Genomic DNA, 144,179 nt, shown 5'->3' with positions numbered 1-144,179 from the left:
CTCTGATCATCTTGTAAAAAGGACATGAGGGCCAACTTCTTTTACACAGAGCATGGTTCATGTGTGGAATGAACTGCAAGAGAAAGTGGTGGATACAAGTTTAAAAGACATTTGGATACTTTCATGTATAAGAAATGTTTGAGGGATATGGGCCAAGCTGAAAATGTGTGGCTGGAAAAGCGCAGCAGGTCAGGCAGCATCCAAGGAACAGGAGAATCGACGTTTTGGGCATAAGCCCTTCTTCAGGAATGAGGAAAGTGTGTCCAGCAGGCTAAGATAAAAGATAGGGAGGAGGGACTTGGGGGAGGGGCGTTGGAAATGCGATAGGTGGAAGGAGGTCAAGGTGAGGGTGATAGGCCGGAGTGGGGTGGGGGCGGAGAGGTCAGGAAGAAGATTGCAGGTTAGGAAGGCGGTGCTGAGTTCGAGGGATTTGACTGAGTCAAGGTGGGGGGAGGGGAAATGAGGAAACTGGAGAAATCTGAGTTCATCCCTTGTGGTTGGAGGGTTCCTAGGCGGAAGATGAGGCACTCTTCCTCCAACCGTCGTGTTGCTATGGTCTGGCGATGGAGGAGTCCAAGGACCTGCATGTCCTTGGTGGAGTGGGAGGGGGAGTTGAAGTGTTGAGCCACATCAGGTCCCTCGTCAGGTCCACACCCCCCACCAACACAACTTCCACTCCCGGCACCTTCCCCTGCAACCACAAGAAATGCAAAATGTGCGCCCACACTTCCCCCCTCACTTCCCTCCAAGGCCCCAAGGGATACTTCCATTTCCGTCACAAATTCTCCACACACATCATCTATTGCATCCGCTGCACCCGATGTTGCCTCCTCTATATTGGGGAGACAGGCCGCCTACTTGCGGAACGTTTCAGAGAACACCTCTGGGACACCTGGACCAACCAACTCAACCACCCCGTGGCTCAACACTTCAACTCCCCCTCCCACTCCACCAAGGACATGCAGGTCCTTGGACTCCTCCATCGCCAGACCATAGCAACACGACGGTTGGAGGAAGAGCGCCTCATCTTCCGCCTAGGAACCCTCCAACCACAAGGGATGAACTCAGATTTCTCCAATTTCCTCATTTCCCCTCCCCCCACCTTGTCTCAGTCAAATCCCTCAAACTCAGCACCGCCTTCCTAACCTGCAATCTTCTTCCTGACCTCTCCGCCCCCACCCCACTCTGGCCTATCACCCTCACCTTGACCTCTTTCCACCTATCGCATTTCCAACACCTCTCCCCCAAGTCCCTCCTCCCTACCTTTTATCTTAGCCTGCTGGACACACTTTCCTCATTCCTGAAGAAGGGCTTATGCCCGAAACGTCGATTCTCCTGTTCCTTGGATGCTGCCTGACCTGCTGCGCTTTTCAGCTCTAATCTCTAGCATCTGCAGTCCTCACTTTCTCCTCGGATATGGGCCAAGGGCAGGTAGCGGGGACTAGTTTGGTTTGAGAACATGTTTGGCATGGACTGGTTGGACTGAAGGGTCTAGTTCCAAGCTGTATGACTCTCTGATTCTATTACTATAAAAGATGGGATATATGCTGAAGACGGGATGGAGGGGAAAACGATGTGAAAGGATAGACCGAGATGGAACCCACAGAGAGCAACAGTTCTGAATGGACAGATGAGTGCAGGTAAAAGGCCAGGGGGAGGGTTCAGGTGGAGGGAGAATGTTGAAGGTAGGTGAAGGAATCTGTGGGATGGGGAGAGAACTTTTATCCAATGAAATTGGAAAAGAGGTAAACGTGACAGAGGAGTTCAATGCCATATCATGTTCAAAATGCATTGAGATGGGAGCACAGAGAGATAAAACCCAGACCTTCTGTTCAGCATTCCAGCATCTAAGGTCAGAAGGGATAGTAATTACCCAACAAGAGTTGAGATAGAAACAAAGGGCAGGTGTGTGGGTATCTCTTGAATCATTGAAGCTTGCATTCCCTAATGCCTGAAAGGAAGAGAAATTATCCTACCTAAAACATGTGGATTAACATGTGCAATGTCTGAACCTAAGTAAGGATGATCTCACTGAAATCTGCTACCTGCTGCAGCATTTTATGCAAATTCTAAGCAGGAAAGTTATTGCATTGCCTATGGTGCAAAGGCAACTGTGACAATGAACTTTGATAAGTCTAGCTTCTTCCAGGCTACAACTGGAGATATTTGCATCTTATAGTTTGCAGTATACTGTTGCACAGGTGAGGTCACTAACAATCTAACTGAGAGCTAACCACATTTCATTATTTCTTGCCAGAAAGAAACAGATAGAGTAAGCACCCAGCTTCACTAGGATTGCAGGCTTCTCCGAAGTATAGACTGCACATATTTTGTTTTCCAGGCATTGCTTTTTAACTCTGTACTATGCTGGAACCAAAAGATTCCATTCCCTCAGTATCAACTGAAGTGTAGCCAAACATAAAGAATCATGCAGGTCAGTGCTTGGTATCCTGGCAGCAGGTAGGATGCTTTCATTCTGCAGCAGTCAGCTATTCCAGCTATATATGGTCCAATAAAGCAAACCTATGTAATATTATTGACAATAAAGGCTATCCTTTGGGAATGTGACAACCTAACTCATGCACAGTGCCTAACTCATGCACAGGATATAATGAAATCATTGCTATGACAGAAAATGTAATCGATCAGAATACTGGTCTGTTGAAATGATAATCTGCTGCCTGGACTATTTTGGAGGAATAAAAGTGGTAGAGTGAATATCAAGATTCATAATTATCTGCTGAATGCTGGACAACCTCATCTGCCAACAATTATACAACAGGCAGTGAGGAGACTACCTCGACAATCTCTTTGTCATCTGAATGTGATACCAGTAACCACAAACCCAATTCCCCTTTTATCAATAGTGTTGCACCTTAACTACAAGAACTTATAAAGCACCTTTTATGTAACTGAACATCAAAAGATGCCTCACACGAGTAATATAAACAGGGTATAAGACTGAGCCGCATCAGGAGAGATTGGGTCAGATGACTAAATATTTGCTTAAAAAAATGTGTTAAGAAGCTTCTTAAAGAAAGAAAGTGGATAAAGAGAGGGTTTTTTGCAATTTGGTGACTGGGCAACTGAAAACATGATTATCATTTCAGATGGTAGTTAAAAATTGTTAACTATTAATTAAAGGTCAGCCACATGGTGCTGCCAGATTTAGGCCTCACCAAGTAAGGATGGCAGTTTCTGGTAGGGAGTCAAATTCCTTTCTACAGCAATTGACAATACTTGTCATGTTTGCCATTACTGAATCTCACTTTCAACTCCAGATTTCATTAGTTAAATTTAGATTGCATTAATTTTTGTGGTGGAATTTGAACCCATCTCCCAGAAACAATAGCCTGGCCCTCTGTATTACTGGTTCAGTGACATAACTATTGTCTTCAAGTGAGCTCTTCATGGTAGCAGTCTAAAGTTCTTTGAGTTTTTTGCATGGCAGTTGCAGCTGAGACATCACTTGCTAGAAACCTCCATTATGATTAGGTCCACAGATATGTCAATGAACTTGCCACCACATCCATGCAGAAATGTATGCCTGCATATTGTGTGTCAGATTGATGATGGATTTCTACTTAACATTGACCACATACTTCCTCGCAGTCTTCCCAAACCCAAGCATCAGTGTTCTTCTGTAGGCTATCCCAACAAAGCAGCTCTGAGCAGGATGCTTACTTTGTTTTTCCCATACTGATTACTAGATGCTCATGTCTGGTATTTCACCATGTACTCATTCCATCCTGCACTATCCTTTAAATTATATATGATCTGAGCTACAAATGTGAAATTAAATGATAGTCTGTCCTCATCATCCGTGTCTTCATGGTGTTGGTCAACTGTCAGATTTGTATTTCTTTATTCCTGAAAGAAGAAAGTGTAAGGTTGTTGTTTAGTTATGCAATGACGAAGAGAAAAAGTATGAAATGTATTGTTAAATCATCTGCTGGAGGTAAATCAGAAGAAAGCATGAGATGAGAGCAAGGTGGGATATAAGGATATTGTCATCTTGATGTCTTCAGCTTGCCTGCTGACAAGAGCCTATGCAATAGCTTTCTCATTAGCAGTGAGCATTTTCTGCAATGTGGAGTATGCTTGTTTCCCTCTGGTTAGTTCCTGTTGTTCACTCCAATTGTGCACTGCTTTACCCAGACAGAAAGAAGGAAATGTGTCAATGAATGTCAATCAATCCGTTTGGGTGCTGTAGCTATCATAGTTGAACAGCTGGCAGTTTATACAAGCTGTGAGATATGGGTGCAGGGGTAAAACAATAACAAGAGTGTGAGGGTGTTGTGGAGCGTATGAATGTCAAGTATTGGATCTGCTTGTTGAAGAGTATTGGTCGTTGAATGTTAGCAATATAGTGATTTGAGCATTTGTCTTGGATCACAAAACGTAACTAAATGGTTCTTTGGATTTGGTTAAATGTAATTAAGAGAAGACTTGAGAACATAAATTTACTTAAGTAAATAAAAAGATGATAAAGAAAGTAACCATCATTAATACACAAAAAAAACAATAAGTCTCACGCCCTTCTGCCCATCAGGGACTCCTCGATCGATGACTGGCCTGGAGGCTAAGGTTCGCGCCTGGCGCCATTCACAATCCCGGTCTCAGTGGAAGTCCAATGATTCAGAACGAAGCACTCTCTCTCTCGTACAGTGTAACGAGCCACAAGTACAGACAAACAAGTTGATTGTGCCATATTCGGCACGATCAGCAATGTGAGTCACCCATCACAGGACTTGTTCAAGGTCTTGGAGCTATCGAATATGATCAACAATTGTAACCCATCCTATACAATCCACCCCGATGATATTTGACAGTGCATGTTACAATTGCAGGTGCAGATGCAAATCAGCTATAGCCGCGCGAAAACGTGTTATAAGTGTATGTAACCTACACCAGAAAATTAAAACTACAATGAAAATAACCATCATTAATACACAAAAAAAACAATAGTAGGGTGTATCATCAAGTTAATGATTGCAGTGGCCTTCGGGGACCAACCCTTAAATATCTCCCTTCAGTGATCTACAGCCAAGGCTGTGATAGAATTAGCAAGTCATGTTAACATTAAGTTCCCGTTTCGTCATGTGCCTCTGCTTCTGATGGGATCAAAATCAAGAGGAGCTCACAGAGAATTAGGGGGTTCATGCATATGCTACTTTCAGTAATATTGTTAATTACAGTTGCCACGCAACCATGTCACATACATCTACATTAATCTATTCCAGCTACCGTCGTGGAGTCGAGGACCTCATTCCTGCTGCTTGTTGGTGATCACGTGGTGAGGGCCTTTAGAACCTGTAAGAGGGAGAGAGAAGAGAGAGGGAGTGCCAGACCAGCTGGCTGTTAGTTCCATTCTGTTTTGTGCGCTTTAATGTTAATTACTGCTACCACCTGACTGATGTGACCAGAATATCACCTACATCTTTTCAGTTAATCTATTTATGTAATTTTCTCTAAAATGCAGTATATTCCAGATTCAGGTTCCTTATTTTGTGTTTTTTATCCTTCAGTTCCCTATCCACAGATCACCTCACCCAATAACAGTAAAATGACATTACACATGGATTCAAAATTTCTCCAGCTTTCTTCATCTGTATCCGTCTTGAGGATACTTCTTCAATATGTTTCCTTCTTTGCCAATTTTATGAATGATTGTATCATTGAGAGTTAACTACCTCCATATGCAAGTACCTCCTTTGAGCTACAATAAAAATGGTATCAAACTTTACAACTCTAACGTTCATCAGGCTTTATCTTTAGTTTCTGTTTCCCACTTTTTATTTTCCCCGAGGTTCTCTTAGTACACACCATCTGAGTCTTAGCCCAGGCTTCTTTCGCATACGCTGTTCCAACACATTACAATTTCATCTACTGGATTAAACACAGGAGTGTATACAACCGCTCAAGATGGGGTAACGTATGTCATTCAATGGGACCTTTCACTCAGTCTACTATTACACTATTATTCTTTCATTTCTGTAACATTTTGACATAATAGCAAATCACAATTTTTATTTTGATTGTAATTCTTTTTACATACCTTTCACTAATAGCATTTTCATCGTTTTCAAGTCAGTTTTCTACGGATTATGTGTCAGCATCTTGTTTGAACTGTGTTTTTTGTGCTGTTCAAGGTCACATTGATCCTTTCACGATCTGAGTGTACACCGCTGAGACCCATTCTTCGGTGCATTTTTTAAACATGTATTTCCTAATGTTTGTTACCTCCAAGGTAACATTCACTTTTGCACACTTATATCGGTATCCCAAGACCGCATTCTTGACCCCCGTATGATCTATGAGGTTTTACTTATCAAATAATGTATGAGGTTTTACTTATCTCTCCACGTATGGCCCTAATGCCTGCGTCGTGGCTCGATCATCAGATTCAGTTCTCTTAAAAGGAAAGACAAAGACGTAAATATCACCAAGAGAAAAGCTATCAGTTTAGTGTTGTCATCTAAACTTCCTTTCCACTAAAATGCATTTTAACCTTAATTGTGGTTTCAACCCATTATTCTTTTTTTTGTCTTCTGCCACCAATCTCCACCCTCAATTACGTAATCTCAGCCAATTTTGCAATTTAATTATTACCACCTACTAATTCCGAAGCTCTGGAGAGATTTGTAGTCCATGGAACATATTTTTATAATATTTTAAAACAGAAATCAAACATTTCTGTTTGATTCAGGCAAGACATACTTTATATGTTGGGGAGAAAGTGAGGTCTGCAGATGCTGGAGATCAGAGCTGGAAATGTGTTGCTGGAAAAGCGCAGCAGGTCAGGCAGCATCCAGGGAACAGGAGAATCGACGTTTCGGGCATAAGCCCTTCTTCAGGAATGGTTGTCTGGGCGGCGATCGCGGAGGCTGCGAGGTCGGTGGGGGCGGAGGTGACGTCGGCGGCGGTGGCGGCAGCTATTGCCGCGGGCGATGTAGCGGCCGCATGTGTAATGGCGCCAGACTGATTTCGGAGGCCGATGGAAGATTCTGGAACAGTTGAGGAATCCGGAGTGTGGGGGTAAGTACATGAAAGTTTTTGGTACTTACTGTCTTTGATTTCCGATATGGCCAGGAAGAACTGTTTGTTTAGTTTATGGATCCTTCTGTGGATGAAGAACAGTAGAGGTCCTTTACAGGTCTGTGAGAGTGTTGTCCTGAGCTGGATAGGTCAAGTTGCAGGGAATGTAGGTAGCGGCGCAAGGCTGCAAGCGTGGAGCGGAGGATCCGGAGGGAGGTCTGTTGCTGGAGGCTTCGGATTTGTTGTAGGTGCTGGTTGTCCTGGTTGGGTCCAAGTTTTGTTGGTCGGAACGTAGTCCGGAGTCCGTGCGGGATCAGTCGGTTCCGTAGGCAGGTGCTGAGGAAGTAGATGTGGCTGTGGTAGCGAGTCTGTTTGAGAATATGGCTGAATAGCTTCTGTGCAGAGGAGATGACCTGGGGGGTGCAGTGAGAGAGGGACTCACTGAAATCTTTGTAGAGGGAGGAAGAGAGCTTCTTCAAGGAAGGCATCCTTGTAAGAGGATTCGCAGTAGGTTGAAAACATACTTTATATGTTCTTCCTCTAAGGTGATCCATATTTTTTAAAGTTACCTGATAACTCATTCTAGATATTTGATATATCTCTATGTAAATTTGTCCAGATTCAATATTCTACTTACTCCCTCAAAAGTCACTAACCATTTTAATGCATTGAAACCATTGAGATGGTGTGCATGTACTTTATTATTTCCCAGAATTTCTTTAAATTTTCAAGTCTTAATATAATTTTTTTGTCATGATATGCTTAAGTGTACTACGACTCAGTGGTTTTGAGATACCTGATTCTCAATACAGTTAATGTTTTCGCAGTAGTTCTCCACCTATTGAGATGTGTTATTGATGAATGCCTTGATGAGTTGAGGTGCCTCATCCATCACTGTGTTGCAATGTTGAAAGTCTGCAAACAGGTTCAGCATTTAGTTTCTCCAATTTCTAAAAGTAAACGAACAAACTCCATCCATTTCACATCAAGCAGAATGGGTTAATTAGTATTAATCTAAGATGGATTCAAAAAAGGGGGTGGGACATAAACTCTTGCGCTTAATGACGTCGCCAGTCTCTCCTCCTCCTGTGAAGAAATAAATATGTTATGCTTTAGGAAAAGCCCACGTCTTTTGTTAACTTTGCCTATTCTAAACTCCTTGTCCACAGAGAGTTGCATTTTCAACATTGCAATGTCCCTATCACTTGGATAATTTTACACCAATGTACATTTACAATGAGCCAATCTTATCATCTGGAATTAAAGATTCACTCGTGTGTTAAAATAATATTTGGAAGTTCCCTCTGGCCAAAAAAAAAAATTCCAAACATGGTAATTTCTGGAATTAAAATTTTTGAATCAACATTTCATCTTTTGCTTTACACAACCACTGATGGTTTCATAAAAGGACATTACATTAACCATACATGTTCCACATTGAAACAGGCACACACCACACTTTTAAATCACCATGGATTCCTGAAATGCAAACTGATTTCAAAGCATCTCCAGATCTTGAGCTCCAAGGGACAAAAGTGCACAATTGCACACTTTTAGTTCAGTGCTTTTCCCTTCTCTTAAACATGTTCATGAATCCCATCCTTATCATTAAAAATATCAGAGCACAAAGTGTACCCAAATAGTTCTTTGGATTTGATTGAATGTAGTTTAGAGAAGACTCAACAACATAAGTTTACTTAAATATGAACATATATTAAGTAAATTTAAAGATGAAAAAGAAAGCAGAAAAACAGTAAGTCTCATGCCCTTCTGCCATCAGAGACTCCTCGATTGAGGGCTGGTTTGGAGGCTTGGGTTCATTCGTGGCACAGTTTACGATCCCATTCTGAGGGAAAGTCCAATGATTCAGAATTAAGCTCTCCGTATTGTACAGTGTAACAAGCTGCAAGTACAGCAAAACAAGTTTTTGTGCCGTCTTCGGACCATTCAGGAACGTGAGTCACCCATCACAGGACTTATTCAAGGTCATGCAGCTGTTGAGTATCATTAACAATTATAATCCATCCCCTACAGCATTGTCTAAGCCTGGTAGTTTAGTGCAGGTGGTAGAAATTAGCATTTGGAGATGCATTATCTCCACTTGACCATTTCTGTGGGGTCATTGAGCTTCTACTACATCCAGGCACTTGAAAGTTGACTCCAGGTATTGTGCAAACTTCTTTTCTTTCTGAGCATTTTTGAGGACCCCTTATGGATACTGGATGTCTCTTGTACATCTTACTAGAAACCTTGGTGAAGTAGCTGAAGCATCCAAAGACATTGAAGTCCACTTTCCCTCATGTATTTCCATTATTTAACACTTTACAGATCAAATTAGCTTCCAATTGCTAGCACTTTGTCTAGTCACAATATACCTTCTGTTTAAGAAGTACTTAAGTAGCATTAACTGGTATCAGCCATACAAAATTTACAAAACAACAGTAGAACAAATGTGGCATGGATGAGCTTTGCTTCATCATAATCCACACAATTAATCACATGTCTCAATTCGTATGCCCCTTTTTAGATTCTGTTGAATATAGCCTCCAAGAAATTTAACAAATACTTTTTATGAATATTTGTGATTGTCATGTATATTAATATCCCTGATTTATCTTAGTTCGTGTATTTAAAATTAGTTATCTTCCAGACATCCTTTTAATTTTTTGTGACACAGCATTGATTCATTCAGTGGTTTCTTTCTGTGGCTGAAGAGCTGTTGTGTCCTTATAGCCAGAGATCTTAATTTCTTCAACCATTACTTAATCCAGATAAGTGGACTGAGACTTCATTGACCTTTGCTCTTCATACCTGAATGAAAATTGCTTAGAAAACAGCTGTGCTGTGCTTATATATGCTACTTCAAAACCTCAGGAGGCTGTTTAGTACTAAAGAGGTGCCCAACCTGATTATTTCAGCTAAGACTTGATTATTATAATGTTGGCCATTTTGCACTGAAGAGAACAGTTAATTTGCACATCAAAGAGGTTTGCAGTATAATCATAAAAAGTCACAAACAATAGTTATGAAAATAATAATTTCTTGGCTTATATGGCAGCAATTGTTGGAGTGCAGTTTCATAGTTCCTTGAAAGTACAGTTGCAGATAGATAGGGTAGTGAAGAATGCATACTCCCCTTTATTCGTCAGAGTATTGAGTACAGGAATTGGGAGGTCATGTTGTGGTGGTACAGGACATTGGTTAGGCCACTTTTGGAATATTGTGTGTAATTTTGGGCTTCGTCCTATGGGAAGGATGTTGTGAAACTTGAAAGGATTCAGAAAAGATTTACAAGAATGTTGCCAGGGTTGGAGAGTTTGAGCTATAGGGAGAGGCTGAATAGGCTGGGGCTGTTTTCCCTGGACAGTCACAGGCTGAAATGCGACCTTATAGAGGTTTATAAAATCTTGAGAGGCATGGATAGGATAAATAGACAAGATCTTTTATCTGGGTTGGAGGAGTCCAGAAGTAGTGAGCATAGGTTTAGGGTGAGAGGGGAAAGATTTAAATGTGGCCTAAGAGGCAATGTTTCCACATAGAGGTTGGTGCATGAATGGGATGAGCTGCCAGAGAAAGTGGTGGAAGCTGATACAATTACAACATTTAAAAGCATCTAGATGGATATATGAATAGGAAGGATTTCGAGGGATATGAGCCAATTGCTGGCAAAGGGTCTGTTTCTGTGCTGTGAGTCTCTTTCCATCTCTATGACTCTATGATAGAATATGTTACATTTCATAGGGGTAGATGCTCCATTTATTGTAAACCAGAATCCACCAACTCATTTGATTTGTTTAGCCTCAGAAGTCCCACACTACATGAACTTTTTAACTGCTGAATACTGGGATATGTTTATTTTGCTGTTGTTAAGTTCAATTATAAACACAATACTTGAAGAATTGCAAATTCTATTGTAGTAATGAACATTCTGACATGTTGGCTTTCTCAACAATGTATTGTCATTGACAGTACTGTTAATGATTGTCTTCATTTCTCAATAGATATTGGATGTTGATTGTCAGTTTTGTGTATTGTGTTTTATTATACAAATTGAAAGAGTTCAAAAATTCTTTGACAAAGTGGAATTTTGTTGGAAATTGCACATTTTTGTCTCATGTACACCTCCATGATTAAGTCTGTGAGATTGGTTTGTGTTCAAAGTCTATATTCGTTCAATGTGAGCTGAATGAGCAAGAACATGGCAGATGGAATATAAGATGAGCAAATATGAAGTTATCCACTTTGATAAGAAAGACAAATTATTTCACAAATGGTAAAATAGCAATTCTCAAATGTTTTCCCATTGAGACTCCAGTTCAATGATTAGAAATTGTTGCGGCTTCTCAGTGAGAGCTGTGAGGTGGATGGGGTTGGGGGGCATTGTGATAGAAGAGCTGTCAGTTAGAATGAAGACACAGCTAGGATAATTCTCTCAGAACTCCATGACAGCTATTGATACTCAGAACTCATTACATTAGATTTGGATTGCTCAGGTTTGAAGGAAATTTTCTTTGTTCTTTGTTCTCAATGTTCCTGCTCATGTCTCCATCTGGGGTCCCAACTCCCACTTTGGGAAGCCTGTGTTAGATGTTAGGAAGTGTTGTGTACAGAAGAATCTAGCTGTCCTTGTAGATAAATCAATGAAAGCTAGCCTGGATTTGCCACATAAATAAAGGAGGCTGCTTAAATACTTTCAGTGTGAAGCAAGTTGGGTGAGTTAGGGTAATTGAAATAACAGTAATTGAAATAAATATGCAAGTTTAATTAACATATAAAATGGCAGGACAGGTAATGTTTGAAGGAAGCAGCATGGTATAACTCTGGGATGCCGTGACAATGACTAACTCTGTGATAAATTCCTTCAGCTTGAGGAGCTTTTTAGTTTAGAGTGTTTGAGCTGGAGGTGGGACTGCAGACATTGTGATACATCAGGGAAGAGGAAAATTACCCGGGCATTTTGTTCCAGAAGGAAGTCACATACATAAAGTTAGTGTTATCTTATTTAGTCAATGACCAGGAATATGAGGGTGTGACTATAAGTCAGGCAGGTAAATGGATTAAGAAGGTGGGAGTGGAAGAGCTTCAGCCTTGGAAGTTGTCCAGCAGGATCAATCTCTTGCAGCTTGTATGATAAGAATCTACTGATGATCACAAAACAGGTGTTGATTGTCAGGAAAATCCATCTGCTCATTAATATCCTTCAGGGAAGGAAATCTGCCATCTTCACCTGGTCTAGCCTACATGTGACTCCAGACACACCACAATATAGTTGACACTTAACTGCCCTCTGGACCATAAATGCTGCCGAGCCACTGATGCCCTCATCCCATAAATGAATAAAGAAAAAAACCCAGCAGCGCTAATATAGTATAAATCAGGAAATTACAGGTGTATTAACAGGGTAGTACAGTAATCATAGGGTCTTCAATCTACATATGGACTAGGCAAATCTAATTAGTACTAAGGTTGTGGAGGACAATTGGATCCACTGTTATTTGTCATTTATATAAATTATTTGGGTGAGAATTTAGGAAATATGGTTAGTAAATTTGCAGATTGATGGTATAGTAGACAGTGAAGATTATCTGGGAATTCAGCGAGTTCTTGATCAACTGGGCCAGTGGGTTGAGGAATGACAGATGGAGTTTAATTTGGATAAATGTACGATGTTGCATTTTGGTAAAGCAAACCAACGTGGGATTTACACAGTCAACGGTAGGGCCCTTGGGAGTGTGAAAGAACAAAGAGATCTAGTGGTACAGGTTCACAGCTCCTTGAAAATGAAGTCACAGGTAGACAGGGTGGTGAAGGAGGTTTTCAGTATGCTAGCTTTCATTGTTTAAAGCTTTGAGTAGATGGGACATCTTGTTGCAGCTGTAAAGACTTTGGTGAGTCCATATTTGGAGTGCTGCATGCAGTTTTGGTCATCCTAATATAGAAAGAATATTATTAGAAAGAGTGCGGAAAAGATTTACTAGGATGCTGCCTGGATTGGAAGGTTTGTGTTATAAGATTTGTGCATAGGCTGGGACTCTTTTCCCTGGAGTATAGGAGACTGAAGGGTGACCTTATAGAGGTATATAAAATCATGAGGGGCATAGATAAGGTAGATAGTGGACAGCTTCTCTCTATAGTAGGGGAGTCTAAAACTGGAGGGTATAGGTTTAAGGTGAGAGGGGAGAGATACAAAGGGTCCAGAGGGGCATTTTATTTCACATTGAGAGAGGTGAGGGTCTGAAACAGGTTGCCAGAGGTATTGGTGGAAGCAAGTACAAATTTGTCATTTCAGAAACATTTAGGTACATTCTTAGGCTATATGTGGAGGGATATGGACCAACTGCAGGCAAATTGGACTAGTTTAAATTGTGAAAACTGGGTGGCATGGGCATGTTGGATCAAGGAGTCTTTTTCCGTGCTGTAGACCTCCATCTCTGTATATACAAGATGGTTTACTACATGGTTATGCAGCGATACCCTAGGAATCAAATAGTAAATAAGTTATTTTACATCTGGCATTTTGCAGTGATAAATGGCTCATTGGTAATTTTGATTTAAAGCAACCCGTGGGAAAGAGTGATCACAATATGATACCAATTTACATTAAGTCTGAAACTGTTCAGAAACTTGGTCCTGAATCTAAACAAGGGAAACTATAATGTTATGAGGGACAAAATACCTGTCGTAGATTGGGAAGCTACATTCAAAAGGTATGATAGTCGACAGGTGATAGCTAATGCTTTAAGAATTAAGACATATTATGCAACAAAAACATACTTCCAGCAATGCAAAAAAGCCCAGTAAGGAAATTGTTCCAGCTGTGACTAACAAAAGAAATCAAGGGCTGTATTAGATCAAATAAAAATATTGAAAAAGTAACCTCAAAAAATGGAAAGCCCAAAGGTTGGGAGGATTTTAGAATTTGCAAAAGTAGGCCATGAGAAAGATTATGAAAGGTCTAATAGAATGACAGTATACTGGTGAGAAACATAAAAGTAAACTATGAAAGCTACCATAGTTATGCACAAAGGAAAAAATTAGCAAAAACACATGGGTCCATCATAACTAGAATTAAATGAATTCATTATAAGGAACGAGGAAGTGGCAGAGAAAATAAACAATAACTTTGTGTTTGTCCTCATTGAGGAAAATATCGAAGAACTCCGAGTGGTTATCAGTCATAGATTAGATTATAAAAGTAAATAGGTTATGCTGGAGTTGTACAGAACTTTGATTAGCTCACAGCTGGAGTACTGTGTGCACTTCCAGTCATTACACAATAGAAAGGATGTGATTGCACTGGAGGGTGCAGAAAACATTCACCAGGATGTTGCCTGGGATGGAACATTTAGCTATGAAAACAGGCTGGATAAGCTTAGGTTGTTTTCTTTGGAGCAGAGATGGTTGATAGGGCACCTGATAGAGGATTATAAGATTATGAGGGGCATGGATAGGATGTTCCCCTGAGTTGAAGGGTCCAAAAACAAGTTTGAATAATTTTAAAGTGAAAGGCAGGAGGTTTAGAGGAGATTTGAGGAAAAACCTTTTTACCCAGTGGGTGATGGGGATCTGGTAGGCTAGTTAAGAGAGGTAGCATCACAACTTTTAAAATGTATTTGGATAATATCATAACATTCAAGGCAATGGGCCTAGTGCTGGAAAGTAGGACCAGTGTTGATTTAGTGTCACTTTGATGAAATGGGCTGAAGAGCCACTTCTATGCTATGATTCTATGAAAAATTTGAAAATCTAGGGGTAGTGAAAATGAGGAACTTCGAGGAACACCGTGAAGATGAGGAACTACCTTTGTAAAAAAGTAGTACTAAAGAAAGTAATGCATCTTAAAGTGAACATACTCCCTGGATTTGATGCTCTATATCCCAAGAGTGGCTTGACAGCAGTTCTACTGATCGAGCTGGTCAGGTCCTAAAGGATATAGCTGCTAGACTGGGTCTGCAGCAGATACTGAAGGAAACAACAAGAGGGAAAAATATACTTGACCTCATCCTTATCAATCTGCCAGCTACAGGTGCATTTGTCCATGGCAGTATCTGTAAGAGCGACCACTGCATGGTTCTTGTAGAGACAAAGTCTTGCCTTCACATTGAGAATAATCTCCATTGTGTTGTGTGGCACAATCACCGTGCTAAATGGGAGACTTTGAACAGATCGAGCAACTCAAGGCTGGGCATCCATGAGGTGCTGTGGGCCATCAACAGCAGCAGAATTGTCCTCCAGCACAATCTGCAACCTCACATCCCATCATATGCCCCATTCAACCATTATCAAATCCTCGTTCAATGGAGAGTGCAAGAGGCCATGCCAGGAGGTGTCAACCTGATGAAGCCACCAAACAGGACTACTTGCATGTCAAACAGCATAAGCAGCAAATGATAGAGCTAAATGATCCCAACCAATGGATCAGATCTAAGCTCTGCAGTCCTGCCACATCCAGTCATGAATGGTGATGGACAATTAAACAATTCACTTGAGGAGGATGCTCCACCAATATCCTCATCAATGATGTAAGAGCCTAGCACATCAGTGCAAAAGATGAGGCTGAATCTTTCACAGCAATCTTCAGCCAGAATTGCTGAGTGGATGATCCATATTGCCCTCTCTCAGTGGTCCCCAGCATTACAGATACCAGTCTTCAGCCAATTCGATTGACTCCACGTGGTATCAAGAATGGTTGGAGGCACTGGGTAGTATAAAGGCCGTGACAATATTCCGCCAATACTGCTGAAGACGTGTGCTCCAGAACTTGCCGCTCCCCGTAGCCAATCTGTTCCTGTACAGTTACAACACTGGCATCTATCCAACAATGTGGAAAATTGCCCAGGTATGTCCTGTACATAAAAAGCAGGACAAATCCAACCCGGCCAGTTACCGGCCCATCTGTCTACTTTCAATCATCAGTGAAGTGATGAAAGTTGTCATCACTATGCTTTCAAGCAGCACCTGATCAGTCATGCCCAGATTGGGATCTGCCAGGACCACTCAGCTCCCTGACCTCATTACAACGTTGCTTCAAACATGGACAAAAGAGCTGAATTCCACAGGTGAGATGAGAGTGATAGCCCTTAATATTAAGGCTGCATTCGACTGAATGTGGCATCAAGGAGCCTCAGTAAAACTAGAATCAATGGTTTCAGGGGGTAAACTCTCCAGTGGTTAGAGTCATACCTGACACGTAGGAACATGGTTGTGGTTGTTGGAAGTCAGTCAGTCTCTGCAGGAGTTTCTCAGGATAGTATTCCAGACCCAACCATCCTCAGCTGCTTCATCAATGACCTTCCCTCCATCATATGGTCAGAAGTGGGATTGATTGCCAATGATTGCACAATGTTCAGTACCATTCATGACTCCTCACGCTGAAGCAGTCCATGTCCAAATGCAACAAGATCTGGACAATATTGAGGCTTGAGCTGACAAGTGGCAAGCAATACTTGTGCCACACAAATTCCAGGCTATGACCATCACCAGCAAGAGACAAGCTAACCACTGCCCCTTGACATTCAATAGTGTTATCATAACTGAATCCCGTACTGAGAGTTATCATTGATCAGAATCTCAGCTGGACTCACCACATAGACGTAATGGCTACAAAAGCAGTTCAGAGACTAGGAATACAGCAGTGAGTACTCCTGTCCTGACTCCCCAAAGTCTATCCACTATCTACAAGGCACAAGTCGGGAGTGTGATGGAATACTTCCCACTCGCTTGGATGTGTGCAGCCCCAACAACACTCAAGAAGCTTGACACTTTTCAGGACAAAGTAGCCCATTTGATTGGCATCACATCCATTGGCATCCATTCCCTCTACCACAGATGCTCAGTGGCAAAAGTGTATGCAATCTACAAGATGCACTGCAGAAATTCATTAAAGATCCTCAGACAGTGCCTTCCAAAACCATGACCACTTCCATCTAGATATATGGGAACACCACCACCTTCAAGTTCCCCTCCAAACCATTCATCATCCTAATTTGGAAATATTTTCCTTCACTGTCACTGAGTCAAAATTCTGGAATTCCCTCCCTAACAGCATTGTAGGTTAATCCACAGCAGGTGGACTGCAGCGGTTCAAAAAGGCAGCTCACCACCACCTTCTCAAGGGCAACTAGGGACGGGCAGTAACATGCTGAGCAGCCAGTGATGCCTACATCCTGCAAAAATGAATCAATAAATAAAACTGACAGTATTGAAAGAGGTAAGAGAGTAGATGAAATAAACACAAAATGCTGGAGAAACCCAGCAGATCTGCAAGCATATGGGAAGAGCAAAACTAAGTTAATACTTGGAGTCCAATTTGACTTTTATTTGGAGGAAGAACCCCTCCATATTGGAGGTCATATTGGACTCCAAACATTAACTCTGTTTCTCTCTACATAGATACTGCCCAACCTACTGAGTTTCTCTAGCATTTTCTATGTTTCAGATTTCTGGTATCCATACTATTTTGCTTTTATTAAGATAGTGTATGTGTTCACCTTTCAAAGTTCAACAGACTTTGGAATTATTCCAGGAGACTGGCACTGGCAACTGTTGCCCCATTACCTAAGAAAGGAGTGAGAGAGAAAATAGGGAACAACAATGGATAGAATATGTACTAAATCAGGCAATAACAGTATAGTTAGAAAATAATAATAAGCTTGGGCAAAGTCAATGTGGATTTATGAAAGGGAATCATTTTAGATGAATCATCTTTGGAGTTTGGAAAGGATGTAACTAGTAGAATAGATAAGGAGGAGTTAGTAAACATGGTACATTTGGATTCTCAGAAGGCTTTCAACAAGATCATACACAGGAGAATAGTAGAATTAGTAACATTGGAATACAGTGGTTAACAGTAACTCAGTGAGTAGGAGAAAAATAGGTAATAGTAAAGCAGGCTGTGATTAATGAGATAATGTTTGAATTCCAACTATTTACAATCTATATCAAAGATCTGGAAAAGGGGATTAATGTAATATTTCCAAGTTTGCACATGACACAAAACTATGTGAGAGTGGGAATTGTGGATAGGATGCAAAGACACTTCAAGAGAATTTCGAGAGGCTAAGTGAATGGGCAAATGTTTGGCAGATGGAATACAATATGGCAATATGTGAGGTTATCCACTTTGACATGAAAAACAGAAATATGATTGTTTCTTAAATTATGAGAGGCTGGAAAGTGTTAAACATCAAAGGGATTATGTGTCCTTGATTATGAATCATTATAAGTTAACATGTACTTAACAATGAAGCAATTAAGGAGGCAAATGATACATCGGCCTTATTAGGGCCACTCAACTCTTGACTTCATTACAGCCTTGGTTATAACCTGGACCAAAGAGCTGAATTCCAGAGATGAGATGACAGTGATGTCGATATAGAGGCTGCATTTGACTGAGCGTGGCATCAAGGAGCCTAGCAAAACTGGAATCAATAGGAATCGGGGGGAAACTCTCTGCTGATTGGAGTCATAGCTGTCATATAGGAATGACAGGAATATCGTGATTATTAGAGGTCAATTATCTCAGCTCCAGAACATCTCTGTGGGAATTCCTTTGGGTGGTGTCCTAGGCCCAACCGTCTTCAGCTGCTTCATTAATGACCTTCCCTTTATCGTAAAGTCATTAGTGGGGATGTTCACCAATAATTGCAAATGTTCAACACCATTTATGACTCCTCAGATATTGAAGCAGACCATGTTCGAATGGGAGAAGATCTGGACAATATCCAGGATTGGACTGACAAGTAGCAAATAACATTTTCATCACCCAAATGCCAGACAACGACCATCACCAGTAAGAGACAATCTAGCCATCATCCCTTGACATTCAATGACATTACCATCACAGAAACCTCCAATACCAACATTCTGGCGACTGCTGTTGACCAAAACTCAACTGGACTAAGTACATAAATACAGTGGTTACAACAGCAGGTCAGATGCTAGGAATACTGTGGTAAGTAACTCACCTTCTCAAATCCTATCCGCCATCTACAAAACACTGCCTCCACCAATAAAGCTGGTGTGTACTATTTACAGGACCTGATTGACATATTCCATCATTGTAATTGATTTACTTTTCAGTGTTCATTACTTTATTCAATAAAATTTTCAATTCTACTTTCAAATTTGGACCCAATGACCATAGCTCTGTGAAAGCCTATGCCTGTGCAAACCTTGCGCTAGACCAATTTAGCAGTAAAACAGCAGATCCACTACATCACAGATCAGGCTCTTCTCTTTAAATTTGTCCTTGTACCAAACACGTATGAGTCATTTAAGAGTGTGCATTCCCTTGTGGGGACTACAAAGTTGACATGACAATACTCTTTATGCACATTTCTCCATTACAGTCTCTTCACCATGCCTACAACTTGCTGTCCCTCTGCATCGACTTTGACAGCATTTAATGTACAATGGGCTATGAGTTATGCATCTGTTTTCTCAATAGTATTGCTCAATAAAGGAAAGTGAACATGTGAGGGCCCATTCTGATCTAACAGCCTTAAATGTTAAAGTTCAAATAAAAGCAAAATACTGTGGATGCTGGAAATCTGAAATAAAAACGAAATGCTGAAGAAACTCAGCTGGTCTGGCAGCATTTGCAGAGAAGGAAACAGTTACATTTTGTGTCCAAGAGTCTTTAGTCTCAATGTTAAATCTGCTTTTTGTCTTGCTCAATTTCTCTAATGCTTTCTATTAAGCGTAATAGCATTCCTTTAAGAAGCCCAGGCATAGGATAAACCTTTCTCTCCTGAAATGTGTAGAAGCTTCACAGATTCTGCTATCTTTTCCATAAGGTGTGTGTAAATGGTGGATGATTTGAACATTCCAATGACCAGTTCCTCTCCTATTCCTTGCCTTTAGCCTCAGCGTTCCTGACTTTCATCTGGAACTCCTTGGCTGTAGTCCTGAACTTATAGGTGTGTGGTTCCCCAAAAAATGATGCTATCTGCAGTCACCCACATTATTGATTATTGGAGAGGACCCTATGTCAGTCATTGTAATTAATATTAGATGGAATGCATATCTGGCAACCACTGAGTATTCATAATACCCGAGTCTCCAATCTGATGATATCATCCAGGCTTCAGAACTGAAGAGAGAAGTGGCTTTGTGATAGGTTTACAAATTAGAGAGAGATGGGTGGGAATAGGTGGAACTGGAGGGAAGGTCAGGAAAAGGTTGAAGGTTGAGATACATTAGAAATTATAAATGTCACAGAAGAAAAGGACAAAGAAGTGGTAATGATTTTAGAAGCACAGAAACATGGAAATTTGGAGCAGATGTAGGCCATTTGGTCTTTTGAGCCTGTTACACCATCCAATATGATCATGGCTGATCCCCTACCTCAGTGCATTATTCCACATCCTCCCCATACCACTTGACAATTTAAATATCTAAAAGTTTATAATACTCTTCCATGAATATGCTCAGCGACCCAGCCTTCATAGCTTTCTCTGGTTGCACATTCCACCATTTGACCACTCTTTGAGTGAAGAAATATCTGTCCTCATGGTCTACTCTGTATCCTGAGACTCGCTAACCAGGCAAGCTATCATCCCTATAGTTAGTCGATCTAGCCCAGTTATAGATGTATATGTTTCAATTCGATTCCCTTTCATTGTTCTTAACTCTAGTAAATACAGGCCCATTCAAATTAATCTCTCATCATACAGCATTTCTGACATTCCTGGTATCAGCTAGTGATCCTCTGCTGCACTCTCTATATGACAGGTATATCCTTTTTTTTTAGGGAGGGAGACCAAAACTACATACATTACTCCAGAGAAATCTATTCAGGGTTTTTAGTCGACATTAGTGCAGAATATAGATCAAATCAGCTGAAAGCAAAACCATCCCTAATTGCTGTTGAACTGAGTTGCTGGCCAGGCCATTTCAGAGGGCAGTTAAGAGTCAATCACATTGTCTTGGTTCTGGAGTCACATGTAGGCCAGAACATGTAAGGATGAAAGATTTCCTTCCCTAATGGAGATTAATGAACTAAACAGGTTTTCCTCAAAAATTGACAATGGTTTCCTGATTGCTATCAGACTACTATTATTTTAAAAAAATCCTGATTTATTAATTTAATTTCATCATCTGCTATGGTAGCATTGACCTGGTCTCAGGATTCCTGATGATGTGCTTTTGCCTGAAACGTCGATTCTCCTGCTCTTTGGATGCTGCCTGACCTGCTGTGCTTTTCCAGCACTACACTCACGACTCTGATCTCCAGCAACTGCAGTCCTCACTTTCTCCTCTGGATTACTAGTGCAAGGGCAATACCACAATGCCACTACCTCTCCTCCTGATCTGCCAGACTGCAGTCTGGGGATTATCCCATAGAACCAGCAACACCAGTTAGAGGAACCTCATCTTGTCAGTTGGGGAGCTGCAAAGATACTGGTCATTTATGTCTAGGAGCTGCCACTGAAATTGGTCAGTGGTGTGCGGCAAATACAGCTCTGGGGATATATCTGCCTATCATAAGGGTGTTTTAAGGGTGTCAATAATGACATAGGGCATAGCAGCCTTTCAAAGATGGCCCGTAGGCAAAGGATGCTGTACTTGAAGTCGATATTTGCTGAGTGGTGAGTTGATTTGAGAATATCACTTGGTGTGATAGGGCCAGAATTGGACGTGTAAAACAGCGTAGGGGATGGGCACAGAGTTAATGAAATGCAATTAGTAAGATACAGCAAGAAATCTCACTTGGTGTCATGATGAGGGTCCCTCCAAAACCTCGACACAACTTGCACTTAAGCCAAAAATATGTAAGATTCAGCCCCATAAGCTATTTCCTCTGATGAAGTTTACTGACCTGTTCAACAAAAAGCTAGCTATGGATACAGGCATAAACATGTGCTTTATCTACCTATGTGCCACTAGACTTGAAAAGAGAGAAGAGAAAGCTTTCATGCCGTTATTGATATGAATGTTACTGACATGACACTCATCCATGACAGCTGAGAAAGAGAATGAATGAAACAAGAGCTCTATTCCTGGAGGTAGTAATTCATCTCTCGAGTTTATCAGCCAACCTCAGACCCAAAGTTATTCATCTGTGCCTGTTGTGGAAATTATTGCGTCTCGTGGGCAAAATGAATAATGCTCGTTCCCTAACTGACATACTCCGAAGACACAGTTCATTATCTTACTAAGGTGGTTGGATGCTGAAACTCCAGAGGGTAACAATTTGTTCTCAGAGTTTTAAAAAAAATCTTAGATTTCCTTTATGTCTCTTTTTGGTCTCGCATAATCTAACTTTTTCTGTCCCATACTTATTGATCCAAATTCATTCAAACTCATCCTGTTTCTTTGCTAAGACTTAAGTTTTAATAGTTTAGGAGTTAGACCATTGGACCCAACACTCATAAGTACTGAGCATTATCACGTCATATTTTCAGCAATTTGTACTAACAAAAGTAATACCAGCAAAAAGCAAGTACATATATAGCTTCATAATTTACATAAATCTTTCTTCCAATTTCCACCTTGCTCTCACCTTCACTTAGTCCATCTCTAGCTCCTCTCTTCTCTTCCTCGACATCTCTGTTTCTATTTCTGGGGATAGTTGTCCACCAATATCTACTACAAACCCTCCAACTCCCACAGTTACCTTTGCTACATATCCTCACACCCTGCTTAGATTCTATTCCATTTTCCTAGTTCCTCCGTCTCCATTGCATCTGTTCTGATAATGCCAACTTCGATAAGGGGACCTCCGAAATGTCCACCTTCTTCCTCAACTGATGATTCGCCAGCACTGTTGTTGATAGGGCCCTCAGCTAGGTCCAACTCACCTCCTACACTTCAGCCCTTACCCCTCTCTTCCCTCCCACAACTGTGACAGGGTCCCCATTGTCCTCACCTCCAATCACCACGTCCAAAGGATCATTAGCCACCATTCCCTTCATGTCCAGCAGGATTCCATCACCCCAGACACATACTCCATTCCCTTGTCAGCCTTCTTCAGGTACTTTTCTCTGCGAAACATCTTGGTCCACTCCTCATCCACTCCCAATGCCTCCCCACACCCTTAAGGCACCTTCCCCTGTAATCACAGGAGGTGTAACACCTGTTTACTTCCTCTATCCTCACCATCCAAAGCCTGAGACATACCTTCCAGGTGAAGTAGTGATTACCTGCACTTTACTCAATCTAGTCAAATGTATTTGCTGCTCACAATGTGGTCTCTTCTACATTGCAGAAATGAAGTGCAGACTGGCCAACTGCTTTACGGAACACTTAGGTTCTGTCTGAAAAAAATGATCCTGAGCTTCTGATTGCCTGACATTTCAACACACCACCATGTTCCATGCTCAAAGTCTCTGTCTCAGGCTTGCAAAGTGCTCCAATGAAGCTCAGTGCAAGCTGGAAGAACAACATCACATTCAAGTATCCTGTAACCTTCACTCCCTAATATGGAGGTCAATAATTTTAGGGCCTGAGCACTTTCTCTCATGTCCTTACCACAACCACCACATGCCAGGCCTTGACATCACAAGGGTTGCTATGAGCAGCTATTCATTCTCCAGGCTGAACGTTACCCACTCCTTTGTCTGCTCAGCTATTTTTCTCTCTGGTCACCATCTTCACCTATTGTTTACTCCTTCCTGATTCCCCCCTCCCCTATCCTCAGCTATATGTATATATAATTATACACATATACACCAACCTTTTTCCAGCTACATTCAGTTTTGAAGAAGGGTCAGTGGATCGAAATGTTAACTCAGCCTTCTCTCCACAGAGTTGCTGAGTTTGTCCAGCAATTTCTGATTTCCTTACATATATAACTTTATCCACCAGATGGTGCTCTTTCTTAATTAGTCTTTTCTCTTTCAAAGTTTGAAAATTTAGTATCAAAAATGGAGGGCTTTTATAACTTGTGGGTTGCAGAGTATTCTATAGGCTTCAGTACAAAATCTAAGCTGATACCCCAGCACAGTATTGTCATAAATACATTCAACCTAGAGTTTGCCTGCCCACTTAATCCAGAGTAGCCAACCCTCCAGAATTTGTCTGGAGTACACCAGAACTAAAGAGCAATCTCTACAAAACTACAGTATGCAACCCCTGTAAAACCAGCCACCTATTTTGTTTATAATGTAGGTACAGTGTGCATGTGAATTCTTTATGTCAGCAAAGAACATGGCACTGTGTACTATCATATGTGGCATCCAGTATACCCAAGCCCATTACACTGCAAGCTCAACTGACAATCTTAACTTGGAGTACTTTTCTACTTCTTCAAGATTATTTAGCAAAAACTATCCAATCGAAGATCAATACTGTGAGTTTTGTAATCGTTAAGCACATTCCTTATTATAATAATACCTTGTTTATTGCTGAACAGTCAAATGGATCTGCTGCTTGATGCAATCCGCAATCTTTGGGATCTGGATACATCAAATCCTGGCCTCAGGTCAAACAACGCTATGGATGCATTGAGATGAATCTGATGGTTTCCTACACTGAGTTCTCATTCTAAGATAGGAGCTCGATGTGAGGACCAGTAGTTCCATGTCCCCACACTGATATGCTCTAGATATGCACGGAGCTATTTCCACAGAACTGACCAGAAGGCATTTTAAAGACAGAGATGGGCTCATCATCCAATTAGAGGCAACAGATTGGCACCCAAGACTGCAGGGTCACTCAAACGCCTTTCAAAACTCTTGGATTATCAGCTGATGTGGGAGCTGCCAATGAGAAGATGGAGAGTAAGGGAGAGGATCAGGTAAGTATGTAAGCAAGTACATATATAACTTCATAATTTACATCAATTTTTCTTCCAATTTCCACCTTGTTCTCACCTTCGCTTAGTCCATCTCTGACTCTTCCCTTCCCTTCCTCGACATCTCTGTTTTCATATATTTCACATATTTTCTTCCCTTGTCAGCCTTCTACAGGTACTATTTCCTCCGAAACATCTTGGTCCATTCCTCGTCCATTCCCAATGCGTCCCCACATTCCTATGGCACCTTTCCCTGCAATCACAGGAGGTGTAACACCTGTTTACTTCCTCCCTCCTCATCGTCCAAGTCCTCAGACATACCTTCCAGATGAAGTAGGGATTACCTGCACATTACTCAATCTAGCAGAAAGTGAGGACTGCAGATGCAGGAAATCAGAGTTGAGAGTGTGGTGCTGGAAAAGCACAGCAGGTCAGGCAACATTCGAGGAGCAGGAGAATTGATGTTTTGGCATAAGCCCTTCATCAGGATGAAGGACTTATGCCCGAAACATCGATTCTCCTGCTTCTGGATGCTGCCTGACCTGCTGTGCTTTTCCAGCACCACACTCTTTCCTCAATCTAGTCTACTGTATTTGCTGCTCACAATGTGGTTTCTTCTACATTGCAGGAATGAAGTGCAGACTGGCCAACTGCTTTACAGAACACTTAGGTTCTGTCTGAAAAAATGATCCTGAGCTTCTGATTGCCTGACATTTCAACACACCATGCTCAAAGTCTCTGTCTCAGGCTTACCACAGTGCTCCAATGAAGCTCAGCGTAAGCAGGAAGAACAACACCACATTTCCATTCAGGTATCCTGTAACCTTCATGACTTAATATGGAGGTCAATAATTTTATGGCCTGAGCACTTTCTCTCATTTCCTTACCGCAACCGTCACATGCCAGGCCTTGACATTACCAGGGTTGCTATGAGCAGCTATTCATTCTCCAGGCTGAACGTTACTCACTCCTTTATCTACTCAAATATTTTTCTCTCTCTCTGGGCACCATCTTCACCTATTGTTTAGTCCTTCCTGATCCCCCTCAACCCGATCCTGAATATGTGGAGAAGAGAGATCGTTCAGCTGCAGGTACTGATAAACGAAAAAATCATCTATGAGGGGAGTACAGGAGTAGAGGGACCTCAAAATTCATGTGCATAATTTTCTGGAGGTGGCCAGGCAATTTGAAACAGTTGTTAAGAAGGCTTATAGGAACTATGTGTTTATAAATAGAGGCATAGAATATAAAAGCAAAGAAGTGATGCTATACCTCTACACATAATTGGTCAGAGCGCATTTGGTGTACTGTGTTCAGTTCCGAGCACCTTATTTAAGGAAGGATGTTAAAGCCCTGCAGAGGAGATTTACTAGAATCCAGAAATGAAGGATTTTAGATACAAAGAAAGATTTGAGGATTTGGGGTTATTCTCCTTGAAGCAGAGAAGATCAAGAGGTGACCTTACTGAGGTTTTCACAATAATGAACAATGTTTACAGGGTAAAAAGGGTATTCTGTTTTTACCAGTTGGTAGGTCAGTAATTAGCGATCAGAACTTCAAGATTATCAGCAAAAGAGCCAGCAGTGAGACAAGGAGAAACGTCTTCATTGAGAGAGTTGTGAGGATTTGGAATGTGGCCTGGGAGAGTGGGAGAGGTAGATTCCATAGGATCTTTCAAAAATAACTGAATATATATCTGAAAGTGATGCTCAGTGGAGAGTGATTAAAAAGAGTGTGTGTTACCAGGAGCTACACCATTCAAACTGCCAGGTTATCACCTAAATCATCTTAGATATCACCCTAGATATCATCAGTCATCATCATGTATAAGGTATTGAATGTCATTGCCCAAGCAATGTTTGGAGAAAGTGAGGACTGCAGATGCTGGAGATCAGAAAAATGTGTTGCTGGAAAAGCGCAGCAGGTCAGGCAGCATCAAAGGATCAGGAGAATCGACGTTTCGGGCATAAGCCCTTCTTCAGGAAGCAATGTTTACCAGCAATTGGAGCCATCACAGTGTTTATGTCGACAGTCCTGCGCACACTTCCAATATTTGATTTGGCTCTACTTATTGCTTGGCTTTAATCTTAATTATAGAAGGTTTATCATTGCCTGAAGTAACAAAAATCTGCATAGAAGAATTGAATATTCAAATAGTTGTCAAACAATCAATTTTTAATAATACACCTGTGGTATCAAAAATTATACAAAAGCAAAACAATGCAGGTGCTAATAAAAATGTAAGATGCTGGACATACTCAGGTGAAGGAGGAATTGATTCTTTCCACAGATGCTGTCTGACTACTGAATATTTCAGCACTTTTGTTTTTGCATTAGAAAGTTTACTGTGGGAACATTTGAACTTGTATTATGTTATGCTTAAAAAAAAAAGCCTACAGCAGCATGAAAACAGTTTATATAGCAATTAACAGAGTCAGAAAACAACATAAAAAGTTTTTAAATAATGACCAAAGTTAAACATTATTTTTATTCATTCTTGAGATATGGATGTTGCTGGCTGGGCCACCATTTTTTGCCCAGTCACCAGTTACTCTTGAGAAGGTGATGGCAAACATTTGAACCCACTGCAGTCCACGTGCTGTTGGTAGGCACTGAATTCTGTTATGAAGGTAGTTCCACTTTTTGATCCAAGTCAGGAAAGTGAATGGATTGGAGGGGAGCTTGCAGGTGTGGTTTCCCATATATCTAATACCCTTGTCCTTTGAAATGGAAATGGTCATGGATTTGGAAGGTATTACCTAAGAAGCCTTAGTGACTTTCTGCAGTGGATCTTGTAGATAGTACACACTGCTAGTCATATTGGTTATGGAGGGAGTGGATGCTTGTGAATATGGTGCCAATCTAATGGGCTACTTTGTCCTGGATGGTGTCAGGCTTCTTGAGTGTTGCTGGAGCTGTACCATCCAGTCGAGTGCAGAGTATTCCATCTCACTTCTGACTTCTGCCTTGTAGACAAGCTTTGGGGAGTTGGAGGAGAGTTACTCACTGCAGGATTCCGAGCATCACCTTGCTTGTGTCGCCACTGGTGTTTGTATGGCTAGTTCATTTCAGTTTCTGGTCAATGGTTGCTCCTAATATGTTTATAGTGGGGAATTCAGTGATGGCAATGTCATTGATGTTAAGGGATGATGGTTAGATTCTGTGTTCTTGGAGATGGTTATTGCCTGGCACTTCTGTAGCATGAATGTTATTTGCTACTTTACAGCCAAGCCTGGTTATTGTTCAGGACTTGCTGTATTTGGACATGGACTGCTTCAGTGTGTAGGACTGCTTCAGTCTTACTGATTTCACTGATGTGCTGGGCTCTCCCATCATTGATGATGGAGATATTTGTGGAGATTCCTCCCCCAGTGAGTTGTTTAATTGTCCACCACTATTCATGACTGCTTACGGCAGTACTACAGAGCTTAAATCTGATCCAATGGATGTGCAATCACAGCTGTCTATCATTTGTTGCTTATGCTCTTGGCATGCAAGTAGTCCTTCTTTGTAGCTTCACCAGATTGACACCTGATTTTTAGGTATGTCTGATGCTGCTGTTGGCATCCCTCCTGCACTCTTCATTGAACCAGGCTAATTGTCCCTCTTGATGATAGGGGTTGAGTGGGGGATATTCCAGAAGTTGCAGATTGTGCTGAAGTATTATTCAATGGTTTACAGCACCTCATGGATGCCCAGTCTTGAGTTGGTAGGTCTGTTAATAGGTCTATCCCATTTAGCACAATGACAGTGTCACACAATACGATGTAAGATTCCTTAATGTCAAGATGTGACTTCATCTCCACAAGGATTGTGCATTGGTCACTTTTACTGATACTGTCATGGAGAGATGCATCTGTGGCAGGCAGATTGGTGAGAATGAGGTCAAGTGTGTTTTTCCCTGACCCTGGTTCCTTCACCACCTGCCACAGACCCAGTCTAGCAGTTATGTCCTTTAGGATTTGACCAACTCAATCAGTAGTGCTGCTGCTGAGCCACTGTTAATAGTGGACATTGAATTCCCCCAGTACATTCTGTACCCTCAGTGTTTTGTTGAAGTGGTATTCAACATGGAGGGTCCTGATTAATCTGCAGAGGTGGTGGGTGTTGTACTTGATAATCAGCAGGCAGTTTCGTTGCCTATGTTTAACCCAAAGGCATGAGATTTCAAGGAGTCCACAGTTAATTTGGAGGACTCCTAGGACAACTCCCTCCTGACTGTATACCACTATGGCACCACCTCAGCTGAGTCTGTCCTGTCGGTGGGATAGGACATATCCAGAGTTGGTGATGGTGGTGTCTGGGAAATGGTCTGCAAAGAATGATTCTGTGAGTATAACTATGTTAGGCTGTTGTTTGACTAGTCTGTAAGGCAGCTGTCCCAAATTTGACACTCACCCCCAGATGTAAGAAGGACTGTGCAGAGATAACAGGGCTGTGTTGCTGTTGTGAGTGCCTGAGTTGATGCTAGGTGGTCCATCTAGCTCCATTCTTATTTTGAGTCTTTCTAGCAATTGTTGCGACTGAGTCTGTTGTTAGACCATTTCAGAGAGCAGTTAAGAATCAACCACATTGCTGCAAGTCTAGAATCCCATGTAGGCCAACCTAGGTAAAAATAGCACCTGTCTTTCCTAAAGGACATAAGTACCAGATTGATTTTCCAACAATGGTTTTGTGATCATTACCATTTTGCCAGGAGCAGCAGCAGTGTGAGGAACATCAGCGAGGACCAGGGACCTGCTGGAAACTTAGTGTCTCCCACCCATCCTCGTCCACTAACCAAAAAAAAAAGTTCTGTGCGCCGGATTAGTAAGGTCACTAGTTTTAAAAAAATATTCTTTATTTTTCTACAGTCTCTCTGGGAATTTAGTACAGTGGGGATGGTGGTTAGGGCAGTTGAATGTTCCTCCTGCAGAATGTGGGATGTAAGGGTCACCACTAGTGTCCCTGTTGACTGCATCTGTGGGAAGTGAACCCAACTCCAGCTCCTGGAAAACCACATTAGGGAACTGGAGCTGGAGCCGGATGAACTTTGGATCATTCCGAAGGTGGAGGGGGTTATTGAGCAGAGTTACAAGGAGGTAGTCAGACCTCAGGTACAAGAAAAAGGCAGATGGGCTACAGTCAGGGGTTGGAAAGGAAACCAGCTGGCAGTGATCCCCTGTGGCCATTCCCCTCAATAACAAGTATACTGTTTTGGATATTGTTGAGGGGGGGAGACTTACCAGGGGAAAGCAATGGGGTACAGGTCTCTGGCAAAGAGTCTGTCCCTGTTGATCAGAAGGGAAGGGGGGAGATGAGCAGAGCATTAGTCGTTGGGAACTCCATTGTTAGGGGGAACAACTAGGGTGTTCTGTGTGGGAATGAGAGAGACTCATGATGTCTTGGATTGTGTTTTCGGAATCCTTGAAGGGGAGGGGGAGCAGCCCAAGTCATGGTCCACATAGGCACCAATGACATAGGTAGGAAAAGGATGGGGATTTAAGGCAGAAATTCAGGGAGCTAGGGTATAGGTTAGTGCTAGAACAAACAGCTGTTATCTCTAGTTTGTTGCCCATGCCATGTGCTAGTGAGGAAAGGAATAGGGAGAGAGAGGATTTGAACATGTGGCTACAGGGGTGGTGCAGGAAAGAGGGTTTTGGATTCCTGGATAATTGGGGCTCTTTCTGGGGTAGGTGGGACCTCTACAAACAGGATGGTCTAGACCTGAACTAGTGGGGTACCAACATCCCTGGGGGGGGGGGGGGGAATTTGCCAATACTCTTTGGGAGGGTTTAAACTAATTCAGCAGGGGACTGGGAACTTAAACTGTAGTTCCAGCATCCTGGAGATTGAGAGTAGTGTGGTCAGAAATAAGGTTTCAAGGTTGCAAGAGTTCACCAACAAACAGGAAGGTGGTTTAAAGTGTGTCTACTTCAATGCCAGTAGCATTTGGAATAAGATGGGTGAACTTGCAGTAAGGGTTTGTACTTGAGCCTTCAATGTTGTGGCCATTTCAAAGACATGGGTAGAACAGGGACAGGAATGGTTATTGCAGGTTCTGGGATTTAGATGTTTTATTAAGAACAGAGAAGGTGATAAAAGAGAGGGTGGTGTAGCATTGTTAGTCAAGGACAGTATTACGGTAGCAGAAAGGATATTTGAGGACTTGCCTACTGAGGTAGTATGGGCTGAGGTTAGAAACAGGAAAGGAGAGGTGACCTTGTTTGGAGTTTTCCATAGGCCTCTGAATAGTTCCAGAGAAGTAGAGGCAAGGATAGCAAAGATAATTCTGGTTAGGAAGGAGAGTAATAGGGTAGTTGTTATGGGGGACTTTAACTTTCCAACTATTGACTGAATATAGTTCGAGGAGTTAGATAGGTCAAGTTTTGTCCATTGTGTGCAGGATGGTTTCCTGACACAGTATTTAGAGAAACCAATAGGGGGCAAGGCCACATTGGATTTGGTACTGGGTAATGAATCTGGCCAGATGTTAGATTTGGAGGTAGGTGTGCACTTTGGTGATAGTGACCACATTTCGGTTATGTTTACTTTAGCAATGGAAAGGGTTAGTTATATAAAACAGGGCAAGATTTATTGCTGATGAAAAGGCAATTGTGATGTGATTAAAGAAGATTTAGGATGCATAGGATGGGGAAGGAAACTGCCGGGGATGGGCGCAATTGAAATGTGGAGCTTATTCAAGGAACAGCTGCAGCGTGTCCTTGGTAAGTATGTACCTGTTAGGCAGGGAGGAAATGGTCGACCGAGGGGGGGGGTCATGGTTTACTAAAGAAGATGAATCTCTTGTTAAGGATTATCTTAGGATGAGACGTGAAGGTTCAGTTAGGATGCTTGAGAGTTACAGGTTAGCCAGGAAAGATGTAAAGACAGAGCTAAGAAGAGCCAGGAGGTGCCATGAGAAGTTGTTGGTAGATAGGATCAAGAAAAACTCTAAAGCTTTCTACAGGTACGTCAGGAATAAAAGAATGAGTAGAGTAAGATTAGGCCCAATCAAGAATTGTAGTGGGAAGCTGTGCATGGAGTCCGAGGAGAGAGAGAAAGCGCTAAATGAACATTTTTTGTCAGTATTCACACTAGAAAAATATAATGTTGTCGAGGAGAATACTGAGATACAGGCTACTAGACTAGAAGGGATTGAGGTTCACAAGGATGAGGTGTTAGCAATTCTGGAAAGTGTGAAGATAGATAAGTCACCTGGGCTGGATGGGATTATTCCTAGGATTCTCTGGGAAGTCAGGGAGGAGATTGCAGAGCCTATGGCTTTGATCTTTATGTCATCATTGTCTACAGGAATAGTGCCAGAAGACTGGAGAATAACAAATGTTGTCCCCTTGTTCAAGAAGGGGAGTAGATGCAACCCTGGGAATTACAGACCAGTGAGTTACTTCGGTTACGGGCAAAGTGTTGGAAAAAGGTTATAAGGGATAGGATTTATAATCATCTATAGAGGAATAAATTGATTATGGATAGTCAACAGTTTTATGAAGGGTAAGTTGTGCCTCACAAACCTTATTGAGTTCTTTGAGATGGTGACCAAACAGGTGGATGAGGGTAAAGCAGTTGATGTGGTGTATGTGGATTTGAGTATGGTATTTGATAACCATGTCTATGGTCGGCTATTGCCCAAAATACGAAGGCATGGGATTGAGGGTGATTTAGTTGTTTGGATCAGAAATTAGCTAGCTGAAAGAAGACAAAGGGTGGTGTTTGATGGGAAATGTTCATCCTGGAGTTATTAGTGGTGTACCGTAAGGATCTGTTTTGGGGCCACTACTGTTTGTCGTTTTATAAATGACCTAGAGGGCGTAGAAGGATGGGTCAGTAAATTTGTGGATGACACTGAGGTCAGTGGAGTTGTGGACAGTGCTGAAGGACGTTGCAGGTTACACAGGGACATAGATAAGCTGCAGACCTGGGCTGAGAGGTGGCAAATGGAGCTTAATGCAGAAATGTGTGAGGTGATTCACTTTGGAAGGAGAAATAAGAATAAAGAGCACTGGGCTATTGGTAGAATCTTGATAGGGTAGAAGAGCAGAGAGATCTCGGTATCCATGTACATAAATCCCTCAAAGTTGCCAACAATGTTGATAGGGTTGTTAAAAAGGCATAAAGTGTGTTAGCTTTTATTGGTCAAGGGATTGAGTTTCAGAGCCACGATGTCATGCTGCAGCTGTACAAAACTCTGGTGCGGCCACACTTGGAGTATTACGTACAGTTCTGGTCACCGCATTGTAGGAAGGATGTGGAGACCTTGGAGAGGATTCAGAGGAGATTTACTAGGATGTTGCCTGGTATGGAGGGAAGGTCTTGTGAGGAAAGGCTGAAGGACTTGAGGCTGTTTTCATTATAGCGAAGAAGATTGAGAGGTGACTTAATTGAGTCATACAAGATAATCAGAGGATTAGATAGGATGGACAGTGAGAGCCTTTTTCCTTGGATAGTGATGGCTAGCATGCGGGGCATAAGTTTAAATTGAGAGGTGATAAATATAGGACAGTTGTCAGAGGTAGTTTCTTTACTCAGTGAGTAGTAGGGGTGTGGAATGCACTGCCTACAACAGTAGTAGACTTGCCAATTTTAAGAGCATTTAAATGATCATTGGATAAACATACGGATGAGAATGGAATAGTGTAGAATAGATGGGCTTCAGGTCGGCGCAACATCAAGGGCCAAAGGGCCTATACTGCGCTCTAATGTTCTATATTCTATGTTTACTCGGATTCAAACATGGGACCGCAGAATACTTCCTGGATCTCTTGATTACTTGTACAGCAATAACATCACTATGACATCACCTCCCCAAACATAATTATATGATGAAGCAAATTAGATAAAGATTCATTCACCAAGAACTCAACACTATCCATATTATTTACTATTCTGGCTGATATTAGTCATTAATTATTCAACTGTAGTCTCAGGTTAAACCTAACAAGTTCAAATCTCTAAGGGCATACTTGACTGTTTTTTCTTGATCTTCCTTTTTCTGCTTTTTAAACTTTATACCTGAGCTGTGTTGGATACTACATTTTATTAATTTTCTTGGGTCAGTAAATAATAAATTCCTTTCTCTCACTCACAAAATCAAAAATTGGCTTCTTCATTTCTGAACTAGTAAGCTGAGTTTTGATTGATGTGTGATATCGGTCAGTGCAGAAATAAATTCTGATTCTTTGTTGTGACTAATGGAGGTGTTTAGAAGAGGGAAGATGATTCACCCCTCCTCACTGGTTTAACAAACAGGGAGGTCAAACTGAGATGTTCTAAAAGACGAACATAAGAATTGTTCTTTTTTTTCAAAACTGTTTAAAAAAGAAACTGTGGAAAGGTTTTCTGTGGTTTGCCATATTACAGTACTTAAATGTCTATATTTGGCATTTATGCATTCATAGAATAGGGCAAATTAACTTTAAAAAATTAAAGACATTGTCTTTGGTAAAATTAAAAAGGTGTAGCTCAGCACATAAAAGGTGAAGTTTTGGCCATAAGACAGGAAAACAGTAAACTGTAAAATGGGTGGTGAGAAATCTAGGGACAAAACTAAGGACAATGGAATATATACATTAAAATTGGAACATTTAAGATTGAAATTGGAATTCCAATAGAACAAAGAGGAAAGAGAATTCCAGATTGAATGTGAAAAAAGAAGAGAGAGGCACAAAAAAAGGGAAAAGAGATGAAGTCAGAAGTCACATGATACCAGGTTATAGTCCAACAGGTTTATTTGAAATCGCAAGGTTTCGAAGCACTGACCCTTCGTCAGGTGAAGTGATGAAGGAGCAGTGCTCCGAAAGCTTGTGATTTCAAATAAACCTGTTGGACTATAACCTGGCGTTGTGTGATGTCTGACCTTGTCCACCCCAGTCCAACACTGGCACTTCCACATGATGGAAAAGAGACAGATGAAAGAAGGAAAGAAGAGATAGAATTCGAGAAAAGGGAAAAGGAGAAAGAGATGCTGGAAAGGGAAAGAGAAAGGGAGTTCCAATTGAGACAGCTCAAGCTGAGAAAGGACAATTCAGTTGAAGGCAGCTCTGGTGAGGGAACTAAGGGCAAATTAAGGGCTGAAGTATCCAAGTTTGCACATTTAATCCATAACTTTGATAAGGAAATGGCAGAGCAGTTAGCTCAGCTATTAAAATAATCAGTCCAACAAAAGACATTGCAATTGCAGAGAAAGCTGGTGAGGATGTGGGCATCTGGGAAGTAGACAAAATGGCTGAAGGAGCTGCACAAAATGGCTTCTGCATTGTTAAATTGCACTGAACCAAACAGAAACAAGAAACTGCAGACTGATGTAGATCCAATTAATTACAGAAGTAACGGTATATCCCTAATCCCAAGGAAGGACAAATACGATTCTCAGAAAACGCTGTTTACAAGAAATCGTGATAGGCTAAGGCAAAAATGCATGAGGGCCTCTCATGATTTGATTGATTGTTACTATGCGATCATGCTCCATGTCTGACTATTAACAACGTATATAAACCCTGTAAGTCATTGGATTCTTTTGGTGGTCGAAGTACTCATACCTCTGGACTGATCAGAGTCTACCAACCCAGCTGTATCGAAGAATAAACGATTGCTTGTGTGATTGACAAAGAGTCATTTATAGGTGTGTTTATTGATGGATCGTGTAACCAATAGACCCCCCCCCCCCGGGGGTTCAGACCTTCATTGGCTGATACAAAAAGCTCAAAGTTTACTTCCTCTTGCCTCGGTAGCGTGCAACTGACTATAAGGAAGCAAAAGGGCAATTTTAAGTGCCTACCAATTGGTGCTAGTACCCTCAAGAAACAGCCTAGCCAGGTCTTTGTAGAATTTGAACAGCTTAAGCAGCTTGATTTTGTCCACTGAGTACAGGCATTTAAAATTGAGGCCACTTATAATGCTGCAGTGAGGCTATTCTCCTCAAGGAATTCAAAAGTTCGATCTTCATTTCAATCTGGCTGTATGTCAAGGAAAACAGGGTAGCAGAGCCTGAACCAGTAGCCATTCCAGCTGACAATTATGAGGTAACCCTCAGACCAATAAACTCAGGCAGATCAGAAAGAAATAAAGATGAGGTAAATACCTCTGAAGCAAGCTAGAGAGAAAAGTGAATTCATGCAGAGGAAGTAGAACTCTCCCAACCATTAAAAGAAGACACTAAAACAAAAAAATGAAATAAATAAATTCCAGCTAGAAAGATGAATCACTGGACTTGAAATTTAAAATTTTTAACTTTAGTTGTTGGGTGACACAGTGACTCAGTGGTTAGCACTGCTGCCTCACAGCATCAAGGACATGTGTGGAGTTTGCACATTCTCCCTGTATCTCTGTGGGTTTCCTCCGGGTGCTCTGGTTTCCTCCCACAGTCCAAAGATGTGCAAGTCAGGTGGATTGGCTGTGCTAAATTACCCATAGTGTCCAGGGATGTCAAAGAGCAGCATCTCTGCAATAACACTCAACGTTGGAGCCTCCCCAAGGATGCATTCTCAGCCCCCTACCATACTCCCTGTGCACCCACAAGTGTGTAGCCAAATTCTGATGAATGCCATCTACAAGTTTGCTGATGACACCATCTTGGTAGGATATCAAACAACGATGAGTCAGAATATAGAAAGGTGATAGAGGGCTTGGTGTTGTGTTGTAATGATTGCAATCCCTCTGTCAGTATTGGCAAAACAACAGAACTGATCAATGACTTCTGAATGAAAGGAGAACGTGCCCTCATCTACATCAACAGAGTGGAAGTTGAGAGGGCTGAGAGCGTCAAGTTTCTGGGAATGATGACAACCGACTATCTGCCCTGGACTTCCCACATGGATGCAACTGTCAAGAAGGCACAACAATGCCTCTTTTTCCTCAGGCGTTTAGGAAATTTGGCATGTCCATAAGGATCCTCACCAATGTTTACAGATACACTATAGAAAGCATACTATCCTGGTGCATAACAGCAACTGCTCTGCCCAGGACCGTAATAAACGGCAGAAGGTTGTGTGCGCACAGCCCAGACCATCATGGAAGCCAACCTTCCATCCATGGACTCCATTTACACCTCTCATTGACATGGAAAGGCTGCCAAATCAAAGATCCCTCCCACCTTAATAAACTCTCCTACAACCTCTTCTGTCAGGCAGAAGATACAGAAGTTTGAACACAAGCATCAATTGGTTCAAGAACAGCTTCTTCCCTGCCATTATTCGACTGCTGAATGGACTCTCTAACTTCAAATAATGTTGATCTTGCTTCGTGCATGTCCTGTTTTTTTTCACCCTGTGATCTGTATGTCCTCAATTAGTGTGATCTGCCTGTACTGCTCACAAACAAAGCTTTTCACTGGACTTAGGTACACATGACAATAATTCAAAATTGACCAATTAGCCATGGGATATGCAGGGCTAGGGCTCGGGTATTTTTACGGGTGGGATGCTCTTCAATGGCCTGCTTCCAGAATGTACAGAATTTATGATTCTATGAATTCTGCTTTCTCCATCAGAGTCGACAGTGTGGTGATGGAAAAACACAGCAGGTCAGGCAGCATCTGAGGAGCAGGAGAATAGATGTTTTGGGCAAAAGCCCTTCCTCCTGAATGAAGCTTGTGAGCCGAGGGGGTGGATGGATAAATGTGGAGGCGGGGTGAGGCTAGGGGGAAGTAGCTGGGAGTGTGATATGTAGTCAGAGGTGGGAGCAATGGTGATAGATGGTGACAGAAAGTGATCTCCCAACAGATGCTATCAGACCTGTTGATTAGATTAGATTACTTACACTGTGGAAGCAGGCCCTTCGGCCCAACAAGTCCACACCGACCCTCCGAAGAGCAACCCACCAAGACCCATTCCCCTACATTTACCCCTTCATCTAATACAAAGGGCAATTTAGCATGGCCAATTCACCTAACCTGCACATTTTTGGATTGTGGGAGGAAACTGGAGCACCCGGAGGAAACCCACGCAGGCACAGGGAGAATGTGCAAACTCCACACCGTCCGTCGCCTGAGGCGGGAATTGAACCTGGGTCTCTGGCGCTGTGAGGCAGCAGTGCTAACCACTGTGCCTCCAGAACTTTCTGTGTTTGATTAAAAGAAGACATATCATAGAGTCATAGTCATACGGCATAGACACACATGCTTTGGCCCAACTCATCCATGCCAACTGATTTTCCCAAATTCACCCCAAATGCTTCCATTGTATGAAGCTTAGACATTTAAGGAAACTTGTTGGCCTGGTATCTCAAAGGACTCAACTGCAAGACTTATGACTATCGCAATAAATGTAGTTACCATATACTCATGTATGACTGTCAATCAGGGTAGTTGTCAAGAGTTTGTATCCAAAGTAACAGTGACCACTGACTGTTTTAAACAACCAGACAGAGAAAGTAGTGTTTTCTGAGCTACCGCATACTCACAGACCTTGATGGTGGCGATAATGGAAGATTTTATACCTGAAAACATGTTAAATTTCAGTGTGCTGATAAAAGGACTCATGGGAAAGAATATAGAAGTGCAACTGATTAAGGTTTATATGAAGAGTCAACTTATAATGGACCTGGTGACCTTTTATGGATTACATACCTTTAGAAAAGGAAAAGACAATGATTAAGATAGCCACAGTAATCACCTGACCATTGATGGAGGTAGTTTGTGAGCCATCAATAAACAAAACCCTGTTTGAACTGAAATTTATATGTCATCAAAATAACTGAAACCAGTCACTCAAATCTGTATCTTCTGTTTTATTTATAGCTTTCTGGAAGCTTCATATAATCAGGATGAAAATAACCTGCAGCTTATCCAGTTTAGGAAATAAAATGAAGCCAGACACAAAATTGCACACACGAACAGTATTTCGGGCAACAATGTTTGGGCAGATCAGAAGGAATGATGGTGAATTTTGAAGAACAAAACTCAAAGACTTGCTATATCCTATCCTGCTCCACCTCCACCCCCAAACAACAAGCAACTGTCCCAATACCATATCTCTCTTTACCTGTTTCTCTCAGCCTTTCAGAAAAACAATGCTGGGTGATAAAGCTAATTAGAGAAACACCCATTCACAAAACACTCAATATATCTGAACATTTTGCTCCTTAGACAATTCTTTTAAACAATTATGTCTCAGCTTACACCCTAACTCAGAGGAACCTTGATTATCTGAGGGACATGGCCAGGGAGTATTTTATCCAGTTAATTGAATTCCGGATAACTGAATGCTGGATAATATAGTTTAGCCAAGCATTGGGATCTTGCGATCTTGCCGGAAAGTCCGATATTCAGAGAATCAAATGCTGGATAATCAAGGTTCCTCTGGTACTACAAATACATTATGGACAAAAGGGTAACTAGGGAGAGTATAGGCCCTTCAAAGATCAGTAAGGTGGCCTTTGTGTGGAGCTGCAGAAAATGGGCGAGATACTGAATGAGTATTTTGCATCAGTATTTACTGTGGAAAAGGAATGGACCTGATTGAAGTATACAAAATCATGAAAGGTATAGACAAGATTGATAGAGACAAGCTTTTTCCCAGAGTGAAGGATTCAATAACCAGAGGTCATGCTTTCAAGGTGAGAGGTGGAAAGTTTAAGGCGGATACACGCGGCAAGTACTTCACACAGAGGATGGTGGACATTTGGAACGCGTTCCCTGCAGAGGTGTTAGAGGCAGGCACGGTAGATTCATTTAAGATGTGTCGGGACAGATGCATGAGTAGGTGGGGAGCGGAGAGATACAAATGCTTGGAATTGACCGACAGGTGTAGACAGTACATTTGGATCGACTCAGACTTGAAGGGCCAAAGGGCCTGTTCCTGGGCTGTAAATTTTCTTTGTTCTTTGTTCTCTGTATATAGACTGTAGGGAAATTGATGGTGATACCTTGCAAAATGTCCATATTACAGAGGAGGAAATGCTGGATATCTTGAAATGCATAATGGTGGATAAATCCCCAGGACCTGATCAGGTGTACCCGAGAACTCTGTGGGAAACTAGAGTTGTGATTGCTGGGCCTCTTGCTGAGATATTTGTATCATTGATAGTCACAGGTAAGGTGCTGGAAGACTGGAGGTTGGCTAATGTGGTGCCACTGTTTAAGAAGGGCAGTAAAGACAAGCCTGGGAACTATAGACCAGTGAGCCTGACATCGGTGGTGAGCAGGTTGTTGGAGGGAATCCTGAGGGACAGGATGTACATGTACTTGGAAAGGCAAGGACTGATTATGGATAGTCAACATGGCTTTGTGCATGGGAAATCATGTCTCACAAACTTGATTGAGCTTTTTGGAGAAGTAACAAAATACATTGATGAGGGCAGAGCAGTAGATGTGATCTATATGGACTTCAGTAAGGTGTTCGACAAGGTTCCCCATGGGAGACTGATTAGCAAGGTTAGATCTCACGGAATACAGGGAGAACTAGCCATTTGGATACAGAACTAACTCAAAGGTAGAAGACAGAGGGTATGGTGGAGGGTTGTTTTTCAGACTGGAGGTCTGTGACCAGTGGAGTGCCACAAGGATCGGTGCTGGGTCCATATGTTTTGTCATTTACATAAGTGATTTGGATGCGAGCATAAGAGGTACAGTTTGTAAGTTTGCAGATGACACTAAAATTGGAGGTGCAGTGGACAGCGAAGAGGGTTACCTCAGATTACAACAGGATCTGGACCAGATGGGCCAATGGGCTGAGAAGTGGCAGATGGAGTTTAATTCAGATAAATGCAAGGTGCTGCATTTTGGGAAAGAAAATCTTAGCAGGACTTACACACTTAATGGTAAGGTCCTAGGGAGTATTGCTGAACAAAGACACCTTGGAGTGCAGGTTCATAGCTCCTTGAAAGTGGAGTCGCAGGAAGATAGGATAGTGAAGAAGGCGTTTGTTATGCTTTCCTTTATTGATCAGAGTATTGTGTACAGGAATTGGGAGGTCATGTTGCGGCTGTACAGGACATTGGTTAGGCCACTGTTGGAATATTGCATGCAGATCTGGTCTCCTTCCTATCGGAAAGATGTTGTGAAACTTGAAAGGGTTCAGAAAAGATTTACAAGGATGTTGCCAGGGTTAGAGGATTTGAGCTATGGGGAGAGGCTGAACAGGCTGGGGCTGTTTTCCTTGGAGCGTCAGAGGCTGAGTGATAACCTTATAGAGGTTTACAAAATCAAAAGGGGCATGGATAGGATAAATCGACAAAGTCTTTTCCTTGGGGTTGAGCAGTCCAGAACTAGAGGGCATAGGTTTAGGGTGAGAGGGGAAAGATATAAAAGAGACCTAAGGGGCAGCTTTTTCACGAAGAGGGTGGTATGTGTATGGAATGGGCTGCCATTGGAAGTGATGGAGGCTGGTACAATTGCAACATTTAAGAGGCATTTGGATGGGTATATGAATAGGAAGGGTTTGGAGGGATATGGGCCAGGTGCTGGCAGGTGGGACTAGATTGGGTTGGGATATCTGGTCGGCATGGACGGGTTGGACCAAAGGGTCTTTTTCCATGCTGTATGACTCTATGACTCTATGACTTCCAAGGAGTCTAAAGATTTCAAATTTCATAGTCTTGATATTTTTTATACTAAATGTTTTCCTTTCTTTAAATTTTATACCTGTCTCTCTGTTTGTTTGATGTTGGTATTTTGTTATTTTACTTGGAATAGAAAGCAAAATAATCTTTTTTTTCAAAGCTGTATTCATTTTGTATTGCTGAAGAAAGACACATTTTGTTGAAACTATTCATCCTGTATTCATCAGAATATTTCACAAGAATACAAATTCAAGGAGAAAACCAACATTTATACAGCATGAGAGGGCGATGCTAATTTGTTGACTAATTAGTGCACTGTACTTGATAAAGACATTGCCCTGGAGAATGCACCTATTAATATTGCTGTGGTTCTGTTCGCTGAGCTGGAAATTTTTGTTGCAAACATTTCGTCCCCTGTCTAGGTGACATCCTCAGTGCTTGGGAGCCTCCTGTGAAGCGCTTCTGTGGTGTTTCCTCCGGCATCTATAGTGGCCTGTCCCTGCCGCTTCCGGTTGTCAGTTTCAGCTGTCTGCTGTAGTGGCCAGTATATTGGGTCCAGGTCAATGTGTTTGTTGATGGAGTTTGTGGATGAGTGCCATGCTTCTAGGAATTCCCTGGCTGTTCTTTGTTTCGCTTGCCCTATAATGGTAGTGTTGTCCCAGTCAAATTCATGTTGCTTGTCGTCTGCGTGTGTGGCTACTAAGGATAGCTGGTCATGGCGTTTCGTGGCTAGTTGATGTTCATGGATGCGGATCGTTAGCTGTCTTCCTGTTTGTCCTATATAGTGTTTAGTGCAGTCCTTGCATGGGATTTTGTACACTACATTAGTTTTGCTCCTGCTGGGTATCGGGTCCTTCGTTTTGGTGAGTTGTTGTCTGAGAGTGGCTGTCGGTTTGTGTGCTGTTATAAGTCCTAGTGGTCGCAGTAGTCTGGCTGTCAGTTCTGAAATGCTCCTGATATATGGTAGTGTGGCTAGTCCTTTGGGTTGCGGCATGTCCTCGTTCCGTTGTCTTTCCCTTAGGCATCTGTTGATGAAATTGCGCGGGTATCCGTTTTTGGCGAATACCTTATACAGGTGTTCCTCTTCCTCTTTTTGCAGTTCTGGTGTGCTGCAGTGTGTTGTGGCCCTTTTGAATAGTGTGGCCCTTTTGAAATTCAACCCAACTCTGGGTCATATATGTTGATGACACCTTTGTAATCATTAAAAACACAGAAATAGAGAAAACACACTGGATTATCAACGCCACACTCACAGGAATCCGATTCACGAGAGAAGAAGAAAAGGACAACCAACTCCCATTCCTAGACGTGATGGTACAGAGAACACCGAACAGAGAATTCACCACAAAGGTATAGCCACACACACACAGACCAAGTCCTGAACTATGAAAGCAACCACCCCAACACACACAAACGAAGTTGCAACAAGACACTAGTCAAAAGGGCCACAACACACTGCAGCACACCAGAACTGCAAAAAGAGGAAGAGGAACACCTGTATAAGGTATTCGCCAAAAACGGATACCCGCGCAATTTCATCAACAGATGCCTAAGAGAAAGACAACGGAACGAGGACATGCCGCAACCCAAAGGACTAGCCACACTACCATACATCAGGAGCATTTCAGAACTGACAGCCAGACTACTGCGACCACTAGGACTTATAACAGCACACACACCAACAGCCACCCTCAGACAACAACTCACCAGAACGAAGGACCCGATACCCAGCAGGAGCAAAACTAATGTAGTGTACAAAATCCCATGCAAGAACTGCACAAAACACTATATAGGACAAACAGGAAGACAGCTAACGATCCGCATCCATGAACATCAACTAGTCACGAAACGCCATGACCAGCTATCCTTAGTAGCCACACACGCAGACGACAAGCAACATGAATTTGACTGGGACAACACTACCATTATAGGGCAAGCGAAACAAAGAACAGCCAGGGAATTCCTAGAAGCATGGCACTCATCCACAAACTCCATCAACAAACACATTGACCTGGACCCAATATACCAGCCACTACAGTGGACAGCTGAAACTGACAACCGGAAGCGGCAGGGACAGGCCACTATAAATGCCGGAGGAAACACCACAGAAGTGCTTCACAGGAGGCTCCCAAGCACTGAGGATGTCACCTAGACAGGGGACGAAACGTTTGAAACAAAAATTTCCAGCTCGGCGAACAGAACCACAACAACGAGCACCCGAGCTACAAATCTTCACCCAAACTTTGAACCTATTAATATTGATTGATAGTTAACCACCAGGCTTTTGTTGCATTTTAAACCAGGCAACCTGACGCTGATAAGTCAGGACATTGCCCTGAGAAATAAACCAGCCACTGGCTGTCACCACTTTGTTGAGTTGAAACACTCACAGCGTATACATATGCTCTTTCATCTGCATAGAACAAGGTGCTGTGTCTTAATATAAGTTGTTTCAGGCACATGTAAGTGCACCACACGACTTTTATCTTTGTCACCTCAGAAGAACTAACATTCATTCTAACACCAGAAATATTTTAGTTGACATCAACTGCAAAATAATGTTGAATCTGAGCAACTATGTTTTTTTTAGTGACATGTTGCAAAATTATTTTGGCTTAAATCTCACTGAAAACTGGTCCAGTTAAAGTAATCAACTCATGAAACCTCAGGTCTATTTTCCAAAATCATTCAGCGGTATACTATGAAAGACACAACACATTACTTGGCTTTATTTCTATGCCGGCAGCATATATTCTCAATGTGACAAATTACATGTAATTATGCTTTGAGCTACGTGGCATATTACATTACATCCTCTGAAGCCATATGTAAAATTGGATGGAAACACATCATAGGACATGCCTTCACCTCATTACAAAGGTCAGCTACGATCTTAAAGCTTGTATTCCCAAACCTCATGAAATCTTTCATCAGAAAGTAGTTTCACATACAAATCATAAGTGTTAATTATCCATCAACCATCTCTGAAAAATTGGATTCATTTTAAAATTCCTATAAGCAGAAACAAAATAAGTCAGTCATAGATTGATCAAAGATAATTAACAAAAGGCATCCATGATCAAATAATTGGCTTTAATGAATGAACCCTTTCATCTGTGAAAAAAAAATCAATGAAAGAAGCCAGTGTTCCAGATATCTGCACAATATTGTGTTCTATGTTATAGGAAACCTCCTCTATAGCACAAATATTTTCAGCTTCTCCAAAGAGCCTTGTATGCAAAAGTGTTACAGAGAGTCACAGTTGTCTAAATATACCAGACATCCTGGATTTAATTTTCATCCTAACCTACAATGCCTTCTGTAACATTTGGCTGAAAGGACAACAGTCAAGGTTGCAGGTTTTGCTGCAGGTATTACATCATTTAACTGGCCATGCTGGCTAACTTCCAAAAGTGTGGTAATTGACCTTTGTTGACCTTTGTCATTATTCAACATTTGATGCAGAATAACCCAAATGTCCAAACACTACTTGATTATCATTATGAACGCCTCCTTTACCAAACTGAAAACATGTCGTAGAGTCATAGAGATGTACAGCATGGAAACAGACCCTTCGGTCAACCCATCCATGCCGACCAGATATCCCAACCCACCTGCCAGCGTCCGGCCCATATCCCTCCAAACCCTTCCTATTCATATACCCATCCAAATGCCTCTTAGATGTTGCAATTGTACCAGCCTCCACTACATCCTCGGGCAGCTCATTCCATACATCTTTGTTTGTTTTGTGTATTTTTCTTCTTTTTCATTTGAATTTGTGTAATTTTCCTATATGACAACTTTCCAACAATGACATGAATTCTCAAAGTCTAACATTAACATTTAAATCAAATTTTCTTCACGACACTCCAAATTTGAATATGAGTATTTGGTATCATGAAGTTTGTGTAAATCATGATGAAATAACTCATCGCATGACTATTACATTGAAAGACAGAAGATACCAGTCCAGAATGAGCATGTGTTGAAATAGGTATTACAGCTGTATCTGAGAACCTATTGTGTGCATATGTAAAGAAATAATCAGACCACATAACTACCAGGTGAAGATCATTTCCATCAAAAGTGAACCTAACCATCTCCCCTTGATTTTCAATGGCAGTATCACTGCTGAAACTCGTACTATCAACATCATGATTGTTGTCATTGACCAGAACTTGAATTTGATTGGTATTTAAATATTGCTTTTACAAAAGGAGATGAGATGCCATGAATTCTATGGCAAGCAACTCACCTCCTGACACCCCAAAGCCTGCCTACTATTTACAATAATAGACAAGCAAGAGGCTGGAAGAACAAAGCAAGCCACACAGCATCATGAGGTGGAGAAGTTGACATATCAGATATAACTCTTCTTCAGGCACAAGTCAGGAATGTAATTGAATACTCTCCACTTCCCTGGATAGATGCAGCTCCAACAACACTCAAAACGCTTGACACCATAGAGAACAAAGTAATCAACCTTATTTACAGCATCAGGGACAATGCCTATGCAGATGTCCACAGTTCAGAGACACTCCAGACCTGTATTTCAATAGGCAGGTGGCAGTACAGGCTTGAAGCAAAAGATAAAACAAGATACATGCCATTCAAAATTCCCTTTGTTATTTTCTGCTGGTATATGTATCTTAGACATAGCCCTTTGTCAACAAACTTAACACATCATTATTTCCTAACTCACTGAGTTAATAAATTTTGTCAATTACAAATGTAGGATAACATTAGTGCATCCTAAATCAATAGTTTCAGTCATTTATTTTGTATTCCATTATCTGGAACTGTTATTTCATTCCTTCAACTATTATAATCGAAATAACTGATTTCTCTTACCATTTGACTGTGGCATCACTTGTTCTAATGATCAGTGTAAAATTTAATTCTCTTCAATGATTAAATCTAATTGCTTTCTCATGTACTTGGAAAGATTGCAAACAGGATCTTCAAAATCACAAGAGCAGCAGTCATCATACACCCTTGTTTAATAGCATCAAACAGCATCATAATCCAAACTGTTAAACTCCAAGGTGAGGAGAAATGAACTGGCTCCCTTTATCTATTAGATTAGATTACTTACAGTGTGGAAACAGGCCCTTCGGCCCAACAAGTCCACACTGACCCACAACCCCTACACCTACACCTAATACTACGGGCAATTTAGCATGGCCAATTCACCTAACCTGCACATTTTTGGACTGTGGGAGGAAACTGGAGCACCTGGAGGAAATCCACACAGACACGGGGAGAATGTGCAAACTCCACACAGAGAGTCGCCTGAGGCAGGAATTGAACCTGGGTCTCTGGTGCTGTGAGGCAGTAGTGCTAACCACTGTTCCACTGACATTACCTCCCTCAGTTGGTGGCAACCAATGTACCCCCTCCAATATGTCAGTGTGCCGATATGATTGCTGTGCATGAACTTCAGAAACTCATGCAATCGGGAAGAAAATTGGAGGGAATGCTGGTGGGTGGCAACCAGGATAATTTAAAAGATACAAACACAGAAATTACTGGAAAATCTCAGCAGGTCTGGCAGCATCTGTGCAGAAAAATCAGAGTTTTGGATCAAGTGATCCTTCCTCAGAATTGTATTAACTGATTTTTCTTCACAAATGTTGCCAAACCTGCTGTTCTTTACCAGCAATTTCTATGTTTGTTTCTGATTTACAGCATCAGCGGTTCTTTTGATTTTAATTTAAAAGCTTCTTTCCTTTTGGATACCTTGCCCCCAGAACAAATGAATGTATATTTTAAAAGGAAACAATTTAACCAAGTTTTCTTCAGTTAATGGAAATGGGGATTTACTTGTTAATAAACATGAGAAAAAATAATGACGTAACACATTGTACACCCAGATAGAAATGACAGGTCAGTCAAAAAAAAATCAAAGATGCACAAGTCATTCTCTGGGTTATTCATGGTGAGTAGGTGATGGAACATTGATAGCTGAGCTGTCGATTTCAAATTTCTTGACTCTGCAGGTTAGCCAAAGTTCTTTTATCCAGTTTCCTTTTGAACGGGTTTGCTAATTGAGTACCTAGTGCTTGAAGCGATGCAGAGATGACCTGTAGATTTCTTTTGACTGTGACTTTTGCAACATGCTAGTGCTCAAACTCAGATTATTACAGACTACCTCAGCCCACGAGCACACACAGTTCAGGTTTGAAGCTTACTTTGTCCCTGCTCTTGAAAGTGGAAATTGCAAACATATCTCTTGCCCAGATTTCTGTATTTTCTCTCATTATGTTCACGGTCTGAGATACTGACAAAAACTTACAGTTCAGTTTGGAGTACTTTTCTCCCATTGAAACTTCTTTTAATGCCTTCAGTTATGACATTATCCTCTCCAGATAACCACTGAATTTACATCTGCAGTCATCTTTTAGCTGTATCTCCTTTTTTTAAAAAAACACATGTTGCAATTAAAAGTTCAGTCTGTTCATAGCTGACCCAGGGTAATGATCCATGATCAGGCCATGTGCTAAGGTCTGGGAACTGATTGTAAGGTGTAGTCATGTGACTACAGAGTGACTGGTAAATCATTAATTGCAAATAGTTCAGCCAATCAAGATATAATTTTCTCTGCTGTTGTAAATTTCATCACAAGCTACTTATAGGAATGACTGCAATAATCAAGCACCACTAGTTTGGATTTTTAAAAATGTAACTGGGCCTAAGAGGTCAATTACTACTCTCTTATAGTGCAACTGATAACAATGTGCTGCTTACTGGTTCTAATGGATTAGGTCTGCTGACAAGTTGAATTCCAGGATATGTGACTGATCCTTGCCCTAACGTTTCCTCACATCTTTCCCTTGGCAAGGCATTAGATGTGTCTTCCATAGTGCCACAAGTGGTCAAATAAGGCCATGAGACAGTCCTCTCCTTGCTTTAGAACATAGAACATAGACCTATACAGCACAGGAACAGGCCCCTCGGCCCACAATGTTGTGCCAAACATGACACCAAATTAAACTAATGCCTTCTGCCTGTCTTGGTCCATATCCCTACATTTCTTGCGTATTCATGTGCTTATCTAAAAGTCCCTTAAATGCCCCTATTGTCTTTGCCTCCACCACCACCCCTGGCAGCGTGTTCCAGACTCCTAACACCCTCTGTGTAAAATGCTTGCCCCTCATGTCTCCTTTGACCTTTTCACCTTAAAAGCATGCCCCCTAGTATTAGACATTTCAACGCTGGGAAAAAGATCCTCACCATCAACCCAATCTATGCATCACATAATTTTACAGACTTCGATCAAGTCTCCTCTCAGCTTCTGCCGCTCCAGAGAAAACAACCTGAGCTTTTCTAGCCTCTTGTTATAGCTCATACCCTCTAATTCAGGCAGCATCCTGGTAAACCTCTTCTGCACCCTCTCTAAAGCCTCTACATCCTTCCTGTAATGTGGTGACCAGAACTGAACATAATACTCTAAGCATGGCCTAACCAAAGTCTGATAAACCTCAACATAACATCCAATTCCTTGACCAATAAAGGCAAGCATACCATATGCCTTCTTTACCATCCTATCAACTTATGTGGCCACTTCCAAGGAGATATGCACTTGAACTCCAAGATCCTTTTGTACATCAATGCTACTCAGGGTCCTGCCATTGACTGCATACCTTTCCTTAATAGCTGATCTCCTTAAGTGCAGCACCTGACACTTACCCAGATTAAACTCCACCTGCCAATTCTCTGCCCATATCTGCATGAGATCTATATCCTGCTGTATCCTTTCACAACCTTCTACACTATGCACAACTCTACCAACCTTTGTAACACCTGCAAGCTCACTCATCTACTCATTTATATTTTTATCCAAGTCACTTATATATATAACAAAACCAGCCGAGGTCCCAGTACGGATCGCTACAGAACACCACTAGTCACGGACCTTTAGCCTGAAAAACACCCTTCCATCACGAATCTCTGTCTTCAATGGCAATCCAATTTTGAATCCACGTGGCTAAGTCATCATGGATCCCATGCATCTTAATCTTCTGGACGAGCCAACCATGAGGGACCTTATCGAAAGCCTTACTACAATTCATGTAAACAATATCCACTGCTCTACACCCACGTTTGTCACCTACTCGAAGGGACTTTGAAAATAGCAGTTGCTTTGGAAGTCGTAGGTAGACAATTTCACAGCGTGAAATGTGGTCCCACCTCTGCTATTGGCACACTCAAAGCTGTGGTTAATTGAGTGGCACCACAGTTTCCAGGTATGCGTAATTGTGAACAGCAAAAGTATTTTTGATGTGTTTTAGATAGGATGATTTGCCTCATTGGAAAGTCTAGGATCAGAGGGCATAGTCTCAGAATAATGGATCACCAATTTAAGACTGAGATGAAGATGAATTTCTTCTCTCAGAGGGTTGTGAGTCTTTGGAACTCCTTGCCACAGAGAGCTTGTCAGAATCCTTTTGAATATTTAAGATTGAGATAGATAGAATCTTGAGAACTTGGAGAAATATATAGTGATATCTTGAAAAGTGTCCATATTACAGAAGAGGAAGTACTGGACGTCTTAAAATGAATAAAGGTGGATAAATCCCTGGGACCTGATTAGATGTGTCTCAGAACTTTGTGGGAAGCTAGGGAAGTGACTGCTGGGCCTCTTGCTGAGATATTTGTATGGCTGAGAGCCATGGATGAGGTGCCAGAAGACTGGAGGTTGGTTAATGTGGTGCCATTATTTAAGAAAGGTTGTAAGGAAAAGCCAGAGAACTTTAGAGTGGTGAGCATGACCTCAGTGGTGGGTAAGTTATTGGAGGGGATTCTGAGAGATAGAATTTACATGTATTTGAAAAGGCTCGGACTGATTAGGGATAGTCAACATGGCTTTGTGCATGGGAAATCATGTCTCACAAACTTGATTGAGTTTTTTGACGAATTGGCAAACAAGGTTCATGAAGGAAGTTCGTTCCACACACTAACCACTCTCAGTAGGAAAATTGCCCCTCATGTCTTTTTAAAATCTTTCTCCTCTCACCTTAAAAGTATGACCCCTAGTCTTGAAATTCCCTACCCTAGGGAAATAGAAACCTGCCATTCCCATCATGATTTTATAGACCTCTAAAAGATCACCCCTTAACCTCCTATGCTCTAATGAGAAAGGTCCAACCTATCCAGCCTCTCCTTCTAACTCAAACCCTCCAGTCCCAGTAACATCCTGGTAAATCCTTTCTAAACCTTCTTATGCTTAATAATATTCTTCCTATAATGGAGCGACCAGAACTGGACACAGTAGTCCAGAAGAGGCCTCCCCAACATCCTGTCCAATCTCAACGTCTGAACTCTTATACTCAAAGATCTGAGCAGTGACGGCAAGTGTGCTAAATGCTTCTTAACCAGCCCATCTATATGTGACACAAACTTCAAAGCATTATATACCTGAACCCTGGCTCTCTTTGTTCTACAACACTACCCAAGGCCTTACTTTTAATTGTATAAGTCCTGCCTTTGTTTGTTTTACCAAAATGGAAAATCTCGCATTTATACTCCATCCGCCATTCTTCAACCCATTGACCCAATTGATCAAGATCTCTTTGTAACCTTAGATAACCTTCCACAGTGCCCACTATACCAACAATTTTGGTGTCATCTGCAAACTTACGAACCATGCCTTCTATATTCTCGTCCAAATCATTTATATTTATAGAGATAAAAACATAAGAAAAAGATCAGCTTCTCAAGCCATTCTATTAGATTGTGGCTGATCTGTTTTTTTGAATTTCTAATTGACCCAGTACTTTTGAGCATTTTGGGAGAACAGTTGCAGATTTCCATTTCCTTGATGCAAAAAAAGTGATTCCTGGCATCTTTCAAAATAGCCTAGTTCTAATTTTAAACTTACATACATGATTGTTCAGGACTCCTCTTTATTAAGGATAAATAATAAATGCCCTGACACTTCCTGACATTAAATTCTTTCTGCTACAGCTTTATCCACTCAATTAATCTATCTGTCCCTCTCTGCAACCTTCTGCTCACTTTCACTTTGTCATCTACAGGGGAGCCTCTATTATCTGAATACCAATTATCCGAAAATCAGATTATCCAAATGAGATCTCGAGGTCCCGATGGAAACATTACATCAAAGACGTGTTTCCAGCAGTGATTGTATCTTTTGTTTTCATTGATTAAACAGGCACCGTCTCCAAATGACTGACCTCCCGCCCTCTCTCTCTCTCTCTCCACACATTTGCCCTAGAATTCTACACAGGGGTGTACCCTAAACCCCCTTCCCCACATAATCTCTCCAACATTGTCCTGTACAGGGCAAAGGTGGAACCTGTCAAAAAGTTGCAGTAAAATAATGTGAGTGCTATTTGGAGACTTACCCCACTAAGGCAGTAGTAACAGTAGTCTTGTTGTTGTTGTCCAGTCCAGCTGCCCCAAAGAGGGGGGCAGGTGTATATGGGGTTGGTTCGGGGGGGGGGGGTGGTGTTGCAGGGGTTGGGGGCTGGGGGGGCCGGGGCCTCATGCGCTGTGTGCTGCTGCAGTCCCCTGAATGGGGAGCAGGCTTTAAAAACTCCGAGCCCCAGAAGAAAGGCTTTTAATTGATTAACTGAATGATCGATAATCCGAACGAAATAGTGCCCTCCCATCACGTTTGGATATTCGAGGTTCCCTTGTAATTTGGTGCTGCCAGAAAATTTACACATATGCCTTTTCATTTCTTCATCCATGTAACGTATAGCCATTTTATTTACTGAATATCCATAAGTGTTCTGTAGCTCTTATGCCAAAATTCCAGAAATTGGGATTGGGAGAATCTCTGAAAGGAGTCAATCCTAAGATTTAGTAACTCATCAAATGGGTACCATGACCAGGAAGACAAATGAAGAATAATCATTCAGCTGAAGTACTAGGACATTATTCAGTCATGAAGTTGTACCCCAGCATGAGGCACTGATCTCAGGAGAAGGTATAAAGTATTTCAATGTCTGCTGTTGATGCAGCAAGCTGCTACGACAGCCAGCAGTGTCAGAAAGTGGAAGGAAAAGATCAGTGCGACTTTCACATAGTAATATCCTGGTCTCAGCCAAAAGCCCTCTCAGAAAGAAGAATAGAAGTACAGTCAGTGAATAAAACCCCACATTTAAAAAAAAAATCACTTCTGAGTTGACAGCTCAAGAACAGCATGTGCACAGCCCTGGGAATAAGTTGCAGGCTTGACCTCCAATTGCGGAGCAATATGTGTCATGGGTTGGGGGGAATCCAAGGTCGTGGGAGAAAGTAGCTTATGTTTTTATAAACCAGTTTTGAAAACTGAGATTCCAATTGTACAGTTTTGTCTTGAATATTTGATGGTCGTTATTAGTTGTTGTTTCTGTGATATGAGTAAAAGAATGGCACAATATACATTTAAAAACACAAATGTAAATGTTAGAAAATTCAGTTAAACTTCATCATTACACAGACAATCATAAAAAATTTACCAACTGTTTAAAAAATGATTAAGCCAGTGATGTATTTAATCATACAGTCGTCCTTCAAGCAGAGTGTGAGATGAAAATGATCATGTTTACTTCGATCAGTCAGAGTTCTCCAGTTCTCTGCCAAAAGTGCTGGATCTTTTTCTTGATATTGAATTTCCCTGAAGCTGTAAAATTCTTTTAAGTGTATTTGCCTAATGATAAGCAAAAATGTGTGATAAACCAGATTTAATCTGCTGAATATATTTCTTAGAATAGAAGGACAGAGAGAATATGTCACTTGGCAACTTAGTAAGTTTGATCTTTTAAATCTGACCAAGTTCAATACTGAACTCGTATTTCTACAATAGATTATTAAAATTAATTTCACGTGATGTGTGCAGAGACCATAAGGGTAATATTTATTGCCCACATTTATGCGACTGGTTGCCTTGCGAGGAATTTTAGAGGGCACTTATGAGCCACACTGCTGAGGGTCTGGAAATGCATATACACTGGACCAGGAAAAGGATGGTAGGTTTCCTTCCCAAAATGGTCCTTTTCCTACTTCTTATGCTCCTTATGATTACTGATACTAGCTTTATATTCCAAATTTATTTGGTTAACTCTGTTTTAAATTATCTCAGCTACTGTGGTGGGATTTTGATTTACATATCTCATTAAAGATTAAAAATTTAATTATTCATATGAAATGCTACCAGAATAGTTGAGTAGAATCATACAGCCCCTGTGGATATCACAATATGTGTTACTAGAATGAGTTATTTCAGTTGATAAATATATTTCAATTTCAGATCTACTGCTGTCAGTTGCTCTCATTGGTAGTCTAAGCACCTGACTTATAAAGGGGTTAACATGCACTTGCCAAAATATCTTTCATAGAATGGGCTAATCCAGGGATATAACATATTATCCCCTGAAGATCTGAAGGGAATGTTTGTGGTTTTCATATGTGCATTTCTTCAATTGCTCTGAAAGTGAAGTGAGATAATATTCAGTAACAAGTAGCTGGACATGATGCATGTAAGCTACTTTATTTACTTTGCTGAAACATATTTTCTAAAGGTTTCATCTTGCACTAATCAGAGCAATTGACAAGAATACAAATTTAAGAGAAAAACCAACACTTACCCTGCATAAGAGGAGTGTGCTGATTGCGGGCTCTGGTGGTAGAGGAATGAGCAATATTCAAGCTAATGATGATTGACAGGCTTGGTTTAAATTTTAAACGAGACAGGGTAACTTTGATTTCTCAGAGCAATGCGATGCCCAATGAACCAACAAATATTTGTCACCTGTTTTGTTGACCTGATACAGGTGCAGTGTCTGCAAAGAACAAGACCCTATGTGTTAATATATGAAACAAAGAGCACATGCAAGTAAACCACACTGCAAGTTTAATTAACAATCCTAGAAGTTGCATATATTAATACACAGGGCTCTGTATTGAAGGGTGGGAAAGCAATAGATAAGGCAGCTCAGATCAAGCATCGTGCTATATAGGCATTATGGCACATGGCTACAGCAGGAAATTCGAGGGTCATAAAGGAATTCAAGTTAAGATTGCTGACCCAGTCATATTGCAAAGTCAGAATTAAAATGAGAAAGGGGCAGATTGGAACTCTAAGTGCACAGGTCTAACAGAAGAAGAAAGTTAGGAGACTTAATTAATGTTGTAGTAAAAGTAGGAGATCATTTACGAAAAGCACTTTAAAGGCAGAAAGTATTTAGTTAAACCAATGGATAGTTAAAACAAAATGGAAATAAATGAGAAAAAAATGAAAGAAATTGAATTCATTATTAGAGCCAAAGACAGTGGGAAGCATCCAGAGAAAGAAAATGTTAATGGAAAGGGATTCATCTCTTAAAGTTGCAGGTAAGCCATTTAGTAAAACTGTGATTTTTAAGTGAGTATTGTTGATTAAAGCTGCAAGCATTGGAAATCATTCAGTGAACCACTAAGACAATAGGAGTCATTTATTAAGATTGGGAACAGCTGGATTTATCCAGTAAACCCATGGAAAAAGCAGGAATCATCCACTTCAGCTAGAAATGTGAGAATCCTTCACTTTAGTTGTAAAAGCCAGGAATTTTCCAGTCTGGCTACAACAGAAAACCTGCCAGTGCAGCAGCACTGCTGTTACTGTACTGCAATATAAAAGCTTTTTAAAGCAAGGACAATAAATAATTATGTTGGGAAGACATGACATCAGAAATAATACATACAGAAGGGTTTGGAGGGATATGGGCCAAATGCTAGCAGGTGGGATTAGATTGGGTTGGGATATCTGGTCGGCGTGGATGGGTTGGACCGAAGAGATGTACAGCCTGGAAACGGACCCTATGGCTCTATAAATGGCTAAACAGAACACAGTAATGGACATTTTAGAATTTTATTCAAGGTACTGAATGTCTTCTTAGCTAGATACTAAATCAGGAGTTGAAGAGGTTAATACATCTCTATGTACAACTGGCTCACCAAGGTATAAAAGAGGCAGCAGATACTTTTGGAGAGGTACCGAAAGTCTTTGACAATTAATTCAATCTCAGAACATAAATAAAAGTTTTGAAAGAGCCAAATTTATCAGAAAAGTTCGGCATCCAGGGCAATCCATAAATGATTTTATTAATGATCTCTACAATTGATGGACAAATTCAATTATAATGGCATTAAGGCAGAATACATAAGAGACAACATTGTTGTCATAATTGCTGATGTAAGTGTGTCAGGTTTCTTACAGTCCAAAGAAGATATTACTTTCAAGAAGCAATTAAGATGATGAGAGAAACAGAATTCTGGAAGCAAATGTCAGTGAACCACTGCAGGGCATCCTGAAAGAGGAGGGTGATGAGTCAGACATTGTGTACATGTTGGCACTAATGATATGGGAAAAAAGAGGAATGAGGTTTTGCATCAAGAATTCTGGAAGCTAGGCAGTAGATTAAAAAGCAGGACCTGAATGGATGTAATCTCTAGACTACCTCCGGTGCCAAGTGCTAATGAGTTTAGAAGTAGGAAAATAGGATAGATGAATGCATGGATCAAGAATTTGTGAAGAGGGAGGGTTTTAGATTCCTGGATCATTGGGACCATTTTTGGGGAAGATAGGACATGTACAAAAGGGACAGTCTGCACCTGAACCACATTGGGACCAAAATCCTTGCAAGTAGGTTTTCTAGTGCAGTTGGGAGGCATTTAAACCAGTCAGGCAAGAGGAGAAGATACAGAAAATCGATAAAATGGAGAAACATCATGCGACAGCAAAGGAAGCAAATCAACGTGAGTTCAGCTATGCGAGAGTCGAGAGAGTAAGGCAAGGCTTAGGTAGCCTTTACTTTAATGATAGGAGTCTAATAGGTAAGACTGATGAGTTATTGACGTGGATTGACACATACAAGTAGGGTATTGCTGCTTTCACGAAAACGTAGATAAGGGAAGGGCTGGACTGGCAACTAGTATAGGATCTGTAGGTGAGGCAGAGGATGGTGTAAAAAGAATGGTGGTATCGCACTATTGATTAAGGAGTCAAATACTGCAATAAGGAGAGATGATACCTTGGAAGGATCTTCAAATGCATCTTTGAGGGTAGAGCTTAGGAAGGTTAAGGGGGCAGCTAATTTACTGGGATGCATTATAGGTCCCCAAAGAGTCAGTGGGAAATAGAGGAGTAAATATGTATATAGTTCACAGAGATTGTAATAGTAATAATTTGGTAATTTTAGGGGATTTCAACTTTCCCAACATAATTGTCAAAGTGTTAAGAGTTTAGATGTTGTGGATGAAGTGTATCTAGGAGAACTTTTTGTATCAATACATAGAAGGCCCAATGAGGGAAGGAGCAATACTGGATCTGGTTTTGGAGAAAGAAGCTAGACACACGTTTGCTGTGGCAGTGGGGGAACATTGTGGTGATAGCGACCACAACACAGTAGGGTTAAAGTTTATTTTGGACAAGGAAAAAGACGGCCTGCAAAAGACGGCTTTGGATTGGGGAAGGCATATTTTAATAAAGTAAAGAAGGTTCTGGTCACAGTAGACTGGGAACAGCTCCTTGGAGGTAAGTCTACAGCTGAGGCGGGGGCGGGGGGATGGGGTGGGGAGGTGGAATTCAAAAAGGAACTAGGGAAAGTACAGATCCAACATGTACTCTTCAGAACCATGTGCCTTGATCATGTGTTCATATGTATCGGTGACTCAGGATATCTAATGAAAATGGAAAATGACAAAATCTTGGTGTAATTTTAAATAGAAACTGTAAAGTAAGTTAAGAGCAGTTGTAAACCTAAACAAAAAATTATCTTGGTTTGCAGAAACCCAGGAAACAAGAATCATTTGATTGTGTTATTTATCCAATCATTTTGTTTATTTTTCTGTGTATTAATCTGAAGAAAAACACGATGCTGTACAACAAGCAGAATAATTGCTGTGACAAGTGCTTTGAAGGTTAAATATTAAACAGCAAGAACCATCGACCCTTTATTTTTGAATTTCAGTTGTTTTAAGTTTGTTTAAAATATTAACACAACCTTTTCCTGCATTTGTTCTTCCTTGTTGGATGATGCACTTGACGTACTGAGCCCTTCCAGCATGGCAGATATTCTTTAAGAGATAAGATGGCAAGCAGCATCACTAGGTGGAGATGAGAAGTAAAAGAAAACAAATACTGAAATAAAAACTGAAAATTCAGCATCTGAAACAGGATGACTGGGTGTTATTTTAGATGGGCTTGCGAAGGGCATTACCAGAAAACTATTTCTATGGATCAAGATTTGATTATGCCTTTGGGTTTTTTAAACTAGAGATCACAAGAATTTATAAATTGCTGTAACAAATAAATAAACTGACACTGGAAGTTCTGCCAAAGTGTAGTTGTGTAATGATTATGTACAGAATCTTCCCAGGCCCTGAATGTTATGGGCTGTGGCAAGAAATTTGCTATGATTGTAAGAGAGGTCAAGCAAGACCTTGTTTGATGTTGACACCAAAAGGTATTGATCTGAGATTCTCACTAGTGAACAGTTTTAACCGTTAACAGGAATACCACATATTATCCCTCTCATTGCTACCTCATTAATACACACTCTCCCCACCCGCCAGATAGAAATTAAATGTCGCAAATTCCCGACATGAAAGTAAAAACAGGTATCTGGTGAATTCAGTTTGTCAACTTGGCTATCTGCAAAGATGGAGTTTAGATGTCAAAGTCACCTGTCTTTGCCTGCACATGGTGAAGGAGCTGCTCACTTCACATCATGGATAGTGCTAATGATGAGTGGACTCTGTATCTTCAATACTGTAATTGCAGCTAGACAGAGACTTGCACACACAGCTGCTGGTCAGAAGTGAACCTACATTTACAAAAGTAAGAACTTATTGACAGGGGTATCTCGCCTGGGTTCTGACAAGGTCTTTTTCTTTCTTTCCCTCCCACTACATCTCAGTGCGATCTCAGATTCTGCAGCTGGGGTAGAGGGTGACTGCCTTCAGTGGAGCCTGTTGGCCTTGGGGTTTTGATTGTGTGGCCCCAGGAATGTTTGTGGCCAGAGGCTCAGCCATGCAGAATGTTGTCCTGCCTAGAGCAAGCACTGGCTTGACCCCCCACTGGGTTGACAGTGCAGGCTGGGTGAAGGTGGAAGGCCCAGCCACCGCTGGAGGAATCTGAGAGAGACCTGTAGGGAGCCTGTACATGTTTCTTTCTCCTGCTGAGTGCCCACTAGCATAACCCTGTTTCCTTATGAGAAAGGGACACCAGATTGAGTAAAGGAGCCTTATCAGCGTATCACTTTGCCCTTGTTGCTGAGCACTGATGGTTTGCGTGATAGAATAGGTCTGTGCTCCCAGCCAGCATACGGAGAGAATGCTGAAGCTGGCTTCCAGATGCCAAACTATCCATGAAGGCAGTGAGATGCTCGCATGCCTGATGCTGTGAGCTGCCAGTGTTGTTGCTGCAGTCCTGCAACATTTGTGTCAGTTCGCCCAGTGCTCCTGCCTGCTGCTCCCCTGCTTGCTTGTGCATTGATAGGAAATCCCTAATTGTCAACACAAAGGAGTTTTCTCCTGTCTGGGGCTGAGCTGGATCCCATTCCTAAGTAGGCCTCTGACTGCCGGTGGCCTGCGTCATTTCTTCCTCAACCAGCTGTGGCAATGTGGTAGTATTGGGCTCACCAAGAAGTCAGAGAGTCATTGAGATCAAAAAAGACCCATCATATCTGCTCTGATTAAAAACAAACACCTGACTATTCTAATCCCATTTTCCAGCACTTGGCCCATAGCCTTTTATGCCTTGGCATTGCAAGTGTACATCTAAATATTTGTTAAATTTTGGGAGTTTCTGCCTCTACCATCTTAGAGACAGTTAATTCCAGATTCTACCACCCTCTGGATGAAAATGCTTTTCCTCATACCTGTCTAAACCTCCTGCCCCTTACCTTACAGCTCTATGAGTCCCTAGTGAGACCACACTTGGAATATTGTTGTCCAATTCTGGTCACCCTATGATAGGGAAGATACAGAGGCTTTGGAGAGAGTGCAAAGAAGGTTTACCAGGATGCTGCCTGGACTGGAAGGCTTGCCTTATGAAGAAAGGTTGAATAAGTTGAATAAGCTCAGACTTTTCTCTCTGGAGAGAAGGAGGGAGAGAGGAGACCTGATTGAGGTGTACAAGATAATGAGTGGAATAGATAGTGTCAATAGCCAGAGACCTTTTCCCAGGGCAAGATTGACTGGTATGAGGAGTCATAGTTTGAAGATATGAGGAGGAAGGTATAAAGGAGACGTCAGAGGTAGTTCTTTATGCAGAGAGTCGTGAATGCATACAATGCATTGCCAGCAGTGGTGGTGGAAGCAGAGTCATTAAGGACATTTAAGCAACTGCTGGACATGCACATGGACATCAGGGAGTTGAGGGGTGAGTAGGTTAAGTTATTATATTTTACATTAGGATTAAACTTCGGCACAACATCGTTCTGTACTGTTCATTTCTATATTCAATGTTCTAAGTAAATCTATGTCCCTCTGGTCATTGATCTTCTTGCCACTCACCCAATTCTGGTTCGAATTTACCAAATTTCCTTGGATCCCATGGGGTCTTAAATTTACTATCAGTCTTGCATGTGGGACCTTTATCAAGGACTGCAATTTCCCCTCTCGCGTGGTCGATGATGCCCTCACTGCATCTCCTCCATTTCCCGCATCTCTATCCTTGAACCCCACCGCTCCAATCGCAACCCCTTGGTCCTCACCTTCCACCCCACCAACCTCTGGATACAGTGCATCATCCTCTGCCATTTCCGCCACCTACAAATGGACCCCACCATCAGGGATAAATTTCCCTCCCCTCCCTATCTGTGTTCTGCAGAAACCATACCCTCCGCAAGTCCCTTGTTAGTCCACGGTCCCCACCAACCCACCCTCCCCTCCCGGCACCTTCCCCTGCCATCACAAGAAGTGTGAAATCTGTGCCTATACCTACCCCCTCACCTCTGTCCAAGGCCCTAAAGGATCCTCCTACATCCGACAGAGATTTTCCCGTATTTCCACACATGTCATCTACTGTGTCCGTTGCTCTCGATGTGTCCCACTACATTGGGAAGACAGAATGCCAACATGCTAAACATTTCAGAGAACATCCCTGGCACACACGCACTAAACAACCCCATTGCCCTGTGCCCAACACTTTAACTCCTCCTCCCAAGCCACTAAGGACTTGCAAGTCCTGGGCCTCCTCCATCGCCAAACTCTAGCCCACCTGACGCCTGGAAGAAGAACACCACATGTTCCACCTTGGGACCCTGCAACCACACTGGCACAATGGGGGAAAGACACATCGGGAGACTGACACATCGGTAGACTGGTACACAGGGAGGCTAACACACAGGGAGACTAACACATAGGGAGACTGGCATACTAGGAGATCGACACATTGAGAGATTGGCACATCAGGAGATAGGCACATTGGGGGACTGGCACATGGGGAGGTGGCCACATCGAGAGACTGCCACATCGGGAGACTGGCACACAGGGAGACTGGCACACAGGGAGACTGACACACAGGGAGACTGACACACAGGGAGACTGACACACAGGGAGACTGACACAAAGGGAGACTGGCACACCGGGAGACTGGCACACCGGGAGACTGACACAGCGAGAGACTGCCACGCCGGGAGACTGACACAGAGGGAGACTGACACAGAGGGAGACTGGCACATTGGGAGGCTGGCACACAGGGAGGCGGACACAACGGGAGACTGACACATCGGGAGACTGGCACATCAGGTGACCGGCATGGTGAAATATCGGGAGACCACCACATCAGGAGACTACCACACAGGGTGACTGGCACATAGGGAGGTTGGCACATCGGGACACCGCACATCAGGAGACCAGCACAGCGGGAGACCGGCACAGTGGGACACTGCCACATCGGGAGACTGGCACACAGGGAGACTGGCACATTAGGAGACTTAAACACAGGGAGGTTGGCACACAGGGATAGTGACACACAGGGAGACTGACACGCTGGGAGACTAACGCATCAAGAGGCTGGCATACGGGGAGACCAACACACATGGAGACTGGCACACAGGAAGACCTCCACATCAGGACACTGCCACATCGGGAGAGTGGCACACAGGGACACTGGCACATCGGGAGGTTGACACATCGAGAGACTGCCGCATCAGGAGACTGCCACATCAGGAGACTGACACACAGTGAGACCAACACACAGGGAGGCTGACACACCAGGAGACTGACACACGATGCCAATTGCCATTGATCATGCTAATTTAACTTTGTAACTCCTGAGAAGTGGAAGTGACCACGGGTGAATGTAAAAGTGTTACCTGTGGCTGATAATTCTCAAATACTTTCCAAAGGTCTCAATTCCCACACAAGGCCCAAGAGGCATCCTCCTGTCACAGTGAACTGTAAGCATGGACGCTTATATTCAGCATTGTGGGTGAATGGAGGTGGGAATGGTGGTAAGAAGGGAGTATCCTACCACCTCACAATTTCCTGGAATTGTTTGGCAAATGGCTGTGCTGTATAACATGTCAGAGATTCCTGTGCATTATATTGCCTCCTTCCAGAGACCTCCATTCAATAGTGTGTTCACATCCTATGATAAGTTTCATTTCTGCTTCGTATGACAGATCAGGAATCACATTGCTGAGAAGCTTTGATATTCCCCATGTAGGGCCATTGCATCCTGAATGGATCCAGAATGGCCATTCTACAAAGACAGCACAGATGAAGGAAGGAGGTACAAAGGTGTCAGAAAGCCCAGAAACAACTGGAACAGCGAAGAGCTGCTGCACAACCTTCAGAGGGGGGTTCGACAACCGAATCTCCCCTCAGGATATAGAGAGGTTGACGAGAGCCAGAATTTACTGTCCATGGTGTCAGTTCCTCGAGGTGACTGAGGCACAGTGTAGGGACACCACACTGGAACACTGGCTGTGCAACAGCAAGACTTGCATTCTGAAATAGCAGGTGACCACCCCTCCCAATGACCACTAAGGTAACAATCCCATTTCATGTTCATGTTCCTCAATCCTCAAACTCATAAATTTCTCAAGAATGTTACAGGTACTAGTTAAGGAAAATTAGCTTCTGGGGCATCATCTGAGAGCAACATATTGATTCTCTTATGGCCATGATCAGATTGTGAGGAATCCTGATACAGATCCTTTTGACCCTCCCATCTTTGCTTTTGATTTTGCATATGCAGCCAAATGAATAAATAAAGCTAACGTACACTTCATTCAAATGTCAAAATTGACCAAAGCCATGTTTTCCAGCAGAATATGTGCCACCAGGTGTAACTTGGGTGTTAATGGAGTGTTAGATGTCACCCATGCCTGAATGGGCATGTGCTCCCTTGCAAACCACTTGGGTGGAATTAATCTTGCTCTCAGAGGTATTGTGCATTGATGAAAGTGACATTTATAAATGTAAGGGTTGAAGTCTAACATCAGTTGCTGTGCAGGATGCTTCTCAGAGATGAGCAATGTCTTGTCAACATATCCTTTATCCTCCTTGGGATTTATCAACTCTAACATGATATACATGTACAAAAATACAAATTGCTGGGAAAACTCAGCAAGTCTGGCAGCATCTGTGGAGAGAAATGAGAGTTAACATTTCAGGTCCAGTGATCCTTCTTCAGATCTGATTGTAGCTCAGAAAAGATTGGCATATATAGTGAAGATGGGATGGCGGGGCGGGGGGAGGAGTATACAATAGGTAGAAATGAAGCCCAGAAAGAGACAAAACAATAATTGGACAGACATGGGAATGGGTAAAGCTCAGCCTGGTACTAATGGCCCCAAATGGCAGTTATTGATTCCCCCGGGCTGATGTTTACCCATCCCTTTGTTTGTCCAACGGGATCATCTTTTGTATGGGACTGACCACTTTCCGTCAGTTCTCAAAATGCCAGTGACGTGGGACATTTCATCCTGGGCAGAGAGACCTGGGTTTCCTTGTGCATGAATCATAAAACGATGGTATGCAGGTACAGCAGGTAATTAAGAAGGCAAAAAGGATATTGTTCTTCATTGCTAGATGGATGGAGTTTAAAAACAGGGAAGTTAGGCTCCAGCTGTATTGTGTGCTGGAGAGGCCACATGTGGTCGTACTGTGTACAGTTTTGGTCTCCTTACTTGAGAAAGGATGGACTGATACTGGAGTGGGGGCAGAGGAAGTTCACTAGGTTGATTCAGGAATTGAAAAGTTGCCTTAAGGGGAGAAATTGGGTAGACTGGGACTGTACTCATTGGAATTTAGAAGAAGGGGGGAGGGGATCTCATAGAACTATTGAAAATTATGAAGGGAATAGATAAAATAGAAACAGGAAGGTTGTTTCCACAGGTAGGTGAAACTAGAGTTTGGGGGTATAGCCTCAAAATAAGGGGAGCAGATTTAGGACTGAGCTGAGGAAGGACTTCATCACCCAAGGGTTGTGAATCTGTGGAATTCCCTGCCCAGTGAAGCTGTAAGGCTTTACAGTTGAATGTTTTTAAGGTAAAGGTTGATAGATTTTTGAACAGTAAAGGATTTCATGGTTATGGTGAGTGGGCAGATAAGCGGAGCTAAGTCCATGAAAAGATCAGCCATGATCTTATTGAATGGTGGACCAGGATTGATGGGACGGATGGCACATTCCTGCTTCTAGTTCTTATGGTTCTTATGTTCCTTGACCAGCTGTGGAGTTATACCATAGATGTGCTCGGCAAAACGTGCTCCCAAATCTATTGTAGAAAGAAAGTCTGTGGGGATGAACATTTCTGAGCAGATGGAGGATGCAGGAGGCAACATTACTAGTATACACACTGAGGAATTGCTGGCTTCTTCCTCCAAGGTGGAGGGGAAGCTGATGGACTGAGGAGCTGGGCTCTTTGGGACTGAAGCTGTGTTAGTGCTGCTGACGTCTGCACAAGAGAAGAGAAAACATAGGTTGTGCAATCAGAATAGAAGCTTGAGTATGTCAAAATTATATTCAGAGTGTGGTAACTAGGGAGCAGCACAGCACAAATGAAGCTTACTGGGTTATCTCAACATTGAAGTCTCAGCATCCTCACGTGGATGGTCACAGTTACATGTCTCTCCCACCATTTTGAGGATCTTCCCCTCTTTGGGGTAAGCACAGGAATGTCAGCCAGCTTGCCAACCATTCTTATTCTCTCAACCCAGTTGTGCACTATTTTCTCCAGCAATCAGAAAAGAGGTGGAACTGAATGAGATGAAAGAATAGTTAATGATGGTGCATGAGCAAGACCGGTGGTCAGGTGGCTGGCCCCTTTGAGTGAGTAAGAAGCACAGTGAGCAGGACAGCTTAGGAGCTTGGGGAATGAGGTGGGTTAGAGCCTTTGATGAAGAAGATACATGTGATATTGCGAGGGGTAGGTCATGAGCCTTGGTGGTAGGTGTATCCAGTGACAGAGTTGGAGTTAGATAGCAGAGAGAACATAGTGGCACCTACATTTGCAAGGGTGGATAGATGAGAAATCAATTTAAACATAAAAGAAAAAAAATAAAGCAATTAATAAAATAAACAGCGATGATAGAAGAATGCTGTAGAATGGAAAATGCATAAAATATGAGTGGACTTTTTTTTGAAATTAGAGAAATAAATTTAAAAAGAATTTGCATATACATTCCCAAAGCATCCCACAACATTGTACTAGTATTATGTAAGTAAACATTTAATTTGTGTACAGCAAGGATCCAAAGATGTCAAATAAGATAAATGACCACTTCAATTTTTTTGCAATTTTTGCAATTGTTTCTGTTTTCTGGTGGCTGCAGTAATTTACTTTGATATTTTGGTGGCATTGCTTGAAAGGAAGGTATTTACCAGACTGCTAACCGATTCTTTTTCACACAGTGCCATGGGAACATCTATATCCTGGAGAGACAGGTGGTGTCTGTAATTTTTCTTGTACTTTACTTGCAACTTACTTTCATTCTATAATCCTCAAGTTAACAAGCACTCTCAACAGCATTTGATTGATTGCTGGTGAACTTTTCAAATGCATTTGATAGTCTGCGGAGGTTATACGAGCAATGCCAAACTGTTCCCATTGGTTTAACTATATTGATCAGAGTAGATTGTTCACTGTAAAAGAATGACTGACAAGTGACAAGGCTTTCAAAAGTGTGATAACAAGAGTTCAGAGGTACTATGTTCCTGTTAGAGTGAAGGGTAAGGCTGGTAAGAGTAGGGAACAACGGATGAATTAAGATATTGAGGTTCTAGTCAAGAATAAGAAAAAAACTCATATATTAGATACAGACAATTCGGATCAAATGAAGCTCTTGAAGAGTATAAATAGTGTAGGAGCATTCTTAAGAGGAAAATCAAGATGGCAAAGAGGGGATATGAGATAGCAGGTAAGGTTAAGGATAATCCAGAGATTCTCATAGGGCCTCTTAAACATCAACAAAGTCATCTATGTGTTGAACCTTAGGAGAGTGAAGAGACAGAAGATGAACATTTTGCATCAGTTTTTACTGCAGAGAAAGAAATGGAGCTAGAGAACTTGTGGAACTAAAATATTAATGTTTTGAAAACAGTTCACATTGTAGAAGAGGATGTGCTGAAAGTCTTAGAAAATATAGAAGTGGATAAATCTCCTGGATCTGATCAAATCTATCCCAGGACATTGTAGGAAGTTAGGGAATAAATTGTGGGGATCCTAGCAGAAATATTTGTAATCTTTAACCTCGGGTGAGGTGCCGGAGGACTGGAGGGTAGCTAATATTCAGCCTTTATTTAAGAATGACTGTGAGGAGAAACCTGGAAACGATAGACCTATGAGTCTGTCATTGGTGGTGATCAGTACAGGCCCTTCAGCCCTTAATGTTGTGCTGACCTTTTATCCTACTCTAAGATCAAATTAACCTACATACTCGTCATTTTACATGTGCCCATCTGAGAGTCACTTAAATATGTCTAATGTATCTGACCCCAGTACTACCGCTGAGAGTGCATTCCATACCCACCACTCTCTGTGTAAAGAACCTACCTCTGACACCTCCCCTACACCCGCCTCCAATCACTTTAAAATTATGCCCTTGTGATAGCCATTTCTGCCCTGGAAAAAAGTGTCTGACTATCCACTCTGTCTATGCCTCTCATCATCTTGTACACCTCTATCAAGTCACCTCTCATCCTTCTTCTCCCCAATGAGAAAAACCCTAGCTCCCTTAACCTTTCTTCAAAAGACATGTCCTCCAGTCCAGGCAGAATCCTGGTAAATCTCCTTTGCACTCTCTCTAAAGTTTCCACATCCTTCCTATATGAGGCGATGAGAACTGAACACAATATTCCAAGTGTGGTCTAACCAGGGCTACAGCACCTTGCAGCTCTTAAGCTCGATCCCTCTGCTAATGAAAGCCAACACACCATATGCCTTCTGAACAACCCTCTCAACTTGGATTGCAACTTCGAGGGATCTATGGACATGGACCTCAAAATCCCTCTATTGCTCCACACTGTCTTTAACCCAGTATTCTGTATTCAAGTTCGACCTTCTAAAATTAATCATCTCACACTTTTCCAGGTTGAACTGCCACTCATAAGCCCAGTTCTGCATCCTGTCAATTTCCCGTTACAACCTACAACAGCCCTCCACACTACTCACCACTCCACCAACCTTTGTGTCATTGGCAAACTTACTAACCCACCCTTCCACTCCCTCATACAAGTCATTTACACATTCACAAAGAGCAGAGGTCTCAGAACATTTCCCTGTGGAACACCACGGGTCACCGAGCTCCAGGCTGAATACTTTCCATCTACCACTACCCTCTGTCTTTTGGGCCAGCCACTTCTGTATTCAGACAACCAAATTTCCCTGTATCCCATGCATCCTTACTTTCTGAATGAGCCTACTATGGGGGAACCTTATCAAATGCCTTGCTAAGATCCATGTACATCACAGATTGTTGGAGATGATTCTGAAAGGTAGGATTTATAAACATTTGGAGAGGCAAGGATGATTAGGAATATCAACTTGGTTTTGTGCGAGAGAAATTGTGTCTCACAAATTCAATTGAGTTTTTGAGGAAGTAACCAAAAAGATTGATGAGGGCAGCATGGTAGATGTTGTTTGCATGGACTTTGAGAAGGTTCTGCACTAATTGGTAAAATTAGATTGCATAGGATTCAGGGTAAGCTTGCTAATTGGATTTAAAATTGACTTGACAGTAAAAGACAGGGGGTAGTGGTGGAGGGTTGTTTTTTAGACAGGAGGTCTGTTTGTCATTTATATAAATGATTTGGATAAGAATAAAGTATGGGTAGTAAGTTTGCAGATGACACCAATATTGGTGGTATAGTGGGCAGTGAAGAAGGTTATCTAAGATTACAAAGAGATCTTGATCAATTGAGTCAATGGGCTGAGGAGTGGCAGATGGAGTTTAATTTAGATAAATGTGCTGTTTTGCATTTTGTTAAAACAAACAAGGGTAGGTCTTATCTAATTAATAATAGGGTCCTGGGTAGTGTTGCAGAATAGAGAGACTTAGGGGTTCAGGTGCATAATTCTTTGAAGTTTGCATCACATGTAGACAGGGTAGTTAAGAAAACATTTTGCATGCGTGTCTTCACTTCTCCAATCTTTGAGTGTAGGAGTTGAGATGTCATGTTGAGTTTGTACAGGATGGTGGTAAGACCTCTTGTGGAGTACTGTGTGTAGTCTGGTCTCCCTGTTATAGGAAGGATAATATTAAATTGGGGAGGGTTCAGAAAAGATTTACTAGCATGTTGCCAGGAACGGAGGGTTTGAGTTATAAAATAGGCTGGATAGGCTAGGACATTTTTCACTGGAATATATGCTATTGAGGGGTGACCTTATTGAGGTTTATAAAATCATGAGGGGCACAGATAAGGTGAATAGCAAAGGTTGGGGAGTTCAGAACTAGGTGACAAATTTTAAGGTGAGAGGAGAAAGCTTTAAAAGGTCATGAGGGGCAACTTCTTTTACACAGAGAATGGTGCGTGTGTGGAATGAACTGCCAGAGAAAGTGGTGGATACAGGTACTAACATTTAAAAGACGTTTGGATGAGTACATGAGTAAGAAAAGTTTAGAGGGATATGGGCCAAGTACAGGCAAGTGGAAATGGTTTAGTATGGGAACATGGACAACGTGGACTAGTTGGACCGACGGGTCTGTTCCCATGCTGTATGACTCCATATATTACACTGCAGCCTGTTAGATTGGAGTGGGAGCTGTATAATTAGATTAGGTTAGATAAGATTACTTACAGCGTGGAAACAGGCCCTTCGGCCCAACAAGTCCACACCGACCCGCCAAAGTGTAACCCACCCAGACCCATTCCCCTACATTTACCCCTGCCCCTAACACTACGGGCAATTTGGCACGGCCAATTCACCTGACCTGCACATTTTTGGACTGTGGGAGGAAACCGAAGCACCGGAAGGAAACCCACACAGACACGGGGAGAATGTGCAAACTCCCCGCAGTCAGTCGCCTTGTAGCTATTGATTGTAGCTAGCTTGTTAGTACCTGACTGAATCAAAGTGTTAGTACCAAAAAAGAGCTCCAAATATTCTTGCATAAGTGCACAGCACACCACACCCATTTACTTAAGAGGCTTGATTCTGAAGATATTCTAAAAGAACACTTAGTTTAAATTTATAAGCGACCAGGAGGAATAATAAGCCCCTAAAACTCCTTAACAACTCAATTGGCATTATACAGAAGTCATCCAATGCAATATTCAATTCCAGAACCTTCCTCTGAAGTATGTTATACCAAAGTTAAATCTGGATGATTGGTCAGACCATTGATTTTTATATCAGTTGAAATGTCAATCTAAATTTTTACTGGCAGTTTCCTGTCTACATCTTTCACTGTAATAGTTCTTGACAAAATCCTGTCTTACTTTTAAGATGAAAAATATCCTGACTTTTTCAAAAAAGCTTTATTTTTAAAATTCATTTGTGGGACTAGGGTGTCATTGACTAGCTCGCATTGATAGTCCATCCCTATTTGCCCTTGAGAAGGTGGTAGTGAGCTGCCTTCTTGAATCGCTGCAGTCCATTTGCTGTGTATTGACCCACAATGCCGGTAGGGAGGGAATTCCAGGAATTTGACCCAACGACTGTGTAGGAATGGCAGTATATTTCCAAGTCAGGGTGGTGAGAAGCTTGAAGGGGAGCTTGCAGGTGTTGGTGTTCCCAAGTACCTGCTGTCCTTGTCCTTTTAGATGGAAGTGGTCGTGGGTTTGGAAGGTGCTGTCCAAGGATCTTTGGTGAATTTCTGCAGTGCCTCTTGTAGATATTATACACTGCTGTTACTGAGCACCAGTGGTGGAGGGATTGAATGTTTGTAGATGTCGTGCCAATCAAGTGGGTTGCTTTCTCCTGGATGGTGTCAAGCTTCTTGAATGTCATTGGAGCTGCACTCATCCAGGCAACTAAGGAAAATTCCATCACACCTCTGACTTGTGCCTTGTAGATGGTGGATAGACTTTGGGTGTCAAGAGGTGAGTTACTTGCCGCAGTATCCCGAGTCTCATACCTGCTGTTGTAGCCACTTTGTTTAAGTGGTAAGTCCAGTTGAGTTGCTGGTCAATGATAACCCCAAGGATGTTGACAGTGGGGTTTCAGTGATGGCAATACTGAAGGGATCAAGGAGTCGTGGTTAGAGTGTCTTCTATGGTGATGGTATTGTCTGGCATTTGTGTGGCACAAATGTTACTTGCCACGTGTCAGCCCAAGCCTGGATATTGTCCAGATCTTGTTGCATTTGAGCACTGATTGTTTCAGTATCCTGGAAGTCGTGAATGATGCTGAACACTGTGCAATCATCGTCGAATATCCCCACTTCTGACCTTATGACAGAGGGAAGGTCATTGATGAAGCAGCTGAAGATTGGTGGGTCTAGGACACTACCCTGAGGGACTCCTGCAGAGATGTCCTGGAGACGAGATGACTGACCATCCACAATCACAACCATCTTCCTTTGTGCCAGATATGACTCTAACCAGCTGAGTGTTTGCCTCCGATACCCATTGATTCCAGTTTTGCCAGGGCTCCTTGATGCCATACTCGGTCAAATGCAGCCTTGATGTCAAGGGCTGTCACTCTCACCTCACCTCTGGAATTCAGCTCTTTTGACAAAAATTTTTATTAAAACATTTTACAAATCTTTTACAAAACAACTATATATATAAAAAGAAACCAAAATACAACAATTTAGAGGTAGTACAATAATATCATACACAATACTATTAATGATAAACCACCTAATATTCTACCAGAACAAACATATCTACTTAAACTAAATTGCAATCAAATGAAATAAAAAATAAATTAAGCTGAATTCAAATTAACTTAAATTAAATTATATCACATTACTTTATTCTATTTCACTCACCACCTCTCCACTAAAGCTCCCAACCCTGGGAGCACCAGTCACTGTACCTGTATTTTGTTTCCCCCAGCTTCCCCCACCCAGACTGATCCCAACGGCTATATCACGGCCCTAATTAATATTGCTGATAAGTCTGTGTCAATATAATTTAGAAAGGGCCACCTTGTCTTATAAAATTGCTCCATTTTGTGATGCACCATATTTGTGTGGTAGTCTTGGGGGAGATGCTCCATCACCAGCCTGCGTCACCCCATAAGAACTGGGGGGTTTTCCAATGTCCAATTTATTAAAATGTTCTTCCTTGCACCATGGGTAAGAATGTTACATAGTCTCTTCTCACGTTCACCCCGAGAGGGAAAATTTGGGAGCCCAGAAGAAGAAATACCGTGTCCACTTTGACTTCAATTCCCAGGATTTTCTTCAGCTCCCTTACTATGGCATTCCAGTACCTCCGGATGTAAGAGTGCCTATACTAATTTTACATTTGGGACATCCTGGAGCTACTCCTCTCTTGAACTTGACTAGCCTCTCTGGCACCATATGAGCCCTGTCTTCAATTGCATGCCCTGCGCTTTGTTACATATTGAAATTTTCTTTACATTTTCCCATAAATCTTCCCATGTTTCCAATGAAATATCCTCTCCTAGTTACCGATTCCAAGTCTTACAGAGTCTCTCCACATCTCCTAAGGCATGTCCTTTCTGTAAGTTATACAAAATACTAACCCGTGCACTGGAGCACTCTTTTCTCCACATCTAATTTGTAAAACTGAGCCAGGAGTGTGGTCTTCCTCTGTGTATAATCCCTTATCTGAAAGTACCGGAAAAAGGTCCCTATTAGACAATCCATATTTCTGACTCAGTTGGCTAAATGACATCAAGTCCTCCCCCTCGAATAGATCTCCCAAACAAGAGATTCCCTTGTTCTCCCATACCTTAAAGACAGAGTCCATTGCTCCAGGTTTAAATCCTTGGGCTCCCGCCAATGGGGTAAACGGCGAGGCCTTAAGCCAATTGCCCTCGTCTTGCCTCATTATCCTCCAAGCTTTCAACATATTTAAAATGATTGGGCTCTTACACTGCTCGTTCACGGGTTTCATCTTATCCATGAATCATAGATTAATTAGGGGACATCGCGTTTGCAAGGCTTCAACGTCAAGGCAAATCGACTCCAATTCCCCCCGTACCCAGTCACCCACATCTGATAACAGGGTGCTTATTTGATCTCTCTTCAAGTCCGGAACACCAACCCTCCCCCCACCTCACCCTGCGGGAGCTGCAATTTAGTAAATTTAATAAGAGGGCGCCTGCGACACCAAATAAAGGACCCGAGCCAACCATTGAGCCTCCGGAACACTCGTCTGGGTAGCAACAATGGGAGCATTCTCATGGGGTACAACAGGCGAGGAAGAAGATGCATTTTAATCAGGGCTGCTAGGCCTAACAATGATAACGGTAATCCTTACCACTCCAGTAATTGTGCATAGTTAGCTTTATACACCTGGTGGAAGGCAGGGGTAATAAAAATTCTCAAAAAAAAATCCTTTTGACGACCATTTAAACAGGAACTACATTCCATCCTTCACATTAGGCATCTCCACTGGCATGGCTTCCGATTTTGTGAAGTTGATCCTGTATTTTGAAAAACTGCCAAATGAATTAATTTTTGGAAACAATTGACGAATAGACTCCTCCAGATTTTCCAAGAACAAAAGGACATCATCAACCTATAGGATGATCATATGCTACCCCATTTCCACCCTTGGCGCCACTATTTCAGGATCCCTCCTGATAGCCTCGGCTAGCAGCTCAGTTACCAAGGTAAATAACAGCGGTGAAGAGGACACCCATGTTAGCTACCTCTCCCAATATTAAAGTTATCCGACTTGGTGACGTTTGTGATGACAGCTGCCTTAGGATCATTATATAACACTGCCACCCATCTGGCAAAAGCTACCCCAGTCCAAAGTGCTCTAGGACCCTAAACAGTTATGGCCATTCGATCCGGTCAAATGCCTTTTCCCCATCTAGGGAGACCACCAAACCTCGGATCAATCTTTACTGGCGTACCTGCACTGCGTTCAGTCCTCTCCTGATATTGTTGAAGGAGCTACGGCCCTTGGTAAAAACTACCTGATATTCTTTTATAATATAGGGCAATACCTTGTCCAATCTCAAGACCAGCACCTTTGACAGAATTTTAAAATCTGCATTCAACAGTAAACTTGGTCTGTAGGAAGCACATTCTTCGGGGTCTTTCCCCTTCTTTAAAATGAGGGAGATATTCGCCTCCCTAAGAGAGGGCAGAAGACAATCCTGTGTATATAAATAACTATACGTCCCCAAAAGTGGCTCCACCAACACATTTATGAATTCCTTATAAAACTCCCTCGGGAATCCATCTGGCCCCGGTGCTTTGCCACCCTGGAGATGCTTTATTGCTTCCTGCACCACTTGTATCATCATCGGCGCATTTAACAGGGAGACTTGTTCCTTATTTATACTGGGGAGGTCCAGGTTCTCAAAAAAGGACTGCATTCTCACTGCACCATCTTTGCCACCCTCCGACAGATATAACTGCAAAGTATTCCCGAAATCTAATATTGATCTTCTTCAACCCACAGGTAACTGTGCCAGCCTTCTCTCTAACAGACAAAATGGATTGGGAAGCATTTTCCTTTCATGCCAGATATCTACCTGGCTTATCTCCAATTTCAAACAATTTTTGTTTCTCAAAGGAGACCTTGGCATCCTGTCTACCCCAGGATCCACTAGGCGGTTAAAATCCCCTCCTCTGTTTGTGCAGCGCACCCCAATATTCATTACTTTGACAACTGCATCAAGTAGAGAGTGCATCAGGGACAATAAACATTCAGGACGCCATAATTTTCTCCATGTATTAGAGCTTTAAGAATGATGAGCTGTCCATGTTCGTCCTTAATTTGCTTAGTTACTTGGAAAGGGAGGTTCCTTCTTACCAGTATAGCCACTCCTCTACTTTTGGAGCTAAAGGAGGAGAAGAATACCCTGTCATAACCCCATTGCTGCAGCTTCAGATGTTCCTCATCAGTTAAATCCATTTCTTGCAGCAGGGCGATGTCAACCCTTTCCTTCCTAAGACTTGACAGCACCTTCTTTTTTTTAATGGGGAATGGCTCCCTTTTACACTCCAGGTGCACCACCTGAACAAATCACTGGCCATGATCGTCCAGGGTAGCCTGTGGTTTCCCAAAAGGAGGAAGCTTATTTGAGGTGCGGCAAGTGAAGAAAACATTAACTCTATAAAGTCTAAAAGCTGCGCCTATAAAACCTACTACAACTAAAAAACTAACCACTACATTTAACTTAAACAAACACCCAAACAAACACCAGTTGACTGGAGATCTCCCCACTTGCCCATAAGGGCAATCCTCCAAACCTTGCTACCACCCTCGCTCCTTCCAGCTGAGGCCACGCCCTAGTCCCAGGCAATGCACAGATAAAGAGAACATGTTATTTACATTCTGAGAGTTAACAATGGACATCCACCCTCCCCACTCCACACCTCTTCTCCATTCATCTTAACCACAGGTATAGCCATCCTCAATCCAAAAAAAAGAACAGCAGCAAAAAAAACCCAGACAATAACCAACTGACTGAAATGATAAATAAATCAGGTTTAATACTAAGGCAGTACAAAAACTATAAAACTGATAGCCACAAAAAGGGGAGAGAGGAGGAAAAAAGGGGCAGAGAAAGTAAAGAAAAGCTGTACCATTGTCCCTAACAGTGCTTCTTTTCGCACCCCTCACAACCAACCCGAGTCCTTTATTTCAAAGAGTTCACAAAGTTCTTGGCCTTTTCTGCTAAATCAAAATTACGTACTGTCCCTCTCTGAGTGAAACGTAACATGGCCGAGTACCTCTAGGAATATTGAATGTTCAGATCCCTTGATTGTCTTCTAACTTCATTAAATGCCTTTCTCTTCTTAATTATGGCTCCTGAGAAGTCTTTAAAAAAACATTATTCTTCAGCCTTTGTATATTAAAGCCTGTGGATCTTTTCCCAGTTTCCTTGCTGTTTCAATTACTTTACAATGCTGGAGTTGAACTTGGACCGGTGTAGGGGGGGGGGAGCATCCAGCCTGGATCTGTGCATGGCAATCTGGTGGGCCAACTCCACACTCACCAGGCCCGACTCAAACTCCAGCCCCAGGAACATCAGGAGCAACCTCTCCAGGTCCTTGCCTTCCTCGCGCTATGGGATACCCACGAGCCGTAAGATTTTTCTTCTACTTCTGATTTCCAGGTCATCCACTTGTTCCTGAAGGAGCCAAACCTAGTCTACCTGTGTTCAGATCCTTCCTCCCGATGTTGCGGCCCTCTGCTCCACTGCTTCTACTCTTCCATCCAGTGTTTGAATCTCCTGCTCCTACTTTGTCAGTCTGGCAGATATTGGCCCCATTGCTGCTTCAATATTTTCTCGGAGTTTGCCAAGCTCCGAGAGCAAATGCTGCTGCCCCGTAAAATCCAAAGCGGCCGCCCTGGGAGTTTGAGCAATGGCTAAGGGCACCCCCGACCCAGTAGGGGAGTGCCCTGCTTGCTATACTCCTTTTGTCTTTTTTCCTTTATTCACCTTCATCCTGATCTTAGAGCTGTCAAACTGCAATTTTAGCAGCTCCAGATGTTCAGTAACTGTATATTATCGATTTTTCTCCCACGGGTGGTTAACGAGGGGGGTGCAGGATAAAGGTCCACCTTGCCAAGTGTATGGCACAGAACCCAGCACACCAGACCACTCAGCCCGTCCCCATTTTGGATCTCTCTGCCCATGTTTGAATCAAGGCTGTAATGAGATCAGGAACTGAGTGGCCCTGGTGAAATACAAACTGGGCGTCACTGAGCAGGTTATTGCTGACCAGGTGCTGCTTGATCGCACTGTTGAAGACACCTTCCATCCCTTTACTGATGATGGAGAATAGACCAATTGGGCGGAGATTGGTCGGGTTGGATTTGTCGTGCTTTTTGAGTACAGGACATACCTGGGCAAATTTCCACATTGTCGGGTAGATGCCAATGTTGTAACTGTACTGGAAGAGCTTGGCTAAGGGAGCAGCACGTTCTGGAGCACAAGTCTTCAGTGATATTGCTGGAATGTTATCAGGACCCATTGCCTTTGCATTATCCAGTGCCTCCAGCCGTTTCTTGATATCACGTGGAGTAAATCAAGTTGGCTGGAAACTGGTATCTGTGATGCTGGGGATCATTGGAGGGGCCAAGATGGATCATCCACTCTGCACTTCTGACTGAAGATTGTTGCGAATGCATCTGCCTTATCTTTTGCACTGATGTGCTGGGTTCCTCCATTATTGAGGATGGGGATATTTGTGGAGCCGCCTCCTCCAGTGAGTTGCTTAATTTTCCACCACCATTCACGACTGGATGTGGAAGGACTGCAGAGTTTAGATCTGATCCATTGGTTGTGGGATGGCTTAGCTCTATCTATCACTTGTCAAGAGTGTGATGCTGGAAAAGCACAGCAGGTCAGGCAGCATCAGAGAAGCCGGAAAATGATATTTCATCAGAAATCCTGAAGAAGAGCTATTGCCCAAAATTTCCAGCACCGCACTCTTGACTCTGATCTCTAGCATCTGCAGTACTCAATTTCACCTCTGTCTATTACTTGCTGTTCATTCCATTCAGCACTCTAGTAGTCCTGTTTGCTAGCTTTGCCAGGTTGACACCTCATCTTCAGGTATATCTAATGCTGCTCCTGCTTCTTACACTCTCCATTGAGGAGAAAGTGAGGTCTGCAGATGCTGGAGATCAGAGCTGAAAATGTGTTGCTGGAACAGCGCAGCAGGTCAGGCAGCATCCAGGGAACAAGAGAATCGACGTTTCGGGCATAAGCCCTTCTTCAGGAATGAGGAAAGTGTGTCCAGCAGGCTAAGATAAAAGGTAGGGAGGAGGGACTTGGGGGAGGGCCGTTGGAAATGCGATTGGATGGAAAGAGGTCAAGGTGAGGGTGATAGGTCAGAGTGGGGTGGGGGCGGAGAGGTCAGGATATGCCAGGCCATGAGGTTACAGATTGTGCTGGAGTACAGTTCTGCTGCTGTTGATGACCCACTGCACCTCATGGATGCCCAGTCTTGAGCTGCTAGATTGGTTGGAAGTCTGTCCCACTTAGCAGGTGATAGTGCCACACCACAGCTTCTTTTGAATTGTTCTCTTATGTTACTCATCATATTGAACAGAATATTTCAACTTATTCAGCTTATTTTAACTAAAACACATGTTTCTCATTTCCTAACCTACTTTACAAAAAGCTTTTGAGATTGGATAGGTAATAACATTTTGTTTTCATTGGAATCTTAACGTAGTTTTGTTGTAAAAATACTGAAAACCCTAGTTGTAAAATGAGGGATTTAAAATGAATTTTTAAGATTTGTTTTAGAATTATTTTTAATGTGTTGTAGTATTGTAGTAATATATCAACAGGGAATGAGTGTTGTACATGTAAGACATCTACACAAACTACGTCAAGTGCCACAGTCACTCCCTGAAGAGCATTTTGCATAGTTTATTTAGTGATGTGTTGCCTGATTTATTTTCAGCTAACTTCTGGATAATGTAAATGGCTTGTTCTGTGTTAATGATCTATTTCCAGACCACCCACACCTTCTTCTCTCTTGAGTATATATTAAAGTTTAATGCTTGTGTTACAAGTATAAAGTTTATAGGATAGTTATGTGTTAGGGCTGCCTCTTTAATTTAAGTTAAAATGGAGAAATGAAGGGATTTGTGTGACCTGTTCTAAATTCTAAATGTAACAAGAGACTCTTGGGGATAACTTTGAAACATTCTGAATAATGCCATTGCCTACCATTTTTGCTGAGTTGGAAAGAATCGTATGTCATAACCCAAACATGTACAGGGATAAAAATAAAACGAATAATTGTGAACGCTGAAGATCTGAAACAACAACGGAAATTGCTGGCAAAACTCAGCAAGTCTGGCAACATCTACAGTAAGGAAACAGACTTAACATTTCAAGTCAGGTGACTCTTCATTAGTTCTGATGGACTTTGTCTCCCACAAGGAGTATATGGTGCTTACAGCTGTTGATACTGTCATGGGCAGGTGCATATGTTACAGGTGGACTGGTGAGGTCAAGGTCAAGCTTTTTCCCCCTATTTGTAACTTTCTTCACTATTTGTCATGAACTAAGTGCATCAACTATATCCTTTATGTCTCAGTCAGCTCAGCTAGTAGTGATGCGACTGAGCCACTCTTGGTAATGGACATTGAAGTCCTTCACCCAGAATACAATTTGTGCCTTGCCATCCTTAATTTATCCTTCAAATGGTATTCAAACTGGAAGACAACTGATACATCAGCTAAGTTAGAAGGGAAGATAGATGGCGTTAACTGGTGGGAGATTTCTTTTGTCCATATTGACCTGATGCTATGAGATTCCACAGGATCTGTAGTCAATGTTTTAGGCTTCCAAGACTAACAGCTTCATTGTGAATGCTTGACTGAGCACCCGTGACTGACTAAAGCGTTCATCTCTGTGGTATGTTATTTGTACAGCTTAATGGGTCCTACTTTCATTGTTTGATTGATGCTTTCTAAGCTTCAGATAGGCTTCTCTTGCTTTAATATAGTTTTTCAAATACCCATTTGTTTATATGGACAAATTTTGGTGTTATTAAGTGGATAAAATGCTTTTTCAACTGATGTTTTATTGTCTTGTTTGATTAATGGCTCTAGGAACTTGTAAGAGAGGCACTTTGTTTTCAAAAGGAATGTTAAATGCTTGATTATTTTTCTTTTAATGAATATTTTGATGAGTTGACACTGCTGCTATCTGGCATATTGAGTCTGTATCTAGAAGACACTGAATCAGTTGACATAGGTGGATTCCTGAAGGCAGGAGAGGCAATGATAAACATAAATTTGGGGGTGATTGAGGTGGCATGAAAAACATATTAGAACATGGAGTGGATATGGGGAAGACAGAGAATCATGGAAGATAAGTGGCAGAAGAATTGAGAGATAGAGGGCCAAGCAAACATGAATATGAACTGGGCTGGTGTCGCAGTAAATGCAGGCAAGCCATCAGATCTGCTAACCTTTGCTGCCAATTCACCTGTTTCCATTGCTTGATTTCTTCAAGCAGATCCTTGAAGAAATCAAGTCTGAATACAGTATAGGCACAAATAATGACTTCAGCAGTGATCATGAGCTAATAAAGGGGCAGAGAAGCCTGGTCAAAATCTAATTTTGTTTGTTGCAAGCATTGAATTGAATTCTGCAGTTTGAATTTTTGAAGTTTCCAACCTTAAGTGGGGTTTAAACAAGGTCTCCACTCCATTGGCAGTTGTGTTACATTTATTAAAGAAGCAGCTAAAGCTAGTTCCTCAGACACTGGGTCAGGTAGAACTTTTGTATTACTAACATATAAAACTAAGTTGAGAGTCAGGTGCTGGAAAGGCTCAGTAGGTCAGGGAGCAACCAAGGAGCAGGAGAATCGATGTTTCGGGCAAGAGCCCATCACCAGGAATGAGGGCTCATTCTGCTCCTCGGATGCTACCTGACTTGCGCTTTTCCAGCACCACACTCTTGACTCTGATCTCCACCATCTGCAGTCCTCACTTTCTCCTACATATAAAACTAACCAATTTTACAATAGAGCACCGGACAGGAAGGGAAAGAGATTTGCTTTGCCTTGCCTTTTTCCTAACAAATTCAACTTCCGGGAATTAGTTCTTAGCTTGGTTCTCCTCCAGGTGAAGAAACTAGTTTTTTTGGTGAGTATATGGGAAGTGACTTCAGTTTATTCTATTCCCAAGCTTCAAAACAATGCAAGGTTAATAAAACTTTCAAAAACACAATTAAGAATGTAATTGAATAAAGTAATTCATTTAATTGATTACATAGGAAATGAAAGGATATTGGGGAGGGAAGGATGGGTGATATGTCAATGTGTCAAAGCTGCAGTGTATGGAGCTTCTGGGTGTCAGTTTGAACCAGGGTAAACCTGGACTTCAATCAGCTTCAGTTTAGATTTTATAAGTTAAGGCTAAACTATTTCAATGCTTCAGGAAAGGGGAATGATATCTGCATTCTTTGTATCAGAAGATGGATCTTAGGATCTTCTGATTTGGTCAGATTCAGGAGAGTGTGACTGTTAGTGAGGCACCTAAGGGGACATGGAGGGCAAGCGTACAAGAGCCTTGGCCTCTGTAATTGTCCAACAGGTTTGAGGTTCTTTCAGCTTGAAAAGTAGTTGAAAGAGCACTTGAAATATCACAACATTCAAGGCTATGGACCTAGTGCTGGAAAGTGGGACTTGTGTGGATTTAGAGTAGATTTTTATCAGTGTAAGGTCAATGGGTCAAAGCGCTTCTTCTGAACTTTTATGATTCTACAATATAGAAGCTACACAAAGATAGGTTCCGTGGGTCTGTAAAGATCTGGCAAATGGAGTGTAAGGTGGGAAAATGTGACATTGTCCATTTTGTCAGACAGATTAAAAAAGAAGTAAATCATTTAAATGGTGAAAGTTTGCAGAACCCAGTGATGCAAAGGGATATGACTGTCCTCGTGCATGAATCTAAAAAGGTTGGTGCTCAGGTAAAGTGAGTAATTCGGAAAACTTATAGAATATTATCATTTATCATGAGGTCATTTGAATACAAAAGTAGGGAGGTTATGCTTCATTTATGCAGAATACTGATGAGACCACATCTAGATACAGTATTCATCACCTTAAATAATGAAATATGTAAATAGAGAACATTTAACAGATTAATATCTGGAATGAACACGTTATCTTTGAGGGAAGGTTGATAGGTTGTGTTTGTACCTATTGAAATTTTCAATGGTGCTTCTATAGAAGTTGGTGAGGGTCCTTATGAACATGCCAAATTCCTGAGGGTGAAGAGACATTGTTGTGCCTTCTTGACCGTCACATCTACTTGGGAATTCCAAGACAGGATGTTGGTTATTGTCACACTGAGGAACTTGACATTATCTACCCTCTCAATCTCTGCTTCATTAATGTAGCTGGAGCACGTTCTCCTCCTTTCTTTCTGAAGTCAGGTTTTTAGTTTTGCCGATGTTGAGAAATTCAACAAATATTTCCTTAAATACTCAGACATGTGAGAATTTAGAATAAACATATGCTTTTCTTGTCTCCTATTCCTCCTTGCAATTTCCCACAACCTGATCTACACCAAATTTTGCTTCAACACAGACTGTTAAATGTTTCAAACATGACAATAACCAGCTGACAGCTTGCTGAACAAAATGAAAATTAATGAAAGGAACAGATGTATCTTCTAAGTAGTACAAGCCGCACAAGCTTTCTGTTATTAATGTATCACTTGCAGGGTCATATTGCTTCAATCTGTTGCAAATACTGAAAGTCTCCAACTGCTAGTTGAAGTGAGTCACTACCAGGGAGTTCTCCATATCACCATTTCTCTTGTGTTTGGGATAATTTTGGCAAACTTTGGTTCATTTAAAATGCTTTGTAAGACAGCAGACAGCTGTTTGGAGATATGCAACATGTGCCCAGCTGTTTCTCATGTGCACTTAGTCTCAAAGTAGTACTTATTATATTCACTGATTGTTTCTACTTTGCTTTTTGGAAGTCAAGGCCAATGTTAGTACTGTGTTTCTTTATCTAGAGTATGCCTCAGGGTCAAAGTGTATGGACAACCACTATTCATTCTCAAACTAAATAGAAACTTTCATACTAACAACTTATTATTATGATCACATGATGGGAATGCTGGATTTTTCAGATGCCTGTGCGAAATCTGACTTGACCATAAGTTTTAATTTTCTTTTTGCTTACTATTGAGGTTGGTTCTGAACTATAAGCAAGCTGCTGTCAATGTATTTCTAACAAAAGAATGTATGTTTATTACACTGTACTAGACAAGCTATTGAAATTATCTTTATTGTAAATACCAGTACAAAAGATTCATTCCTTTTATTCGGATTTAATACCTTTACAGTCACACAGCTCAGTGAACGGTAACCCAGGTCAAAGCTTCTGGTTCAGCAAACATAGCTGTAATTAGTTTCCTTTTGACAAAGTTCTGCATATTCATTGAATGCTATTTTCATTTGTTAATATCTATCCCTTGAAACAAACTGATAACTGAGCTCACTATTGTTTCACATTGGTCCCTAAACTCCATTTTGAACAGCCTTATAGGAGTCTTCCTCTCACTGCTGTCCCAACAGCCTTCATCTTATTTGACTGTCTTCTCAGTGACTGCTACAATTGTCAGAATTTCTCCCCCATCCTGACTGCTTGGGGAATGTGAAAACAGCACCTCTGTTGTTATGGACTTCTTGCCCCTGCCTGTAAATGCTCTGATCCCTTCTCTCTTATCATCTTAAAACTCAAATCAGAAAATATTTAGCAATGATCATCCCAGTCAGCTTGGCCATTTAATTTAAATTGCGTGATTTCTTGTAAATGCTGTTTCAAACTCAATTATAAAAATGATTATCCGACTTTAAAAAAAGTCAGATCTTCACAAAACTGAAATACTATTTTTCCTCTGTTTTAGAATCCAAGTTCCCAAAGGATAATAACATATTGTGAACCTTAATAACACTTAGGCACATGGCTAACATTTTCACCTGAATTTGTACTCAGCATGGAATGGACCTGAAAATCCACAGACCACAATCCTGATGGTTACCCTGGGACTGTTCAATGAACACAATCTGTACATTAGGTCAGGGAGATGGCACCTCACTTCACACAGGGAAGTAATGTCCCAACACCATTATTATTGTACCATAGAAATGAATGTGGACCTTTAAAGATGGATATTTTATAAATATAGTAACTTAGAGCTGACATAATTAAACAGTGTATGAAATAGAGTCCGATTGGGATCTTCAAGTAGTGGTCTTTTGGCACCATAGTCTCTGGCAAGGTGAGCAATGGGTTTCTAAGGTACATTAATTGCAGTGATCTAATTAAAGACAGAGTATGGATCATACTCAGCCAGCTTACCAAAGCAAAACACTTATTGTTAGATTCAATTCCAGGATGCTGTGATCGGGCAGCACATGCTCAACAATTCTGTGTGTGCTAATAGTTACATTAGCAATCAATGTAAGATAATTAAACTCAACATGGCATATTTACATTTGCTAGCAGTGACATACAACCATAAGTAGTGATCTGGTCTCTGTAAGCAAAAGGAATATGCTCAGGAGTTTGTGGAGCTTTTGGTTTTGTATTGCTCTCAGCACAGCTCCACCTCAGGAATCAGAATCTACCTGCAAATCAATAACACCATTTTCTTCTGTGGTATAGATGATTGCAATCGTTCGAAAATTTGCAGTTGCCCTGATGAGTGCAAGGTGAAATGGTTCCACAATCCCTCTTTTTATTTTCAATAATATTCAAGTGATGAAATCTTATTTCAAATGGTACAAACATAAAGAGATTGAACTTAATTATAATTGTGATATCACCTCCATATACAAAAAAAGATATCCAGCACATCCCATGAAGTACAATAAATGTGAGGTGCATACATTAAAACTTCAGATTCACTGAATTCATTCTAACATCTTTCAAGGTAAAGGTATGAGTAAGTATTGTGGCTGAGTGACACCAATCTTCTCTATAATTGTGTGATAGTCATTTCATTGGCTCTGTAGTCTTGGGAACTAAGTTAATTTTGACCTTGCATATTCGATTCTTTAATAACTTTTGTACAGTGCAGAATTTATATTAGCTTGCATTGTTTTCTGTATCATTAGTTCCCGAACCTGATTCCGTTTGAGGATTGCAGTACTAAGACGTTATTCCTAGATTTTAATAAAGTCCAGGAGATTATAATCCGGTTGAAACTTGTCATAAAAGTGATGCAGATGATATTAATGCTCTCAGCTGCTGTTTTTCTTGGGCAGAAATATATAAATCATTCAGACATATTTAGCATTTTAGAATTTATCTTTCTTGAACTAAAGTTGAGAGGAATCATCTAAGGGTTATATCTACTCTGGGACTATCGCAAAACTGGACTTGGATTATATTCCATCATATTCTCCACTAAATTTAAAAAAAAACCTTCTTGGGATCTAAGAGCCATTGTAAGCCCAACAATTACAATATTTAAAAAAAACATTTGGACAAGTACATGAATATGAAAGGTTTAGGTGGGCATTGGTCAAATGCAAGCAAATGGGACTTCTTTGGTTTGGGAAACTTGGTCAGCGTGGATGAGTTGGACTGAAGGGCCTTTTTTTTGTTGTATGACTCTAAGATTTTATTTGTTGCCCATTCCAAATTCTCTTTGAACTGAGTGGTTTTCTAAGCCATTTCAGAGACAGTCCATAAACCCATAAGATTTGAAGCAGAAACAGGGCATTCAGTCCATTGAATCTGCTGTATGATTCAAGGAGGTCATGGCTGATATGATAATCCTCAACTCCAATTTCCAGCCTTTCCCTGAACCCTTGACTCCCTTGTTGATGAAAACTCTGTCTATTGCCTCCTTGAGTATACTTAACAACACAGCCTCAACATCCTTCTCTGGTAAAAAAAATTACAAATTCACTACCTTCAGAAGAAACATCTCCTCTTCTCCTTCTCAAAAGGACAGGCTCTAGACTGTCCTACAAGGGGAATCAACCTCTCTGCATCTACACTGTCAGATCTCTAAGAACATTAAATCTTGAATATGGTCACGTCTCATTTTTCTAAACTCCAAAGGATTCAGGTCAAATCCACTCAACTTCTCTTCATAAGACAGTTCTTCTGTACCTGGTATCAGCCCAATGAACCTTCTTGGGATTGCTTCCAATGCTTTCCATTTCTTAAGTAAGAGACCTAAAACTGTTCAGTGTTCCAACTGTAGCCTTGTAGAGATTTAGCAAGACCTCCCTATTTTTATACTCCATTCCCTTTGAAATAAAGGCCTACATTCATTTGCCTTTCTTATTATCTGCTGAACTTGGATGATAGCTTTTTGTGATTTTGCTCAAACTCCCAAATCCCTCTGCGCTGTATCATTGTGAGGTTTTTCTCCATTTAAGTAGTATTCAGGTAGGTGGGACTCATTTAGTTTGGGATTATGGTCGGCATGGACTGGTTGGTCCGAAGGGTCTGTTTCCATGCTGTGTGAATGCATGACTTTAAGACTCTGTTGTTCCTGTCAAAGGACATAACCTCACATTATAATCCTTCTGCCAAGTTTTTGATCACTTGGTTAACCTGTTTATATTCCTCTGCAAACTGTTTGTGTCATTCTCATGTCTTGCCTTCTCACCTATTTTTGTGTCATCTACAAAGTTGGCTATAATATGTTCACTTTTGTCATTCAAGTGGTTAATATTTATTGCAAATAATTGTAGCCCCAGCACTGATCCCTGCGGCGCACTACTAGTAAAAGTTTGCCATCCTGAAACCTACCCCCACCCCCCCCCGCCATTATCCCAATTCTCTGTCTTCTATTAGCTAGCCAACCTTCTATCCACGATAATATAATACTGCCAACAGCATGGGCTCCAATCTTATTAAGTAGCCTATTGTGTGGTACTGTTAAAAAATGCCTTCTGGAAATATAAACATATTACATCCACATACATTGCTGGACAGCTTATCCTCAGAAATGGAAACCGTGATGTCAGGGAAAGGAATGGAAGATTCTGAGATAGGCCAGGTGAAGGTGAGAGCAAGATGGAAATTGAAAGCAAAACTAACAATTTTTTTTTACAAATCTGAATGAGAGCAGGAAACAGTACCAAAGACATCAAAGTATCAGAGAAAAAGTTGTAGGTGTGGGTTCAAGTAAACCTGGATCAAGGAATGTTCCACATACTCTATGAAGAGACAGGGATCACTGAGACCCATGATGCCTTGGAGAAAATGAGATGAGTTAAAGGAGAGGCTGTTCAAAGTGAGAACAAGCTCAGCCATGCAATGGAAGGTGGTGGTCAGTGGAGACTGTGCACGCCTCTTTTCAATTAAGTAGCAGAGATCCTTCAGGTGATCCTGGTGGAGAATGAGATGTTGAAAGATTGTGGGTGAGGGGAACAGAGAAATTAAGTTTACCGATATCACGCAGTATTTCCCAATTAAGAGATCAAATACAGTTATAAGGCTAGAGGGAGGGATCTAGGTGGAGGGGCAATATTGGAGATGGGTCAAAAGGTCTAAGCATTGGAGAGAGGACTCTAGTCATGTCGCGCATAAAATTCATTGAGGTGAGAGCATAAAGTCCTTTCCTGAGTAGAGATCACCTTGACATGAAAGAAAGGATATAGAAAGGGATGGTAAATCCACAGCAAGGAATGAGTTTAGCTGAAGGGATAGAGACAGGTGGAAGGGAAGGGGAAGAAGGATCCAGAGGGGCATCATTATTCTTGAGTGTTTGGAGTTTGCACTGCTTACACGGGAAAAGAAAAGGAGAAAGTTTCTTGTTAAAGTGTTGAATGAGACAAAGGATGAATTAGAACTGGGGATCAGGATAGCTTGGCGATTATGTAAGGCAGTGCTGATGGAGAGAAAGAGAGGATGAGAGGATACATATGGTTCTACATGTTACTGAGTGTTGATCTCAGGATATGGCAGGAGCAGCTGCCTGAGAAACCTGTCTGTCTTGGAGACAACAGTAATCCTGGCTGGATTTGGAACTTGAATTAGAATCCATCCAAGGTAAGGCAGACCCAGAGACTGTCACTGAAGAAGGAGATGTGAACAGAAAGCAAGTTTTAAGAAACACTTCATCCAACATTAGGAGGAAAATAGAAAAAAAATGAAGGTGAATAAGTTGAAAATTTAAAATAGAAATCCCATCAGAGAGAAGAACAGAATTTCTTCAAGGTGAGCACACCTGGAAGAGGAGTAGCAGTGAATTTAATTCAAGAATAAAAGGAAAATACTGTGGATGCTGGAAATTTGAAACAAACATATAACATGCTGAAGAACATGTTCTAGAATAACAGGTCTAGCAGTTTCTGTGGAGAGAGAAAAAGATAAATGTTTTAATAACTCTTTTTAGAAAAAAATAAATGTTTTAATGACTCTTCTTCTAGGTAGTGTCATAGAGTCACAGAGATGTACAGCATGGAAACAGATCCTTCTCCAACCCGTCCATGCCGACCAGATATCCCAACCCAATCTCGTCCCACCTGCCAGCACCCAGCCCATATCCCTCCAAACCCTTCCTATTCATATACCCATCCAAATGCCTCTTAAATGTTGCAATTGTACCAGCCTCCACCACATCCTCTGGCAGCTCATTCCATACGCGTACCACCCTCTATGTGAAAACTTTGCCCCTTAGGTCTCTTTTATATCTTTCCCCTCTCACCCTAAACCTATGCCCTCTAGTTTTGGACTCCCCCACCCCAGGGAAAAGACTTTGTCTATTTATCCTATCCATGCCCCTCATAATTTTGTAAACCCCTATAAGGTCACCCCTCAGCCTCCGATGCTCCAGGGAAAGCAGCCCCAGCCTATTCTGCCTCTCCCTATAGCTCAAATCCTCCAACCCTGGCAACATCCTTGTAAATCTCTTCTGAACCCTTTCAAGTTTCACAACATCTTTCCGATAGGAAGGAGACCAGAATTGCATGCAGCATTCCGATTGTGGCCTAACCAATGTCCTGTACAGCTGCAACATGACCTCCTGTACTCAATACTCTGACTAATAAAGGAAAGCATACCAAACGCTTTCTTCACTATCCTATCTACCTGCCACTCCACTTTCAAGCAGCTATGAACCTGCACTCCAAGGTCTCTTTGTTCAGCAACACTCCCTAGGACCTTACCATTAAGTGTATAAGTCCTGCTAAGATTTGCTTTCCCAAAATGCAGCACCTCACATTTATCTGAATTAAACTCCATTTGCCACTTCTCAGCCCATTGGCCCATCTGGTCCAGATCCTGTTGTAATCTGAGGTAACCTTCTTCGCTGTCCAATATACCTCCAATTTTGGTGTCATCTGCAGACTTACTAACTGTACCTCTTATGCTCGCATCCAAATCATTTATGTAAATGACAAAAAGTAGTGGACCCAGCACCGATCCTTGTGGCACTCTACTGTGGCCTCCAGTCTGAAAAACAACGCTCCACCACCACCCTCTGTCTTCTACCTTTGAGCCAGTTCTGTATCCAAATGGCGAGTTCTCCCTGTATTCCATGAGATCTAACCTTGCTAATCAGTCTCCCATGGGGAACCTTGTCGAATGCCTTACTGAAGTCCATATAGATCTCATCTACTGCTCTGCCCTCATCAATCTTCTTTGTTACTTCTTCAAAAAACTCAATCAAGTTCATGAGACATGATTTCCTACACACAAAGCCCTAATCAGTCCTTGCCTTTCCAAATACATGTACATCCTGTCCCTCAGGATTCCCTCCAACAACTTGCCCACCACCAAGGTCAGGCTCACTGGTCTATAGCTCCCTGGCTTGTCTTTACCGCCCTTCTGAAACAGTGGCACCACGTTTGCCAACCTCCAGTCTTCCGGCACCTCACCTGTGACTATTGATACAAATATCTCAGCAAGAGGCCCAGTAATCACTTCTCTGGCTTCCCGTAGAGTTCTCAGGTACACCTGATCAGGTCTTGGGGATTTATCCACCTTTACCTGTTTCAAGACATCCAGCACTTCCTCCTCTGTAATCTGGACACTTTGCAAGATGTCACCATCTATTTCACTACAGTCTATATCTTCCATATCCTTTTCCACAGTAAATACTGATGCAAAATTTTCATTTAGTATCTCCCCCATTTTCTGTGGCTCCACACAAAGGCCGCCTTGCTGATCTTTGAGGGGCCCTATTCTCTCCCTAGTTACCCTTTTGTCCTTAATAGATTTGTAAAAATCCCTTGGATTCTCCTTAATTCTCTTTGCCAAAACTATCTCATGTCCCCTTTTTGCCCTTCTGATTTCCCTCTTAAGTATACTCCTACTTCCTTTGTACTCTTCTAAGGATTCATTCGATCTATCCTGTCTATGCCTGATATTTGCTTCCTTCTTTTTCTTAACCAAACCCTCAATTTCTCTAGTCATCCAGCACTCCCTATACCTACCAGCCTTTCCTTTCACCCTGATAGGAAGGTGTCATCCGGATTCTTTCTCTGGATTCTTGTTGTCTCATTTCTGAAGGCTTCCCATTTTCCAGCTGTCCCTCTATCTGCGTATATCTGCCTCCAATCAGCTTTCGAAAGTTCTTGCCTAAGACAGTCAAAATTGGCCTTTCTCCAATTTAGAACTTTAACTTCAGTGCTGGACTTAATTTTAAGAAACAAGACGAGGTGAATGGTAAATGTGGCAATAGGGGAGCATTTTGGTGGTTGCGACCATAACTCATTAAGATTTAAGGAAATTATAGATAAGGCCAAAGATATCCTGGAAGTAAATGTTTTAAACTGGGGAAAGGTAGACTTTAATCAGATAAAACAGGATCTGGCCAAACTGTACTGAAGGCAATTCCTTCCAGGAAAAAACCACATCAGAGCTGTGGGCGAGATTTGAAAGGGTAATCGTGAGAGTACAGGGCCAACATGTTTGTGTAAAGATGAAGAGTGGGACCAACAAGTCCAGGGAACCTTAAATGTCAAGGGATGTACAGGGATTGGATATGAAAAAGAAAGCTTATGGTGGATATTGAAGGCTCAGTGGAGCTCTGGAGGAGCATAAAAAGCTCAAGGGGGTGCTTAAAAATATAATTAGGAGAGCGAAGACAGATGTGAAAAGAACACTGGTGAGTAACATTAGGGAGAATCCAAAGAGGTTTTATAAGTAGCCATCCTTACCTGGTCTGGCTTATGTGTGACTCCAGACTGACACAATGTGGTTGACTCTTAACTGTCCTGTGGGCAATTAGGAATGGGCAATAAATACTGGTCTCGCCAGAGACACCCTCATCTCATGAATGAATTTAAAAAAGGGGCAAGAGAATAACCAGGGAAAGAGTAGGGCCCACTTGGACCAAAGTAGCAACATGGCATGTGGGCATCAGTGAATAGTTCCTATTGCCCATCTCTATTGTTGTAAAATTGAGTGGTTTGCTAGGTCATTTCAGAGCACACTTGAGAATCAATCACATTGTTGTGGGCCTGGAATCATGTGTAGGCCAGACAAGGTAAGGATGGCAGTTTTGTTCTCTAAAGGACATTAGTGAATCAGATGGATTTTTCTGACAGTTAGGCAATGGTTTCATGATCATCACCAGACTCTTAATTCCAGACTTTGAGTTAAACTCAATAAGTGATATGGTGGGATTCAAACCCAGGTCTCCAGAACATTACCTGGTTCTCTGGATTGATAGTCTAGCATTAATACTACTAGATCATCATTTCCCCACAGGAAAAAAAAAATCATTAATTTTTTTCAAGAAGGTCGTGTGTAGATGAGGGTAGTGTAGTTAATGCAGTCTACCTGGCCTTTAGCAAGGGTTTCAACAAAGTCTCACATGATAGATTTGACAAGAGCCAAGTGCCATTGAATCCAATTTAACAAGCTGAATCCAAAATTGATTTAATGGCAGAAGCAGAGGATAATGGTTAAAGCTGTTTTTGTGACAGGAAGCCTATGTCCAGTGGTGTACAGGGTTTGGAGATGGGTCCACTGCTGTTTTTTTTATGCTAGTTAATGAGTTAGACATGAACGTAGGAGGTATGATCATTAAGTTTGCAGATGACACAAAAATTGGCAACATGATAAATAGCAAGAAGGGAAGCCATGAAGCACTGGACCATTGAGATGGATGGTTTAGATAGGCTGACCAGTGGCAAATGGAATCTAATCCTGAAACGTGAGGTGATGTTGTTTAGGAGATCTAACATGGAAGTATACTTTGAATGGTAGGACCCTAGAAAGTACAAAGGATCAGAGGGATTTGGTTGTGCATGTCCATAGATTCTTGGAGGAAACAGGTTGATAAGGTGGTTAAGAATGCATATGAGGAACTCGCCTTTATTGGTCAAAACACCAAGTGCAAGACCAGGGAGTTTATGATGGAGCTGAATGTAACGTTAGTTATGCCACAGCGTACTATGTGCAGTTCTGATTACCAGATTGTAGGAAGGATGTGATTGCACTAGAGAAGGTACAGCTGTTGCCTGGGCTGGAGCGATTCAGGTTTGAAGAGGGACTAGATAATCTTTTACTTAGAAGGCTGAGTGGGGCTCTGATTGAGGTGTAGTAAGTTCTAAGGAGAGTAGACAGGTTAGATAGGGAGAAATGTTTCCTTTTAGTAGAGAGGTCAATAACCAAGAACACAATTTTAAAGCATGGAGCAAGAGGTTTGAGGAGATTTAAGGAAACTTTTTTTTATTTGCAGAGGGTTGTGAGTTTCTGGGACTCACTGCCTAAAAATGTGTGGGCACTCAAGATAATAAAAAAGTAATTAGATCAGCATTTAAAAAGCCATAGCATGTAAGGGTACAGCCAAGTGCTGTAAAATGAGATTAGAACAGATGGATGTTTGATAACTGACATAGACATGACGGGTCGAAGGGCCTCTTTCTATTCTGTACAAATTCTGAACCTCGAACTGGAGAACATTTAAGAAAAAATGGTTCCCTTCATAAAAACAGAAAATGACTTTCTTATCTGGGAAAAGCAGTAATCAAACTTTCCTGCAGAAGCTATAATTAAAAGTTGTCCTTTTGGACAACCTCCAACAATAACTTTTGTAAATATTTTGAAAAATGTATGGTTTTAACAAGCTTCTGAAAATGCTGATTTTTTTGGAGCAAACTGGAATATATAGTCTATATATACATTTTTGCATGGAAAGTAGAGCTTTCATCGACATTATAAACAATCTAATTAATTTGCTATTAAAATAATTCCTTTGAATAAGTTAAAGCTAAGTAAGTATACATTTCACCCAGAATTGCTGCAGCTGTCTTAAAATCATTTAAAAATCTGAAGTCCTGGGCTCCAAAGCAAATCTGCAGTTTGATCTGTGTAATAAATTCGCTTGCCACATAAAAACAGATCCTTTTGAAGGTCTAGTGCATATGGACATTTCATTCCCTCTATTTCTATTCTTTTTCTCAATCTCCTCCAGATCACTGCCATTCAGATCACAGCCGTAGAAGATTTCTCTCATTCATTCTGTCTCTTCATATTGAATCTCATTCATTCACTTCCACTTATCCTCATCTCCACTATAATATGCTTGTCTTTGTATTTTATTCTTGCTCTAGTGAGCGTGTAGTGCCAAGATGCACAATTTTGTCTGTGGGTTAAAGGGACGGGAACTGAAAACCAAAACTGGGGGCTAGATGGTGCTGTCGACTAGACAATATTCAAAATTTGGCCCAAACCAACTGGATAGAAGTTTCCTCTGACTGGTCATTGTAGGATAGTATTAATGAATTTGTAAAAGTCTCAATGCATTAAGCATGGGCACACAAAAAAAAAATTCAGCATAACTGCAGTTTCAGCCAAAGAGGAATGACATGCAGAACTGTATCCTCGGACGTAATGTTGGGACAAGAATTATTTTGTTCCATAATTTTGTAACAAGGCAATTTAGGTAAAGGTTAAGTCCACATAGTCTCACAGGACCAAGGGTCTGCTGTCTCATTAGAGGTGATGGTTTAATCTGAGGGACACCACCACCCCAGACAAGAATGAGGTTAGAAGGTAGGGCCTCTCTGGTAACCTCAGATGGTGTGAGAATTGAACCTACAATGTTGGTATCACTTGTACATTATGAAGCAACCACCCAGCTAACTGAGTTAACAACTCTCTTTGGCTCCTCTTAGAATTATAAATAGCCTTATTATAAGGACAAGCCTAAATTATTTTAACATAAATCTGGAAACCTGTGCGTACAGTAAGTGTTGACATATCAGTGACTTTAATCTTTTACCCTTACTGGATTTCGCAATTGTTATTTGCAAAATGTTCTCTCTATGTTTACACAGAAATCACAAACTGTATTATAAAATACGATACTTTACATTGACTTGATTATCATTGTACATCTAAGCACCTGCAAAGGACAGAGGCCAGACTGTTTGGACTTCAGTGAAGTTGGCAGTCACTCTGGTGGAGTCTTGCCAGAGTTACAATAGGAATCAAATGAAACAAGCAAGAAATTTTAATCTTCTAACTTTGAAAGAGCACAGCTGTACCTTAGAATATAAACACCTTGTGCATTTTACTGTGTCCAGAATCCTGTCCTTATATCATCTGTCTTTGCGCAGGAGATCATTAGCAATTAAAATACGAGCAGTGAATACATCCATAAAACTTTATAAGATTACATAAAGAATGTTGAAGTGATATTTATGTGAGAATATTTTCAGATTGGAGCAATCATTCTCTCAGAATGTCAAGTATTTAACCTCAACTTTGCCACTAAGCTAGGATTGAAATGTTTCAACCAGTCACTGATGGCTGACTCAAAGTTAACTGAGTTCAAATCCACTGAGTATTCCAAAGGAACCAGCTCCCACTCAATTAAAAGAGCTTTTTGAACATTTATTATAAATCAGATGTATGCAAGTCATGGAGATAAGTGTTTATTCACCAATATTTCAGTAGAAAATCTGTGACACCGCTCTAAGGGTTTAATGCCAAGAATGCTAGACAATGTTATTTTATTCAAACGAGAGGTGTGGTATTGCTGACTGGCCAGCATGTATTGCCTATACCTAGTTGTCCTTGAGAAGGTGAGCTGCAGTCTATGTGTTGTAGATAGTCCCACTATACTGTTAGGGAGGGAATTCTGGGATTCTGATCCAACATGAATGAAGGAACAGCGATAAATTTCCAAGTCAGGATGATGAGTAGCTTGGAGGGGGACTTGGAAGTGGTGGTGTTCCCAAAGATCTACTGCCCTTAACTTCCAGATGGAAGTGATCATAGAAGCAGCTGAAGATATTTGGGCCTAGGACACTACCCTGAAGAACTCCTGCAGAGATGTCCTGGAACTGAGATGACTATCCTTCAACAACCCACAACCATCTTCCTATGTGCCAGGTAATGACTACAACCAGATTGCTGGTGATCTTCTGAAATTCTATATATTCTGGAGCAGTTCCTATAGGATGGAGGGTGGCAAATGTAGTCCCAATAATTAAAAATGGAGGTAGATACAAAACAGAGAATTACAGACCAGTGAGGCTATCATTAGTAGTTGGGAAATTGCTGGTGGCTATAATAAAACATTTGGAAAACATTAATGGGCTTAGTCAAGGCTAGCATGGATTTATTAAAGGCAAATCATACTTGACAAATCAATTGTTTTCTTTTTAGAAATATAGCTAGTAGAATAGGTCAGAACCAGTGGGTTTGGTATATTTGGACTTTCAGAAGGTTTTTCATCAGGTTCTTCATAAAAAGTTTGTGGGCAAAATTAAAAGACGAGATTGGGGGTTATATATTAGCATAGATGGAGAATTGGTTGACAGGAAGTGGGTGGGAATAAATGGTCTTTCTCCAAGTGGTAGGCAATGACTAATAGGGTACCACAAGGATCAGTGGTGGGGCCTAACTATTATATATAAATTAATTGGATGAGGGAATAAACTGCACCAGTTCCAAGTCTGTTGATGATTCATAACTGACAGGACTGTGAGTTGTGACCCAGATACAAGTACAGTTCAAGGTATTTTGGACAAGTTAAGGGAGCAAGCAAAAATATAGCAGAAACAGTACAATGCGGCTAAATGTGAAGTTATACATTTCAGTGTGAAAAACAGAAGAGTATGATTTAAATGGCGATATATTGGATGCATAGACATACAAAGGAATCTGGGTGTCCTTGTACACTAGGCAATGACTGCAAACAATCAGGTGCATCAAGCAAAAGGCAAACACAATATTTGCCTTCATTGCAAGAGGATTTAAGTTCAGAGATAGGGAATTCCCACTGCAGTTACTCAGCCCGTTGGTGAAACCACACTTGAAGCATTGCATGCAGTTTTCGTCTCCCGACCTATCCTTCGACTGTATCCCCTGGTTTTGGACTCCCCAGTAAAGGAAAACACCCTCTCTGCATCTCGTCTGTCTAACTCTGTTTGAACTTTATATATTTCCATCTGATCCTCTCTCATCCTTCTAAACCTTCATGAGTACAGGCCCAGTCAAAGCAATCTCTCCTTAAATGATAGCCTTGCTATCCCCCAGATCGGCTTAGTGAAACTCCACTGTATTGCCTACCTAAGGATAGGTACGGAGACCAGCCTGGAATAGAGGGAATGAAGTGGAGGTTCACAAAACTGTTCGGGGGGGGGAGAGATGGGAGTGGGGGGGGGGGGAGATGGGAGTGGGTGGCAAGAGATGTGCTCCAATTTGATACACGTTTTTTTCCCCTAAATCATTGGCTTCTCCTCACTTCCAAATCTTATGGTTTCTTTAAATGAGACTAATTAATTTCCTGCTGAATTAAAGGTAGTGTTGCCTTTAATTAGAACCGCCCTGACTTATTTTAAATAAATTTGCAGGAAGATACAAGACATGAGGAGAAGGACTAGATGTTAAAGTTACTTATAAAAGTTCAGATGTATAAGCAAAAACATACATTGTGCTAATCAGTTCTTCAAAAAAGACAGACTTGCCAAGGTAATTATTTGGATTTCATAAGAACAACTTGACATTTTGAGAAAGGTCACACTTAAGTTAGAAGCAACAGAGAAACAGAACAAAGCAGTGTTCTCGATAATGAAGTTTATGGCGTGATGTATGTGAATATCTTGATGGGGCCTCCAATCTTATCATGTGCATGTCGTCTGCCTTGAAGCATATTGCCAACTTTTGATTGGCCAAAACGATTCTCCTTTCATCTTTGTTTCTACATGAACTTATCCATATGTTGGTCCTTCAGTGATTTCTTTTTGACAGGGTGCATGTTGTTTAACAAATATAATTTCAAAGATCAAGAGAAGGCAATGTTTGAAAGACAGGAAATCACAGGTATTTTATTGATTAGATTACATTACAGTGTAGAAACAGGCCCTTCGGCCCAACAAGTCCACACCGACCCGCCGAAGCGAAACCCACCCATACCCCTACATTTACCCCTTACCTAACACTACGGGCAATTTAGCATGGCCAATTCACCTGACCCTGCACATCTTTTGGACTGTGGGAGGAAACCGGAGCACCCGGAGGAAACCCACGCAGACATGGGGAGAACGTGCAAACTCCACACAGTCAGTCGCCTGAGGCGGGAATTGAACCCGGGTCTCAGGCGCTGTGAGGCAGCAGTGCTAACCACTGTGCCACCGTGCCGCCCACAAATTTATTGAGATAAAGCTGCAAGTTATCTAAAGCATAAAGATCAGCAGATTGAGGAGGCAATCAAATGTGTAGCACGTTGTCCTTGTTGAAGTACAGTGCTAGAGTATTGTTGGTTGAAATGCTCTTCAATTTTCTTGGATTCATAGGCAGGAATTCTGGGCCTGCTGAGTTAGGAGATGAGGATTAGTTCAAAAATATAAGTGTGGCATGCTGGGTTTATGGCATACCATTCTAATTTCCAGACATTTTAGGGGAGGCAGGTTCAGGGCTCAGACACTCTGTCACCCCAAGCGATGGACAGTTAACTACAACCAAAATGTGCCTTGTTAAACGTAGCCAACTGGGATTTTTCAGTCAATCCCTTTTTTACTGTCATGACAGTGGACAGACAACTACTGAGAAATAGGCACCCAATAATAAGCCAGTGTGTACCTGCACATGAAGGTTTACAGGCTTTGTCTAGTTGGCTGTCTGATGCTGGTGAATCCAAAATCCGTGGCTGTAGAAGGACATCACCCTCCACCCCACACCCCATTCCCACCCCAAAGGCCTGGCTGCTTATTCCATTTTTTCAAAACAGTTTTAAAAAAAAGCTGATGAGAGAACACCTCCATCTTGAAGCACCCTCTCCAGTTACTTACCATCTACTGTAACATAGTTCTGGAAGACCTTTGATTGGGCTTCTAGTTTCTAAAACCCACCCAATTGCTTTTAATTATATAGGGTGTCTGCCTCCATGCAGACCATCTGAATTTGTTTGAGCCCATTTATTCAGGTGCCTTTTAAATGTTATTCATGATATGGAGGTGGAAGTGCTGGTTAGGCTGGGGTGGACAAAGTTAAAATTCAGACAACACCAGGTTATAGTCCAATAGGTTTATCTGGAAGCACTAGCTTTCAGAGTGCTGCTCCTTCATCAGGTGATTAACGAAGGAGCAGCACCCAAAAGCTAATGCTTCCAAATAAATCTGTTGGACTATAACCTGGTGTTGTATGATTTTTAACCTACTTTTATAGCCTTCGATCAAGTCTCCCCTCAGCCTTCGCCAGTCCAGAGTAAACAATCAGAGTTTTTCTAGCCTCTCCTTTTAGCTCATACCCTCTAATCCAGGCAGCATCCTGGTAAACCTCTTCTGCACCCTCTCTAAAGCCTCCATATCCTTCCTGTAATGTGGTGACTGAAACTGAACACAATACTCTAAGTGTGGCTTAACCAAAGTCTTATAAAGCTGCAAGAAGACATCCATACACTTGTACTCAATTCCCTGACCAATAAAGGTGCATGCCATACACCTTCTTTCCCACCCTATCTATTTGCAAGGCCACTTTCAGGGAGCTATGGACTTGAACCCCAAGATCCCTCTGTACAGCAAAGCTGTTCAGGGTCCTGCCATACCTTTCCTTAACATTTGATCACTCAAAATGCAGCACCTCACACTTACCCAGATTAAACTCCACCTGCTATTTCTCTGCCCATATCTTCAACAGATCTGATATAGATTAGATTAGATTACTTACAGTGTGGAAACAGGCCCTTCGGCCCAACAAGTCCACACCGCCCCGCCGAAGCGCAACCCACCCATACATTTACCCCTTACCTAACACTACGGGCAATTTAGCATGGCCAATTCACCTGACCCCTGCACATTTTTGGACTGTAGGAGGAAACCGGAGCACCCGGAGGAAACCCACGCAGACACGGGGAGAACGTGCAAACTCCACACAGTCAGTCGCCTGAGGCGGGAATTGAACCCGGGTCTCTGGCGCTGTGAGGCAGCAGTGCTAACCACTGTGCCACCGTGCCACCCACATCTATATCCCACTGTATCCTTTGACAACCTTCTACACTACCCACAACTCCACCGATCTTTGTATTGTCTGCAAAATTACTAACCCACTCATCTACATTTCCATCCAAGTCATTTATATATATCACAAATAGCAGATGTCCCAGTACAGATCCCTGTAAAACACTACAAGTCACGGATCTCTAACCAGAAAAATAGCCTTTCACTACTACCCTTTGCCTTCAATGGGCAAGCCAATTCTGAATTCAAATGGCCAAGTCAATGTGGATCCCATGCATCGTAATCTTCTGAATGAACCTACCATGTGGGAATTTGTCGAAAGCCTTACTAAAAACAATGTATGAAGCAAAGGTGACGTTGTTGGACTGGGGTGGACAAGGTCAGAAGTCAGAAGTCACACTACACCAGATTATGGTCCAACAGTTTTATTTGAAATCACAAGCTTTCGGAGCATAGTCCCTTCGTCAGGTGAAGAGCCAGGACACTTCACCTGTTGAAGGGGCTACGTTCCGGCAGCTTGTGATTTCAAATAAATTTATTGGACTATAACCTGGTGTCATCTGACTTCTAAACTCAATGTAGACAACATCCACTGTTCTACCCTCATCGATCACCTTTGCCACCTCCTCTAAATATTCAATTACATTAGTAAGTCATGACCTGCCCTGCACAAATGCATTTTAAATCCTATCTTTAAGAATTCTCTCCAATAGCTTCCCAACCACTGATGTGAGACTCACAGGTCTATAGTTTGCTGCATTATCCCTATTTCCCTTTTTGAAGACAGGAACAACATTAGTTACTTGCCAGGCCTCCAGGACCTCTCTAGTGGCTAATGAAGTTACAAAGATCTTGGTCAAGACACAAGCAGTCTCTTCTCTAGCTTCTCTCAATAACCTGGGAGAGATACCATCAGACCCTGGCACCTTATCTATCTTAATGCTCTTCAAGAGTCCCAACACCGCTTCTTTCTTGATCTCAAAGTACCCTAGCATATCAGCATGCTCCACACAAATCTCACTATTCTATGCATAATTCTCTTGGATGAATACCATTGCAAAGTACTCATTTAGGATCCCGCCCACATCCTCTGCCCCCAAGCACAAGTTCCCTCCTTTATCTTTGACCAGTCCAAACTTCTCCCTAGTTATCCTCTTGTTTTTAATGTATATATTGAATGCCTTGGGATTCTCTTTAACCCTACTTGCCAAGGTCATTTCAGTGCCCCTTCTTGCTCTCCTAACTCTCTGCTTGAGTTCTTTCCTTCTTTCTTTATATTCATCATAGACGGTGTCCGATTTTAGCTCCTAAACCTTATTTATGCTTTTTTTTTTTGCTTTTGACTAAATTCACAACCTCCCTCATTACCCAATGGTCCCTTACCTTGCCATTGTTGTCCTTCCTCCTTCCTGGAACATGTCAGCCCTGAACTCTGATCAGCAGGTCTTCAAACAACTCTCATATGTCAAACGTGGACTTGTCCAATAACCACTCCTCCCGATTAACACTCTAGCTTCTGCCTAATACTTATGTAATGTGTCCTCACTCAATTTAGTACCCTCCTGCAAAGTTCTGACCTATCTTTATTCATAGCTATCTTAAAACCTAAGGATTAGGAACAAATTACTGCAGATGTTGGAATCTACTGAAAGCAACAAATGCTGGAGATCAGACAGGTCAGACAGCATCCATGGAGAGAGAGAAAGTTACCATTTTGAGTCTAGATGACTCTTCACCAGAGTTAAAACTTAAGGAATTGTGATCACTGTTTGAGATAGAATTAATAGTCACATGGAAAAATGTGGGTTGATTGTTTAAAGTCAGCATGGATTTGTTAAAGTAAGATAGTGTTTAATTAGCTTTTAGAGGTTTTTTTGAAGAGGTTGGTGAAGGCAACACTGTACGTTGGTGTACATGAACGCCTCATCTTCCACCTCGGAACACTTCACCCCAGGGCATTAATGTGGACTTCACCAGTTTCCTCATTTCCCCTTCCCCCACCTCACCCCAGTTCCAAACTTCCAGCTCAGCACCGTCCCCATGACCTGTCCTACTGGCCTATCTTCTTTTCCACCTATCCAGTCCACCCTCCTCTCTGACCTATCACCTTCATCCCACCCCCATCCAGCCATTGTACTTTTTGCTACCTTCCTCCACCCCCCTCCCTGACCTATCACCTTCATCCCAACCCCCACTCACCTATTGTACTCTATGCTAATTTCTCCCACCCCCACCCTCCTTTCATTTATCTCTCCACCCTTCAGGCACTCTGCCTGTATTCCTGATGAAGGGCTTTTGCCCGAAACGTCGATTTTCCTGCTCCTCAGATGCTGCCTGAACTGCTGTGCTTTTCCAGTACCACTCTACTCCAGAATTTGGTTTCCAGCACCTGCAGTCATTGTTTTTACCTACATGGACTTCCAAAAGGCAATCAATACAGTGCCACATAGTAGACATGTGGAAAAGACATAGAATAAAAGGTTCAGTAGTAACATGGATCCAAAGTTGACTGAAAGTAGGAAACAGAGTAATGTTAGTGGGTAATTTTAGGATTGAAGGAATGTTTCCAGTTGAGTTCATTGGGGAGATGATGGCGTTGTGGTATTGTCACTGAACTGTTAATCTAGAGACCCAGTTAATGTTCTGGAGACCTGGATTTGAATCCTGCCATGGTAGATGGTGGAAATCAAATTTAATAAAAAATCAGGAATTAAGAGCCTAATGGTGGCCATGAGAAAAAAAAAATCTTGGAAAAAAAGCGCATCTGGTCGACGAAAGCCCTTTAGGGAAGGAAACTGCTATCCTTACCTGATTTGGCCTACATGTAACTCCAGACCACCAATTGTTGACTCTCAACTGGTCTCTGGAGAAATAGGGATAGGGATAGGCAATATGTGCTGGATTAGCCTAGCCATGAAAATGCCCTCACCCTATGAATGAATTAAAAAAGAATTCTCCAGGGGTAAACATTGGTGCCCTTGCTATTCCAGACATGGGTGGGTAGGGGACAAATTCAAATCTGATGATGTAAAACTTGGGAGCATTGTAAACTATTGAAGGGTATAAAACTTCAAAAGGACATTGGTAAATTGGTGGAGCGGAGATAGTTGACATGTGAAGTTCAGTCTGGAGAAGTATGAGATGATACATTTTGGTGTGAATAACATGGTGAGACAATATACATAACAAAAAGGGCATTATGCTAAAGGGTGTGGAAGCAGAGAACAGTGAATGTACATGTTCGTAAGTAATTAAAGTTGGTAGGATGAATAGAGAGCAATTCATAAAGCAGACAGTATTGTAGGCTTCATTCATAGGGGAATAGACTACAAGAGCAGAGAGCTAATGCTGAACTTATATATGCTTCAGCTGGAGTATTGTGTACAGCTTTGAGTGCCACAGTTTAGAAAAGGTGCAGAAGAGATTTACAAGAATGATTCCAGGACAAGAATCTTGAGTTTTAAGGACAGATTGGAGACATTGGGACTGTTTTCCTAGACAAGAGAAGGCTACAGGAGATCTGATAGAAGTTTCCAAAGTCATGAGGGGTCTGGATAGAGTAAATATGGAGAAACTGTTCCCACTTGTATGAGAATTAAGAACCAGAGGCACAGGTTTAAGTGTTTTGCAAAATAGTCCAATAGATTAATTTGAAATCACAAGTTTTCAGAGCGACACTCCTTTGTCAGGTGAAAAGACTTCACCTAACGAAGGAGCAGTGCTCCAAAAGCTTGTGATTTCAAATAAACCTGTTGTACTATAACCTGGCGACATGTGACTTCTGATTTTGCCCGACCCAGTCCAACACCGGCACTTCCACATTCAGGAAGTGGTTGGTGAATGGAATGCACTGCCTGGGAATGGGATGGAGGTAAGTTCAATTGAGATATTCAAGTGGATATTAAATGATTATTCAAATATAAACCATGTGCAGGGTTGTGAGGAAAATGGCACTAAGTCAAAATGTTTAAAAGACTAGTGCAGACACAATGGACCAAATGGCTTTCTTCACTGTAACAATTCAATGATTCTCTAATTCTGAATGTAAACGGACTGCCGTGTTTTGTATATTATGTCAGTGATAGTTAACATTTAAATAGCACCTTGAACATAATGAAACATCGTAAGACATTTCACAGGACCATTGCAAAACTGAGACCAAACCACATGAGGGGAAAGTAGTTCAGCTCATATCAGACACCCCAGAGTGTTAAAAGAGATAGTGCATGCAGTGGCAATTATCTTTTAAAGCTTTATAGATCTGGAATGTTTCCTGCTGTTTGGAAGGTAACAAATGCCACTCTACTATTTAAAAAGGCTGGAAGAGAATAATGGGGATCTATAGATCTGTTACAGCCTAGTAGAATTCTAGCATCTATTATTAATTTAATTTTTAATTCATTTGTGGGACTTGGGTATCGCTGGCTGGCCAGCATTGCTAACCCATCCCAATTGCCCTTGGTGGTGAGCTACCTTCTTGAATTGCTGCAATCCACTTGCGATGGATTGACTCAATGTTGGTAGGGAGGGAAATCCAGGATTTTGACCCAAACGTCTGTGACGGAACGGCAGTATATTTCCAAGTCAAGGGTGAGTGGCTTGGAGGGGAACTTGCAGGTGGTGGTGTTTCCAAGTACCTGCTGCCCTTATCCTTCCAGATGGAAGTGGTCGTGGGTTTGGAAGATGCTGTCTAAGAATCTTTGGTGAATTTCTGCGGTGCATCTGTAGAGAGTACAAAAGAGTTTGTGATAAATAGACAATTGGTTAATAGTGATCTGCTTAGGATAGTCGGCATGGATTTGTGAATGCAAAATCTGACAAACCTGTTGCAGTTTATTGTACTAACAAGTGATCAAGGGAAAGTGGTAGACGTAATATATTTGAATTTTTTTGAAAGCTTTTGGTAAAGTCCCCCATTGAATGTTGGTTATCAAAATTCAAGTGCATGGATCAGATGGTAATGTACTGGCATGGATTAAGGATGGCTAATGGACAGAAAAAAACAGGTAAGAATACATGATCATTCTCACACTGGCAGGCTGGATGTAACGACCAAATATAAAACTTCCAAGTTTACAAATGCAAAACTAGATGGGAATAAGTGATGTTAATAATATGCGGAGCAGCTTCAAGTGCATTCAATGGACTGAATGGGATGAATATGGCAGATGATAAATAATATAGAAAATTTGAAGCCTTCCGTTTTAGTCGAAAGAACAGATATGCAGAGAATTTCTTGAATTATCGAGATTGAAAAAATCATGAGGGACAGAGATAGGGTGAATAGCCAAGGTCTTTTTTCAGGGTGGAGGAGTGCAAAGCTAGAGGGTGAAAGGGGAAAGATTTAAAAGGGATCTAAGGGGCAATGTTTTCGCAGAGGTTGGTGCGTGTATGGAATGAGCTTCCAGAGGAAGTGGTGGAGGCTGGGACAATTACAACATTTAAAAACATCCAGATGGGTACATGAATAAGAAGGTTTAGAGGGATAAGGGCCAAATGCTGGTAAGTGGGACTAGAGTAATTTAAGATATCTGATTGGTATGGACAAGTTGGACTGAAGGGTCTGTTTCAGGGCTGTTGACTCTATAATTGTAATAGTTAGAAAGTGTAGATGCACAAAGGAACCTGGGTGTTCTCAACAATAAAACACTGAAGACTCGCACACTGTTATAGCAGGTAACTCAGAAGGCTTATTGAATATTTGCCTTTATGGAAGAAGATTTGAGCACAGGAGTATTGCAGTCTTACTTCAATTGTTTACTGCCTTGCTTAAACTGCACCTGGAGTACAATGTGCAGTCTTGATCCCATTATTATTTAAAGGATATTATTGCTACAGAGGAAGTACAACTAAGTTTCTCCTGACTGGTCTATGAAAAGCGATTTGCAAAATTGAGCTTGTATTCTCTCAAGTTTCAAAGGGCAAGAGGTGGTCTCATTGAAGCTTACAAAATACTTAAAGGGTAGATGTAGCTAAGATGTTATGGAGTCTGGAGCAGGTGAAACAGTTTCATAATAATGAAGACGCCCTCGATGAGGAGTTTACCTTTTTGGCCAGAGGGTTGGCATACCCTGTCCCAGAGGGCTACAGAAGCTCAGTGTTTGAGTATGTTTAAGGTAGAAATTGACAGATTTAAAATGGATTTGGAGATTGTATTTGAGGAAAAAGACATTAAAATGTATGATCAGCAATAATTTGTATTCAATGGGAGAAGTTTCCAGCCTTAAACAGGGTCTTAACAAGCTTCAAACAGCTCAAACTAGCTCCCCTGTAACTGGCTCAGCTTGGCCTTTTGTGTAATGAGCATATCAGACTATCAGCTATCAAACTCAGTATGATCAAGTAAAACAAAGAATTGCAGATACTGGAGATCTGCTCTTCCCCTGGTTGCCTTGTTAAAATCCTACAGAGGCAAGCAACTTTAGAATTTAAACTGTAGACATCAGTTAAGCACCAACAACAAACAAAATAAAACAATGTACTGCAAGTACTGGAGACCTGAAACAAAAGCAGAAATTGCTGGAGAAACTCAGGTCCGGCAGCATCTGTTAGAAGAAAACAGAGTTAACACTGAGTTCAGCGACTCTTCATCAGGACTGATGTGTCACCAGACTCTGAATGTGCTAACCACTGAGCCACCAGCATTTGAGCTGGATGAATAAGGGAGTAAAAGGAAGGAAGGGCTCTCTTCTGCTCTCTTCTTCCAACTTTTTCACCCTCCAGGAAGTGATTCTTACTCTGCTAGAGGAGAAAAAGCTGGGTATTTGAGTATTTAGAACTGTATAGCATAGGGACAGGCCTTTCGACCCACAATATTGTGCAGAATATGACGCCAATTTAAACTAAACCCTTCACAAACTAGTTCCCCTGTAACTGGGCCAGCTTGGCCTTTTGTGTTACGAGCATATCAAATTATCAGCTATCAAACTCAGTATGACCAAGTAAAGTAAAACAAAGAATTGCAGATGCTGGAGATCTGCCTTTGGTCCATTTCCCTGAATTTGATAAATGACAAAGGTCAAATCTATTCTCAATTTTCAGCACAGTGTTGCAACTGGTAGTAAGGTTAATAAAGCATATGTGAAAAACATAAATAAATGAAATAATTGGTGAATTAGAATAAATGAAAATGGCAGGACTGGTGCTGTTTCACATCCACCAGTTAAGATATAGAATATAGAATCCCTACAGTGTGGAAACAGGCCCTTTGGCCCAACAAGTCGACACTGACCCTCCAAAGAGTAACCACCCAGACCCACTCCCCTACATTCACTCTGACTAATGCACCTCACCTACGCATCCCTGAACACTATGAGCAATTTAGCATGGCCAGTCCACCTAATCTGCACATCTTTGGATTGTGGGAGGAAACCAGAGTACCCGGAGAAAACCCACGCAGACACAGGGGGAGAATGTGCAAATTCCACACAGTCACCCAAAGCAGGAATTGAATCAGGGTCCCTAGTACAGTAGATTTTCCTGCTCCTTGGATGCTGCCTGACCTGCTGTGCTTTTCCAGCACCACTCAGATCTAAACTCTTGATCAGATGGGCCAATGGGCTGAGAAGTGGTAGATGGAATTTAATTCATATAACTGTGAGTGCTGCATTTTGGAAAAGCAAATCAGAGCAGGACTTATACACTTAGTGTCAAGGTCCTGTGGAGTGTTGCTGAACAAAGAGATCTTGGAGTGCAGGTTCATTGTTCCTTGAAAGTGGAGTGGCAGGAAAATAGGATAATGAAGACGGCATTTGGTATGCTTTCCTTTATTGGTCAGAGTATTGAGTACAGGAGTTGGGAGGTCATGTTGCGGCTGTACAGGTCATTGGTTAGGCCACTTTTGGAATATTGCATGCAATTCTGTTCTCCTTTCTATCAGAAAGATGTTGTGAAACTTGAAAGGGTTCAGAAAAGTTTTACAAGGATGTTTCCAGGGTTGGAGGATTTGAGCTATAGGGAGAGTCTGAACAGGCTGGGGCTGTTTTCCCTGGAGCGTTGGAGGCTGAAGGGTGATGGTATGGAAGTCATGAGGGGCATGGATAGGATAAATAGACAAGGTCTTTTCCTGGAATGGGGGAGTCCAGAACTAGAGGGCATGGGTTTAGGTTGAGAGGGGAAAGATATAATAGAGACCTAAGGGGCAACTGTTTCACACCGAGGGTGGTGCATGGATGGAATAAGCTGTCAGAGGAAGTGGTGGAGGCTAGTACAATTACAACATTTAAAAGGCATCTGGATGGGTATATGAATAGGAAAGAGTTTCAAGGGATATGGGCCAGGTGCTGGCAAATAGGACTAGATTGGGTTGGGATATCTGGTCGACGTGGACTGGTTGGACCAAAGGGTCTGCTTCCGTGCTGTACATCTCTATGACTCTATGCTCCCACAAGCTCAAAATCTCATTAACTTAGGTATAAAATTGAGCCCAACAAATCTCGTAACTTGTGACTATTACAAGGAAGAAAATGATCAGAAGAGCTATTAGATTTGTGTAAAAGCTAATATCTCATTGTTTTTGAAGGGAACCTCAGCTGGGCCTACAAACTACTCCAGTACTACTAAATAAAGGTGACTGTTAATGCCCTCAGGTCTTTTGCCATATCTCATCCAGATTGTGATTGTCCAATAATAAGTGATGGATATTTTTAATCAGCCTTTTTGGACTTGTTATTAGCAGATAGTACCTAAACTAGAGAGCCCTCCCGCCCCAGGGGGAGGGAAACCTCCACTGCCCCTTAAGAGCCTTATGAAAATCTGATATCAAAGAAAATTGCACCAAATTTGAGAAAATTCTTATCTGGATGAAAATGAGATCTGATGCCATACGATTTTCTTCTCTCAAGACAGAAAATTGCTTTCATCTTTATTTCTATCTGTGATCTTATTGTTTATTTATGTCGGTAGCACATTCTTTTCCCTTATTTATTAGGGTACAAAAATACTGAAATATTTCATTGCTACATTTACCACAGTCTCCAATTTCTTGCCCCAAGCTCTTATTCTTTTATTTGCTGTTACTGTTCCCTAGTGACTTCAGTGCGGACTTAATTACCATGTAGTTTGCATGCTTCCCTAATACTGCCAATCACCCATGACACTGGTATCAGTGAATTAAAAACTTCCAACACTCCCAAATTTCCTGCATAAACAAGCTAATTTTTTGGATTAAATAAATATTTCTTTTTAAAACTAGTTAATATAAAAATAATTATTTCTCCAGATAGAAAAGTAAGATCTTTTCTCATAATTAGCTTTTATGTAGTGTCTGAAAATGTAAAAGTTCTTTCAGTGATTTGACTGTTTACTTGACCATGGATCTGGGAAGGAAACAATATATTTTTCAAATGTTTACACAGCTTCTCTTTTCATGCTACCATGCTAAAAATATAATACACTAACTGTTACAAAAAATACAGTTCACACACATTTACGGTTGTTCTGGCACTTAAATGGATGCATGGAAAGAGATTTTCAAAGTGTGATGTGCTAGATGTGAAGAAAGCAGTTAGTAATTTCGCAGCTTTCTCTCTGTGATACGCTGCATGTCCTCCAGCTTCTTGGTCATTCTGGAACATTTTGTACAGTTGGCCACTTGATTCTCCCCAGGGCCTCTCTTCCATTGTCCAGATGAGTGGCTGTACTTTCACATGGTTTCACACTTCCCAACCAGACAATTTCCTGCAATGGCTACTCTTCCCAGCTCACATTCTTACCTCTGGAATTCTCCAAGCATCCATTTGGAGAGAAGATGGACTTTCTTTCCGCTTTGTCTTTTTATTCTTGAAGTGTTTATATGGTGCCAGATTGTGGTGACAGTTGAAGCTTTTCACTGTACTGTACCCCACATTGTTCACTGTAGAGTGCAAGTGACAATAAAGCTTCATTCATTCCTATTCATTCCTATTTTTTATTCACATGCCAGCCCTTGACAATATCACCTGTGAACACTGTATTGGCTTCCATTTGTGCACTGACAGCAATCGCCTCTTCTTCATCAAACTCCTCTCTCCATCCATCCAGTAGTTCTATGTTAGCTATTGGAAAAACCAAAACTTTCTGCAATTAAATAGTGAGAAGGTCAGAGACTTTGTACTCAGTCCTTGCCATGAATATTGTTCCCTTGTCACTGATTCAGTTAGGGGAGCAGTTAGCTAAGTTGCATGGACAGCTGGCTTTTCAATGCAGAGTGATGCCAATAGTACAGGTTAAATTCTGACACTAGCTGAAGTCCCAACCCACCTTTCCAATCTCTCCCCTCACTTGAGGTATAGTGATCCTCAGGCTAAACTTACCACCAGTCATCTCTGTCTCGTGAGAGAATGGGACTATGGCAACTTTACCAAATGCTCCTCTTCACTACAATGAAGGTGTTATTTTTACTGTACACTAAGTCCAGAGTAATAGTAGTTCACATTCAAGCCTTTTCGGTTTTGAACCAAATTGATTTAGCTGGAAATTTAAAGCAGGTCAATTTGATTTGAAGCAACAGATTGTAACTGGGACTGAAAAAATGGTAAAAGTGTCCAGCAATACAAAAGAAACTAAATACCATTCAGTTTCAAACTGTTGAAACCTCAACATGTATATCCTTGTATTTCACTTTTTGGTTTTATTGTTCACCATAAGTAAATCAACCACTGATGCACTCAATATAAATGCTGGGATTGTAATCCTACTATTTCTTCTGCTCTTTACAAATTGTTGAAACCAAATTGATCTCCCAATCTCACAGTTATCCTCAAACTAAACCTGGATTCAGATCATCACGAAGGAAAGGTAGCTTACATTTCCATGACTGTTGGGGAGTGTTATGCTTGTGTATGACTAGTCCTCAAGCAAAATTCACTGATTATTTACAGTTCCAGATGGGATACCTCAGCCTGTCAAGTTCCATGGGGAAGAGAGCTCACCTTGGGTCATCTGTAGTCATGACAACTGGTGCTGGAGTAATACTGAAATAGTGAGTGGAAAAGAAAGAAATTACTCTCTGTCACTTAGATAATATATTGTTTGTCTCCATAACCCCTTTGCCAATTTCTAAATGTCTTCCTTTACCAAGGAATCATCTTTTGCTGCACTTTACACTAAAAAAGGTCCTCTTTCATTTAATCCAGTGTGCTTAGTCATTTCGCCTCTTTTCAGTACCTGAACCACTCTGCTTTGCTTTCCCTTGGCTGTGCAGTGCTGATGCAGCTGGGACTAAGCTCAGACAAGTTGCCCTTTCAGTGGACACACTGATGTAATGAGCAGCAGCTGCTTGCTTGCCCGAACTGAAATCTCACGTTTTGAATGAAGACTCATTAGAGAAAAAAAACTTGTTTTTCGGATTGCATTGAAACTGATTTTTGTAAACTTGAATGTAATGTGAATGAAAACTACTCACAGACAACAAAGAGTGTTAACACATAAGACCAAAGACAGAAAAGGAAATCAGTTAAGGGAAAGTCACTGCAGAGCATTTAATTGAGGATCCAGGATCTGACTGAAATGTAGATTACTCACAATGCAAACTCTCTAAGTGAAAAGCTAAGGTTCACAATCATTAAGTAGGTACACAAGGGGGTATGGAAGTTCATTAAGTCACATGTTAGATTTCTAACACTGTGGATTTACTCACAATGTAAATACCTAGTGGTATTATTGGTAGACTATTAATCCAGAATCAAGAGTGTGGTGCTGGAAAAACACAGTAGGTCAGGCAACATCGGAGGAGCAGGAGAATTGACATTGTGGGCATAAGCCCCTCATCAGGAATGAGGCTTGTGGGCCCAGTGCTGAGAGATAAATGGGAGGGGGGGTGGAGCTAGGGGGAAGGTAGCTGGGAATGCGATAGGTAGATGAAGGTGTGGGAGAAGGTGATAGGTCAGAGGGGAGGGTGGAGCGGATAGATGGGAAAGACGATGGACAGGTCAAGAAGACGGTGCCAAGTTGGAGGCTTGGGACTGGGATAAGGTAGAGAGAACGGAAATGAGGAAACTGGTGAAATCCATATTAATCCTGTGTGGTTGCAGGGTCCCAATCGAAGATAAGGTGTTCTTCCTCCAGGTGTCGGGTAGTTAGGGTTCGTCAATGGAGGAGACCCAGGACCTGCATGTCCTTGGTAGAGTGGGAGGGGGAGTTGAAATGTTCAGCCACGGGGCGGTGGGGTTTTTTGGTGCGGGTGTCCCAGAAATGTTCTCTGTAACGCTCCGTAATTGGTGTCCTGCCTCCCTGATGTAGAGGAGACCACATCAGGTGCAATGGTTACAGTAGATGACATTTGTGGAGGTAAATTGCTGTCAGATGTGGAAGAATCTTTGGACGGAGGTGAGGGGCGAGGTGTGGGTGCAGGTTTTGCACTTCAGTGGATTTCAGCAGTTTTCTCAATTCCCCTCATCCCAAGCCTCCAAGTAGGCACCACTCTCTTGATCTCTCCACCGTCTTTCCCATCTGTCCGCTCCACTCTCTTCTAGACTTCTCACCTTCTCCCCCACCTTCATCTACCTATTGCATTCTCAGCTAGCTTTCCCCACAGCCTCACCCCCTTCCCATTTATCTCCCAGCTCACAAGCCTCATTCCTGATGAAGGGCTTATGCCCAAAACATTGATGCTCCTGTTCCTCGGATGCTGCCAGACCTGCTGTGCTTTTCCAGGACCACACTCTTGACTCTGATCTCCAGCATCAGCAACCCTCACATTCTTCTATTAATCCAGAATATAAAGTAATCTAGAATGTAGTCCATGTAATGTTCTGAGGACCTGGGTTTGAATCCTGCCATGGCAGATAGTGAAATTTGACTTCCGTAAACCTCTGAAATTAACTCTAATGATGACCATCATTGATTGTCAGGGAAATATCATCTGGTTAATTGATGCCTTTTGAGGAAGGATACTGTCATCCTTATCTCGTCTGACCTAAATGTGACTCCAGACCCACTGCATTGTGGTTAGCACTAAATTGGCTCTTGAGCAATTAGGGATAGGCAATAAATGCAGGCTTAGCCAATGACGCCAACATCCTGTGAATTATTTTATAAAAATGTACAATACACCACTGTACTCCAGTAGTCAGGTGCAAACAAAGAGATTAGAGGCACTTTCCCACTAAATCTGCCAACATGCTGCTATTAAACTGTCAGTTACTGGATTTATGTCTCTCATTCCATTCTGGTGCCTAGAGATTACTGACTAGCTGCTCACCAATAAAAACAGACATAAATTCCTCAAACTAAATGTCTATAGATATTCACTACTTTTAGCAAACAGGAATCTTTCACAAACAGATTTATGATGCGATCTGAGAAATTTTAAACTTTTATGAAAGCTGATATATTCACAACTGTCTAAAAATGCATTGGATGATCAATCAACAACAATGTAAAAAGAAATAATCTAGTTCAGTGCAACACAAGTCTGGGGCTTCTTGTGGCTCTGCTCCTAGACCTAGCCAAGATGGCGATGGTTCAGTCTGGTATAGATCAGGTGTTTGAAATGTTACTCTGGGTGTGTCTTCCTTCTGCCACCTTCTCAGTGCCAAGTGCCCAAGTGAACAGTATGCAGTGTTCAGGGGTACACCTGGCATGTTCTGCAAGTGGAGGGCATTGTAAGGACTGCAGTGTTTTGAGGAAACCAGGATTAATATTACAATTCAGATTATAAATTTATTGCATTTTCAAAAATTTTAAGGAAGAATTATAATGAGGGAGAAAGTTAACTGATGCCACTTCTAATTTTATGGAGCGAGGTGCCTTCAAGAGGCCACTATCTTCAAAGGATATGTGGAACACCTCTTCGTAGGATATGTGGAACAGTCTCCAATCCTCCCACTTCCTCCAAACGAAAGGAGTAGCCATGGGCACCCGCATGGGCCCCAGCTATGCCTGCCTCTTCGTAGGATATGTGGAACAGTCCATCTTCCGCAAATACACTGGCCCCACCCCCCACCTTTTCCTCAGCTACATTGATGACTGTATTGGCGCCGCCTCGTGCTCCCACGAGGAGGTTGAACAGTTCATCCACTTCACCAACACCTTCCACCCCGACCTCAAATTCACCTGGACAGTCTCAGATTCCTCCCTCCCCTTCCTCGACCTTTCTATTTCTATCTCAGGCGACCGAATCAACACGGACATCTACTACAAACCGACCGACTCCCACAGCTAGCTGGACTACACCTCCTCCCATCCTGCCCCCTGTAAAAACGCCATCCCATTCTCCCAATTCCTTCGTCTCCGCCGCATCTGCTCCCAGGAGGACCAGTTCCAAAAACGTATAACCCAGATGGCTTCCTTCTTCAAGGACCGCAATTTCCCCCACAACGTGGTCGACGATGCCCTCCACCGCATCTCTTCCACTTCCCGCTCCTCCGCCCTTGAGCCCCGCCCCTCCAACCGCCACCAGGACAGAACCCCACTGGTCCTCACCTACCAACCCACCAATCTCCATGTACAGCGCATCATCCGCCGTCATTTCCGCCACCTCCAAACGGACCCCACCACCAAGGATATATTTCCCTCCCCTCCCCTATCAGCATTCCGTAAAGACCACTCCCTCCGTGACTCCCTCGTCAGATCCACACCCCCCACCAACCCAACCTCCACTCCCGGAACCTTCCCCTGCAACCGCAGGAGGTGCAAGACTTGCGCCCACACCTCCCCCCTCACCTCCCTCCAAGGCCCCAAAGGAAACTTCCATATTCGCCACAGATTCACCTGCACCTCCACACACATCATCTATTGCATCCTCTGCACCCGATGTGGCCTCCTCTATATTGGGGAGACAGGCCACCTACTTGCGGAGCGTTTCAGAGAACACCTCTGGGACACCCGGACCAACCAACCCAACCACCCTGTGGCTCAACACTTCAACTCCCCCTCCCACTCCACCAAGGATATGCAGGTCTTTGGACTCCTCCATCGCCAGACCACAACAACACAACGGTTGGAGAAAGAGCGCCTCATCTTCCGCCTAGGAACCCTCCAACCACAAGGGATGAACTCGGATTTCACCAGTTTCCTCATTTCCCCTCCCCCCACCTTGTCTCAGTCAAATCCATCGAATTCAGCACCGCCTTCCTAACCTGCAATCTTCTTCCTGACCTCTCTGCCCCCACCCCAGTCTGACCTATCACCCTCACCTTGACCTCTTTCCACCTATCACATTTCCGATGCCCCTCTCCCAAGTCCCTCCTCCCTACCTTTTATCTTAGCCTGCTGGACAAACGTTCCTCATTCCTGAAGAAGGGCTTATGCCCGAAACGTCGATTCTCCTGTTCCCTGGATGCTGCCTGACCTGCTGCGCTTTTCCAGCAACACATTTTCAGCACTATCTTCATAGCCTAGGGAATATTCTTCAATGATATCACCGAGGAAACCTACCATGGAGAATAGCCATGACGCTGCCTGGCACTCCATTCACCATCTATAGGGAGTTGACCTAAGACCATTCGAGGTAATACTACTAAAGTTACTTTATCTCCCAGTATCTCAACAACCATTCCCAATATTAGTTGCTGCTGAGCTGGTATATTGGAATCAAAAAACAGACCTAGTTAGTGCCATTATGAATAAGTAGATTCACACTTTGGGAAATATAATGATCGTATCAAAGCAATAAGTCTCCATCACACTACTGAATGAAAGACAAAACCAAAATATAATAGAATAGTTTAAACAAAGAACTATTTTCAATAAGTATTATGCTTAATTTGATTACACCTAGATTATGTTGACATCTGGGTTATGTTTTAAAATTTCATGGCATTTAACATGAATGAAAGTTTTTATTCTGTGAATGTGTGTTCCAACTACAATGCCCAAGAGAAGCTAAAAAGCTTCAAAGTCTGCAGTCTCTATTTCTTTCTGCTTTAGGATTCTCAGGTTTTAACTACTTACAGTTTGCTAGCTATTCTCAGATCTATGTGGCAGACAAATATAAACGAGAATTGTAAAATGAGATTTTTATGTTCACATGTGATCAGACAATTTAAAATTTCACTTCAAAACTCTGGGCAACTTTCAGTCCATTGAATATTACATTTAATTCCAGCTTATCAATAACAGAAAGAAATTAATCCTTTAGAACTATCACACTTCGCAGGCAGAAAACCTCACCGGGGTTTCTGTTAAAACACTTATACTTTGCTACCAAAAATCTCAACACATTCCTTGTTTTATGTCCACCCAAGAGTTTCCCTATACAGACGGGTGGCACAGTGGCTCAGCGGTTAGCACTTCTGCCTCACACTCTCTATCTCCATTACAAAAGTCAGCAGGAGGTCACTCATTTTCAGTTCTCCAAACTTTAGCCATATTGCATTAATAAAAGGCGTCCTTTGAACTACAATTCCTTTAGGCCTGTTTACCAGAGATGTGCTTTTATTTCCCTTACATTCAAAGAATTTCAATCCTCAAATTTAAAATTACATTCGCATGAATTAGAAAATAAGATATTTCTAACAGTGTCCCATCTTTCATGCTTCATAAATCTGAAATTATTCAGAATTTTCAATAAGATTAATATTTATTTAAACTAATTCTGTGTTCAATGGACTCTGATGTATTTTGGTTTTGTCTGTAGATTAGTGGTGCAATGGAAATTTATTACAGTCAGAGATTACAATTTATTGCAATCACTGTCCATAGGGAAAAAAAATAATGTTTCACTGTTGCTGTTGACATAAACCTGAGGGTTATGATAGAAGACTCATGACTGATTTCACAATTGATCATTATCACAGTGAGGTGCTTATCGTTTTGAGGTTTTAGTGATATCTCCAAGTGCTGACAAAGTATTTGAAGTAGAGCTATGAATACAAATGTTTGTTTAAATAACAGATTAAGTAGTTGAATGAAGCTAAATGCAATGAATGTGATTTTATTAATGAGTTTTTAAATTACTTCATAACGACTAACTTAAAACTTTTTAAATTTCCTCTCAGCATAGGTGCTGACCTCTGTTATGGTCAAACTAGAGTGAGTTGTCATGGAGGATGTAAAGCCAAAGGATGTTAAGTGAGGGGTGGATTCATTTGCCTGAAATGCCAGAAGGGTTTTAGAGAGTCAAGGGCTATATGGAATGCATAGGTTGGCAGAGGATTATAAAGGGACTTGGGGCTTTGGATTGAGGGCCATATGTTGGCACAGGAGCCACAAAAGCGCTAGGTGGGGTTGTGAGATGGCATGGATCTGCATGAGTGGAGGATGGCTAGTATGTGAGGTCTGAGGGTTGGATCTTTTTAAAATATTTTTTAAAGTTGCAACAAAGTCGTTATCACTAAAACTGAGATTCTGCCTCCACAAGCATTGCCCGCTGTGATTACTGCAAATTCCTCCCTGAGGTGGCGAGTCTAACTGCCAGTAAGTTCCTACTCTCCGGAGCAAGGATCAGATTATCTCGGTCACTTTAGTCTGAATCAGGTTCATGGTGTATTCGGGTCATATTGCTAACTCCTCACATTTGTGAAAGATAATAATTCGACAATAACATTATCACCTCAAAGATGTGATTCCTTACAGAGCCTTTTAGAGGAAATACCTACTTACATTTATTAGTCCAATCCATCCTATATCACTTGACATTACTATGAGAGCAAAATAAAGATGTACAGGTAATCACAGCGGCCAATACTTGTGGAGGCAAAATAAAGAGACAGTTTTGGTGATGAGGACTTTGTTGCATATTTTAAAAAGATTCAAATCTCACATACTGTCCATGCTCCACTCATAGTGACCCATGCCAACTCATGACCCCACCTAACTCCTGTAGAGAATAGAGGAGATACTAAACGAGTATTTTGCATCAGTACTTACTGTGGAAAAGGACATGGAAGATATAGAATGTAGGGAAATAGATGGTGACATCTTGAAAAATGTCCATATTACAGAGGAGGTGGATGTCTTGACATGCATAAAGGTGGATAAATCCCCAGGACCTGATCAGATGTACCCCAGAACTCTGTGAGAAGCTAGGGAAGTGATTGCTGGGCCTCTTACTGAAATATTTGTATCATCGATAGTCACAGGTGAGGTGCCGGAAGACTTGAGGTTGGCAAACGTGGTGCCACTGTTTAAGAAAGGTGGTAAGGACAAGCCAGGGAACTAAAGACCAGTGAGCCTGACGTCCGTGGTGGGCAAGTTGTTGGAGGGAACCCAAGGGGCAAAATGTACATATATTTGGAAAGGCAAGGACCGATTAGAGATAGTCAACATGGCTTTGTGCATGGGAAATCATGTCTCACGAACTTCACTGAGTTTTTTTTTATATAATATATTTTTATTAAGAAAAAATAGATTTTTAAATATTACAACAAATACAAAACAATGCAATTCAAAACAGTACAAAAATAGTACAAAACTAAACCCAAATAATAAAAAAAATTCCCCAACCCTCCCTCCTATACGAATGTATAAACATATAGAGAAGTTTAAAATTTAAAAAAAAACTAAACTAGCTATTCAACTAACTAAATAAATACCTAACAACAAACAAATAAATAGTAATAACTCAGCCCAGCCAAACAAAACACTCATACGTTCACAGTTCCTCCTCCCTGGATATTGGACTCATGAAACACAATCGTTACGGCTATATAAAAGCCCTTGTTAGTGTGGCAGATAAATCTGTGTCCAGGTATTTCAAAAAGGGTTGCCATGTCTTGTAAAAATTCTCAGTTTTGTGGTGTGCCATATTTGTGAGAAAATCCAGGGGAATATGCTCCATAACAATTGTCCGCCAACCTGACATGCCTGGGGGGGTTTTCTGATATCCAACCTAGCAAGATATTCTTCCTTGCACAGAATGTAAGAATATTGAAAAGATTTTTCTTATGCGAGTCTGCAGGAAATACAATGGGTAGGCCCAAAAAGAGTGAAATAGGATCCTTCTCCACCCCTACACCTAAAATCCTCTCCATTGCACCCACCACAGCGCTCCAATATGTTTGAAGCCTGTCACAAGACCAAAGACAATGGGTAAGAGTACCCATACAGACCTTGGGGCATGGTGAAGATACCCCTGGTTTAAATTTTGACAAATGGTCTGGGGCTAAGTGGACCCTGTGGAGAATCTTCAACTGTAAAGCATGGGTCCTATTGCAAATTGATATCTTCCTTGCATTCTCCCAAATATCCTCCCATGCCTCTGAAGAAACTTCAACACCCAGCTCTCTTTCCCAAATCTTGCAGAGTCGATCAGACTCATCTGAGGTGGCACCCTCCGGTTGGTGATATAGAGTACTGACAGAGAGTGTATTCTTAGCCCTTAGCACCCCTCTTTCTATGTCAGATTTGTAGGGATCTGTCAAAAGTGTGGTCCTTTTTTGAATAAAATCCCTAACTTGAAAAAAATGAAAGAGGTCTCTATTAGGTAACTCATACTTCCGTACTAACTGATTGAAGGACATCATTACATCTCCCTCAAATAAATCACCCATGCAAGATATACCCCTAGCTGCCCAACATTTAAATCCTGAATCTATCATACCTGGTTGAAAACTCGGCATACCCACTAAAGGTGTAAACAAAGATGTTTTGTCAATATTACCTTCTCTCTGCCGAATTGCCCTCCATGCTTTAACAGTATTGATGACTATTGGGTTATGGCAATATTCCCTAACTGTCCTCACCTTGTCTAAAATCAGCAAACTGGTAAGGGGGCACCTTGCCTGGGAGACTTCGATATCTCGGCTGAAAATGTGTTGCTGGAACAGCGCAGCAGGTCAGGCAGCATCCAGGGAACAAGAGAATCGACGTTTCGGGCATAAGCCCTTCTTCAGGAATGAGGAAAGTGTGTCCAGCAGGCTAAGACAAAAGGTAGGGAGGAGGGACTTGGGGGAGATTTCGATATCTAGCCATATTGAAAGAGGGTCCCCACAAACCCAAACACTTACGTAGGTCAAAGGCGAGCTTAATTGGTAATTTTTAATGTCCGAAAGGTCTACTCCCCCCATTCTGTGAGGCAACTGCAATTTGGCTAATTTAATGAGGGGCCATTTATGGTGCCAGATAAAGGAGCTGAACCAACTGTTCAGTCTCCTGAGTGTTTGTTTATTGAAAATCAGGGGGAGCATCCGTATAGGGTATAGCAAACGAGGGAGAATATTCATCTTAATCCGACCCAATCATGAGACTGGAAGTGCCTCCCATCTTTGGAGATCTTGTTTAATTTTTTTCAAATAATTGAGTAAAATTGGCTTTGAGCAGCCAATCCAGAAGTGGAGTAATGAATATGCCCAAATACACAAAACCCTCCTGTGACCACCTAAATGGGAATCTATAGACACTCTCAAGAGCCAACTCTTTCGTAAGACCACCCATAGACATAGCCTCTGATTAAGCAAAATTAATCTTATACCCTGAAAAAGCGCCAAACGCGTGAATGCATTGTACCAGGCAAGGCACTGAAACTGCTGGATTTGTCAAGAAAATTAGAACATCATCTGCATACAGCAAGATCTTATGTAATTTTGACCCCACTTCTGGAGCTGATATATTGAGATCCCCACGAATGGCCTCTGCCAACGGTTCAATCACCAACGTAAAAAGTAATGGTGAAAGGGGACAGCCCTGCTGGCTGCTCCTAGAAATATTAAAATTGCTTGATCATACCCCATTGGTAATGACCGCAGCGAGATGTACACTGTAGAGAACCTTTACCCATCTTATGAAAACTTCGCCCAGACCAAACCGGTCTAGAGTATAGAAAAGGTACGGCCACTCAACTCGGTCAAATACCTTCTCTTCATCTAAAGAAATCACCAATCCCTGTATTGACTGCTGTTGGCATGCTTGAATTACGTTAAGCAGCCTCCTAGCATTATTGGAGGATCTGCGACCCTTTATGAAGCCCGTCTGATCCTCTTTAATAATAGAGGGTAACACAGTCTCCAGCCTTAACACAAGAGCCTTAGAGAGGATCTTAAAGTCCACATTTAAGAGCGAGATGGGCCTGTATGAAGCACAGTCTTCCAGATCCTTCCCTTTTTTAAGGATAAGTGAAATATTTGCCTCTCTCAGAGATGGTGGGAAACAAACATGACTGTATGAATCATTAAACATATTCAGCATCGGGCCTGACAGTATACTTATAAATTCCTTATAGAATTCACTGGGAAGTCCACCAGGACCGGGTGCCTTTCCACTCTGAAGCTGCCTCACAGTTTCCTGCACTACTTGCTCTGATAATGAGGCATTGAGAAAGGGCTGTTGTTCGGGAGTCACACCCAGGAGCTTCAGATCTCTAAAAAAGGATTCCATTTTGGCCTGCCCCTCCTCACAATTCTCAGACTGATATAACTTAGAGTAGAATCTCTGGACCGCCACATTAATCTTTTTAGAATCGCATATTAGGTTCCAAGACCCTTCCCTAATCGCTGTAGTGGTTTGTGGGGCACTTCTCTTTCTGGCAAGGTATGCTAAGTATTTGCCTGGCTTGTCACCATGCTCATATAACCTTTGCTTTGCAAAAGCCAGCTCCTTCTTTGCCGTCTGTGTGAGCACGGAATTTAGTGCAGACCGCAGTGCCGTAATCCTCTGTAGTTTGACCAACGAGGGCTGTCAAAATAGGCCTTCTCGGCTGCCTTCAACCATGCTTCAAGGAGACATTGCTGCTCACCCTTCTGTTGCTTCCTACTGGTGGAATATGAAATAACGAAACCTCTTGCATAAGCTTTGGCAGTTTCCCAGAGAACAGATGAGCTATCAATTGAGCCTATGTTGATGTTTAGGAATGCCCGAAATTCCCTAGAGAAATACTCCACAAACTTGCTGTCCATGAGAATAAAGGGATCCATTCGCCAGTACCTTGAATCCACTGTAACATCCTTAATTTTAACCATGAGGTACACTGGAGCATGATCAGAGATGGCAATATTACCAATCGTACAGGATGCCACCAGATCCAGGGTTACCACAGGGGTCAGAAAAAAATCAATCCTTGTGTGACATCTGTGAAGGTTGGAGAAAAACGTGAAATCCCTACCTGTAGGGTGGAGACACCTCCAGACGTCCACCAATCCTAATTCCCCACACAAACCCAATAACTGTTTAGTTTGTGCAGAGGGTATCGAGTGACCTTGAGGCAACCTATCTACTGTGGGGTCCATGAGGCAGTTAAAATCTCCCCCTATAATGATCTGCCGAGACTTGAGACTTACCAGTTTAGAAAAAGCATCTACCAAGAATTTAAGAGGATGAGCTGGGGGACAATAAACATTTAAAATGCCATATTCTTCTCCGTTTATCAAGGCTTTAAGAATTATAAACCACCCGTATGTGTCTTTAACACATTACAACAATTTAAATGAGAGATTTGTCCTTACCAATATAGCCACTTCCCTACTTCTGGTATTAAATGATGAAAAATAAACTCGGTCAAAGCCATTCTGCTGTAATTTCAGATGCTCCTTGTCATCCAAATGTGTCTTCTGTAACAAAGCAATATCCACCTTCTCCTTTCTAAGACTCAAGAGTACCTTCTTCCTCTTAATTGGTGAGTGACTTCCCTTGATATTCCAGGTACACCATTTAATCAAATCATTAGCCATAATCTTCTGCAATTACATTTAAATTCCAGAAAGGAGGAACCTGAACCACAAATTGCTGAGTCTTAGTGTCGCATGGTCCACCAAATATAAAAACTACATAAACTAAAACCACTACATTTAACAAACATACAAAATTATTAAAAATAAAAAACAACAAAAACCAGAAAACAAACCAACATATAAAACGACAATAGCGCTGAGTAGGGGAACTCACCCCTTGCCCGGAGGGAGCAACTACCTGTCCGGAACTGCCCATAAATAGGCATCTAACCATCTCAACCACCTTCACTTCTGCCAGCTAGAGCCACATTGCAAGCACAAGCTAAAAAGAATAAACACCCCATAGAATATCAATATGAATAAAAAAACATTATTTTATTAAAAAAAGAGGGAATAAATACCCCACCCATCCTTTGGCATGTTCTAACTTAGAAAGTTAAAATGTGCATCTTAACCACCGCCAGACATAGTTTGAACCAAATTATTATCAATAGAGGAAAAAAAAGGGGAAAAACAAAGCTCCAACCGGATTTCCTCCATTTCTTTTACAGAATGATAAACGCATACCCAAGCAACAATATTTATACATATTACAATTGTTTAAATTAGGTTAGTTTGTCCACAAAGTCTCTTGCCTTCTCCGATGTGTCAAAGAGATGCATGGATCCATCTAAGGTGATCCGAAGCACTGCCGGATATCTCAGGGAGTACTGAATCCCAAGCTCCTTCAGTCTTCTCTTCACACCATCATACGATTTTCGTTTCTGGATCACCGCCGCTGAAAAGTCCTGAAAAAACATGATCTTAGACCCCTCGTAAATTAGGGCCTTTGGATCCTTCCCCTGGAGTCTGGAAGCCTCCATGACTCTCTCCTTATCCCGGTAATGATGGAACCGCACCAGGAAAGGACGAGAGCGTTGACCCAGACCCAACCTCCATGCTGCAACACGATGAGCCCTCTCTATCTGCAATCCTCTCATGCCAGACTCCAAGTCAAGGAATTTTGGAAGCCAATCTTCAACAAATTCCGCAGGCCGCTCACCTTCCTTACCCTCAGGCAGACCGATGATCCGAATGTTTCTTCTCCTGCCCCTGTTTTCAAGATCATCCACTTGGTCATGCAAATTACAAACCTGCGTCTTCAGGGCTTGGATCTCTTCCTTGAATGAACTGGCATCAGCTTCCACCACTGTGACCCTGTGCTTCAGCTCATCCGTCCTTTTCTCCAGGTCACCCAGCTGCTGCTCATGCTTGTGCAGCATGAGGGAGACTGGAGCCAGCTTCTCTTCAATCTGTTTCCCCAACATCTCGCGAGATTTCGAGAGCTGGTTCACCAGGTCCTGGAGAGTAATCAGCTCCGAGGCTGCTTCAGGCTGAGCTGCAGGCCCGGCCTCAGATGCTCCTCCTCCCTTTTTAGGTATTTCTGGACACTGAAAATACAGGTAAGTCAATTTTTAAATGTTTCTTGGGGCTCCACAATCTTTCCAACGCCCCAAGAAATCCTGATGACCTGGGTTGGGTGGGTTAAAGGACCGTCCTGCTCCTGCTGCAATGCGAAGCTCTGCAGTGTGATCTTCTCAGATTGCCGCCATCTTAGATCCCCCCACTGAGTTTTTTGAAGAAGTAATAAAGGAGATTGATGAAGGCAGAGTGGTAGATGTGATCTATATGGACTTCAGTAAGACGTTCGACAAGGTTCCCCATGGGAGACTGGTTATCAAGGTAAGATCTCACGGAATACAGGGAGAACTAGCCATTTGGATACAGAACTGGCCTCAAAGGTGTAGAAGACAGGGAGTGGTGTTGGAGGGTTGTTTTTCAGACTGGAGGCCTGTGACCAGTGGAGTGGCACAAGGATCGGTGCTGGGTCCACTTCTTTTTGTCATTTATATAAATGATTTGGATGTGAGCACATAAGAGGTACAGTTAGTAAGTTTGCAGATGACACAAAAATTGGAGGTGTAGTGGATAGCAAAGAAGGGTACCTCAGATTACAACAGGATCTTGACCAGATGGGCCAATGGGCTGAGAAGTGGTAGATGGAGTTTAATTTAGATAAATGTGAGGTGCTGCATTTTGGGAAAGCAAATCTTAGCAGGGCTTATATATTTAATGGTAAGGTCCTAGGGAGTGTTGCTGAACAAAGAGACCTTGAAGTGCAGGTTCAAAGCTCCTTGAAAGTGGAGTCGCAGGTGGACAGGGTAGTGAAGAAGTCGTTTGTTATGCTTTCCTTTATTGGTCAGAGTGTTGAGTTCAGGAATTGGGAGGTCATGTTGCGGGTGAACAGGACATTGGTTAGGCCACTTTTGAAATATTGCATGAAACTCTGGTCTCCTTCCTATCGAAAAGATGTTGTGAAACTTGAAAGGGTTCAGAAGAGATTTACAAGGATGTTGCCAGGGTTGGAAGATTTGAGCTATGGGGAGAGGCTGAACAGGCCGGGGCTGTTTTCCCTGGAGCGTCAGAGGCTGAGGGGTGACCTTATAGACGTTTACAAAATCATGAGGGGCATGGATAGGATAAATAGACAAAGTTTTTTCCCTGGGGTGGGGGAGTCCAGAACTCCAGGGCATAGGTTGAGGATGAGAGGGGAAAGATATAAAAGAGACCTAATGGGTAACTTTTTCACGCAGAGGGTGATACGTGTATGGAATGAGCTGCCAGAGGATGTGGTGGAGGCTGGTACAATTGCAACATTTAAACGGCATTTGGATGGGTATATGAATAGGAAGGGTTTGGAGGGATATGAGCCAGGTCCTGGCAGGTGGGGCTAGATTGGCTTAGGATATCTGATCGGCATGGATGGGTTTGACCGAAGGGTCTGTTTCCATGCTGTACATCTCTATGACTCTATTTGGCCCTCAGCCCAAAGCCCCAAGTCCCTTTATAACCCTCTGCCAACCTATGCCTTTTTCTGGCAGTGATAGAGCTACATGGGACCCAATCACTTCAGATTAAAGAGCTGCTAGTGTGATCTGTTTATTTGAAAGTTGATTAATGGTGCTGTTCTGACTTCCCCATAGACAAACATTAACTTGTCTTGTGCTAATCAGTAATGGTGTTAAATCTGTTGCCTTAGCTTCAACATTAAAGACATAAAATCAATAACAAGTGACATAACGCAGCTGCTGGATTCTGTATTCCTAATATAAATCCACTTACTTACATCTCACTGCATCTTTATTGCAAGCTCAGTTACAATGTATACATGTGAGGGAATTCTAAACTCAGTGTAAAATCATGGCAGTTGTTTGGATCCTGAAATTCATAAAGCATGAATAACCCCCATGTTAAATGCCATTCCCTGAATTATCATCAAGTGAAAATAATTATTTATTATTTGCAACGTTATGACCTTTCATAACTTTGAAAATGCAGGCAGAATTGAAGTCAGCCCATTGTGGTGGGACCAAAGCAGCCTGACCCACTTAATCACAGGAGGGGCCCATGTCAGTCTCCCAGCAACAGCAAATCCTTGCCTGATTTGGTTGAAGTGCAGAAGGGGCTGACACAGAATATCAGTAAGGCTACATAGTAAACCAAATGATATCCATTATTCCTGACCCTACCCAGTTCAGTGGTTGTTCAGAAAGCTATCCAGCAACTCTGCCAGGTTTCCAGTGGCTCCCTCGAGCAATTGCTCAATATCAGCTCGTCCCAACTGGGGGACCTGCCTTTACAGGTTTAGGCTATGGTGTTGCTAAAATCTACCATGGTCTCCAACATCCCTGGCTGCTCAATTAATTCACCCTGTGAACTCTTTCCCTTCTTTGTTCACTTTTGGCCTGGGGTCCTTTGATGATCTATACTCCTGGTAGGTGAATTGCTGTTAGCAGCTACTGCTTCAGCTGTCACTCTCAACCATGAGGAGTTCTCAGTTTTGATTGGCTGGTAAGTCTCAGCAGGTAAGACATCCACCACCAAGGTCCCAAATTCCAGGGAAGACCTGACAATGATCACTTAAATCCAAACACTTAGCACCATTAGGCCTCCCCATGGAATTGATAGAGTTCTCAGTTGGTTCTCCAACCAGTGATCAAAGCCCTTAGTGTGTTGATTAAATACAGCCCTGGCTTCAATCTTTGTTTCACTATTTATTTCCTAAGAAAAACTCTCAATTTTCTAACCTATCTTTTATTTTTGATGTAATTCTAGTGCATTGCCACAAACACTCATAATATCTTTCATCTGTGTGAAATGATCAGAACTGTTGCAAAGAATAGCAGAAAATAAGTGATTCAGAAGAGATCTGAAACATTTGCTCTATTTTTCTCTCTCCACAGAAGCTGCCAGACCCACAGAGTTTCTCTAGGATTTTCTGCTTTTATTAACTGGATGATTGTAACTAAATAGGGACTAATAATTTTCAAATTGCATCATTTTAGTGCCTCAGATTTTCATGGACTGAAATGGTTTTGAAAATGAAATAACTGACTTAAAAAGTTAACAGCAATCAGCTGACCAACACAGGTTAGTTAAACTTCAAAAATTCAAAATGGAATAAACATGGTCATCTGGCCTATGTTACAATGACAGGTCAGAAGCAAAAATACTATGCATGTTTTTAGTCCATAATTTCAATTTTTTAACAAATGAGGGCTGCAAATGAGGTACAGTGACTTTAAATATAAATTTAATGATGGGTGGGCAAAAATCTTGTGGGACCAGGTAGAATGCAATGTTGAGATTTGTCAAAGAAATTTCAGAAAGAAAGAATAACTTGAGATTATGAGGAGCTGACTACATAATTCCTCACCACCCAACTCCAGGTAGAGAGCCACCTCTTGCAGACATTTTTATGGTTTCCCTTTATGGGAATGTACAAAAAAGGAGCTTCAATATGAGTCTGTGTTGTTAATATTAGGCTGTGAAGACCAAAGTGTGTCTAGAATGCTGTGGAAATCACAGTCTGAGAACAGTCAGTAAGTACCCCTGTGCTGTAGGTAAAGAAATAACAATTTATCCCATACTACTGCAGCCCAGATTTAAAAGAAATTAGGGCAACAGTACGCCAATCAAACCAAGAAACTCAAAAATTGACTTTTCAATTGTCATCATTAACAATACTCATGCAATGCATCTATGGTTGCAGGACTGTCTTACTTGCTCTTCGCAAAAATTAGAGAACTGATCTGTAAAACCTTTTTGAGGTTTAACAGCAGAGAATGACAAAATGATAATTGCTCTTATTACCACTTCCTCAGTTTTTCTTCTGTCCTGGCCTGCTATCTGTAATCTTGTTGTTTAACTACTGCTTTCATATATCTCTGCGCTCCGTCTCCACTAATCCACTTACCTCCACCACTTTTGCTTCAACATAAATACCAGTTCTTCCTAGCCGCTACCAGTTCTGATGAAGAGTCACTAGACTCAAAATGTTAACTCTGCTTTCTTCTCACAGATGCTGCCAGACCCATTGAGTTTCTCCAGCTTTTTCTATTTTTGTTTCAGATCTCCAGCATCAGCAGTTTTTCATTTTATTATAATCTTCTTGTTTTCTTCATTTTTATCTTTTGGGACTTACCTCATATTTCAAATCTATTTGTATGTGAGTGGTGTTAGTATTTCTTGTGTATAGTAGTTAATAAGCTCACACTTTTTTGTTAATTCAAGAGAGGTTGTTTACATTGGCTCCTTTTACTATTTTGTGTGTGGGAAAAGGTATCTACATTCCTTTCTAAATTAATCATGTTGCAACAAACTGAACGGGGTGGGTGAACAAAGAAGGGAAGCCAGTTTTAACCAGTGGGTATGGGAACTTAAGGTAAAAGCTGCTTACCAAAAACTCTGACGTAATTCTCCATGAGCAATATAAAAACTCCACCCCCTTCCCAATAGGAATACCCTCAATGAGCAGAGACTGACTGTATCCAGCTACAGCCACACTCATTGATGTTTGAGTGGATCCATAAGTCCCTGTTCCCAAAGAAATCCTTCCCTAGTCACCCACAACTAACTTGGTGGGATGCAGATGGGGAGAATGGTAAGAAGTTGAGGACCCATTGGAGAAAGGGTAAGGTTGGGATCTGTCCTCAGGACAGAAAGGGTAGCCCTGAGATGAAAGGTGAAGCTAAGAAGCCTTTGGGCTGATTTGTAGTGACCTTTTCGCTAAGTGGAATTCCTGTCTTGTTGAAGGGATTCTTGCTGTGAGGCAGATTGAGTCTTTGTGCCGAATTTTACTAAACCTGTCATATTAATTGCCGTTTTTGCTTATATGGCATGTACCATTTCCAATTTCTGTCTCATCTTACCACACGTTATTATCAGAACAACACATCACTCACTGGATATCCCAGAATTGACTTGCATTCCTGGCATAGGCATCTTTAAAAGGTGTACCCAGACAAATACTGTCAATGCAGAGTTTCCCTGCAACAGTTCCTGACATTTTTTTGGACATGGCAAACAGAGGGCAATCTGTGCCACACTCTATGGTCAGGATCCAGGAGCTCCTACTGGGTGGGGTGGTGTAAATACAGGACTTCCTCTTTCCCCAGGACCATCTAGTGAAGGTTGCCGTCCAAGTTAAAGCAGTCTTAGCCATTTGGAGGAATGTTGGAAGAAAACTGGTGTCTTTCTACACTCGGCTATATCTCTGTTACTGTACCTCCAATCTGCCAAGACTCATGCTCCACCACTCTCACTGTTGCCTGCAATATCTTCTTTACTCACTCTTATAACATCATTGACCCTGCAGGTGCTGCCTTTTTACTCACTCAGGAAACCTCTCCACCTGCGCTGACAGCAATAGTTGTGTCACCCATGTTCATCTCCTCTAGTACTTTGACCTGTTTCTCATTCCATGAAGAAAACAGACCATAATGGTGCAAAAAGAGTCAAGACAGTTGAGGAAGAGATCCTGACCTTCCCCTCTCTGAGCAGGGTCTGGGTTGGTAACATGCTGTGCCAGGAACCCTGAGAGAAGATAGTCCTGCCTGACTGAGTCCTTCACTGAGTCCTGCTGACAACCAAGAAAAGCTTCTTGGTTATCTTTCTGCACTGAAAATGGTATCTCTGACAGAGGTTGCAAAATGTAAAATAGGCACGGTAATGCCAGGCAGAGTTGCTGTGAGCTCAGGTTGACAGAGAGCTGTGATAGTGAGTGAAGAGCCCAGAGATGTATTCTGGTGCTGTCCATGAATGTCCCTGAGTGCACAGTGTTCCTGTTGCAGCATTACAATGATGGTTGCTGGTACATCCCACTGTGCAGCCCTGAAGTTTAGAAGCAGACTGTAAGTGGATCACAAATGTTCTTTGATGATTCTTAGAGGCTGACATGTTAGTGATCTATTTCCATGAATATAGGGTGGGTATGGAATGTGCCCTGAGACATTAGTATCCTGTACTTAATCAGGAGGTCATTTGGAACAAGCAGTGAACTTGACCTGCCACACACTCTCTCAGGTTTGTGGCAGATTATTGGGTGGGTTTGGTCAGATTGCAACTAAAGTATTGATGAGGTGAGTTGAGCCATCTTTTGCTCCTGATGGAAGGGTGGCCACATTTCCCAAGTGTGAGGCGAGCAAAGCATAGAGCGACACTGGGAAACACTGAGGACCAGTCAAACCCTATCACTTCTCACCAGAAATTGCAGTAAGTGTAGGTTCTGGTAAAAGAAATGAAGCTCGTTTTCATCCCCCTTCACCAGGTTCATCTGGAATGTAGCCCAGTGTTGTAACTAGTGATAGTACGAGCCTTACCTAGTTTGCTTGGAGACAGGATTGACCCGACTCAGGCGACTGACTGTGTGGAGTTTGCACGTTCTCCCCGTGTCTGCGTGGGTTTCCTCCGGGTGCTCTGGTTTCCTCCCACAGTCCAAAGATGTGCAGACCAGGTGAATTGGCCATGCTAAATTGCCCGTAGTGTTAGGTAAATAGGGGTAAATGTAGAGGTATGGGTGGGTTGCGCTTCGGCGGGTCGGTGTGGACTTGTTGGGCCGAAGGGCCTGTTTCCACACTATAAGTAATCTAATCTAATCTATTCACAATGGTAGTGGTATCAAAGGTAACAGCATTTGCAGTGGTCTCTGAGAGGTCCATTGAGGTCAGAAAGGATGAACAACTGCAGGAGAAATTGTCTGGAATTCTCTCTGACTGTATGATCACAGGATCTATGCTCAGACATGGTCAGCCAGTGGAGACTGTTTAGTTTGCCGAAACTTCTTCCTGACTCTAGAAGCCCCCAAGCGGGTAATAAATAGAATGTCCTTGGTAGTGGACCAGCAAGCAACCCCACTGTTAAAACACTAGCTCGGAGATCTCCCATTGAAACTGAGGCAGATGCAGTCACTGAACACTGTGATATTAAAAATGACATGCTGATGAGAAAATGGAGACCCTCTCACAAGTCTGTAAATGAGAAGTGGACATCAAGTAGTGATGCCTTTGAGGTACTGTGCAGAAAGATTACAGCTAGCTCATGAAACTCCCATGGCTGGTCTTCTCATCATTCGCAAAACCATGGCCCACGTCAGCCAGCATTTCCACTGGCCGCAGTCATTCAAGGCTATAGTCAGGTCTTGCAGAACCTTTCACATCTGCCAGGTTGTGGGAAGGCTCTAACCTGCACCCTAAGGATCCCACAGAACTCAACAAGCACAAGTATCCTCATTGAGAACACTGCTGACGAAGCCACACCACATTTTTCCAGCATTTGCTGCTGTACTTCAGTAACTAAAAAGTTTAAATATCCCAAAGCCTCTTTAAGAAGCTATAGAGACAGGTTAACACGAGAGGGATGTTAATGTAAAGGGGGAAGGGGTAGGGTAGAAGATGAGTGGGTGAGGTATAGGGTGGCAGATGGTTGAGTTAAAATGACAAATGAGTGGGTAAGTCATGTCGGAGGTAGGTCATGTTAGTGGGTGGTCAGGTAGTGGAGAATAGTTAGGTCACTTCAAAGAATTTGTCCTTAGAATCATAGAATCCCTACAGCACGGAAACAGGCCATTCAGCCCATCAATCCTCTAAAAGGCAGCCCACCAGAACCCACTCCCTTCCATCATATCCCTGTAACCCTGTAGTTCCTGTAACCAATCAACCCAGCTTGCACATCCCTAGGCACTATGAGTAATTTAGCATGGCCAATACACCTAATGTATACATGTTTGAACTGTGGGAGGAAACCATGCAGACAAGGGGACAATGTGCAAACTCCATATGGACAGTTGCCCGAGGTTTGAATCGAATCAGAATCCCTGGCACTGTGAGGCAGCAGGGCTAACCACTGAGCCATCGATATCCCCTAAAAAGGCCATTTGGCCCATCGAGTCTGCAACAACTCCCTGAAGAGTATTGCACGCGACCACTACACAATGCCCCTGTAATCCCCATTTTACCATCCTTGGACTCTGTGGGGCAATTTAGCATGATCAATCCACCTAAACTGCACATCTATGGACTGTGAGAGGAATTCACACCACTCAGAAGAATCCCACGTAGACACAGGGAGAATGTGCAAACTCCACACAGAGTGTTGATCAAGGCTGGAACTAAACCCAGGTCCCTGGCACTGTGAGACAGCAGTGATAACCAATGTGCCACCATGCCTATAAATGTGGGCTTGACAGGGAATTGAAGGCTGTGGATAATCACTGTGTAATAGGGGTAGCAGTCACATTGTTTTAGGGTTAGTAAAGAGAATCTGGTTAGTCAGGTCAGGTTGAGGGGGTAGCTGGGGATATAAGGGGCATTCAGGTCAGCTCAGTAGGTCATCGTGTTGGGTTAGGGTTTTCGACAAGAGGTCCAAGGGGTGTAGATGGGTTGGAGCAGGCATTTGGGTTGGAAGTGGTAGTCAAGGGGAGACTCAGAAGATAAGTAAGAAAAGCTCTTGTGCAGGAGTCCAGTGGGAAGTTGGGGAGGTCAGTTGCATAATTACCTGGTTTTTATCTGTCTAACATTTCCTGATAAGTCAACACCATCTGAAGACTCTGACTCAAACAGAGTTGGAGATTTTTCTGGAGTGTTTTGGACACTGGGTATTTGCTCATTGGATGTTGAAACCTCCAAGGAAGTTCCCATGTAATCAATGCATGAGGACTTCAAAGAACTGTCAATCTTCCCACTTTGTGGTTTGTCAGGTTTCCAACAGTCAGAACATGAAATATCTGGGTTGTTGTTTGTTGGTATTGAATTCACAGGGTTTCGGTGAAACTAGCTAACTTCTCCTTGGAGAGGAAAGACACTTCCAGCCAACAGATCACAAGTGTATTCCTACAATCTGGGTTGGAATTGAATTCAGACGTTATAAGCCAATTAATACATCTAATAATTTATTTGTGTAATCATATATTTCCTGATGTGATTCTAGCCAGTTACTCAGTTAGTGTTCCATCGAAACGGGGCATTTAAATTTAAAAATCACATGACACTATATTAAAGTCCAACAGATTTATTTGGAAGTACAAGCTTTCAGAGTGCTGCTCCTTCATCAGGTAGCTAGTGGAGTAGGATCAAAGGACACAGAATTTAGAGCAAAAGATTATAGTGTCATGCACTAATGCAATATATTGAACAAACCTAGATTGCTGTTAAGTCTTTCATCTTTTAGAGTGTGCTTTCGAAACTGGAGCCCATTCTAAAAGATGAAAGATGATACTTTGCTATAAATTCTGTGTGCAATGATTCTACTTCACTAGTTACCTGATGAAGGAGCAGCGTTCCGAAAACCCGTGGTTCCAAATAAACTTGTTGGACTATAACATGGTGTCATTAACTTTCTTCGACACCGGCACCTCCACTTCACATTTAAAACAGTCACATAGATATGCATTAATATTGAGCTTCTGGCTTCCAGATCATCAGAGAACAAATATATGATCAAAGATGTTCACTGGGGCCTTGTGGAAGTCTTGAGATGTGGACCTGCATGGGAGTTGCTGGTATATTCTATCTTCTGATGACCAATTCATTTGCTCACCAAGCTAGCCATATCACCAACCCTGTCCCCTAACCACCTAGCCATCCATCAACTACACAAGTCATCAGCTTATCTACTCATCTCCTTATACCATGACCCCTGATCCACCACATCCAACTCACCCATATGATCCACTTACTCACTTTTACACCAACGTGTTTACCTACTCTCTCATTCATTAACATTCAAACCCAACATATCTATAAAAATGGGGCATGATCTGTCTTCTCCTTACTTGGCTCATCAGGTCTGGTTAATATATTTTGTGCAGTTTTTTGCAATGATATCATAAGTCAGAATACATGCCAAAGCAACTTTTATTTCAGAATACCTCCCATACAGAAAGTAGTCAGATTTGAACTGCTCAAAAGATCAGGCCACATAACAGTTCTTATATAGATAACGTAATTCAAAACAGGTAATCAGAGATGAGAGGTTTAGAGCAATATAGGTTTTATCAGTCTGATGTTCCACCAATGAAAATTATTACTAAAGGAAGTATTTGGGCTGCTCTAGCCATTATCAAGATAAGCATGTTACATCGTATGGAAGTGTCCTACTTTGTTACTTTGTCCTACTTGTGAACACTTGCACATTCTAAGACACCAATTTTCTATATTTATTGCCTCAACTATCAGTTTGGCCCAATACTCTCCACTAAAATCATTAGAGAAGCATGGAAACACGAGTCACCTCTGTCCCTGCAACTACATATCACATCTATCAAAAGGAGAAGACATTAACAGGAATGCATCGAGAGTTAGGTTTCCGCAATCATGAAGAGAACGAGACCATAAATTTCAAGAAGGGATTATGAGTAATGTGTTGTGAGAAGTCAAATATTTGCACACTGCACTGATCATAAAATCGAGCAATTAAATCTCGAGAAATATGAAGACCATTAAGTATTTGTGGAGATAATTCCAACTAACCTCAGAAACAGATGGGATCATAAATGGTTACATATATAGGACATAGATCGAGTAACTAGAAAATCAAGCCATTCTCAACTATCACTGCTGTGTAAAGAGGTTCAACACTTACTGAACTGCAAAAGCATGTAGCTCTCTGACAGATTTCAGGATTAATTGGTTATTGGACCTATATTTACTGTGAGGACACTCATCAAACAGTCAGCAGAAAATTCACTTGAAGCTATACGTTACACTAACAGGTGATGCAAGCAGCTGCAATAAATAATAAATAATTTGATATCAAGTGTAGAGCTTTTCAAATGCAGTAAAAATCTCTTTTTAAAAGATTGCTGCATTGGAAGATATTACAAGTCAGAAAGGATACAGCGGAGGTTAGATTAGGGTGGAAAAATCCTGACTTTAAAATTCAAACTAATTAAAACCAGGGCAGAAATCATTAGAAAGGAGTAACTGAGCAAGCAGATTAATCTTACTGGTCTTTATTTTAGTTGTTCAGAGTTATTACTAATACCATGTAATTTTGTTACTGTTATATTAGTACTTATTAAAATTAGTAGTTGAGTTGAAAATTTCAAACTTGCTTAGCTGTGGGAAGTGCAAATGTGTGAATGTTAGTAGTTTAAGGGACTATTAAGTAATAATTGGAGTAATTAAGTCCAGTGATATGATATGTCAGTAATACCTGCATCAGCTTTTGACTTTAATATGCACGGAAATTCACATGACTGCAATTATATCTCTTGAACTTTTGCAGAAAAAATAACAGAGCAGAGAGAGGAATGGAGAACTCAAGCAACTGTTGACTGATTAACTTTATCTAATCCTTGGTAAAATAATGTAGAAATTTAGATATACTTAGACCAAAAGGGCAAATTTTCCTAATCATCTGCCAAATCTACCAGGGATCAGTGTAACATCTGAAGAAATAGCATAAATAAAGTTCAGACAAATGCAACTGAGTATTCAGAAGAGCATATCAAAGATATAGTCAATGTGGAAGTATTATGGATAGACAATGTTTAACTAGCTTGATCAGAGTTTTTGAGAGTTTAAGTCTGATTTCTTCTGGTTAAGGTGATCAAAGGTTATGGGGAGAAAGCAGGAACAGGGTATTAAGTTGGATGATCAACCACTATCGTATTGAATGGCGGAGCAGGCTTGAAGGACCATTCCTGCTGCAATTTGTTTTGTGCATAGATAGATGGGTGCGTCAGTGTTGTTGTGGATACTGTTGAAAAGGGCTATCAGAAAACACTTGAAGAAGAGCTGCTTAAGAAATGAGTCAAGAAAGCTAAGGCTAAACAATGTGGGAGTGACAGCACTGATAGATAGTTAAAGACTCAGATTGGTAAGGGGATCAAGGGTTACAGGGTGAAAGCAGAAGAATGGGGTTGAGAAACATATCAGCCATGATCGAATAGTGGATCAGATTTGATGGGCTGAATGGCGTGATTCTGCTTCTCCATCTTTTGGTCTTATGATAAGCCAATTATGATGCAGCAGCAGCAGACATTAGTACTGAATAAATTGTTGGAACTGATTAAAATGCCACAATAAAGATTATTGAAGAAAATTATGGCTTGTGGTATTGGGAGTAACAAATTGGCATGGATAGAGGATTGGATAGTTAACAGGAAACAATTTGGCATAAATGTGTCTTTCTGTTTAGCAAAATGTAACGAGTAATGTGCCAAAGGGATCAGTGCTGGGGCTCCACTTTTTACCATTTATATAAATGGCTTTGATGAAGGTTTCAAAGGAATGGTTGCTAAATTAGCTGCTGACAATATGTATAAAAGAAATGTTTTGAATTTGAAGGCATGTACTGTAGCTTTAAGAGAGAGTGAAGGTTGTGCGTATCATCCTGAATCCCAAGAAGCTTTGGAAACGTGGCCTCAGAATCTGAAGACCATGTTAAGAGTCTACTGTCAGGGTTACCCAAATGATTGGGATAAAGGTATCCCACTCGTATTGTTTGCCATTAGAGATGCCCCAAACAAATCTACTCAGTTCACTCCCTTCGAGTTAACGTTCGGATACAATGTGAGAGGCCCTTTAAAATTAATTAAAGAAAAATTGACAGGACCAAAGTTGGAGATCTCATACTTAGATTAGGTGTCAGAGGTGAGGGAGAGATTAAATCGAGTAGATGAGTTAGCTAAACAGGATCCGAAGAGGGCACAGCATAGCATGAAGCAGGTGGCAGATAAAAACTCTGAAATTCGGACCTTTTCCTGTGGGGATGATGTATTAGTATTGTTACCAGTGGCCGGAAATCCCTTCGAAGCTAGGTTTAGTTGTCCCTATTGCATTGAGAAAAAGTTGAGTCAGGTAAACTATCTGGTGAAGATGTAGATAGGAAAATCCTTTTTGGATATGTCATGGGAATATGTTGAAATCTTATTATAATAGAGAGAAAGAACTGGAAAAACAGGTACTAGATATTGCCCTGTAGAGTGAGGAACCAAATCCAGATGTTTTGGAGTTTGATGTGTCTCAAAGTATGTTTACGTAATGAGGAAGTCCTTGACGAGTTGGATAGGTTAGTGAACTATCTGTCTCAGGAGCAAAGAATGCAGATGAAAGGCTTTTTGCAGCAGTATGAGAACATATGCAGGAATAAGATGGGGCAGACTAATGTTATTGCGTTTGAGGTAGAAGTAGGAAATGTTGTTCCATTAAAACAACACCCCTACAGACTTAATCCTCTCAAAGCCATACAGGTCCAGAAGGAGGTGGATGCGATGTTCAACGAAGATATCATTAAACCGAGTCAGAGTGAGTGAAGTTCACAATCTTGTTCGTTCTCAAACCTGACAGAACTCAACGATTTTGTGTGGATTATCAGAAGGTCAATGCCGTAACAAAACCAGACTCATACCCCAATACCAAGATTGGAGGACTGTATAGAGAAAGTTGGACAAGCCACTTACATCACAAAGTTGGCCTTACTATGTGGTTATTGGCAAGTACCTTTATTAGAGAAGGTGAAAGAGGTTTCTGTGTTTGTTACCCCACATGGGCTATATCAATTCAAAGTAATGCCCTTTGGAATGAAGAATGCACTGGCCACATTCCAAAGACTCATGAACAGAGCTGTGGCTGGGTTAACAAACTGTGCAGTTTATCAGGATGATGTTGTGATCTTTAGTCAGTCATGGAAAGATCACATGGTACAGTCGGCAAAGCTCTTTGAAGGATTAAGAGAAGCAAACTGGCAATATTAAACTTAAAGAATGAAGAATTCGCGAAGGCAGAGGGACATTTTTGGGACATAACATCGGTCATGGAAGGTTGAGCTGGAAATGTGTTGCTGGAAAAGCGCAGCAGGTCAGGCAGCATCCAGGGAACAGGAGATTCGACGTTTCGGGCATAAGCCCTTCTTCAGGAATGAGGAAAGTTTGTCCAGCAGGCTAAGATAAAAGGTAGGGAGGAGGGACTTGGGGGATGGGCGTCGGAAATGTGATAGGTGGAAAGAGGTCAAGGTGAGGGTGATAGGTCAGACTGGGGTGGGGGCGGAGAGGTCGGGAAGAAGATCTCAGGTTAGGAAGGCGGTGCTGAATTTGATGGATTTGACTGAGACAGGGTGGGGGGAGGGGAAATGAGGAAACTGGTGAAATCCGAGTTCATCCCTTGTGGTTGGAGGGTTCCTAGCCGGAAGATGAGGCGTTCTTCCTCCAACTGTCGTTTTGTTGTGGTCTGACGATGGAGGAGTCCAAACAACCTGCATATCCTTGGTGGAGTGGGAGGGGGAATTGAAATGGTGAGCTACAGGGTGGTTGGGTTGGTTGGTCCAGGTGTCCCAGAGGTGTTCTCTGAAACGCCCCGCAAGTAGCCGGTCTGTCTCCCCAATATAGAGGAGGCCACATCGGGTGCAGAGGATGCAATAGATGATATGTGTGGAGGTGCAGGTGAATCTGTGGCGGATATGGAAGTTTCCTTTGGGGCTTTGGAGGGAGGTGAGGGGGGAGGTGTGGGCGCAAGTCTTGCACCTCCTGCGGTTGCAGGGGAAGGTGCCGGGAGTGGAGGTTGGGTTGGTGGGGGGTGTGGATCTGACGAGGGAGTCACGGAGGGAGTAGTCTTTACGGAATGCTGATAGGGGAGGGGAGGGAGATCCACCCCCCCACCAACCCAACCTCCACTCCCGGCACCTTCCCCTGCAACCGCAGGAGGTGCAAGACTTGCGCCCACACCTCCCCCCTCACCTCCCTCCAAGGCCCAAAAGGAAACTTCCATATCCGCCACAGATTCACCTGCACCTCCACACATATCATCTATTGCATCCTCTGCACCCGATGTGGCCTCCTCTATATTGGGGAGACAGGCCGGCTACTTGCGGAGCGTTTCAGAGAACACCTCTGGGACACCCGGACCAAACAACCAAACCACCCTGTAGCTCACCATTTCAATTCCCCCTCCCACTCCACCAAGGATATGCAGGTCTTTGGACTCCTCCATCGTCAGACCACAACAAAACGACGGTTGGAGGAAGAACGCCTCATCTTCCGGCTAGGAACCCTCCAACCACAAGGGATGAACTCGGATTTCACCAGTTTCCTCATTTCCCCTCCCCCCACCCTGTCTCAGTCAAATCCATCAAATTCAGCACCGCCTTCCTCACCTGAGATCTTCTTCCCGACCTCTCCGCCCCCACCCCACTCCGGCCTATCACCCTCACCTTGACCTCTTTCCACCTATCACATTTCCGACACCCCTCCCCCAAGTCCCTCCTCCCTACCTTTTATCTTAGCCTGCTGGACAAACTTTCCTCATTCCTGAAGAAGGGCTTATGCCTGAAACGTCGATTCTCCTGTTCCCTGGATGCTGCCTGACCTGCTGCGCTTTTCCAGCAACACATTTCCAGCTCTAATCTCCAGCATCTGCAGTCCTCACTTTCTCCGTCATGGAAGGTTGACCCCAACAAATGCAAAGATGAAAGCCATCAAGGGATTTCCATGACCAACCTCCAAGAAAGAGGTGCTTCGATTTTTAGGACTAAGCAGATTCTATCGGAAGTTTATTCCAAACTTCAGCAGTGTAGTGGCACTGCTAACAGATTTGCTGAAGAAGAACACAAAATTTCAGTGAACAGCAAAGTGCCTGAAGGCATTTGACAATTTAAAAGCAGTATTAACCACTGCACCAGTTTTAGCTACACCAAACTTTTTGAAAATCTTCAAAGTTGCAATCGATGCCAGTGACATAGGAGTTAGAGCTGTACTGCTACAGAAAGATGATGATAGAATTGAACAGCCAATTGGTTACTTTTCAAAGAAGCTCAACACCCACCAGACAAAATACTCTACCATTGAAAAGGAATTATTGAGTTTGGTACTGGCCTTACAGTATTTGAATGTTTATGTGATGAACAATGTGTCGGAGATGGTTGTGTACACAGATCACAATCCTCTTACATTCTTGGAATGAGTTAAAGACAAGAATATGAGATTATTTTGTTGGAGTCTTATGTTACAGACTTTTTATTTACAAATTTTACATGTTGCGGGTTGTAAGAATGTGATAGCAGATGTGTTATAGAAGATTTAATGGATAAAGTATAGATAAGATTGAACAGATACCAATGTTATCTATATGTATTTCATTGCAATGAGGTTCAGAATTAGAGGAAAAAAAATGAAGCCATCTTTTCAAACTTGGGCAGAGAAATGGCAGATGGAGTTCAATCCCAACAAATGCGAGGTCATGCATTTTGGAAGATGCAATTCAAGAGTGAAATGTACAGTAAATGGAAAAGTCCTGGGGAAAATTAATGTACAGAGAGATCTGGGTATTCAGGTCCATTTTTCCCTGTGCTGTAATTTTCTTTGTCCTTTGTTTTCATTATGATGGTTCATTTTTTCTTAAGAGAGGAGGAGTTACGAAGTTGAAGGCGTGGTCTGTACCTTTAAGGGAGAGTAAAGGGAAAAGTGTGGGGCTGTTTTACCTGGAGCGTCGGAGGCTGAGGGGTGACCTCATAGAGGTTTATAAAATAATGAGGGACATGGAAAGGATAAATAGACAAAGTCTCTTCCCTAGGTTGGGTGAGTCCAGAACTAGAGGGCATCGGCTTTAGGGTGAGAAGGGAAAGAGAGGGACAATTCTTTCATGCAGTGGGTGGTACGTACATTTGTAATGAGCTGCCAAAGGAAGTTGTGGAGGCTAGTACGATTGCAACATTTAGAAAGCATCTGGATGGGTATATGAATAGGAAGAGTTTTGGGGGATATGGGCCAAGTGCTGGCAGTTGGGACTAGATTGGGTTGGGATATCTGGTCGGCATGGACAAGTTGGACCGAAGGGTCTGTTTCCGTGCTGTACATCTCTATGACTATAAAGATTGTTTTGGCAATGAAAGATTGCAGACAACTGTCATATGACTGACTAGCAGTCTCAGAATGCACTGGAAAATTGAAAATATGTAACATTTGGCTGTAAACTAGATACCTCAGTTGTTTTGACCACTATTTGAATTCAATCAATCGATTTAAATTATGCCCCAGGATACTAAACAAATCAAATTTGAATTTTACTGTTTTGGCAACATCGAACCAATGAGACGACCCGATGTTTGGTGTATACATTTGTCGGCATTTTGAGAGTTAGCCAGTGAGAGAGAGAATGACAAACTGCCATCTAGAGAGAGACTGCTGTTCAAAACGCCCTCTGTCAAAGGTACCTTCTTCCTATGAAATATCTTTGCAGCAAAAGATCAAAGACGACCCAGAGGTAGACAGATGCCGACGACGACAACTGCTGTCTGGTTTTGAAAATTAAGTTGATGTAATTTTAATAGGAGCTTTTATTGGATCAGAAGATAGATAACAGACCTTTAAGCGAAAGAAGGCTTGGAGTTGTAAATAGTTGTTGTTTAATGTTTACTTTTAGAGTTAAAGAATAAAATTGATATTTCTCTGTATTCATGGAACTTAGGGAGTTCTCTGTCACTCATACTTTAATGGATTACGAGGTGAGGTGAAATTTTGTGCATATGGTTTAATTAGCAGAAGGGTTCACCACCATGTCATAACAGTAAGTAGTGAAGAGGACATAAATAGGTTGCAAAAGGATATAAGTTGGTTAGATGAGTGGGCAATTGGAGCATGAAGTGGGAAAATGTAAAATTGTTCATTTTTGCAGGAAAAATAAAAAAAACTCATTATTTAAATGGTTAGAGATTGCAGAACTCTAGGTTGCGGAGGGATCTGGATGTTCTAGTTTATCAATCACAAAGTGCTTGTTCACAGGTACAGGAAATAATGAGGAAAACTAATAGAACATTATTGTTTATTGTGAGGAAAATGGAATACAAAAATAGGGAGATTATGCTTCAGATATAAATGCATTAGTGAGATCACATCTGGAGTATTGTGCACAGTATTAGTCTCCTAAATTAAAGTATGATGTTAATGTTTTGGAATCAGTTGCTCACCAGCCTAATATCTGGAATGGATAGGTTGTCTTTGAGAAAACCTCGTGTTGTACCCTGCTGGAGTTTCAAAGAGTAAGAGAAGACTGGATTGAACCAAATAAGATCCTAAGGGGGGCTTAACAGAATAAATATGGAGAAGATGTTTCCTCATGTGGGTGAATCTACAACTATGGGTCATTGTTTAATAACAAGTGTTGCCAATTTAAGACAGATGATGGAAATTCTCTTCTCTCAGAGGGTCATAAGTCTTTGGACCTCTGTTCCTCCAACTACATAGAAACAGAGCGTTCAAACATTTATTGCAGAAGGGATGAATAGATTTTTGGGTAAAGAAGGATGAAAGGTTATTAATGTAGGCAGGAATGTGCTGTTGAGGTTACAATCAGATCTGCCATGATCTTTCAAAAGCACAAGAAAGGCTTATAGGTTCAAATGGCCTGCTTCTGCTCCTTGTTTATTATTGTTGTTCATGTGATTCAATACCTAACCAGGAATTAATCATAGTAGTGAGTAATTACTTTTGACGAGGGGTGTGTTGGTGCCCTTGGAATCTGACGACATAAAATAGTATTTTGCTTAGCCCCTACTCAGCGCAACAGGGCAGTATTTGGATATTGCTGTTAATGGTTCAAGGCGTGTGCTACTGATGTACCTACAAAGATGGATTTTTTGTTCCAAGCCTGAAAGAGATTTCATTCCCATATTTGAAGGCACATGCTTGTCGTTTCCACCCATTGCAATAGCCTTTCTAATGTTTTGCGAGGAGTGTACTTGAATCTCTCACTGGGAATTGCCTTGTGACTTCTTCTGATTGGTTGTTGTAATTTCGGGCGAAGATCAGCAAAATGATTATTTAACTTCTATCCAAGGAAATTCTGAGCACAACTTTCTCACAAGATAAGTGACATTGAAGTCTTATTTACTCAATATGGAGTTACTATTTTCAGTAGAGATCCAGTAAGTGATAGAAGTTTAATATTTAGACATTTATGATTGAAATTCGTTGAAACATTCTTTACATTGCTGGCGTGGCTGACTAGTTTATGCAGCCAAAAATATTCCATCTGCATTCCGACTAAACACCATGCTACTCTGTCCCAAAGACCCAGTGTTGACACACAGCTTGACATTGTCCAGTCGGGGAACATTGCAAACAGATGGGAATAGACAAATTCAAACATCGGCTTTTATTTGTAGTCACCAAAGGCAATTGTAAACGAAACCATTAGAGGCTCAGTTTGTCCTCTCGATACAAACCAAATACTGATATAATGACTACATTGCAAAATGTACTCAGCTCCTGTCTTGCTTTGGCAAAAGTGAGGACTGCAGATGCTAGTAACCAGAGTTTAGATGAGAGTGGTACTGGAAAAGCACAGCAGGTCAGGCACCATCCAAGGAGCAGGAAAATCGACGTTTCGGGCAAAAGTCCTTCATCAGGAAGGGCTTTTGCCCGAAACGTCAATTTTCCTGCTCCTTGGATGCTGCCTGACCTACTGTGTTTTTCCAGCTCCTGTCTTGCTTTGTAGCACCCAATACAGCTGAGTTCTGTCACAGACAAGGAGAGCTTCCTCATTTCCAGTAACATAGAGTCTTAGAGCAGGGAAACAGACCCTTCGGCCCAACTTGTCCATGCTAACCAGGCATACCAATCTGACCCAATCCCATTTGCCAGCTTTTTGCTCATATCTCTTTAAACCCTTCCTAATCATGTATCCAACCAGGTGCCTTTTAAATGTTGTGATTGTACCCATTTCCACCAGCTTGTTCCATTCATGCACCACCTTCTGGGTGAAAAAGTTACCCCTCAGGTCCTTTTTAAACCTATCCTGTCTCACCTCAAACCTTTGCCCTCTAGTTTTGGATTCCTGTACCCTAGGTAAAATATCTTGGCTATTCACTCTATCCATGCCCCTAATTTTTTTATAAACTTCTATAAGGTCACCACTCAGCCTCTGACCTTCCAGAGAAAATTGCCCCAGCATATTCAGCTCCTCCCTATAACTCCTCTCCCAGTAATGTCCTTGTAAATCTAACCTTGTATGCCTTGGAAGATTAGTCCCATTCCTCAGTTCCTCAGTATTTATTCGATCCTGTCATTATCTGCTCCAATTGTGTACAGCACAGCACACCAGGTTTGTGCGGCACACTGTCCAGACTATACTGGAAGACCCATCTGTGGTCCCAGCAGCAGAAGCACATTTTCAGCAACCCTATCATCTGCCCCACCATGGTCCCAGTTAAGGATTAGATAGCATTGTATCTGCTCTGGTCTGAGGAAGGGTCACTGAACCCAAAACATTAACTCTGATTTCTCTGGCAGCACAGATGCCATTAGACCTGCTGAGCCCTTCCAGTAATTTCTGTTTTTGTTACTGATTTCCAGCATCCACAGTTCTTTTGGTTTTATAGTGTATTTGCCCTCCACAGTGGGTTGTGCAAAGTTGTCATGAGCCATGATTGCTTTGGGTATCTCTTGTGTCCCATTTACTAACCTTGTCATACATTTGGATCCTCAAATGCAGCAGCTACATGAGAATGCTCCAGGATATAGGAGGCATGGTGACAGTCAGGAAATTGGGCATTCTCCTCCAGGAAGTGGTAACAGTGATCATAGATCACCCGAACATCAATAGAATGGAACTCCTTCCTGTTTTTGAATTTTGCAGCACTGTGATACCACCCTCTCAATTCCATACAGTGTACTGTCAATGGCACCCATCCTCTGAGGGAGTCAACTATATTCCCAAATCCTACAGCCCAGGCTACAGCATTGGGAATGAAATTATTCAGTGTGACCTGGCATAGACCCCATTGGTCACTATTCCAATGTATTTGAGGATGCATAACTATTGGATCCCAAACAGGTTTCCCATTGCTCCCTTGAAGGGGCCAGCACATGCAGGTTCAGAGTGCCGTCATCTTCATAGCCACCGGGAGAGGATGGTCTCACACTCCTACAGCTCGCAGGTCTCGGCCCAGCCTCCAGCTCAGTGTTCCGGGACATATGAAGCCTGTGTCAGCACTGCATCTACTCATCCCCAGCAAATGGATATTCAGGACTGAAAAATTCTCATCCACCTGAGGACCCCACGTATCCTGACAGGCCGGTGGCTGCAACCTTCCCTGATCTAGGTGCTCTTCATGTTCTGTTGCTGCTCCTAGCCTGTGTCTATCTTGAATGTCCTGCATCCCTCTTCACCTTCTCAGGAAGGCAGACACAGCAAACAGCATCCCATCAGCTCAGGGCACTGGGCTCTCAGTGGAAATGGAGACACTGGAACACCTGAAGTGAAAGAGGTACTTGGGTCTCGGGTCAGTCAGTAGTGACATGCCTTGCAGATGAGGGCTATGCACAGCCCTCCAGACAGTGAGACTGTGCTGCACCTTCATAACGAGGGTCATATCTCCATCATTCATTCAGCTTCAGACTCAGCTCGTGCACTAACATGGTGATGGTGCCACACTGCCTGAGTGAACAACACTTTACATCAAACAAGAAGTCCTATTGCACTTCCAGAACCTTCTCATCCCAGACCCACATCAATCCTTCATCTCATTCCTACTGACAAACATGAACAGCAGTCTCCCTTAGTCTTTGCTGTAAAAGAGCCTCAATACCTCAATACAGCAGTACTGATAGTCTTTGGGCTTGGGCTGCAATCTGCTCATGGCATAGCAAGGCAAGACATGGTTGCTGCGAGTCTGTATGTAGACACTGAGTGGATACTAAGAGGACATGTGAGCAACTTTGAGATGCAGCCTGGTCCAGACTGGGAGCTGTGTCCTTCAGCAGCCTTTCAGTGCTAGCTTCTGCTGGGCCCTGCAATGCAGACCTGTGCTTTTTGAGGGGCCTACAAATGGATCAGATGGATAACATGATAGATTGGCAAGTGTTAGATGCCAGCATCTGTTGATGGGTTGTGCGTGCTGCTGCTGCCTGTGGATCATTCCCTGACACGCTGCTCATTGGTGAGGAAGAGAGAGCCAATAACAAGTGGAAGTTACCAGGTACTGTACAGAGTGCCATGTTTAAATTTCTCAATATCTACCTTGTTTGGAGCATTTCGTAAGATAGAAGTTTGAATATTAATGAACCAAGTTACCGCATTAATAAAATGTTTAACAAGCTATAATCCATCTTAAATGACAACTCACCCCTGCCTAGCAACAAACTGATCTCATTGCTTGGTAAAAACATAAAGACACAACAAGATGCTCCCAACATTCAGGTAGATTGTGTCACACATCTCACCCCTGTCACGCAATCCTGTATAAGATTTTGCCGGTTCTTTAAGTTTCACTTTAGATTTAGAGTTCTGTGAGTGGTTCCAGTTGTTTGGAGTTTGTTTACATGCAATTGAATGAGGCTTAAAAGAAATTTTGAGGTGAATAGTTCAGTGTTTTAGAAAACAAAGCTTGAACTGTCAAAAGAAGAGAAAGGATAAAGATAAAGCAATAGAATGAAACAAAGCTTGCACACCAAAGAGAGGGGGAAATCAGACAACAGAACTTGGCTAAAGAAAACCTTACAGTAATGGAAGAAAGCAGAGATGTTAGCTCTGAGATTGATTCTGATATCAAGAAGGGATTTGCTTTGACTAGAAATCCATATTTAATGCTTAAACTTGCAGAGCTTGGAGTTGAAAATACTTCATTAGAAAATGATTTGGAGATG

The 144,179-nt window shown here is 41.9% G+C and overlaps 1 protein-coding gene and 1 long non-coding RNA gene across 2 annotated transcripts; both read right to left on the bottom strand.

Annotated features, from left to right (window-relative positions):
• Positions 1-4,352: 4,352 nt before the first annotated feature.
• LOC148152162 (uncharacterized) lies at positions 4,353-47,723 on the bottom strand. Its single transcript, XR_015758653.1, has 3 exons — positions 47,565-47,723; positions 6,059-6,414; positions 4,353-5,313 (listed from the first exon to the last, which is right to left on the bottom strand). It is a non-coding gene; the product is annotated as an uncharacterized LOC148152162 (long non-coding RNA).
• Positions 47,724-63,910: 16,187 nt separating this feature from the next.
• On the bottom strand, positions 63,911-127,877 carry LOC148152161 (uncharacterized). Its single transcript, XM_087993948.1, has 4 exons — positions 127,806-127,877; positions 120,859-121,653; positions 107,639-107,756; positions 63,911-64,170 (listed from the first exon to the last, which is right to left on the bottom strand). Exons 1-4 carry the CDS (start codon positions 127,875-127,877, stop codon positions 63,911-63,913), a joined length of 1,245 nt encoding a protein of 414 aa, XP_087850074.1.
• Positions 127,878-144,179: the final 16,302 nt, after the last annotated feature.

This window comes from Chiloscyllium plagiosum, unplaced genomic scaffold (genome assembly GCF_037043375.1).
Source record: "Chiloscyllium plagiosum isolate Xiang-an unplaced genomic scaffold, Cpla_swu_hap1 HiC_scaffold_1, whole genome shotgun sequence".
NCBI classification, from domain to species: domain Eukaryota; kingdom Metazoa; phylum Chordata; class Chondrichthyes; order Orectolobiformes; family Hemiscylliidae; genus Chiloscyllium; species Chiloscyllium plagiosum.
The sequence above is the reverse complement of the archived record's forward strand: the minus strand, read 5'-3'. Positions and strand labels throughout refer to the sequence as shown.

Excerpts from the sequence above, each read along its gene's own strand:
- LOC148152161 (XM_087993948.1), bottom strand. The coding sequence starts at position 127,877 with ATGAACCTGGTGAAGGGGGATGAAAACGAGCTTCATTTCTTTTACCAG. Across the intron at positions 121,654-127,805 it reads TACACTTACTGCAATTTCTG|TGTCCAGAAATACCTAAAAA; the intron begins GTGAGAAGTGAT and ends CTGTATTTTCAG. Across the intron at positions 64,171-107,638 it reads AGCCAATACAGTGTTCACAG|ACGTCAGCAGCACTAACACA; the intron begins GTGATATTGTCA and ends TCTCTTGTGCAG.